The sequence below is a fragment of the Echiichthys vipera genome, assembly GCF_963691815.1.
Source record: "Echiichthys vipera genome assembly, chromosome: 7".
NCBI lineage: Eukaryota > Metazoa > Chordata > Actinopteri > Perciformes > Trachinidae > Echiichthys > Echiichthys vipera.
The window spans coordinates 30,359,474-30,482,297 of NC_139832.1; the positions used below are offsets into that span (position 1 = coordinate 30,359,474).

General features: G+C 42.6%; 5 protein-coding genes across 6 annotated transcripts; 2 read left to right on the forward strand and 3 right to left on the reverse strand.

Moving 5' to 3' along the window:
- Positions 1-10,037: 10,037 nt before the first annotated feature.
- phaf1 (phagosome assembly factor 1) lies at positions 10,038-33,916 on the forward strand. 2 transcript variants are annotated; one of them, XM_083916635.1, is made up of 16 exons: positions 10,038-11,196; positions 11,363-11,445; positions 12,103-12,186; positions 12,855-12,898; positions 14,528-14,607; positions 14,711-14,805; positions 16,275-16,372; positions 19,257-19,369; positions 20,656-20,789; positions 22,079-22,162; positions 23,357-23,439; positions 24,211-24,254; positions 24,682-24,731; positions 25,352-25,410; positions 25,588-25,660; positions 28,580-33,916. In XM_083916635.1, the coding sequence occupies exons 1-16, from the start codon at positions 11,133-11,135 to the stop codon at positions 28,673-28,675; spliced, it is 1,284 nt and encodes a 427-aa protein (XP_083772761.1). In that variant the 5' UTR covers positions 10,038-11,132; the 3' UTR covers positions 28,676-33,916. The 2 variants fall into 2 exon arrangements, with proteins under 2 accessions (XP_083772761.1, XP_083772760.1); XM_083916634.1 differs by having other exon boundaries at positions 16,308-16,372.
- Positions 33,917-35,634: 1,718 nt separating this feature from the next.
- Positions 35,635-51,768, reverse strand: b3gnt9 (UDP-GlcNAc:betaGal beta-1,3-N-acetylglucosaminyltransferase 9). Its single transcript, XM_083916281.1, has 7 exons — positions 51,717-51,768; positions 51,440-51,632; positions 49,078-49,197; positions 41,113-41,511; positions 38,763-39,004; positions 38,413-38,668; positions 35,635-38,328 (listed from the first exon to the last, which is right to left on the reverse strand). The coding sequence occupies exons 2-7, from the start codon at positions 51,545-51,547 to the stop codon at positions 37,984-37,986; spliced, it is 1,470 nt and encodes a 489-aa protein (XP_083772407.1). The 5' UTR covers positions 51,548-51,632; positions 51,717-51,768; the 3' UTR covers positions 35,635-37,983.
- A 7,399-nt stretch (positions 51,769-59,167) lies between these two features.
- bbs2 (Bardet-Biedl syndrome 2) lies at positions 59,168-79,599 on the reverse strand. Its single transcript, XM_083917060.1, has 17 exons — positions 79,470-79,599; positions 78,295-78,522; positions 74,994-75,119; positions 74,606-74,668; positions 73,418-73,495; positions 73,073-73,177; positions 72,343-72,429; positions 72,051-72,186; positions 69,132-69,271; positions 68,488-68,617; positions 68,224-68,395; positions 66,613-66,742; positions 66,363-66,482; positions 63,729-63,866; positions 62,532-62,644; positions 61,601-61,749; positions 59,168-59,458 (listed from the first exon to the last, which is right to left on the reverse strand). Exons 1-17 carry the CDS (start codon positions 79,584-79,586, stop codon positions 59,352-59,354), a joined length of 2,139 nt encoding a protein of 712 aa, XP_083773186.1. The 5' UTR covers positions 79,587-79,599; the 3' UTR covers positions 59,168-59,351.
- Positions 79,600-83,587: 3,988 nt separating this feature from the next.
- exosc6 (exosome component 6) lies at positions 83,588-86,705 on the reverse strand. Its single transcript, XM_083916178.1, has 2 exons — positions 86,417-86,705; positions 83,588-84,272 (listed from the first exon to the last, which is right to left on the reverse strand). The coding sequence occupies exons 1-2, from the start codon at positions 86,692-86,694 to the stop codon at positions 83,726-83,728; spliced, it is 825 nt and encodes a 274-aa protein (XP_083772304.1). The 5' UTR covers positions 86,695-86,705; the 3' UTR covers positions 83,588-83,725.
- A 532-nt stretch (positions 86,706-87,237) lies between these two features.
- Positions 87,238-112,956, forward strand: aars1 (alanyl-tRNA synthetase 1). Its single transcript, XM_083916029.1, has 20 exons — positions 87,238-87,327; positions 91,679-91,834; positions 91,997-92,185; positions 93,615-93,760; positions 94,376-94,567; positions 96,562-96,706; positions 98,424-98,569; positions 98,884-98,992; positions 99,299-99,449; positions 100,253-100,377; positions 101,754-101,898; positions 101,999-102,177; positions 103,753-103,866; positions 103,999-104,205; positions 105,027-105,211; positions 107,840-107,948; positions 110,014-110,127; positions 110,220-110,426; positions 110,905-111,018; positions 111,741-112,956. Exons 2-20 carry the CDS (start codon positions 91,691-91,693, stop codon positions 111,918-111,920), a joined length of 2,901 nt encoding a protein of 966 aa, XP_083772155.1. The 5' UTR covers positions 87,238-87,327; positions 91,679-91,690; the 3' UTR covers positions 111,921-112,956.
- The last annotated feature ends 9,868 nt before the right edge of the window (positions 112,957-122,824 follow it).

Genomic DNA, 122,824 nt, shown 5'->3' on the forward strand with positions numbered 1-122,824 from the left:
AAGGGCCCCAGACGGGATTTTAACCAGGAAGTGAGGCGACAGTGCTAACCACCACACATCCGTGCCCATGTTACTTCATGACATTTCATAAAATTCCGAAGCTGTGGTGGAAACGATAACAAAATGTCCATGGAGAAAACCCTGGTGTAAATGTACCAGCGTTAAGTATACTTAGCCAAGATGGCCCTGTGACCTTCTTGCTGTGAGGCGACAGTGCTAACCACTACACCACTAATTCAGACTAAATATGTATTTTTATGTGTGCATTATTTAAAATATACATAGATTTTATTAAAGACTCTACATATCCAACCTTTAATAAATCTGTACATTGTAGGAATTTTACACAATACTTTTCAGGATTTCACACAAATCAAAAGGACCTAACAGAGTATATATTGCGTAATTCAAATTCTACAGGAGGCTTTCTGGAGTCAGCAGAGTCGTTGGTAGTTTAGTGCGCCAGCAGGCATTTATTAGCAGGAGGACATCGGATGATACAGACGTCTGGAGAAATGTTCTATTCTCTATCTAGAGTAACTGTGAGCACACAGTACCCGTGATCAGAGGCAAGAAGTTCTGATATCTATTCTAACTACTCCAGCATATAAACTTGTTACAAAGGCGTGGTTATGTGTGCGCTTGTGCGTGCATGTGTGTATTTTTGAAACAGCCGTCAGGACACCTCCATCTCGACTCCCAGGCGTAGGGGTTCCCTCTGTGTCCACAGGAGTCTTCTTCTTTATCTGTGAAGGAAACAAAACACGGACAGCAATTCTCCTAACTCTTACGCTATCTGCCAGATTCCTGTTCGAGCGCTGACTAGTTCTTTGTCTTTGTGACCTTGACTTGTTCCTGTGCAGAGAAAGCAGATACAGATTGAATCAAAAGTTGATGTGCTATGCTGGGAACAGAAAAGTTTGAGCTTGAACTTATAATCACTATCACACTTTAAATGATCATACCTAATAATCCCACTTATCACATTCTTATTAATCATTACTAATACACACGCTAACATATGATTTTTAATTGAATAATTGATTATCACACTTCTTATTAATCATTACTAATACACATTCTAACACATGATTACTATACTTCACACATTGATTTTTAATTCTTCAATTCCCCCTGTTCACCAGAGTGATCATTCCTCCGAGACCACAAAATCCTGGATGTCTAAAGTGATGCCACGAACGTGGCCTGCCAAGTTCCATAACTCTAACAATTATCAAACCATGCACATATGAGATAGATTGCCACTAAAATAATGAATATTACAAAAAACACACTAAGTGTCCACACACACAATGTTTGTTTTTGTGCTCTCTCTTTTTTTTTCTTCCAACTCTATATACTGTGGTGTTTTTACTAATGGTGTATGTGAGTCAATAATAGATTATATGTATTTACAGAAGTCCCTTAACCCTGTTCGGTTAGATCTGTTCTGACTTGATCTAAGGACCTTTTGGGCTCCTCCCCCTGTCTACACCTTGAAAGGTGAATCCACTTGTCACTGTCCTGCACTTTTACTGCTGTGGAGGTTCGCTCCACTACCCTATGGGGTCCTGTCCACCTGGGGTGTGTCCACTTTCTTTTCAATGTCTTTACATACACCCAAGGTTCTCCTAGCAAAGTCAGTGGGGCTGGTACTGGTCCTGACCCCCCTTGGCTTCCTGCCAATGTTTTTACCCAGCCTTGGAGTTGAGTCACGTAGGACCATGCCAGTCCTGGTGTGGCCCCTGGCTGTAGCGGTTCCTGATGTCTTGGTCCAGGGATGGTGCGACCTGTAAATAACTCATAAGGGGTAAATTTCTTTTCTCTGTTCACACTAGCCCTCTTAGAGTATAATGCCATAGGCAAACAGTCTAATCATGATAAACCTATAGTTGCCATCATTTTAGCTATTTTCTCTGTCCTCATTTCCTCCTCATGCTTAATAGGCAGACCTGAAGCTGTCACAAAACCTGCTCTCTCTCACTCTTTCAACTGACAATGCACTGCTGCACTGGCCTATGCAGAGTCTGCATATGCCTGCCATCAGACTGTACAACGCTGCACAGCCACGCTGAGCGACGCTCAGGGAATAAACTCACACTACTCAAAGTGACCTATCACTGAAATGCACCTTTATCTCTCTTGCACATTAAAATCCACACAGCACATTGTAATATAGTGTTTATCTGCGATACTGTACTTTTATTTTATATTATTGTTGTTCATATTTTGTATTTTATATTTTATCTTATTTTTAGTACTTCTGATTGCTTTGTACCGCTGCTACGATGACCTCATTTCCCCTCGGGGATAAATAAAGTTATCTATCTATCTATCTGTCTATCTATCTGTCTGTCCTTCTGTCTGTCTGTCTGTCTGTCTGTCTATCTATCTATCTATCTATCTATCTATCTTTCCCTCACCATGCTTACAAGCTACTGTTACTGCCATCACTTCCTCTCGCTGAGCTGACGGTTTTTTCTTTCACTTCTCCTGTACTTATTCAATTCAATTCAATTCAAATTCAATTTAAAAAACTTTATTGGTCCCCGGGGGGCAATTCAGGAAAGTGTCTCAAACTTTCCCTGATCTTTGATTACCACTGCCTATGCTGCGCTTAGTCCTGCATTATCTTTTCTGAAACAGCAGCCGTATACATACAAGTCAATGTCTGGTCGATCCTGTGGTTTTGCATGCAAGTCGGGTCTCACTTTAATGGCTTGCGTTGTCAGTGGAATGCAGTCATGTGGGTTTTCGTCATCTGGAACTGCTAAACAGCTCGCTGCATTAACTCCTTTGTGTGTGTACATTATATTTGCATCCAAGCCGTCCTCTACTTTTCTCAGTCAAGAGTCTGATAGAGTAAAAACGGATGATGAGATTAACGCTATTACACTATGCCTGGTCAAAATTTTGAGGTGGTGCCTGGATTACATTTTTCTCTAATTCTGATTGTGAGGTGATGTGATGAGTGATCTTGTACACCTGTCCTTCTTTAGAGTATGTGACTGCCGGGATTGTGGTTTGTTCCCAGTCCTGTAACTGAGATGTTGTTTTTACCATGGGCCCTAAATCTTTAGCTTGACTTCCTTCTCCTAATGCTAAGCTAATATGGGGTGTTGCAGTGTCACCCATGTTGTACCACTCTGCCTGCTCTACAGTGAGCAGGACTTGTGCTACTACTCCTTTCTTTGATACATATGTACTATGAACTATGGTCACTTCTGTTTTTGCACTATTTGGTCTTATTTACTCATATTTATTCACTCCATATTATATTATTACAAAACAAACAAAACAAGAACAACCGCACCATGTCATGTGAATATGTATATATGTCTATTTATATTTCTTACCTTTTTAAAATTTAACTTTATTGCTTATTTTTGCTATTTTTTATCTTATTTTGTAATATTCTGTTGGTGCTGTGACAAAAGAATTTCCTCCTCTGCGGGACATTAAAGGTTTTCTGATTCTGATTCTGATATATATATATATATACAGTCCAAAGTCAGTGTCCAAGGGGAACCCTCTACTTCCCTAACTCTTTCCTCATACACTTCTTCAGTTTGGGTACGGTCATAGAGAAAAGTACAGTGGGGAACGTCAGGGACCGGTTCATATGGGTGCAACGAGTGAATCCACGGTGTCCATTGTTGATACAGTTTCAAAACATTGGTAATTGGCGGGTCTGGGTCCTCTTTCAATTGAGTCCAGTAAACGTTGGCCGGCTGTTGCTGCTGATCAGGATCTTCCCCTAGGATCCATTGTCCAATGTTACATCTTGAAGTAATTGTCTCTGAACAGTCTATTTTTACCCTATTAGGGAAATGAACTTGCACCCCCTGTGGGCCACATAGGATATGTGTGTATATACATAGCTTTGATGAAACTGGTAACCAGCTATTTTAGTGGTGAGGGGTTCTGTGAAAGGGAGTGGCATTGGCTGTCCTCCAAATCCCACAAGGTCTATGGAATATTTGGAGAGCTGTTGACCGAACTGAGGTTGTATCAGAGTTGAATGTGTTGCTCCTGTATCGACTAAAAAGTTCACTTTTCGTTCGTTCACTTCTCCTGTAGCAAGGAGTCAGCCTCTCCCCTTGCCCTTGACCCTGGGCACCCCTAGTATTGGTCTGGATACCCGGTGCCTTGGGGCGACTGGTTACCTGGGGCCAGTTGTGGTTGTGATGGCACCTGCTGTTGTTGCCGCTGTGGCGGGGGTCCCCCTCTTGGTAGACCTCTCTGGTTTTGTGGACAGTCTCGTGCCCAATGTCCATGACCTCCACACACGAAACACCCATTGTCCCTAGCCCCCGGTGATCCGCCCCTGCCCCTTCCATAACCTCCTCGAGGATTAAAGCCTCGTCCTCTTCCTCCTCTATAATGTGATTGTGGTGGGCCCCATGGTCCTGGTGGGTTCCATGGTCCCTGGGGAGGGGGTCCTGCATAGAATTGGCCTGCAACTGGGGCAACTGGAACTGGGGATTCCTATTGGCGCTGGCTCGGCCTGTTGTTGGTTCATCTGATCTTGTGTCTTTGCATTAGCTGCTTGTTTGTGGCTTGTGCCTTCCTCTCTGGCTTTTGCTAACTGTAATTTGGTCAGTTATATTTTAAAATTCTCTATCTCTGTTTTGCTCGCAGCCTTTCTTTCATCTGCTCTACGCATGTGATGTTGAAGTGTCCTCATCCATATGTGTGGAGGCTCTGTGTCTGCTCTGGGGTCATCCTCCATCTTTGCCTGCACTTCCTTATCTGTTCCTTTCATAAGTGCAGCTTTAAACATTGATCCCTGCAGTGGATCTGACCCTGGGTTTGTTCCTGACCTTTTCCTGCCAGTCTTTCCTGCATCTAAATCTAATTGGTCTGTTGTCCCTAATCCGTATTTCTGTCCAATTAATTCTGAGTTCTGTAGGAAATGCTGCTACATTTTTAACACTGTTATCACTTATCGCTCTTTACCACTTATTTAGTTTGTACTTATTTTATTTCATATGCTGCTAAACTGCACAGTGCGTATTGTTGTTTATTGTATATATCTACGTTTAACCACTATGTCCGTTGCACTCTGTCACATTTAGTTATTGTTTGATTTATTTTACGTTAGCTTTATTTTATTTGATTATGTTTCTATGCTTGTTGTTACTCTGATCTTTTCCCACCTTTGTATTGAAACTGTTGCAAAATAATTTCCCTCGGGATAAATAAAATAATAAATAAAGCTTCTTGAATCTTGAATCTTAATCCTCTCACATCACCTATGATGGGATACCGTGACTCTACTAAGGAGCTTTTCATAAAATATAATATTTTAAAATTTACAGATATAGTCAAGCTAAAAATACTTGAAATCTTATTCAGAGCTGTAAAAAAATCTTCCTACAGTTATTCAATCTTTAATTAAATTAAGAAACAATTGCTATAATTTAAGAGGACTGCTTCGATTTGAAACAAGAAAAGCAAGAACTAACATTAGACAAAGATGCGTGTGCGTGTCCGTTATTGGTGTAAAAATGTGGAATGACCTTAATGATAAACTGAAAGTAATTACAACACGACCGATATTTAAAAGACCTTGAAATTTGAAAATAATTAATGCATATGTATAAATGTTATAATTGGAAAAGAGCAAAATAAATAAATGAATAAGAAAAAGGGAAATGTTATTCATTTTAATACATGGAAATGAGAAAAAAGTAAACCTTATTCAAGCAAATATGAATTTTGATTTTGCAGATTTTGATTTTTGCTTTGTGAGTATGTGTATGTATGTTTACATGTATAATATGTTTAAATGTATATAAAGTAAGTAAATTATTTCATTTATTTAGGTATAAATAAATATACTTTTAATCAAATATATGTTTAATCATAAGTAAATACGTTGTGTTTAAACAGTCAGAACTGTGATGTTAGGGTGGGTTAATAAAAACAAGTTCCTTTTTTGGTTGAAATTGTCAAAATATTATGTCATTTTATTTAACATCTGATGTAGAACCAAAAATAAAATTCATTCATTCATTCATGGTGAGCTCTGTGCCTACGGTTAGACCAGCTAATTTCTGTAACCATATTCCAGCTCCGTCACTAAGTGGTGGTAGTTGTGCATTCATGTGTTCCTTGTCTGCTAAACTAAATTGTTTATATATATCGGTGGTCCTGTCCCTAGTCTTAGTTCCTGGTCCTCTGCTTTCGCATTCTGACCATCGTATCTCCTCTTCCTCCCCCTCTGAGCCAGAACTCATCATACTGATTTTTTAGATTTACGTGTTTGTTTTTAAATCTCTGTCTCTTTCTCCCGTGTTTGTCGCTTTTCTGGCTTCTACAGTCATAGTCAGAGTGGTCTGAGTCAGTTAAGTCAGTCTCAGGTTTGGGTTTTCCTGCTTTGTGTCGCTGTCGTGTGTGTTGCTGCTCCCTCTATTTCTCCCTCTAACTCTTCTCCTAGTATTCCTGACTTCCCATGTTCCCTTTCATACTTTTTTTTCTCATATTGTCTCTCATAAAGCCCCTCCTTTCTGTTGTGCCCTCTCATGCAATCTCTCTTCCTCACATCGCGCTCCTCTCTGACGCTGTCTCTCCTTCTCCCACTGTCTCTCCTCTTCTGTCTGAAGTCTCACCCTCTCAGAATCACCTGTTATTATACTATAGTCTTTCTTCCCTCTTTTTCGTATCCTCATAATCTGCGTTTCTTCTCATTCTTACCTTCATACTTCCTTCTGCCTCAATCGTAGGTAACTGTAAAGACAAATCTGGATAAATTCTACTTGCTGAAGGGGCTGATGGTGACGGGGGTGGGTGTGGATAGGGTGGGGGTACTGTTTCTGCCTCCTTCTCTTCTGCCCTATTTCTCAGCTGTCTCTACACTCTCAGCTGCCAGTCCGGCCATATGCAAATCTGCTCTTCGCTCCTCCCTCTTCTCCTATTCCTTCTCCTCCTTCTTTCTCTTATGCCACAACCTACTCAGACCATTATTTCTGTTTCCCACTACTTCTTCACGTGCTCTGTCCTCCTCTAACTCCTCCTCTAACTGAACCATATATTACATACATACACATACATATTTTACCATATTCTCTGGCTCGCTTCACCCGTCCTGCTACTCGCTTCCAGTATTCCTCCCAACCTAATCCTGGGCCTGTAAATTACCTTTAATATAGCACATCATATTCCCAAAATGTGTAGTTGCATTTTCATGAGAAATCTCTTAAAATGTGTAGTTGCATTTTACTGTTACTTCCTGTTTTTAGGCTTGTGCTTTTATTTTGATAGAGTGTAACCGGAAACGGAAAAAAAGAACAACTTTACAGAAAGTTAAGTGTATTGCAAACGTGTCTATCAAAAGTGCAAAAACTCAAGGAAATGTAAACCGACAAGTTTGTTAAGCACCTGGTGGATAAAGGCACAAGGTTTGTCATCATTTTGTTTCATGTGGTGCTTAATGCGTTATCAAAACGGGATGTCCTTGTGTTGCTTTGCATCGTTTTATACAAGTCTATTTTAAGCTTTTAATTGAATCAGTAACGCTGTTTTGGAGCGATTCAGACTATCTATCTTTCTGAAGGAGACAATTATTTCATTACACTGCTTGCTAGTTTTTAATAAATACAGCATTATTTTTGTGTGCATAAACAATCTTTGGAAGTTAAAGCTGCAAACTGATATAATAACTGTTATAATATCATTTTTTTTAGTTAGATATGTTTGTTTATTGCACTCTATTCTGAGTTTGTAATTAAGATAAAATAGGTTTAAAGGATATTTCATGATTGTAAATGACAATTCATTTTCTGTAAAAGGTTAAAAACACACTATTTTGATATTGTTGAACATGATATTATATAGATGGTATTATTTATTGATTTATTACATATTATTTTTGTTTCATTCCATAGCTCTTACTCTTATTGTTCACGTTGTGTTCACGGTGTGTTCAGAGTCTTCAAGGTGTCAAAAGATTTAATGGAGCAACGGTATCATCTATTTTGCCCAAAAATAAACACTTGTGAACCATCAGTTAAAGAGTCCGACCATCAATCAGCCGGGGACTCTACAGGGCCTGTCATAGTTATTTCAGCTGTTAAAGTACTATTCACAGGTATTTATTTATTCTTTATTCACACACACTCGTTATCCGGTCAGTGGATCTAGTCCCCAGTGATCCTCCCCTCACTCAAGCTTCTACTCTAGCGTGATAGAGCGGAGTGAGACGATATAAATCACTACTTTTAATGACCAAAAGCCGAGTGTCACAGCCCCGTTATTTATGTACCCCCAGATAAGAGAAGACCAGTGGTGAGTTTAATCGTCAGGCTTTTCTGTGATGTCTGCAACAAGCTTCTACTGACAGTGTTTCACCATCAGCGGCTACAGACTGGGTGTATCCACCACCACAGAAACCTACTCACACTTTTATCTGTTTGTGTTCTCTATTATCCTCGAAACTTCCCATACAACAATCCCACAAACAAACACAACTTTTAAGTATTTCTTACACTTTGGTTCCCAGAACCTTTAGGTCCCAGACCTACAATTTTTTTTCTTTGGTTCACAGAACCTTTAGGTCCCAGACCTATGGTGGCTTTCTAGGCTCACCTAGGGGCTATCCCCCTGTGGCGCTTTTAGTCCTTAATGCCTAATGTATATTCGAGGGTCTCTACAGCCTCCGGCCTTTCTGCGTTCCCTGAACGTCTTACTGAGCACCGTTTATGCGCCTAGGACCTGTCAGGATTTATGATCCCAACACTCCTTTACCTTTTACTTATACTGATTCCAAATCAGTTTAACAGGCCTTTTTTCAATCGTCAGTCCCCCGGCTAAATTTGGATCAAATTAACCTCTAGGAAACATACTGACATTCTCCACCAATTTAGATTTTAAGGCCGAATCACAGTCTTCACTTCTTAAGAAGAATAGGTGACTGCTTACCTTTTGTCAGTGATGGGCCCTTGTGGAGAAGTTCAGTCGGCCCCAGGAGGTTCCCAGTGACTCCGCGTGGTCACCGGTCCAACCTCTGCAGCTCCTTTTACCTGAGCCTCCTTGTCAGAATCACGTCCGGGGTCACCAAGTTTCTCTGTAGGAATTTTACACAATACTTTTCAGAATTTCACACAAATCAAAAGGACCTAACAGAGTTATATATTGCGTAATTCAAATTCTACAGGAGGCTTTCTGGAGTCAGCAGAGTCGTTGGTAGTTTAGTGCGCCAGCAGGCATTTATTAGCAGGAGGACATCGGATGATACAGACGTCTGGAGAAATGTTCTATTCTCTATCTAGAGTAACTGTGAGCACACAGTACCCGTGATCAGAGGCAAGAAGTTCTGATATCTATTCTAACTACTCCAGCATATAAACTTGTTACAAAGGCGTGGTTATGTGTGCGCTTGTGCGTGCATGTGTGTATTTTTGAAACAGCCATCAGGACACCTCCATCTCGACTCCCAGGCGTAGGGGTTCCCTCTGTGTCCACAGGAGTCTTCTTCTTTATCTGTGAAGGAAACAAAACACGGACAGCAATTCTCCTAACTCTTACGCTATCTGCCAGATTCCTGTTCGAGCGCTGACTAGTTCTTTGTCTTTGTGACCTTGACTTGTTCCTGTGCAGAGAAAGCAGATACAGATTGAATCAAAAGTTGATGTGCTATGCTGGGAACAGAAAAGTTTGAGCTTGAACTGATAATCACTATCACACTTTAAATGATCATACCTAATAATCCCACTTATCACATTCTTATTAATCATTACTAATACACACGCTAACATATGATTATTAATTGAATCATTGATTATCACACTTCTTATTAATCATTACTAATACACATTCTAACACATGATTACTATACTTCACACATTGATTTTTAATTCTTCAACATGAAAAGCTATCACATCTGTGAAATTTTCTCTTTGCAGCAGTTTGGCCAACTGTGTCAGCTGACCAGACGTCATCACGTCAACAGTTAACGTGCGACGAACACAGGAAGAGAGATGATCAGCTGATCCTGCTGGCTGTTGTTGATGCCTGAAGTTGCTGTTGTTTGGAGACAGTGTTGCTCGCATCTTCTCCTGACGTTGAAGACGCATTAAGCCCGAGAAAGGGTCCCGGTGGGCATTTACAGGCTGACCAGCTTACGAGCTACAAGGGAAGCGTCTTACCGCCAGGACTTTGAATAGGCGCACGAGCGGCAGAATCGCTTGCTCCAGAGAACCTTCGGCGCTAGGAAGAAAGAAAGAAAGACAGACGCGAGGACAGGGGACGGCTCGGTGTGCTGTCTGTGTTTATGTCGTGGCAGTCTGAACCACGATATTCATTGTCTCTGTCTTGATTCAGATATTTTTTTCACGCACATAGGTTATTTATATTTCTACTCTATTACCATTGCGCGGAGGGCAGCTAGCTGGTCGGCTAACGTTAGCCCGTAGCGCAAACAGACAGTGTTGTTGTCAAGCTTTGCTGCTTTCGTAACCGCCCGGCAGCGACGGATAACGAGAGCTGACAAGCGAAAAGAGTCGGGTCTTTTTTCCTGTTTGTCGCAGGGTCCGGTGTCCCGTTGGTCTGTCTGTTGGACTGCACTAACGGAACAAGGTGATGTTAAATTGAAGCCAGCTGGAGACGTGTGTGGCCGTTGGACACACTGTTTTTTCTTATTCCTGACGTCGAATCAAGTGAATTCCGTTGTTTTTTCTATCTGTATCGATTTTAAACCACACAGGCGGTAGAGTAATAGGTTAACGGACAGCTGGCCTTGTACTTTTTAGGTTGGCTGGCAGGTTGCGTAATTTGTTTGTGTGCAAGCGGTCAGTCTTTGCCGTGTTTCGTTTTAAACTGTTATTTAAAACGTATGTATCTCTGTAAGCCTTAGGTGTTCAGTATAAGGTGAACATCTCACTCATCATCATCATTTGTCATTTGTATCGCATATGCCGTGAAAAAGGGGGCCACCTTTGACTCTAACCCATAGACTGAGAAGCTGTTTGATGCTCACACTCAGACAGATAAGTAGATCGAGTTATGAATTAAAGTAGCCAACTGGAACTATTGTGAGACTGTGCTGTGATCGGGAAAAGGCAGGAGAAAGGGTCCCTCAGAGGGTCCCATCGTGTCTTGCGGTGAGGTGAGCTGTCCCCCACGACTTGCCAATGCTGGATCTAGAGGTGGTGCCTGAGAGATCACTAGGAAATGAACAATGGGAATTCGCCTTAGGTGAGTTTTCCAATAAGTTTTGCAAGTTATAAGAACATGACACAGACAGAGAAAGAGAACGAGACCACACGCTGTTAACTGGGAGCCACACAAGAAGTTCATGTAGGCTAAGTGTTGATGGCTAATGCTCCATAATAAATCCATGTGCGTGTGTGTGTGTTTTCAGGGATGCCATTGGCCCAGGCCATCTCTATTCTGCAGAAACATTGCCGCATCATCAAAAATGTCCAGGTGCTATACAGTGAACAGGTGAGGTGGCCAAATCTGGTCAGTGTGCTCTTTCTCTCACCAGCACACACACATGCATGTTAATCAGCTGTTTTAAGAATCCCTTTTTTTTAGGCTTTCCTGTGTGACAGCACTAATTTCAGTCATTTAACAGCAACAAATATTTTGGTTAAACATCTGTATTTGGTGAAATATCTGCAGATATGTTGGTATTGCTGTGCATTTAGGCACAACACATGTTACGACCCACGTTACAACACTTCTGATCCTTCACATATAATAGACTGATATTGGCTGGACATTTCTCTGAACCAATATAAACTGTGCATCCCTAATGCTAAACATATGTTTGAGGCAACTCCGAAATAAAAAAGAACAAATTTAAAGTCTCAAAAAGCCAATATCAGTCAGGCAGCAGTTCATATTTAAATGATTTCCCCAGGTTCAGTGACTATAAGTAAAGTCAGTCACCATGAATGCCACCATATGTGAAACTTATATATTCTTATATACATTCATTCAAGTGAACAGTTAATTTTCCCTCTTAAAAAACACAGTATGTGATTGGATTCCCCTATGTTGTGTTTAAAAGACGCTGATTTTGATTGTTTGCCTGTCTATATATCTGTTCATGAGGGTCTCTCTGTTAATTCTTTTGTTTGTTTATCTCCTCCCCAGACGCCACTCAGCCATGACCTCATACTGAACTTGACTCAGGATGGGATTAAACTGCTGTTTGATTCCACGAATCAGAAACTCAAGGTGAAAATGGTTGACTTCTGAGACTTAAAGAGACGGCCTCTCTATAAGCTCAGGGTCTGGATGTTTACTAGTTAATATCAGACTGGAGTTTTAACAGTGATTGAACTGAACGTTGACTTTATTATCTGGCTGCAGCCCCGGAACGTTACAGTTTTGAGTCCCTCTGCTGTTCTGGCCCTAAAGTTCTGCGGCCCGGTTCATTGTCATTACTGTCCAAGCTAGCTTCAATCACCACGTAACAACATAAGTTTGTATAGACCTTTTCAACGGAATTCCATTTCTAGGCAACAGTCTTGGTCCTTGGTAACTTCCTGTCAGCTGATGTCGGTCACATACACTGCAACAGGAAATAAACTAGGACTGTTTTGGAATGTTTGTTTACGTCTTTGAAAAAATAAATATATATGTTTTAAGAAAAATCTGGTTTATTCACAAGCCTAAGGAAAAACACCTATTTTACTTTTACTTACTTTCGCCGGGAAGCCTGTTCTGCTTCGGTTTATATATTTGTAGGGCCGTAGCGAAAAACCAGGGCTCAGACCTGCAGAGGGGCTCAAAAGTGCAGCTCTCCAAGGCTGCAGCAAGATACTACTCAGCTTGGAGTTACAGCCCAGGTATCACAGATTTGTGTTGTACCCGTTGTACCCTAACTTTTTTCTTTTTTACAGGTGATTGAAGTGTATGACCTGAGTAAAGTCAAGTTGAAATACTGGTGAGTAGATATAATAATGCCAAAATGAAGCAAACTGTATTTAGTTGAATAACAACTGCTACAGTAAGGATAAAAAACACTTAGACTCAGTTGTTGTTGTTGTTGTTGTATGGCTTTTATCTACAGGGAGTGTTTGCTAGTTCAAGTTTAGTTTCAGCTTTTCAGAAAGTTTTAGTTTTTATATATTTAGTTTTACAGTAGTTAGGGACATTTCTGATGTCTCAGTTATAAGTATGTAGCTACATATACATACAAAATACACTGCTGCAGAATGGCCTTAAAGGGATATTTTAAGGTATTTCGTAGTTTGGTTGTATGAGGTAGTTATCAATTATCTTCAGTAAGATGGCTGTTGGCGTGCCCCCTGTTTAGAGAAGCAAATAGAGTCCTGACACAGGAGCTAAGCAATGTACTGCTGTGGATTGGGACAGCAGCTAAAATGTATTTTAGCTACCTAAAAAAGGCTCACCTAAAATAATCTATATCTATAATCTCAAGTTCGCCCTATATGTAGAATAGTCCTTTCCTTTGGGACTACATTTTTTCAACTGTTGAGATTCCGTATTCCTACGTGTTGGCACAACAGTTGATCTGTGGTGGTGTGCGGCACTGTTTGTCGATATTTCTTGTCATGTAGTGAGACAGGAACAACAGCCAGCTCTGCAACACAAACAAGTAATATGTGAGCCCTGCAGCTTCTTTAACATCAGGCTACAAGTTATAATCACAGTGTTGGCACCTGACAGACACGAAGCCTCCGTATGTGATAAGTTGGGAGGACGGTTTTGTCTATGATGTATGCTACCAGCTCCTGAGCTGAGGGACAGCTGCTGGATAACCTGCCTTCACTGCTGACTGACAACAGAAATTTAGTAAAACCAAATAGTTTTCATGTCAGTTCCATGGGAAGATCATTTCCCCGCCCAGCGCAGCACGTGCAGCCAGTCAGCACCATCACAGCTCTCTTCTGAAATCAACCCCGCCTGTAAAGAAAATACTGAAAATTTTGAAAAAGTGTTAATATGTCGTTTTGACATGTTCTGGTGGACTCCATATCGTGTCTCATCTCTTGAGCAGAGGGTCACATCACACCCCTATCATCTACTCCTCAAGTCCACTTCAAAATACCCCAAATATCCTTTTCCTGTTTAATCCCCAGACTACTTTGTAGTGTCAGCTGAGAAGTAATTGCGGCGCAGCACCACCTGCTGGAATGCTAAGTTCATTCAATTTCTGCCTCATAGGAGAGTTGATGGAAATGAATGTTTCTTACTGTTTAGGTGGTGAAAAATTAGAGCTAAAAAGAAAAACACAAAAGAATTCACATTCTTTTTTATTTATTTACTTAGTTTAAGTTTACTAAAAATATTTCCACAACTTATTGTTTTTTTAGTGTCTCTTTTAGTTGAATATAATCACCCTGGTACACCTACAGAGCTCCTCACTGATATACAGCTACTTGGTTAAAGATATCACAGAAATGGAGTTGTTTCTTAAGCTATGAGCTCTATGTATGCTTATCCTTCAGTTGAATCTTTTTCACTTCTCTGGTAATGGCAACTAATGCAGTAAATACTGTATGAATGTTAACAGATGTAATACTGACTTTGTGTGTGTACTGTGTTTCAGTGGAGTCCATTTCAACTCTCAGGCCATCGCCCCCACAATAGAGCAAATAGACCAGTCATTTGGCGCTACGCACCCTGGAGGTATTTTCTAAGAAAGAACAAGCACATTAAGGTTGTCTCGCAAATGAACCTACATTTTGATCTCTTTTATTCAACCTTTTCATCTTCATTTCTGTCCGTCCAGTTTACAATGCTGCAGAGCAGTTGTTCCATCTTAACTTTCGTGGCCTGTCCTTCTCCTTCCAACTGGACTCATGGAATGAAGCTCCAAAATACGAGGTGAGTCTGTTTTCTTTTGCTTGTCCGCCAGTTACAGAAGGGCTGAGGGGTTGTTTCTTCACTTCCAAGAGGAAATAGGGCTGCCATTTTATTGAGGTAGGACTAAACAATATGTGATCTCCAGTGTATTCGCTGAGATTGAAACGGGCGTCTTGATGACGTTTATATCACGCTGCAGCAAACAGTGAAGGAAAACAACACTCCTCTGATGGTGAAGAAGAAGGGTGATTAAAACAAAGACAGCAACAAAAATGTCTAACTGGAGGGAAGACGGCATTCAGTAACTTCTGTCAGTCAGGACCGACACCAAATCAGACAACAGACTTGATCGTTTGAGACCAAATTACATACTGGCTCTGTCGACGTGCTGTAATCCACATCATGTCCTCCCTCCTGCACCCCAAAATCTCCTATCACAATATAGGTCATATCGTATCGCGTTCTGTATTTTCACTTTCACAGCGCGGTGCTGGTCTGTTGGACTGACAGCACAGCTGTAATGAGCCAATCATTTATTGTTCCACTGAAACACTGCAGCCTGTCGGAGACAAACAAGGAGCATGTGCATGCATGTGTAAGTTGTTTTCTGGCGATTTAATGAATAGAGAAAAACAGTCTATGACTGCCCGTATTAACGCTCTAAGCACTTTAACATGGGGCTCTTACGGGATTGACTCGTGTTTGGAGCCAGCCTCAAGTGGCTGTTTGATGAACTGCCGTTTTTATCACTTCCATGTTGGTTTCTGTTTTAGCAATGATGACACCCCAGGATGCGAAAACCACAAAGCTGATTAAAAGTTATTATGATAGATGTTGAAATGCACCAGGTTCATTTCCAGTGTTCTACTGTTGAGATGTCACGGCAGTTATGTAGCCAGTAAAAAGCAGACTGCAGTAGGGAGTTTAGGGACTTGGTTTAGCTTCTGTTTTGACTTCTGCATGTCATGAACCGACTGCTCTGCTCTCAGCTGACTTCATATCATAAGCTATACTCAACTGCATTGATGATTTCTTGAAGCTTCCAATCCACCCTGAGCAGCGTGCTGAGTTGGTTCAATGGTTTTGTTTAGTTTACTGAAACGAGGCAGCTCATGCTTGCTTTACATCTGTAGTTGTGTGCAGGTATGAGTGTGTAAGATGTCAGCTGATTACATCTGAGATTCTTGCAGCAGTTTTTCCTCCTGGTTTTGAGAATATACTGTAGGTGTGAAAGCTGCAGCTGCTGGTGTGTGGACTGAATGGACAGCAGCAAAGTGTTAAAGCAACAATGTGGAAATGCTGTCCCCTCAATTCTGATGTAAACCCTGGTTGGATAAGGATTCATAATGGATATGAAGATGAAATCTGCAGAAATGTTTTCTATTCTAGGGGGGAAATTAATTTATGTCAATCATCTAGTTGTTGTTAATGTGCACACACAAACATAGTATATAACAGCCCTACTACTCCCAGTTGTTTTGCCTTGGCAGCCTAACTTTGCCATGGGTTTGGCCTCCCTGCAGATTCCACACGGGGCCATGGTCAAGAGGATGCACATCTACACTGGCAACAACCTGCAAGAAACAAGGTAACATACACAAACACAAACGCATATGTCTCCACTTCCTCCCACTGTACAAAAATGAAGCCAAAATATTTAGTCTGAATCTAGGCCCACAAACAGGTATTTTTTGAAAGAAGCACAACGTTATTTATCATTTGCTATTAGTGTGATAGGCCTGGAACAATGTGAAAGTCTAAGCTTTCATGGTTATTGTGAATACTGGTCGATAAGCACAAATGTATGCATAATTCTCCAACAACACTGCGTGAAATCCTTATTTCACATCTTAACTTGACTTTGTGGAGTTTCCACAGTTCCACATGAACAACCATAAAAACTTAAAGGGACAGTTCACCCTGAATCAAAAATAGGCTACATATTTCCCTCTTTATTTTCTTCTATTTATGTATAATATATTATTAATAGGTGTCGTTCTGTAGAAAGAAAATAGTTCCAACTTGAAACTACTCACCACAGGTCTGTGGATTATGTTGAGTAACCAGGTCATGATTTTTGGAAAGAGATGTTGCTGTGGAATTTTTAAAATGTAGGATTTTGGTGCTTTAAGCACCTCAAGCTGACTGCTATCCAGTTCCATTATATTGGAAGGAAGGCAGACCTTTCTACAGCCCATATCTCCAACTCACACCTAAACTATCTAGACTGATAAATAGCACTACAGGCAAGAGGACATTTATATAATCATATTTTCAACAACAACGAAGGAACAAAATGTGAACAACATCATCACAATAAATTGTACATCAATAAGGAGAAGAGAACTTGGAATGGAAATTCTCTAGATATTGTATAAAAGGATCCCAAAATACCTAATAGTGGCTGACGTGTTTTTTTTTTTTCTTTTCCCAATTGTTGATTTACTGAAGGCCAAGCTGAGTCTATTTGTGTTCACTGTTAGTTGGCCTAAGACAATGTGTCAGTATGTGAATCACGTGGCTCCTCATAGTGTGGGTCTTACGTTCTGCATGACTGTTTGGGTTGCTTATGTGTGCTTCGTTTGGGGAAGTGCAAGAGGGGTTCTTGGGAGGGGTTAAGATCTCAGAGTGGTATTTTGACTTTTTTTTTTATTCTTCTGGTCATATCATCCTTATGTACAAATACAAAACAGATAAGCGCTATGATTAACAGATTAGACTTAAAAATGCAGCCATGTATTACTTTCTCACTACGAAGGGCCCAGCATGGATAAAGATAGAAAATAACACATTAGACCTGCCACTGCACCGGTACCTTTACTCGGCTCCAATAAAAATACTCAAAAAGCGTGCACATAATCCATTCCTCAAAAATACTTTATCAATCTAGTGGGTTAAGGAGATGTCTTGCAGTCTGGAACTAGAAAAATTGACCTACATAGTAAGAGGGAAAGTCGAGGATTTTTATGAGATATGGATGCCTTTCTTAAATGTTATGAACATGAATATATTAATTCCTGGAAACGGATAAGCACTGGCACTGTTAGCAATACCACTGCATCGGGGTAAGGAATAGGAAGGTGACCAAGTTTTATAAATTTGCTTTAATCCATCCCATTATTATTATTATTATTATTATTATTATTATTATTATTATTATTATTATTATTATTATTATTATTGTCATATTAGCATTTTTACTGTTATGCTATTGCTTATTAGTATTATTATATAGTTATTAGCCCCTTTTTTGTTTCAGTGTACTGTACTTAATGTGTGATTTTATTATTTATTTATTATTATTATTATAATATTATACAATATTTATTCATTTTTATTTTATTACTATTATTATTTAACTTTATTTTCTCACTTGTTTTTTTTCTCTGGGAGTAATGTTGGTTAAGAGAGGGAGGGAAGGGATTTTCCGACTGTTGTTGTTTGTTCATTGTGTATTGTTTAATATAAACACCCAAAAACTCAATAACTAAAACAACTTAACTAAAGTTTTGAAAGGACCCCAAATGTTTTTTTAAGAGTTATTGTTTACCTTTGACAAAGTGAGTCATCTTTCCAGAGGTAGAATTGTGGGCAGCTGTTTGATCCTTAGGTTTACCAGTCTTCTTCCAAGAGAGTGAGAAAACAGTTTGCAAACAGTTAACAGAGATTTACGGCAAACATGTATGTCTTAGGTGTATGATGTTCATCAGGTGTAGAACTAGATTCAAGTGTTTAATGTAAGCCCGGTATATTCTCCAGAGTTTGTTTTAATCTCCCTCCTCTTCCCCTTTATCACATTCCCAAACACAATGAAAAAGGTTAGCCTATTATTTTGCAGCAGTCTGAGCAAAGTGTTAACTGTATATGCTTGTACTTCAACATATGCTGCTTCCCAGTCCTCCGAAAGGAAATCGTCCTGTACGTCATTTCTCAAGGCATTCAGTTTGAGTAGAGAAGTCTCTGAGGATCCCTACACAATATTACAATATTACTACAATATTATATCATCTTCAGATAATGCCCTTTCCATTACACTCCTTAACAATATGTATTGTTGATTTTGGGGATAACCCTAACCCCTTCAACCTGTCAAGACAGATGTCCGTCCTCCATAGAGCTGAAACTAATAAGTTATGTTGTATTCTAAGATAACACTGCAGATATTGGTACTATGATGATATGGTCTGTTTGATGTTCCTGTCTGGTTAAGGGAAGGTTTTCGTCCCCACTGTGTGCACAAGATTGCTGGATAAATACTGTATATAAATATGATCATTATTGAAGATATTGCCACTTTCTGCTGCTCATGGGGGAATTGTTTGGTCTCTGTAAATCATGAATAAGAGTGTGGGCTTTACCTACTCTATATGTAAAGTGTCATGAGATAACTTTTGTTAGGATTTGACACTATTAATAAAATGGAATTGAACTGTCCCTTTTAAGAATACACGCACCGTTCTCTCTGTCCCCAGAGCTCCTGCGATGCCATTGGCTTGTTTCCTTGGTAACATCTTTGCAGAATATGTGGATGTCCTGAGGGATCAGGCAGGGCCTCTTGGGCTCAAACTCCGCCTTCTCACCGCAGGTAACATGTCTCACTCTGTAGCTGTGTTTGAAACCGTTCCCTCATTCACTCCCTCACTGTTCCCTCTATACAGTGTCCATTAAATAGTGCACAATAAAGGGAATGACCAAATGAGATTTCGAACACTACACTACACTGGTATTTTCTAACAAATCGTTGCGTCAGTAGATGCACCGGATATTTGTGTGATGGAGGTGGGCCGTGCGTCCAGCATCATGTAAACAAACAGAGCTGTAATCCTGTTTTACAGTCTGTTTATGATACAAACCTGCTCTCAGGAGGACGTAAAAGGATGTATTGATGGTGATGTTATTATTATGGGTATTTTTTAGTGGACTAAAGGCATGTTTCCATTGGAGTAAAATGTGGCGTCTGTACTACACAAGTGACGTTCTGCTGAGAGTTGCATCCAATCAGCAACCAGGCTTCTCTCAGCGTAGAAAAAATGGCAACTTGAGCGACTCACATGCAAATTAGGGGCGTTTCGGCGAGGGCGTCCTGTCTTATGTGTATTCAACTGAATATAGGTTGAAAAGGATTTGCAAATCATTGTATTCGGTTATTGTTTACATTTTACACAAGGTCCCAACTTCATTGGAATTGGGGTTTGGATTTGTGATGTCACAAATCATGCTCATATAATCAGATTTTCAGTGAGCACAGAGAAGAATGATGAAGAAATAAAGAAAACATGCTTCTCATGTCTTCACATGCGTCATTGTGCACAGTGAAGCTCAAACATCCAACTGTAGGATCAAGAAGAGAGTGTAGGGGGTCTTTTTAATTTATCATTGCTTCAAGCTATTTGGTACAGCCCTAAACATGTGTCCAAAGTGTTTTCCTCACGTATCGTCGCTTTGCTACACTGGATGTTGTTTTTTTTTTTCGCCTGCCTCCAGACTTTTCTTGACATTTCCACCACAATCTGTAACATTTCTGCAAAGTTGGAGCTAAATGGATAAGCCAACACAAATGTTTTTAAATTGGCCATAAAACATTTTTGTTTAAATATTAGCCATATTGGTCTTCACTGCAGACAAATCTTTAAATATTTAACTATTTAAAACTGGTTGACTAGGTGACTACATAGAAGTGTGTAAAAAAAGAAATGAGTGCAATCCTTCAAAAATGATTCAGATACATAGTCATTGAACCAGAGGTCAATGTGAGGCAGCACAGCTTCCAAACTTTCAGAACCAACTGTATTAAAACTCAGCTCTTTTTTGTCAGGTTTCTGGAGAATGCATCATTTTCATTTCCTGTTCTGTTGTAATGTGTGAGTGCAGGCTGTGGACCAGGTGTGATGTCTGATGCTAAAGTGAGGTCACTAGAAAGGAGTATCTGCTTTGGAGATTCCTGTCAGGATGTTCTGGGTGCTCTGGGCTCGCCACATAAAGTCTTCTACAAGTCTGAGGACAAGGTAGGAAAGCTGTTCCTTTCAGGGTGTATGTGTTGTTGTTGTTGTTTGAACTACATGTTTTATCTTGACCAAGCCCTGGTGGAGCCTGGTGTCCTCATTAACTACATAGTTGTTTTTGTTTTTTAAACAAACTTATTTTCAACAATATTATATTACAACAACATAAATACCATCACAGGGAGGAGTTTTACAATGTGCACATAAATATACAGATTACAGTTTAATTTCATTACAGTAAATAACCAACTGAAATCATCTGTCAGTGTTGTCTATCGTGTTCTTCAAGATATGAAAAGTCTTTATGAGGCATGACCTGTCAGATGCCCATCACGTTTCATTCATTATCCATCAAATGATAAGTCTGGAAAACGGATCCTAATTATCTCGTTATAAGAAGAAAAGGGGGGGAAATTATCTTGTTATCATGAGAAAACAGAAGAAATAAAATGTATGTCGTGTATGACCGTTTAGGGCTTCCGTAAGAATGTTAAAAAATACTGATACAAATTTTTGTTCATACACTACTGTTATTACCTGCACAGCACCAAGCAGACAGGCACATAGTTCAACATTTAACAGATAAAAAGCCAGTTATTTTTCAGTTATTCAGTTATTGCCAGAGAATTGGCACAGAGAATCAGCAGTTATGCTGTAATGAAGGCCTGCTCTTATGCAGGCTTTGTTCATTCACACCATGTATGTGTGTGTGTTTGAAAGAGAGAAAGGGAAAGAGAAGGTGGGTTATCGCACAATGTTTCTGTAAGTTATTATGAAAACTCTGAGATTAGAAACAATCATTTATTTTACTTTGAAGATCTCTGTGGGCCAGACTTTGAAGTGTTTTAAGTTATAGTGAACATATCAGTAGTGTGTAGGACATGGTCATTATTCAGAATGTGTATTGCAACACCTGTTGATCAAGGCCTCTGTATGGTGTACTGAATTTGTAGGCAATACACAACCCTACTCTTAATTCTGCTTTTGCTCCTTTTTGTCACTTTTTGGTCCCCTGACTCACGCATCACTACTGCGTGTCATTCCACTCTGCCGGCTGTGCCTTTCACACAGACATCAGTTTGGTGCTGTTACCGCTCTAAAACTACCTCTGCGGCCGACTCAAGGGCACAACAGATCTGTCCCCCCATTCCATCTCAGTACCTTTTACAGACAGCGGGGTGTAGTGAAGGCACAACAGGATAGGATAGGCTTTGAATAGGCTGTGCTATAGTGAAGACATGCTGTCTGTTGTCATTATCCTCTGTATTCTTATGTGTTGTTGTTCATTTTAGATGAAGATCCACTCTCCATCTCCTCACAAGCAGGTTCCTTCGAAATGTAACGACTACTTCTTCAACTACTTCACCCTGGGAGTGGTGCGTAAACTCATTCTACTTGTTTGTGTGCACATGTTTTTTATACTGTAGTGATTGCCTTTTCCCTGTAGTTGTGTTTATACAGGCAATATTTTTGAGAGACTTCATTCACTTTAAGTTGAGAGTTTGCTAATGTGGAAATGAGTCATTTTACAGAGGTTTTCATGCCCAAAACCGTGCATCTACCGTTTCACAGCTGCGACAGTAACGATAGCAGCCAGGGTAGCAACGGAGCTACAGCAGAGCTAAGACCAAACACAAGTTTAACCAAACTGGTTGGGATTGTGCAGTGAAACCAGTCCCGGAACACACACGCAGCACAAACAGTACTCATGAATGACAGGCACACGGAGAGCTCAGATAAAGAGACAGACATGGCCAGAAGGCTAGGGAAAACAATTGGTGCATTACCCAATTCTTGCAAGTCGGTCGGTGCCCTTGGGAGGGTGGGGCCTGTTTCAATTTAAAGTTTAAATCCGACGCAAAGCCGATCCCAGCTGACATCGGGCGTGAAGCGGGGTCCACCCTGGACAGGACGCCAGTCTATCACAGGGCACATAGAGACAAACAAACAATAGAGACAGACAACCATTCACATTCTCACCTACAGGCAATTTAGAGTCATCAATGAACCAAACACCTGCATGTCTTTGGACTGTGAGAGGAAACCGGAGAACCTGGAGAAAACCCACGCAGACACAGGGAGAACATGCAAACTCCGCACAGAAGGGCCCATGCCGGGATTTTAACCAGGAAGTGAGGCGACAGTGCTAACCACCACACAACCGTGCCCATGTTACTTCATGACATTTCATAAAATTCCGAAGCTGTGGTGGAAACGATAACAAAATGTCCATGGAGAAAACCCTGGTGTAAATGTACCAGCGTTAAGTATACTTAGCCAAGATGGGATTCATAGAAGTATTAATTTATCTTTCTGGTTAGTGTGAACTGAAGTCAACAAGCCTTTTTTCAGTCATATTGCACTGAAACATCAGTTTCAGTGGGTGTTCAGATCGTCTGAACAAGAAGCTGGAGATGTGCTCAGTGGTCTGCTGGTAATAATGAGTGGTGGGGGTGTAGTCCTGCCTATACTCACCCTGCTGTTTGCAGTAGGTTGGACTGTAATGAGCTGGACTGGCCAAAGATATAGTGCAAATTCAATCTTAAAGATTGTGTTTTCTCATTTTTCAGGATATCCTGTTTGACTCTACAACTCACCTGGTAAAGAAGTTTGTCCTCCATACCAACTACCCTGGACACTACAACTTCAATATGTAAATATCTTGTGTTTTTGTGTCTTTCTTTATCTCTCCTTTACCCACTTACCCTCCAACTTTTTATCTTTCTTTATCGTAGTTGGCAATATTGCAATGGGTTGCAAAATTCTGTGAATATTCTAGGTGGAAACTTTCCATGGGAATTTAAGTGAATGAATGGGACATAACAGGGGTCAAGTCAAAGTCTAGGGGTTATTTGCCCTACCTGTATTAACCACGTTCTATGCAAATATAAACAAACCTTTTGCCATATCATAGCAGACATAATCCAATCAGTTGACATTTTTTAATTGTATAATAAAGAGCGAATAGAAATGTTGATAGAAATTAAATATATTAATTAAAACTCTTTAGTTAGCAACAAAGCTCCGTCCCACATGTTAACGTCTAGCTAGAAAAAACTAGCAGAACGTGGTAATGAGGTATGAAGTCTGTACTTTGCGTTAGGCCACTCTCTACTGGTTCGCTGAAATATTCTATCCTGTAATATAATCCAAACACATGGGATGAGGGAATGCATTTTACATGCAGAGGGTTTTCATTTTACTGAATCCCTTTTTAATGGCAATATGGCAAATAATCTGTGCATGTAATAGAAATGTACTGAACCTTTGCAACCCTAATACTGCCTCATCTATATGCAAGTATCCCCATCCAGGGCTGATGTTGTGTAATCCAGCTAGCCCTTACTTCTCTTTTTGTATCTCTTAGGCTTTTCCGCTTTAATGTTCTATGCTTTTGATTCTTTTTTCTCTCTCATTATCACAGATATCATCGATGTGACTTTAAGATTCCTCTAGTCATTAAGAAAGGTGAGACACTCATCAGTCATCAGTCTCTCTGCTTGAATGGTATGATCCGTGTCAGAAATGAACAGGGGTAAATATTTGTATTTACTAGTTTAGGCAAATATCCTTATCCTAGATTAAAAAAATAATTGAATTAATTCACTTCCATTTCCTGCCTCTCACACATTCACACAAACAGCGCTGTTATGTACTGATAATAGCAAAATAATGCCTTTTATTTATTCATGCTCGCACTAGGTGGTGATTACTGTTTGCAATTTAACCTGGGCTCATTTAACAGTGAACAGCAACTTAATGCCCTAATTACTATTGTTAGACAGTGGGGGAAAAAATCTATTTTAAATTTATTTTAAATTTCCTACACTATATGGGTGTAATGTTGAAATGGAATCTGCCTCTCCTCTAATGTTTTTGTTTCCCTGAACTCTAGAAGGGGCTGATTCTGAGACAGAGGACTGCATCTTAACCACCAACAGCAAGGTCAGTTATACACAGCATTGATACAACTGTTGCACTTTGCCAGAGGTCATTGCTTTGTAGTAAATTCACAAGTTGTGGCATTATGGGAGGGCTGTAACGATCCAACACTTGGCCCGGTGTCTTTATCAGTGAAGTGAAGTTTCTCACTCAGTTTCAGTTGCATCACTTTGTATAGAACCTGGTCTCTGTATCACTAGTAAACCCTACAGCTGTCTTCTGATGTTTCTACTGAGTAAGTTGTATAATTAAAGTTGTGAAATCACTTTTATCTACTAAAAACAAACTAGAATTTGCCTCAAATTCAGTTAAAGAAAATTCTTATGGAGATGATCGCTGGGTTTAGTGAAAAACAGGAGACAGAAATGGATCTTTGCTTTAGCAGTAATGTGATGATCTATCTATCTATTTGTCTCCTTCATTACCCAGTGGTCTGCCTCAATATATTCTGCCACTGGAAACAGCCGTACTGCCACCTGGAAGTCAATACAACCACAGTCTTGTTGTTGTCAACCTTTTTGTAGGATTCTTGTGATGAAAGGAAGTGGACAATTAGGCCTTTTTATCTACTTCCACAGAAGCTGTCTCTTGAATTGTCTGCTAACTTTGTGTTCCTCCGTCAGTGGGATCAGATTCAGGAACTGCTCGGTCACCCGATGGAAAAACCTGTAGTGCTCCACAGGTACGTACACACGATCTTCCATCTACACGAACAAAATGGATCACGTTCTTACATTGCTATTTTAAAGGTTTTCCACAAAAAGATGGTTTGCAAATATTACAATCAAGCTGCAAGATTTTTGGGACATTATTTAAGCGAATGCCTTCTCTGACATTATCAGATGTTTGTGTTTGACAGGTCCTCATCGGCCAATAACACCAACCCCTTCGGCTCTACCTTCTGCTTTGGACTGCAGAGGATGATCTTTGAGGTCAGGACATGTGCCCCTGTAGCTTTAGCTAGCGTCTGAGTGTGTACAATATGTGTCAAACTATAGTTAACATACAGTGCATTGGTTGTCTGAAAGACTCATTTAAAGCATTTTTGTCATATTGCTGAAACTGTCACTATACCCTAACAGATAATCTGTTAGAAAATCATGTTCCTCTGCTTCCACCAAGTTCTTCCACTGCACCTGAAGGAAAACAACCAATCAGAGCAGAGGAGTCTCTGACACACTTACTGCTCATGAACTCTCATCAAACTGTGATATTAGGCAGTGCTGATCAAATATGAATCATAATTCTGTTACTGTATTGTATATTTCTCGCATAAATTGTTTTCAGAAACATAATAAAGTGTACCGTAGCTGAAAATTCAGAAAAGATGTCCATCCGGAAACTTGCAGATGACATTAGGAGCTCTAGATGGAGGCAGAGGAACATGATTTTTTCCCAGATTATCTGTCATACAGTGTTGTCAGTCATCAGGGTCACACGTAATAATATTACTTATTACTTGGTATAAAAGAAATTAGTTGCGTTAGTTTTTACATAACTAAATTACTGTTAAATTTAAAAGTGACTTACAGCCTGTTCAGCCTGCTCTGGATCCACTTTATTGGAACAATAATGATAACCTTACAGGAGGAGTCATCAATCACCTCCCTCCCTCACTAGCTCCCTCAATTCAATTCAATTTAATTTATGGTGCCAAATCATAACAATCTCTGATGTGTATTAACTGTCTCGCAGAGTGTAAGTGTTACTGCATGACATTTCATAAAATTCTGGAGCAGTGAGGACATCATTTTGCAGCAGTGGACTGCCGCTACAAAATGTCCATGGAGAAACCCCTGGTGTAAATGTACCAGCATTAAGTATACTTAGCCAAATGGGATTCAAGGAAGTATTTATTTATCTTTCTGGTTAGTGTGAACTGAAGTCAACAAGCCTGAACTGATGTTTCAGTGCAGTATGACTGAAAACAGGCTTGTTGACTTCAGTTCACACTAAACACCAATTTCAGTGGGTGTTCAGATCACTATTAATTACTCCTTTAAAACGTAATCATATAACTTAATACTTGGTATAACAAGAAATTAGTTGCGTTAGTTTTTACATAACTAAATTACTGTTAAATTTAAAATTGACGCACAGCCTGTTCAGCCTGCTCTGGATCCACTTTATTGGAACAATAATGATAACCTTACAGGAGGAGTCATCATCCCTCACAAGCTCCCTCAAGACACTTTACGTACAGAGTAGGTCTAGGTCTGCTCCCCTCGTCACTCAGCCATTGGAGTTTGAACTTCAGACAACTGGCAGCTGTGAGGAGTGTGTCTTTGTAATCCAGGACACCAGCAAAACCAGTCCTTATAATAATGACAATACTTCCAGCGCTTGAAAGTCCCTCTCCTGTCCGTCATCCTCCATCCTTCGTTTAGCTTTTTGGCCGGCATCAACGTGACCTACCCTGTCCCGCACATACACATCAGATCAGATAGCCTAAAAAAACAGAGGTCACTGGGGAAAGTATTACCAACACTGGTCAGGAGGATATACTCTACTTTATACTTTTTTTTCCTTTGCCAGCTTGTCATAAATGTACCATGCATTAAATGGAATTTCTGCAGCTGACATCAGCATTTTCAGTAATGATATTACAACAGGAGTGCAAATTCAAGTGGACCAGAATGTGCCCTAATATTAGTTTGAGATAAATATTGCAAGAATTTTGCTCACAATCTTGATTTTATATAGTCAGTTTTATTAAGGAAATTTTCATTGACATTGTACAGGATGTCCATATGGGATTATCCTAAAAAAAACAATAATGTATAGACTCATACAAAAGTAATCCTCCCAATCGAGATCTGCGGTGTTTTGATGGTCGTAGAGTAAACGGACAGCTAGCAGCTAACGTTAGCCTCATGAGACGGCAGCCACCTGTCACTCAAAGCAGCCACACTCTAATCAATTAAAACGGATGAGTTCTGAAAATCATGTTCACGAGTGAGGGGACGATGGAGCGTGAGTTTGGCCAGAGAATCGGAGCAGCGGGGGCGGTGTTATAGTCGCTCTACCGCACCGTTGTGACGAAAAGAGAGCTGAGCCGGAAGGCAATGCTCTCAATCTACCGGTCAATCTTGGTTCCTACCCTCGCCTGTGGTCATGACTGAAAGAACGAGATCGCGGGTACAATCGGCCGAAATGTGTTTTCTCAGGAGGGGGGCTGGAGTCTCCCTTAGAGAGAGGGGGAGAAGTTCAGCCATCCGGGAGGAACTCGGAGTAGAGCCGCTGCTCCTTTGCTTTGAAAGGAGCCAGTTGAGGTGGTTAGGGCATCTAGTAAGGATGAACCCTGGGCGCCTCCCTAGGGAGGTGTTCCAGGCACGTCCAGCTGGGAGGAGGCCTCGGGGAAGACCCAGGACCAGGTGGAGAGATTAGATCTCCACACTGGCCTGGGAACGCCTCAGGATCCCCCAGTTAGAGCTGGTTAATGTGGCCCGGGAAAGGGAAGTTTAGGGTCCCCTGCTAAAGCTGCTGCCCCCCGCGACCCGACCCTGGATAAGCGGTTGAAGATCAGATGAGATGAGTTCTGAAAAATAAACAGTTGTCATGAATAGTAGAATTCTCTATAGTTTTTGTTCCAGTCTGTAAACATGTTTATATCTGCTGTAAAGTTGAGCATTTGAACATGGGGCTCTGAGGATTGGCTCTGCTTTGGAGCCTCAAGTGGACACTCGATGAACTGCAGTTTTTGGCACATCGGCAGTGGCTTCATTTCTCAGACCTGGAAGTTGCTGCTTGCTTACATGTGGTGATGTCTGTATCTGCAGAGACTCTGCCTCAGTCTCTCTCCATCTTACCGATCCATTCTAACTCCAACTTTCTGTGTCCCTCTTCCTCAGGTCATGCAGAATAACCACATAGCATCAGTGACCCTCTATGGTGCTCCACGAACCGCTAGTCAAGCCCGACCCGAGTCCAGCAGTAGTTCCCACTGAGCAAGTAACCAGAACCATATCTCATTCTGGCCTGGATCTAGTACCTCTGCTGACTGAACCTCTGACCCAAAGCCAGATTCTTAACCAAGCAGACCGAACCCAGAACAACAAAGTAATCATACCCAGCTCGATGCTTCTCATTGAACAGAAACAAAACCAGAATCCTGGTGGGTCCTGAGACTTACTCTTCCAATCGGACACACCCAGTCGACTGTCAACCCAACCCTATCTCAGGACCCAGGATCTAGCGACGTGGTCGCAGTGCTGGACCACTGATGCTTTGAAATGAAACTAATGAAATAATATTTCTGTTATGTGGGAGTATCACAGTGGTGCTGCGAACTGAAACGCTGAGGAAATCTGCACTCGAGCAGAGCTTGGCTGTTTCCGGTTTCCATCTAGTGACTGAATTTGCCCAGGACCACGGAAGAAGTGTTTGTCCACACTGTAGTTTGAAAGACACAGTAAGATGTAATGGCAGCCTGTATATGACAGTAATCTCCATAACATTGTGATGAGATGATCAGCATTTAATTATCATCTGCAACAAATCTCTATGAAAACTGATGTGGCCAAAGTCTGAAATAAACCACACTGCCAGCTCGTCTTCCTTTCACTGCTTCAGAACCAGGCTTGACCGGCTCAATCAAAACCCAGGCACGTTTAAATCTACCAAAACCAAACGCACCGAGCACAACCATCAGCCATCAGAGAGCCACACACATCGGAAGCTGCAGAGGACTGGAACCGAAACAAAAACATGAGAATCCAGAATTTGTCCCACACGAGAAGAACCAAACGCACTCAGGGTTTGGAGAGACACCTGGCCAAGAACACACTCGCAAACGGCCGGGTGAGCGGACGTGACGCCTCTCACAGCAGAACGATCCAAACATCGTCAACAGTATCGTCTCCCTCCTCCACCTTCCTGCTCACTTTCCCTCTAACGTTCCTTAGCAGGCCCACGAACAAACACTCTGTGTGTATAAGGAAACTGCAGATAACAACAGCTGTGTGTTAACAGACACACAGACACACATAACCGTTTATCTGACCCAGTGAGGACAGTGGACAGGAGGTGCCTCCTGGGGAACACACACACACACACACACACACGTGAAAGAAACATGGAGACATGCAGGCATGACACAAGGACATGCATGATCTTGCCAGATGCTTTTTGAATGAGCAGAAACGTATTATAAGCACAAACTGGTTCTGTTTCTTTGATCCCGCATGTTGTGAGGGGCAAAGACTCGTTCTATCTCTCTGCCCTGCTTATCTCATTCACACCATGACATCTGTGTGCGCGTGTGTGCGTGTTGAATTGCCAAATGCTGGAGCCAAAGACATTTACGGATGATTCCATTTGATCCGCGGACATTATCACTGCAGTCTCTTGGCCCCACCCGTGTAGAGAGTTGCGCGTTAGCCGCCTTCCCTTTCTCTTGCGTCTTTCGTGTCAAACCTGTACATCAAAGTCATTGCCGCGGTAACGCCTCAGCTCTTGGCCAGCTAGCTGACTTACGTGTGTTTTGAAACTAGTCTGGTTAAAGCTCGACATTAACAATAGCAACAACTAGTGTTGTCCCTCTTGCAAGTCTTGAACCGTTATTGTTGTCAGAGAGCTGTAATTTAAATAATTACCATTACTTCTCTGTGAATTCCTTTAACCCATGTAGGAAATGGGGAAGAACATCATTTGTTTCCCTCCCAGTGTCTGAACTTAAAATCTTTTGAATAAACTGTGTATTAATGTTAATACACATGTTTTCTTTTATTGTCCTTTGACTCAAATGCCATTTCTTTTTGTGTTTTTTTTTCACTTTATGATTGCTTGTATGTGTGAAGACATCAGTGTAGAAGTCAGGTTCCAGATACATGATGAGAAGTTGAAAACGCAGCGTTGAGAATTGGGAGCATAAATTTCCAAGTCAGCAGCTTGCCGGTGGTTTACAGTAATACAGTACTTTTTTATTGCGGGTAAGATGTTTTTTCTGCAGTCTGTCATGAGGTGGATGGAGCAGCTTGAAGTGAGTTTTGATGTTCAAACTGGCTTCACTGTGGTGTTTCCTTTTGTATTTATTAGTTCAGGGACCATTTGGAGCAGTCTGACTGTTCGGCTCCCTGAAGTGCTGCTTGCAGCATTCTCTAGATCCACAAATCCCATCCACTTCTCACTCGACACGGCACTTCCTTGGGTCTTCAGCAATACATCTGCCAAGTGTGACGTCGAGTGGATGAACAGCTCTTGAGAAATCTAAAGGACAGTCATACATGCATACATACGCAGAGGTTCCTTCCTTTATAGATAGATGATGATGCTACAGCGCCACCTATTGGCCCCATGGCCCCAGATTTGTCATGAACACTCAGTCATCATATCTGCACATGTCCACCAAATGTTATTGCAATAGTACAAAGTATTCAGGTGATACGACATGCTCTGTAATATAATCCCTGCCCACAGCATTTGAGCAAACTTTGAGGGCCAGCTATAGCAAAATATTCTGGAACATTAAAAATCTGAAAAGGCACTTTTTCTGAACTAGCCCAGAGATGCTTTGTACCAAATGTGGTGATGATTGCTTGAAATTTGTCGGAGTAGCGGCAAAAGAACTGATTCAGGCACAATTCAAAAGTGGCTTATATGGATAGATTGGTCTGAAACCGCAGAATCCAGAAAATGTTTCCAATAAAAGCCTTCATTTACAGAACCTTATTGTTTGGCACAGCATGGCTCTGACCGTTTGCTAAAGTTCTGGAGTGGGTACAAATGACTATGAGAAGGGCGGCTGAAGAACCGAATGTTTGTGCTGCTCAGGCTGTTTTTCTTTATCCAGGCTCTGATCCTTGCAGAGGATGTTGATGTACAAATGCTGTAACTAGTTGTGCGCTCATATTCTGAAGTCCTCTCATTTCCATGATCTTGATGGCTTGGCACAGACAACAGGCTCACAGATGCTTCGGCTGTGTATCTTTATATTTCCTCCTCCTTCCTCCTGTTTAGACTTCAAAGTCAGGAGGAGGCACTTTCTTACAACTGACTCATCAACAGGCACTGGAAGCTGTTTTTTATTTTTATTTTATCTCACACCACTCAGTATTGAAACTTTTTCTCATGTGATGCTAAGGCTGCAAGAACACGAGTGTTGGGTGTCAGTAGATGGTCCTGCTTCAGCTCTGCTTGAACTGCTACTGCAGAGTGTTCACAGAAACGACATCAAAAACCCATAATCCTCCTTTACATGTGGACTGGAACAAAGTTTAGGTTGAGACGTTTTGCAGTGTGGAAAGAATCTGATTTGGAGTCTTGCTAGATTTGACATCTCCTTGTTTACACTAGAAGAAAACTCTCCTTGCTGCAGCTTTCTTGTCGCCAGACTCCCTCCTAAATGAACTGACGTAGTTTCTGGAAGCAGGAGGAATGAATGTTTGGTTCTGGTTTCTTAAGCCGGGATCTCAAAATCTAGAGTAATGTTTCGAGATGAATTGCAACAAAATGTATGTTGGCGAGTGACGACTGAACCTGGAAATGCAAAGTTCCTTGCTCCTGTTCTGCTTTATCCACATGACCTCAGCTGAATAGGGAAACCCATAGAATTGTCATGACAGCTTTATTCCAACATTTTGCTACAACTTGCTTTTGTGCAAGTAAATATGAGCTAATCGAGAAAACACAAAACTGTTGAACATTGTGCCTCATCTCCCACCAAGCCTGTCTTTGACTTGTGTCTCTGTCTCCCCTGTACAAAAGTATCTTGTTGTACATGCACTTTGAGAGTGCATTTGAACGGCATCATTGTACAGTGTATGTGTGCGTGTCACCGAGCATTAGCAACAAGCTAACCTGATGTCATGGCTCTTAATTGTCCTGTTCTCTGCAGAGAATGCGAGGTTGGGTTTCCCAAAACAACAATGGGTCCTTCAGGCCGTTTTGTTTTTTTTACGGTTACCAGTTTTTGTGTGGTGTGTGCGCCCACAACAAACGATTAAAGACTCCTAATGGAATATAAATACAAGATTTACGCAATACAATTCTGCCAAACCAACAGAGGATTTTAGTCCTTGTCTTCCCCCTCACTATAAATTGGTCAAACAGCTGTTCTCAAACAGAGTCTGTGGACCCCCTGCAGTCCAAGAGGGAGTTCCAGGGGGTCCCCAGAAAAATGGGGAAGAGTTTATTTTCACTATTTGAGAAGTGACCACGATGAGTAAGAGTTTGTATTGCCATAGGTTTCACTTCCTTCAGTTATCTCAACTGTAGATGAATCACCGTGATGTCCCGCTGACAACAAACGTTTTCCATGTCGACAACTGACGGTTCGTTTACATTGCAGAGATGTGAAAATCCATTTAGAACACGAAAAAGGATGAAAACCACTGGCCCAAAAGATCTCAGAGCTCAGACTATATGAAAACTGTAGATGCAGCAGTGGAATAAATCAAGAGAAAACGCTCATTCGTTCTCAGCACAGTTAACACTACACAGGAAAAAAAAAGGATTATACTCATGAACCCAGTTTTGGTAAACCCAGCCCAGCGGCATAGACGGTGCCAAGAAGCTACACTGTTGATGAGAGGAGCTGTAGGGTGCAGGGTAGTTAATCTCACCCAAACTCAGGTGGACATATCACATCTTTGTTTTCTACTGATTTGAAGTGAAATCTGAGGTCTGTGTGTCTTTTTAAATGTCATCTTTTGATTCTTTCTCTGAATGCAGGAATGAGTGAACGTCATAACCAGATAGTTGTGATTTCTATTGCACAGCATCAGTTCAGTGTGATGATAATCTCATATTAATGCTTTGTATTGTCTGTTTTTGGTATCATACGTTCTGTTGCCCATCTTGCTTGTTCTCCTCAGAAGACTTTTGTTGTTTTTTTTGTGCATTTTAGCATAAGCCCATTTCTGGAAATGGGGCAGTTCTACCTAATTCAAACTTGTGAAATTCATTGGAATGTGGCATTTTATATTTTGAATACTATACATTTGTGTTTGAAGAGATAAGTAGATTTATTCAGCATGTCCACTGAAAACGGCAAAGGCAAAAGCAATACCATGCAGTGCAAAGAGAGTGGTTGGTTTGACTGAAAGCTTTGCTCCAGCAAATCACCTCTGCCTGTGTTTGATGATGGTGGTTGAGATGAGCTCCTGCTGTCTCCAACAACTCCAGTGCCACATTTGGACTTTTAGGAAATCAAATGCTCCTTATTCATTTACATCAAAATCCATTTTCTGTGTGCAACCAGGATATGAAAAATACAATAAAAATGTGGATGTGACAACGTTTGGGAGGTTTTTATTTCTTACTTTACACAAATCTGGAACCCTTGATGTTTATATTGTACATTTGACTTTAGCCATGAGCTAGACTGATTGTGGTGTTCAGATAGTCTTAAAAAAAACCTTAGAGTAGTGCGTGCGTGCGTGCAAATCTCCATCGCCGTGTACTAATCAGAAACCGGTGATAATGACAGTATCGACAATGCCTGCCATATCTCAAATGCTGCTATTGCTATGGCAGATTATGCACCATGAACTTGAGCCTCTCAAAAAAATCTACTTTAAAGTACTTTATGTTCTTTTTCCAAAGACTGTCTAAATAATAAAGTTCTATGGAATTCATTCACTTTATGTATTTGTCCATGTTTTATACAAATATACAAATAATTTGTTGAAATTTCAATGGAGTTAAAGTGTGGTTTAGTTAACAATGGTTGTGTGTTCTGATTGTGAGCTTCAGTTATTTCACGAGCCAGTAACAGAAGTAACGGTCTAAGGTTACAGTTGTAACAGTAGTTAGCTTGTGAGGAACGGTTGTTGATAACTGTAGTTAGCTCTAATGCTACCTTTAGCACCTCTTCTGCTTCTTCTTCTCCTCCGGTAAAACACGACTGCATTGCATTGTGGTATATGGGAGTAAAATGTAGTGTACATCATATGTACACTCAAATTAGCTGTGCATTGTGGGTATTTTATAGTGGACTATATAGTGAATGAAATTAACCATGGAGAACTCAACCACCACTACAAAATGGCGTACACACTATACAGTGCACTGCTTCTGTGATAGGGAACGATTTGGAACACAGCTAATGTGTTTCAATAAAGCCTGTAATTACATCCTACTGGCAAAGAGGCCGCTAGAACCAAGGTATCTCCATTCTTAAGGAGTACAACATTGAATAAAGTAAAAAGTAAAAAGATCTGGACCTAGGATTGAACATTGTGGAACGCTTTTAGTTATTGATAAAAACTGCTGCCAGTCAGACAAGTAGTTCAGAAAGCACGACAAGCACTTGACTTAAAACCAACATTACTTCAAATATGTAAAAGCCAGTTAAATGTTTTACCTTATGATGGCAGATAAAAATGAGAAGTCAGGGTATCACCACTGTCATTAGTCACCATTATTCTGAGAGGATCTTGAACGTGTGGACCAGTTTTTATGGCAATCCATTCAATTTTTGTCGAGACATTTCACTCCAAACCACAAATATCGATCTTATCAAGTCCCTAAAGGAAAAGTCAGGGGATTATCAAAGTTAGACCACACCCTCTCAGCACCATGGATGTCTGTGCTGAATTTCATGGCAATCCATCCCATAACTGTTGAGACATTTCAGTTAGGGCCAGTGTGGTGGACGGGCTGTTACTGCAGAGTCCAGAGCATTCACACCTATAAACACCGAAATGTGATCCATTCCACCTGTGAACATGTTTCACAGTTGCAATAGCAGAAATATATAAAACAAAAACAGATGACAGTAAAGACATAAAACACAGAGTTTTGTAAAACAAATCATTATAATTATAGTAATAATAGTGTTGTTCACATGAAAGTACACATTCTGAATGCTCATACATAAGGCTTTTCAACAGAGGGTGTGTGTGTGTGTTAGTGTGTGTGTCACAGCTGGTTCCCATTTAGGCTTCATTTGGTGTTCCTCCAGGGAACAGATAATGCAACTGTCCATTTGTGCCTTCATCTCTGCTAGTGATTCACGGTGAGAACAGAAAAACGTCTCACGTTACGTTGCAGGAACAGTCCCATGAGAGTGACTATATTAACAATGTCGAGGTCTCAGACACACGGTTGCATTTGTGCTTGGATAGGGTTAAACCAGCTAACCACATGGCATTGTGCTGTCCTTGTGGAGCTTCAAGTGAAATTCCAGCGTAAAATCATCCCATGGTCTTTTTCGACATTTGCACACATCAAATAAGCCAACAAGACAGTTTTTTTCGTGTATGAACTATTAACAGAGAAATCCCGGAGAGTCGCCAACAGCTGGATTTGGCTAACACTGATTAGCTCAGGGCAGCACGGTGAAGGCATTAAAACGTCTTTTTTAACCACTAATACTACTCAAAATAACACCAAACCTCTGCAGCAGCATGAGAAGAGTCCCTACACACAAAACAAATCACCAACAATGTAGTTAGTGAACCCAGAGTTTATTAAAAGAGTGTTTTAAAGACTTACCTACTGGCCCCTGTACCAGCTCCTCTCATAGTAAAGTCCATTCAAGTAGATTACCAAAGTCAATCCCAAAGGAAGGAGCCCATTGGTGATTTGTTTTCTGTGTAATGACTCTTCTCATGCTGCTGCAGAGGTTTGATGTTATTTTTAGCTGTAAGTGACCGTATTTATCCGTCAAATAGTTTATACATGAAAAAGAAACTGTCTCGAAGGCTTATTTGATGTGTGCAAGTGTTGAAAAAGACTGTGGGATGATTTTACGCTGAAATGACACCTTAAAGCCCCTGAACACCCACACAGGTGTTTTCAGTTCTTCTGGCTGATTAGACCTCTGCTTGGGTTGAAGGTGGGCGGGGCTTTGATTAGAATTTGATGGGAATTTATGAGGTTATAAATATCTGTCTACTACTTAGAATGACAAAGGTGTACTTTAATGTCATAATGTGTAAACAATTATAACACAATACATTCTGAAGAGTACACATTCAAAAGTCTTCTGACAATCTTCTTTGGAATGGTTGATCACCAACACTATATTAACACTAGGGTTGCAGCGGTATGAGATTTTCACAACCGCCTCAGAAAGTATCACAGTATGCACTATTATTATTATTATCATTATTATTATCATTATTATCATTATTATTATTATTATCTAGGTAATGTGGTAATGTTTGTCTGCCTGTCAGCAGGATTATATAAAACCTGTTGGCCCGATATTCCTGAAACTTGGTGGATGGGTGCAGCCAGGCTCATGGAAGAACCCATTACATTTTGGAGCAGATCCAAATCATGATGTGGATACACAAATTATTTTACACTTTCGTTGACATTTTAGACAGGGCATGCTGCAAACTTGTGGAGCCGGAATAATCTAAAAACTGAGTTCCGGACTGGGAGAATTAACAGATAAGACATGCTTTTCAATTATCACTGAAACTTGAAACCATTTAGATTAGATTTAGAAGTCCCTTTTGAAAATAAATAAAATAATTAATATATTTTCTTAAGCAAATGTACATGGTATTATAACCAACACTTTTATACCATAGTATACTGTGAAACTGGTGGAGAAAAGTGTGGCTGCATGAGTTAACATTCTGGGATGGGGGAAAAAAAACGTTCTGGCTTTGAAACCTCTTTATCCAATCACACTCTTCTTGGGCGACGCTAAGCCAATGGTGCCTTTGTAGATAGCTGAGATGAGGAGATGATAGTTCTGTTTGAATTATGTGGCAGGCTTTATCCCAACCACGGTTTCCTCAGTGTATTGCACGCCCAAGGGCCCACCTGGCTAAGCATCTGGGATTGTTATGTACTGTTAGGACGTTTTTAAAACTGCAGTTACAGCGGGGCAGCTTGGTTAGAAACCAAGATGTAGTCATATTTTCAAATCCCCAGCCAGCTTTTAGCATTGACCTAATGTAGGGCCCTATGGAATCCTTTCACAGAAACGTTAATGCTGCCATCAGTCTGTCGCTGGTGTCAAAAGAGACATTTGCCGCCAAGCCCAACTTCACAGGGGAAACCCTGCCAACAGTCTACATCCTGTGAGTCAGACTACTGCAATCCTAATTAACACACAGATGGGCTTGGATGGCAAAAGCCAAAAATTCTCTTCACTGAACAATCTGAAGCACATTAGGCTTTTGCCAGTTCATTTCCCCAAAGATGATCTTGTTGCTTGGATAAAGTCTCCAATGACTCAACTGTGCGTTTGAACATGTCACAAGCCTTTCAAGTTGGCCACAGATGCTGCTTTAATAACCATTTTGTCCCCACCAGGGCTCTTGCAGATCCTGCTGGTGCCTACAGGGAGGCGCTAATGCGTGACAAACACCTGCTTCTCACCGTAGTCGGTCTCCTGTCCTGCCGTCGCTTCAACCTTTTCCTTCCACTTAAAGGGCCAGGATGTCGGGCTGGTTCTGTTGTGACAGCTCAGTTTGGGGTCGTGCAGGAGGTTCCACATGAGCCAGATCTGAGGAACACTGAGACTGTGAACAACCATGAGTTCCCTGTAAAAACAGGGGTCGAACGTCTGAAGGTGGGGCGCTGCAGATGGTCGGGGAATTCCAAACGTCCGAAAGCCCTGGTGGCGTGATGGTTTGACACCAATCAGCTGGAGGCATATTCCCAGAAAGACATCGTCAATGGGGAACAACTCCACCTGGAAGTGAAAAAAAAAACACATCTTAGATCGAAGAATTCTAAAAACAGACTAAAATATTGAAACTGTCCAGCTTTGAAGTACCTGTTGACAGGCAGAGCTAAGTCTCCGAGCGGTATGTCCTGACATGACAAACCCTCCTCCTCCAGCGTAATTCGGGTACAAGCCCCCTCCATAAACGAACTCTGGCACATAGTATTTGGAGCTGCGCCGGCGGATGGGTTTAGCATGGATAATAATATCCCCAACAAACAGATCCTTGTCTGGCTTTTGACCTTGCAGCATCTCTAGTATGTTCTCCACATTCACATACACGTCAGCATCACCCTTGAAGATGAATCTGTATGAGAAGAGATCATAGGAACAGCCTCAGATATGAGTCACATGAAGCTGAGAATCACATCCACCCCTGATTTAGGCTTATAAACACTGACTTGACATGAGGACAGCTGCTGTTAACCCATTCCAGAAAATGTGTTTCCTTCAGTGTCAGGTTGAAGAAGGTGTCTTCAAAGTCCCAGAGCAGGATATCCCTGAAGGTTTCACTCTCGTAGGTCAAGAGCCGATCCCACAGAGGCAGAGCAGTCCGATTCCTGGGAACCCCCAGCAGGAAAACAGTACGGGTGGACACACCATTTTTGAAAAGTCCCTCTTTACCCCAGGTCCGACGTACCACCTAAAAACAATTGGGAAAAGTGCAAAGAGAAAGCAATTTTTTTTGTTGGACCAGCAACTTGACTGAGTGAATACTGATACTTTGGACCAATGTGTAAATAAGCAAACAACTAATTTACATATGGAACAGACGTGGAGCGGCATTAGCATTCTTTTGAAGACATGTTTATGACACATGACAAATGTCACTCTGCTTTTAAATCTAGTTTTGTCCTAGTCTCAAACAACGAGCCTTCAGACACTAAATAGGTCTGGTAATAATTGTCTGGGTGCTGGTCACGACGAGTCACTCCTTTCACATTGCATTATAGTCATTTGATCTTAAACCACATATCAGATCTTGATGAACGGATTATTAAGTTGAAAATCTTTACTGATGGAATGGAAACCAAAATTATCAACCCACTGAGAGCAGGATTCCAAATTACACTGAAAATCTAAGTGAATAGTTGAAATCACAGGCTGATCCAACCGCGTGCCTGTACGCACTCCAGACAACGTCTGTGCATGTTCCTGATGAGTTGGCGGATTGTGTCCCCGGGGATCTCCAACCAGACCCTGGATCAGGGCATCAGTGAGCTCCTGGACAGTCTGTGGCGGTATTTTGCGGTGGTGATACATAACATCCTATAGGTGCTGGATTGGATTTAGGTCGGGGGTAGAAGAGGGCCGGTCAATGGCATCAATGCCTTCATCCAGGGATTGTCTGCACACTCTGGTCACATGAGGCCGGGCATTATCCTGCAGCAGGAGGCACCGAGGGCTCTCTGCACCAGAGTAAGGTCTGACAATATCTCTGAGGATTTCATCCCGGTACCTAACAGCAGTCAGGGGAGGTCTGTGTGACGCCCCCCAGACCATCACTGACCCACCGCCAAAGCGGTCATGCTGGATGATGTTACAGGCAGCAAAATGCTCACTCTTTCATACCTATCACATGTGCTCAGTCTGAACCAAGCCCCCACCACAGCGACTTCCTGGTTGATCCAATCAGGAAGTACCCAAAAACTGCAGTTCTCTGAGTGTCCATTAGGGGCAGGTTTCATAATAGAGCAGTTTCTCATTGACCCCCATGTTAAACAGGCCGTTTTCACAGCATCATTAAACCTGTTTAAGGCCTGGGACAAAAAAACTCTCTAGTCTGTATGTTTAGGTCATATCTCCATGACAACACTGGAGGTAGATGAATTTTTTTGTACCAGGCTAGTTTTGGGTCCTCATGCCACCCTCATGGAGTTGGTTTCTAACAGTTTGGTCAGAAAAATGCACACCAGCAGCCTGCTGGAGGTCATTTTGTAGGACTCGAACAGTGTTTGTTGGATTAAACTTTTGTGGAGATATGAGCGACAAACAAAAGGACATTTCCCAGAAGCTTATTGCTGATAACAAACATTCATTACCGTGATGAACTAATCTGAAGAACTTGTACAAAGAACATGTTCAAGTAATATCTGAGACAGGACTATCTGGGAGAACAGGTGAGGTCTATGCATATCTGTAAGATATTTGTTGAACATTATATAACTGAGATGAAATATTGCTCTGGGCTTCTTCTCGAGAACAAACTGATAAAATCTGGTAATCTCCTTTTTGAGTCTCTTTTTTATGTTTTCCTCCTCGCACAAAGGAGCAGATACCGGTCCTGCTGCGGGATTGATGCCCTTCCATGGTCCTGTCCAACTCTCCACGTGTCTCCTGGTATCTCCTCCATGCTCTTGAGACTGTGCTGGAAAACAAAGTAAACCTTCTTGGGGCAGGAATGGATGTGCCATCCTGGAGGAGCTGAATTAACAGTGCAACTGGATTGAGCTGCAGGTACCGTCTCCTGCTACCAGTAGTGACAAGGATACTAGGAAGACGCAAATGAAACTGATTCACGATCACCTGTTCTTCCTAAATGGACAGATTGATATCCCTGAAGGTTAACCGACTTGCTGTTATACTGTGACCATTAAGTGTTCCCCCTTTTTCTGAGCAGGTGTATTATTGATATTCAAATGCTCAGTATTTATTTTATTACCCCCAAACTGCAGCCTAATTTCTGCACTGACTCACATCACATTCAAAGTGACATACTTTTTTTGGTTCATACAACATGGCATATTTTACCTGCCGCTTATCAAAATCTGCAGGGATGGATTTCACCGCAATGAGCATGTAAGGAGCAGTAGTAGACTCTTGACTTCCTCCTCCTTCCTCCTCTTCTCCTCCGATGTGACATTTCTCTGGCTGGTCTATGAGCAGCTTAAACTTTCTCTTGTCCTTTTCCCTCAGATAGCCCTCAAAGTCAAATGGTGGCATCGTGGGCAGGGGCTTGCCAGCACTCTTCGTCGGAACAGCATTTTTCTGTCGCAACTTGGATTTCAACTTGGATTTGACCTGGGGTTTGGACTTTGACTGGGGAGGTTTGGACTTGGACTGGGGAGGTTTGGACTTGGACTTGGGAGGTTTGGACTTGGACTGGGGCTTACAGGGAGGCAGCTGTGGCTCTGAAGAGCTGGATGGAATCTGCCAATTAGGAAAAATGATGTGAGACAGGAGACAGAAGACTTTTTTATAGCAAGTAGATGTCATCTTAAATCAGTTGTTACCTTTCTGGCATTTTTACACTTTTCTTTTGAATCTTAAAATGCTCCTAATAAGCGTATGGCACACTAAAATGTAAAAGAAATCCACAAGGTGTTAAAACAAATTACTATTCAATTCTTATTTCTGATAAAAGTCTGAACAACAAGCTTCCTGCCTGTCATGGTCGCAGCAGCCCTTCCAGTTTCCTACCACTGTTACTGCTTGCGAGTGGCGCGCCTCTCTGCAGAGCGAGTTGTCTGTGAGAGACTGATGCGTCAGGCAGGCAAGATGCGAGTCAACATTTGCTCTGCTTTCCAGGGATGGTGGAGGCTAATGCAGCTTCATCCAGAGCTAAATTGAGATGAGATGGCCTCAGATTTTCAGTTATCAGTTAATGTAGTTCTGTAATACTATGTTATTTGTGCAAGGAACATTAGCGTCAGCCACCGGTAGTGTAAACCAACCAGCCGTTTCACTTGTGCTGCTCACTTTCTCAGTGTAAGCGTCGGGGGAGGAGGGAGCATCAGAGGTCAGGCAGGGGGAAGAGGGTGGGACTTTGGTGGGAGGTGGAGTTGTTCATGTTCAAATTTTTACTAAGTGCTGTGAGACATGCCAGAAAGGTAAGAATAGCTTTAATAAACATATACACTGGAGATTGAAATTAGAGAACAAATTATTAATATTTGATTTATTGTGAAATGTTTTATTGTTCATAATTTGACAGAATATCCTCTGTGTCTATCCCACTGCTGTACTAGCATGTTTTTTTAAATAACCAAGGCACTTCAACAAAAACCTTTTTTTCATGAAAAAAACAGTGATCAAAATGAGAGAACAGTAACCACTGTCAGAAGAGAAGTGTGGCAGTGGGGTGTGGTTAAGGTGTCGACTGCTGGAGGAGAGGGAGGAGTGGCTCAGCCGGTGATCAGACAGCTGGACAGAATCAGGTAATCAGTCAGCTACATAAGCATGTTTGTAACCTGGTTCTGCCTCTTGCAGTAGGCTGGGTCCTGTGAGAGGACCCGAGCGGCGACGACCCAGAAAGAGGCAGCGGACACCTGACCACGGCCGTCAGAGGGACGGCTGCTCGTTTGTATAGTTTGTTTTATGTTGAGGAACGTTTGGGGAAAGCCTGGAATAAACGGTTAACCACCGACAACGCTGTCTCTCCCTCATTTCCCGTCTGTCCTGTGAGCAGTGAGGCTCACATCTGGCACCTGAACAGGGACATGACGGAAGCCCAAAGTCCGCTGTCGCTGGCCCTCCAGCACCTCGCCGCGATGCAGGAGAGCACTACCACTCTCCAGCAGCAGCAGTCCCGTGCCCTGGCCGACATCGTGGCGGCCCAGAGGGAAGTTCGTGCTCTCCTGCAGGAGCTGCTGCAGCGCCCGGCCACCCAGCCCGACCCGGAGCCCAGTCGCGGCCGGCCTCCGCCTGTTGCCCTTCAACGGATGACAGCAGAGGATGATCCGGAGGCGTTCCTGGACATCTTCGAGGGCACGGCGGAGGCGTGCGGGTGGCCGGAGGAGGAGAGGGCGGTCCGGCTTCTCCCCCTGCTTACCGGCGTGGCGCAGCTGGCCGCGCACAGCCTGCCGGCGGCCTCTCGCCACGACTTTACCCACCTGAAGAGAGCCATCCTGGACCGGCTGGGCAGTACGCCAGAGGGACACCGGCGGCGGTTCAGGGGGCTCTCTTTTGAGGAAGCCGGCCGCCCCTTCGCCTTCGCGCAGCGGCTCCTCGATGCAGCGCGGCGCTGGCTCCAGCCGGGGACCCACTCCGCCGAGGACGTCGTTGGACAGGTGGCGCTGGAGCAGTTTATCGCCGGCTTACCCTCGTCCACCGCCAACTGGGTCCAGTGCCACCGTCCCCCCACCATCGAGGCAGCGATCGTCCTCGCGGAGGACCATCTCTCCCTTCCCCGGCGGAGCATGAGGGAGGAGGCCAGGCCAGCGGCGATCTCCGCGGGCCGTCCCACCCCGGCCCCGAGGAGGAGATTCCCGGCGGCCGCTGCACCGCACCCTGCCCCGCACACACACACACACCCGGAGCCCGGTCCGCTCTGGCCCACTAATAACACACTGCCTTCTGTTCCGCAGGGCCCAGCCTACGTGTCTGATCGACCGGCACCCCGGGGGGTTCCTCAGACGCCAGGGCAGGGGTGCTGGCGGTGTGGGCAGCCCGGCCATCTCCGGGCGGAGTGCCCCCTCATGGAGGTGGGGCAAGTGGTGCGGGTTGCGGGACCGCCAGCTCCCTCCCCCGGTTCGGAAGGGACGTACCGTATACCGGTATGTATACAGGGGGGTACACACCAAGCTCTGCTAGACTCTGGTTGTGAACAGACCATGATCCACCAGCGCTTGGTTCGACCGGGGGCTTTGCTAGAGGCATCGTGGGTGAAGGTGAGGTGTGTGCATGGGGATATTCACGATTATCCGGTGGTGGCTCTAGAAATTCTTTTTAGAGGGAAAAAGCATAGAGTTAGGGCTGGAGTTAGTACTCGCCTCACGCACCCTCTAATCTTGGGCACGAATTGGCCGGGGTTTGCTAGCCTAGCGGGGGAAACTATGAGGGTGCGGTCACGTACGTCAGGGAAATGCGGGTGGTGTGCCGTGCTTAGTGGTGAGACGGGGGTGCCGCATCCCGACGCCGTCGGGGGGGGCGTGGGGCCGGCGGGGCAAGCACGGCTGGCTCCGGGGGCCCTGCAGATAGCCCCCATGGAAGATTTTCCACTTGAGCAGTCTCGGGATGAGACCCTCCGTCATGCCTTTAACCAAGTGATGAAAATTGATGGTTGCCAGGTCCACCCTAACACAGCACTCACTCACCCATATTTTATTGTCATTAGGGACAGGTTATACAGAGCGAGTCGTGACGCTCGGACAGGCGAAGAACTCACCCAGTTGTTGGTGCCCAAAAGCCGTCGGGAAACAATTTTCCAGGCGGCTCATCATAACCCCATGGCGGGCCACCTAGGCTATGACAAAACACTGAACCGGATCATGGCCCGATTTTATTGGCCGGGCATTCGCGCAGATGTAAGTCGGTGGTGTGCATCATGCCGCGAATGTCAGTTAGTCAATCCGCCGGCCACCCCAAAAGCGCCGTTGCGCCCACTACCACTAATGGAGGTCCCATTTGATAGAATTGCCATGGACCTCATCGGGCCATTAGACCGGAGTGCACGGGGATATCGCTTTGTGTTAGTCCTAGTGGACTATGCAACCCGATATCCCGAGGCGGTGCCTCTGCGCAATATCTCTGCAAAGAGTGTTGCACAGGCACTGTTTCAAGTTATCTCCCGAGTTGGGATCCCGAAAGAGATCCTGACTGATCAGGGCACATCCTTTATGTCACGTACACTACGCGAACTATACGAATTACTGGGCATCCGTTCAATCCGGACTAGTGTGTACCATCCCCAGACCGACGGCCTGGTGGAGCGGTTTAACAAAACGCTAAAGAACATGATTCGTAAGTTCGTGCACGAGGATAGCCGTAATTGGGATAAATGGTTGGACCCTCTGTTGTTTGCAGTGCGGGAGGTTCCCCAGGCCTCCACGGGATTTTCTCCCTTCGAACTCCTGTTCGGCCGAAAACCACGGGGTGTCTTGGACCTGGTCAAGGAAAACTGGGAGGCGGGTCCAAGCACCAGCAAGAACGAGGTGCAGCACGTCCTGGACCTGCGAGCAAAACTCCACTCACTGGGTCAGTTATCACGGGAGAATTTGCTCCAGGCCCAGGAACGTCAGCAGCGTCTGTACAACAGAGGGGCAAAACTTAGACAGTTTTCACCGGGAGATAAAGTGCTTGTATTGCTACCATCATCTAGCTCCAAATTGCTCGCCAAGTGGCAAGGGCCCTTTGTGGTCACACGGCGAGTGGGGGATGTTGACTATGAGGTTGTGCGTTCAGACAAGGGCGGAGCATCACAGGTTTACCACCTCAACCTCCTTAAAGCCTGGAGGGAGGTGACTGCTGTTTCTCTGGCTACTACGGTGATCGAGAGAGATGAGTTGGGGCCGGAGGTGGCAAAATCAAACTATTCAGCACCGGTCCCCTTTGATGACCATCTCTCACCGAGCCAGATAGCAGATGTGGCCTCGTTGCAGCAGCGTTTTGCTGATGTGTTCTCGCCCCTGCCAGGACGCACAGGCCTCATACACCACCACATAGAAACACCCCCAGGGGTGACCGGGCGTTCACGACCCTATCGGCTGCCAGAACACAAGAGGAAAATTGTTCTGGCGGAGCTTCAGGCCATGTTGGAGATGGGGGTAATAGAAGAGTCCAACAGTGACTGGTGTTGCCCCATTGTGCTGGTTCGCAAGTCTGATGGGTCAATACGGTTCTGTGTGGACTATCGCAGGGTCAATGAGGTGTCCAAATTCGATGCCTATCCAATGCCCCGGGTCGACGAACTCCTGGATCGGCTGGGCACGGCTCGCTTTTTCACGACACTGGATTTGACCAAGGGCTACTGGCAGATTCCCCTGTCGCTGGAGTCCAGGGAAAAGACGGCCTTCTCCACTCCGTACGGTTTGTACCAGTTTGTCACACTTCCGTTCGGGCTGTTCGGGGCCCCAGCTACTTTCCAGCGCCTCATGGACCGGGTACTGCGGCCTCACTCTGCATATGCTGCGGCCTACTTGGATGATGTAATCATTCATAGTGAGTCCTGGGAGCAGCATATGCAGCAGGTGGGGGCGGTGCTCGAGTCTCTGAGGAAGGCGGGGCTCACGGCCAACCCGAAGAAGTGTGCGGTTGGACGGAGGGAGGTATGGTATTTGGGGTACCACTTGGGGGGCGGGCAGGTGCGGCCACAGGTGCAAAAGACCGCAGCAGTTGCGGCCTGCCCAACACCCAAGACAAAAAAAGAGGTCAGGAGGTTTCTGGGGCTGGCCGGTTACTATAGGAGGTTCATTCCGGCCTTTTCAGAGCTGACCAGCCCCCTCACCGACCTGACCCGAAAGGGTGCCTCAGATCCGGTCCAGTGGACGGAGCCGTGTCAGCTGGCGTTTGAGAGGGTGAAGCGAGCCCTCTGTGGGAAGCCACTCTTGTACACTCCTAACTTTTCTCTCCCTTTCATCCTGCAGACCGATGCCTCGAACAGTGGGCTGGGGGCCGTTTTGTCCCAGGAGGTGGAGGGGATCGACCGCCCCGTACTGTACATTAGCCGAAAGCTGGCTCAGCGGGAGGTGAACTACAGTACGGTGGAAAAGGAGTGCCTCGCCATACGGTGGGCGGTCGGGGCCCTCCGCTACTACCTCCTGGGGCGCTCATTCACCCTCTGGTCGGACCATGCCCCGCTCCAATGGCTCCACCGCATGAAAGATGCCAACGCGCGGATCACTCGCTGGTATCTGGCATTACAGCCTTTCCGGTTCAAGGTGATCCATAGGCCGGGTAACCGCATGGTCGTGGCTGACTTTCTCTCCCGCTCCGCGGAGGGGGGGGGGGAGTGGGCTTGCGGCCGGTGGGATCCCGGCCTAAGTCGGGCGGTGGGGGTATGTGGCAGTGGGGTGTGGTTAAGGTGTCGACTGCTGGAGGAGAGGGAGGAGTGGCTCAGCCGGTGATCAGACAGCTGGACAGAATCAGGTAATCAGTCAGCTACATAAGCATGTTTGTAACCTGGTTCTGCCTCTTGCAGTAGGCTGGGTCCTGTGAGAGGACCCGAGCGGCGACGACCCAGAAAGAGGCAGCGGACACCTGACCACGGCCGTCAGAGGGACGGCTGCTCGTTTGTATAGTTTGTTTTATGTTGAGGAACGTTTGGGGAAAGCCTGGAATAAACGGTTAACCACCGACAACGCTGTCTCTCCCTCATTTCCCGTCTGTCCTGTGAGCAGTGAGGCTCACAAGAAGATTTCAACAATGTTTTCTTCTCTAGGATTCAAAAATGAACAGGAAGTGTAGAGGCCACAGCTTTGAATGACTTCAGCACATCTGCGCCCACAGGACATCACTAGTTTCTCACACTGCTCTGGTTTGATCTGCGTCCATTCTGGGTTTCTTAGACAAGGATTTTCCAGAGATTCTCTATGGGGTTTAGATCTGGACTCTGGACATTTCATTGTTTCAATATTCTCAGCTTCAAGGAACTGCTTCACCTGTTTCACAGTGTGACAGGGGACATTGACTTGCATGAAAATTGCAGCTGATTAGAGACAATTGCAGTGAAGGTATTGCATGTTTCTGAAGGAGGTTCCCATAAACATTTGCATTCACCTGCCATGTAGCTATACCATAGGCCCAACTCCTGCTGCAGAAAACATCCCCAAACCATGACACTTCCTCCTCCAAATGGAACTGACTTCTTTACACACTTTGGGCTCAGTCTTTCCCCAGTCCTACGCCCAACACAATGTTTCCATCAGACCCAAATAAACTGAACGTCCTCTCATCACTGAAGTCACTCTGGACCAGTTCTCCTCTGTCCACACAACATGCTCCTCAGCAAAGGCAAGTCTAGCTTTTTATTCTTTCTGCTGATGAGAGGTTTGGTCACTGCAGAGTGGGCTTTCACTCCAGAATGTCGTGATGAGATGAGACACTGTGTGCAGAGACAGACCTTTGTCCTGTTCAGAACTGAACTGGAGACCAACTCCAGCTGCAGTGTTGAACCGATTCCCCATTGAGAGTCTTCTCATAATCCTGTCCTCTCGTGCACTTGTTTTACATGGACGACCGGCCTTTTTGAGGGACTTAAATTAATCTGTGTCCTTGTAAAGTTTGAATCTTCTTGAAATCACAGACTGTGAACGCCCAACCTCTCTCAGATGGCTGAGAGGGTCATCCCTTTGGCCTTCATCTAGACAACCTGCTGTCTCAGGGTTTCTGTCTCCTTAGAGCAGCTTCCATCTTACAAAGTAACCAGGAGAGCTGCAGATAAACAGGGTGTGTCCAACAATGAAGTTACCAGGTGCAGATTAACACCAATAACTGGGAGGGATCTGAAAGTGTTCTCTCATTTTGATCAATGTTTCTTTTTCACAAAATAAAGGTTTTTGTTGAAGTGCCTTGGTTATTTGAAAAACATGCTAGTACAGCAGTGGTATAGACACAGAGGGTATTCTATCAAATTCTGGACAATAAAAAACAACAATATTTCAGAATAAATCAAGCATTAATAATTTGTTCTCTAATTTTAATCTCTAGTGTACATCAATACGCTCTGCATTGATGCATTATAAATATCTGGATGTCACATGCTGTACAGAGCTCAGACACTGGGGGTGATTTCCGCTCAGCAGTAGACACTGTGAAAATGTCTCCACGCTCCAAATGACCTGTAGGAGGCTATAAACCTGTGTAGAGCTAAAGGGGACTGCAGAGTTGGTCATAATTATCTGTGGGTTTGTCACGACTCCACCTTTCACATGACACATACTGTAGTCTTTTGATCAATTGATAAAATAGTGCAGCGTTCTTTTTTTAGTGCAAGATACATTTAGATTCTACATGCATACAAGCAGGCGCGTTCATAACTTGAATCCGATCAGGTCATACCCCTGGAGAGTCCTGGCCTACTTTGACCCCGCTGGCACCCAGCAAGGTCCTGCTGGGACTAGTAGAGCCATGGATTTCCAGCTTCCACACAGGCCGGTCCCACCCAGAGGACAGCACCACCTGGAAACATGGATGGGATTTGATGATTCGACGGGACATGATAAGTGCAAAGGGGATTTGAATGTACTTTTCGATTCAATTTCATTTTTAGTGCCAAATCACAACAAAAGTTATCTTAACCCTCCTGTTGCCCTCAAATTTGACTAACACCATTTATTCTTGGGGTCAATTTGACCGTAGCAATTTAAACATCTCGAAAATGATCATAACCAATTTGTGACTCAAGTTAAGTCGGGTACTTTATGTATTTATTTGAAATATATTACTGATCTTAAATTGCATGGATGGATTTCTGTGTGTGTGTTTTAAAGTAAGTGTGTTATTTTAAGTGCTATTTTGTGTTATTTGTAACATCTGGAATGAAAGTAACGTCCGTTATCAAGGACAGCAGCATGAATTTGACCTCATATAATATTTGAATTGTAAAATAGACGATAATAATAATGATTAAATCATCCAGATTATCAAATTCACTCAAAGGAACACCTATGGGACAAGTACATGTACAATAAGAACAATAAAAAAATAGATATAATCGTGCCAATTTTTATGTTTTTTATGAGTTGTCCCCATAAAATTAGGAAAAGTCATAAATATAAAGCAAAAAAATGACATTATTTAGAGATGTTAAACATTAAATGGGGTCAAATTGACCCTTAGGATAACAGGAGGGTTAAGACACTTTACATAAAGAGTAGGTCTAGACCATACTCTATGACTCATTTTGGAGAGGGAGAGGGTTGTGTTCTCTAGTTCTCAACAACATACCATAACATTTTTAAAGTCTAGAGGAGCCACTTGATTAAATCATTGAATCCCTATTCAAGTTAGCAGAGCACTCAAGCAGAAGTAGCCAGCTCAGCAGGCAGAAGTCTCTAGTGCGCCTGCTTTATGGGCTGCACAACCAAGGCCAGTGAAAAGAGGCTGAGTCACCCAAAAATAAAGGAACGTCTGAGCTTTGGGGTATGACACAACAGTAAAATCTGGCCTGCAATTGCAGAGCTTTCATTTCAGTTCACATATACAGTATATAGGCTTATTTACTAAAAGTATACTGAAGTACTTACTGACAAGTAAGCTCATGCTTATACTTATCTTTTCATCGAGATATACTAAGGGAAAGTATACCTAAGCACACTTGTAATATACTCCTAAACTAACTAACTAAACTAAACAGTGAGTATATTAGTAGTAAACTAAAAGTATTCCTTAAGTTCACTTGGTTATAGTTGCAGTAAAAATAAACTTAGACATTAACTAGTTGTGTACTCAACGTTGACTGCTCTTGTACTTTAAGTATACTTAAAAGTATACTCTTATGATCTTAAAAGTGGGCAGATTTGTCCCATGCATTATTATTGGTATTATTGTAAGTACACTATTAGTACATTTATATAAGTATAATTACTACTTAAATATACTTGAACTTTACTTAATAAAATGAACTTGCAGTACTCTTCTAGTTGGTAAGAGACACCTTTAAGAATTTAGTAAAAATATTGAGCTACCCCCTCCTATGCTGTCATGGACGGACAACGGGACAACGAGCCCCTGGGCACAGACATATACGTAAGAGGCCTGCCCACCAAATCTACAGACACCCCAACCCAAAGAGTCTCCAAGAGTCTATTTGTTACAAATTTAGTGTCTTTTCTTTATTTAAGGTTCTTTTTTTGGCCTTTTTGTGGTCAAAAGGGTCAGAGTTGAACCCGGGCCACTGCGGCGGGGACTTTTAGCCTCTGTGTATGGGGCGTCTGCTCTAAGCACTGAGCCGCCGGGCGCACCATTTAGCATCTTTGTGGTCATTTTGTGATTGTTCTGCGTGTCCTTTTAGTCCCTTTGCATGTATTTTTCTACATTTTATGTTTCTATATGGTCATTGTATATGGTGTCTTGTTTGTTGATGTGTTCCTTTTGTATCTACTCTTAGTAGTTTTTGTGTCTCTTCATCATCTAGGCAGTAGGCGTAGGCAGTATGTGTATTCATGTAGGTTTTGTATCTAATATTTGGATCATGTTGCATGTATATTCATATATTTTCAGTGATTTTGTGTCTGTTTGTTGTTGTCTTGGGTCTCTGTGGTGATTTTGTGTATGTTTGTGGTCATTTAGTGTCTCTTTATAAACGTTTTTGTGGGTTTTTTAGCAACATTTTATGCTTCAGGGCCCCTGGGCCTGTGCCACATAGCCCCGTTCAGTAATCCATCTACAGTATATTTGCTATGATTAGTTCCATCCTTACCTGGCGGGCATAGAGCAGCAGACAGAATAGCACCAGCAGCAGCATCGTGCACAACACATCTCCCTTCACATGGAGGGCCCTCCTCATTGTCGCTGTCCTCCTCAGCATCTTCTCAAGACACTTACTTTGGTTAGGTATTCAACAGGAATGCAGCGGAGGCTGATATGGACCAGGCTGAGCTTTGCAGGATACTCTGTAGGATTTGATGAAGAGATGTGGTGATTTTCCTTCCTCATATCTACTGCATTGCTAAATATCACCTCAAATTTGACCTCACCTCAAGTTTGTCTGTAAAAACTCATAGCACTGGATGTACATCCCTCTTGTCTGACTCCATCCTCTCCTTCTCCTCAGGCACCAATGGGTGGGGGCATCCTGGACAACAACACTTTTCAATCAACGTTGATGCTCCCTTTGTAATTTGTTACTTGTCCCTTCCGCCATTTGTTTGAGGTTGAGCTGTCCCAGAAGTTTAAGCTCTGACTGTGTAACCCTCCACTGGCGTGCAACGGCGTGCAACTAAAGTGCCCTCCAGGAGCCAAAACGTGTGCTAGTGTCCTCTAGGAGCCAAAACGTGTGCTAAAATGTTCTCTAGGAGCCAAAATGTGTGCTAAAGTGCCCTCTTAGAAGCCAAAACATGTGCTTAAGTGCCCTCTCGGATCCAAAACATGTGCTAAAGTGCCCTCTCGGAGCCAAAACATGTGCTAAAGTGCCCTCTAGGAGCCAAAACGTGTTCTAAAGTGTCCTCTAGGAGCCAAAACGTGTTCTATAGTGTCCTCTAGGAGCCAAAACGTATGCTAAAGTGCCCTCTAGGAGCCAAAACGTGTTCTAAAGTGTCCTCTAGGAGCCAAAACGTGTTCTATAGTGTCCTCTAGGAGCCAAAACGTATGCTAAAGTGCCCTCTTGGAGCGAAAACATGTACTAAAGTGCCCTCCAGGAGTCGAAACATGTGCTAAAGTGTTCTCTTAGAAGCCAAAACATGTGCTAAAGTGCCCTCTCGGAGCCAAAACATGTGCTAAAGTGCCCTCCAGGACCCAAAACGTGTGCTAAAGTGGCCTCCAGGAGCCAAAACGTGTGCTAAAGTGCCCTCTTGGAACCAGAACATGTGCTAAAGTGCCCTCTAGGAGCCAAAACGTGTGCTAAAGTGCCCTCTAGGAGCCAAAGCGTGTGCTAAAGTGTTCTCTTCAGTGGCGAGAACGCGCTATATGTGCCCTTTTTTTTCCCATTTTGCCCCTGCCCCTCAAAAAGTCTGTGCACACCACTGAAACCCTCTCTTTTTGAAATATGTTCCTGTCCCACAAAAAAAGAACTGAAAACAAATATGATGCACTATAGAGACAAACGGACAAAGCCAGACATCTACTTTTTCCTCCATTTCTCAGTTCGGGTTTGGTCATTGGGAGAAAAAGTGGCTCAGGGAGCAGGCTCACCATTCAAGGGTAAACAATCTAATGAATATAAAGTCATCAGAGATGTTCTTGCTTGTTGATAAAACAGCAATCGTGAGCTCTGTTCAGAAGGGGGAGTGTCTGTCTTATGTAAGTCAGCATGGGTACCAACTCTTTCAAGAACACTGTGTCCCAACGTTCATCTTTACAGACGAGCCTAAATAACGCCCTGGAATATTCTATGTGACTGTTTCATCACAGCTGTACGTCTCTGTCAACGAGCACTAACTCCGCGCGAGCGGGACTAGCAGTTTATGCAGGAAACACGGAGCATTTCTCGCCAAACATTACGCGCGTGTTTTACAGCATCAGCAACGAGTCTGCATGGTTTTTAAAACTAACACAGTATTTTTAAAATGTTGACTGGTTAAGAGAAGTCATTCAAACTCACCAGACTAACCGGAGGAGGAGGAGGTCAAACTGGAAACATCTGTGCCGGAGCTGGCGTTCAGGCTCCAGTCTGCGCACCGACACACAAAGGAGGCGGCTTTCCAAAGTTCCCAACATCCAATGAGAGAAGAGGAGAGGGCAGCCCAGATGTGTGTGTGTGTGTGTGTGTGTGTGTGCGTGTGTGTGTGTGTGTGTGGTTACCTGGCGCTAAGCCTATTTTCACGAGCTGCTGGCTGCGCTCGTAGTTGCCTTCAAGTGCTGTAGGACATTTTCAAATGTGCAACGAAATAACTACAAGTACAGCAAATGATCAGTTCATTTTTGATAACAATGAAATTAATTTATTTTTTCTTTATGTAGGCTCATCTATTCAGGAAATAACTAACTGTTTTGATTCAACGTCTCTGTAAAAAAAAAGATGAGAAAGGGGACAATAACGATTAGACACAACCAACACACTGTGGACAGAAACATCTCCTGATGCACAACCTTGGACACATCATCAGTGTTGTTTCCTGGGATCTCTGGGTGTTTCGGGTCTTACAACAGACACCCTCCTCCAGGCGACTCAACTGAGGCTGATCAGACCGCGGCCTGTGTCCAAGTGGCATTCTACTGCCGCCACTGCTCTCCCCTCTTCAGCCAGAGCCATCTGGAGGCTCTCTCTGCTGCCTCCACGTTGTTGCCTATATCTCTCCTTCGGTTGGCACCTGTTATGCCCAGTGTGCCATAGGCCTTGCTCAAGGAGTGACTGGCAAATCCCTGACTGCCCACCTACACCTGGTCCTCCAACCGTTCCTCCGACAATCTTCCACCAGCTCTTCGTACTTTTCCCTCTTTCTTTCATGAGCCTCCTCCATCCTCTCCTCCCAGAGAACCGTTAGCTCCAGCAAGATGAGTTGTTTTGTGGCCTCTGAGGCCAAGATGATGTCAGGTCTCAGTCTGGACTGGGTGATGTGTGGTGGAATATTCAGCTGCCTCTCCAGGTCAACCGTCATCACCCAGTCTCGGGCTGTGGAGAGCACACCAGCAGAGCAGTTCTTTGGTGTTTTCTCTGGCCCTTACCCTTCCCTGACAAAGTTCATGGCCTTAGCTGTGGTTTGGGTGTACCGGCTGCCCTTGATCCCTTTGCTGATTGCCTCAGCAATGGATTTCAGGACCTGGTCATGCCTCCATCGATACCTACCCTCACTCAGTGCCTTGGAACAGCTACTCAGGATGTGTTCCAGGGTTCCTATTTTGGAACACAGGGGGCATGCAGGTATTTCTGTCTTGCCCCATGCACTGGTTTGATGGGCTTGGGAGGACATCATAAACCCCCTGAATCAGGAACTTGATCTGCTGGGGGTTCCACTTCCAGATGTCTTTCCTGGTGAAATTCCACTCCATCGCCACTGTAATCATGATGTCTCCGTAAGAGGATGGATAGATGGATGGATGGATGGACAGACAGATAGACAGATACCTATATGATACCGATTTTAAATGACAAATATGTTCAACTGTATATACAATTATTAATCTCAGGTTGACAGTTTTGTGACTTCATTAATATTTGTTTTGTTTTTTTAAAGTACACCTGTAGAATACACACACATACACACACACACACACACACACACACACACACACACACACACACACACACACACACACACACACACACACACACACACCTGTAGAATAAACATAGTTAAATGTACATCTTCCCTTTGTCATGTAACTCAAAGGAACAACACACCATTCTTCCATAAATCCTAACTCTTATCACGTGAGAGGAGTCACTCACTTTGAAAGCAGCCTGCAGTAGAACATATTCACTCTATCCATCTTTACTCTATTGTTACAGTCAAAGCCCTACAGCCTAACCTGAATACAGCATTGGATAATGGATAATTAGTTGTAATAACAAAGACCATCATTTCTGTAGACATCATAAAAACAGTGTGAAGTCTCCCACGTGCCATTTGCCTGATAGACCAGTAAACTGTAACTCCACACTGCGGGTTACCAGAATGGAGCGGAACGCATGGACCAGTGGTGAGAGGAATCCCAGCTAACCAGGAGCACCTGAACGCAGCATCCGCATCCTTCAGACTGAGCACGTGACTTAAACTAGAGCGGAGCGACTTGAAGGCAGATGCCAACACAGCAACAGCGCGAGCCCTGAGGAGGAGGATGGTTTGAGGAGAAAGAGGAAGAAAGAGAACTGCAGGGTGAAGAGCTCAAACCATGATGATGACTCCTGACCCTTAGAGAGCCAGAGATCAAGGCCAGCTGCAGGGGAAATGTGGATTAAAGATGTGTTATAGAAGAAGAAGAAGAAGAAGAATGACTTTATTTAACCCGCAACGGGGAAATTGAATTTTTTCACTCTTATTATTAATCATGTTACACACACACAGGCCCGAAACACACACACATGCACAGACAGGACCTATACAAGGAGAGATGTTAGAGCGAGGGGGCTGCCAGTGACCAGCGCCCTGAGCAGTTGGGGGTTCGGTGCCTTGCTCAACAGCACCTCGGCAGTGCCCAGGAGATGAACTGGCACCTCTCCAGCCACCAGTCCACGCTCCATACAGGGACTTGAACCAGCGACCCTACGGTTCCCAGCCAAGCCACCTATGGACTGAGCTGCTGCCGCCCCATGTCTTTATATTTGGGATGAAAGCAGACAATACGCCATACAATAGAATATTTTCATAATTCTACCCCAGTCAAATGAGTTCCTATACATTTGAGTCACACTAGTTGGAGCATCGCAGCCACGTAGGAACGCGCACACGTGCAGAGCAGTAATAGTAATTTATGAGGATGGACCGGCTCGTTCTGAACCATATGTGGCGCCTATAGAACCAACATGTGAGGGAACATGTGTGCATCCAATCAGAACCACAGAGAGTAGGGAAGCTAGGGGTTGAGGAGCAGAATAAGTCAACATTTAACTGAGCCACTATTCAATTCAATTCAATTCAATTTTATTTATAGTGCCAAATCACAACAAAAGTTCTCTCAGGACACTTTACAGAGTAGGTAAAGACCACACTCTATGACTTATTTATGATTTACACGGACCCAACAATTCCCCATTAGTAGCAACGAGTCACACTATCTTTAATAAAAGTAATAATAATTACTACAGTTATTATATACAGTATTAATCCAGCAATCTTGTGTACACAGTGGCGTTGAAAACCTTCCCTATAACAGGCAGGGACGTGAAACAGAGCCAGCTGGAGGACGGACATCTGTCTGCACCGGTTGGGGGAAGGGTATTTTTATATATAATATACTTTATGAACCAAACTTGGTTCAAAGCTGCAGAACATTAAAGGTCTCATATTGTGCTCACGATCAGGTTCCTATTTGTATTTTGAGTTTCTACCAAGACCTTAATCGAGTCCAAATCAAGTCCAAGACCAGGTCCAGTCGAGTCCAAAGGAAGACCAGGTGCAGGGGCAGATGAGACCACTTCAAAAAAGCCTATAGCCAGGACTCCAGTAGGCCTGGTTTCGACTACAGCAGTGGTTCTCAAACTTTGTCTCTGACGTACCACCTCGGTCAAGACAGATGGCCGTCCTCCACAGAGCTGGATCTGTCTGACGTTCCTGCCTGTTATAGGGAAGGTTTTCGTTGCCACCGTACTCTACGGGGGAATTGTTGGGTCTTTGTTTATCATAGAGTGTGGTCTTTACCTGCTCTGTAGAGTGTCCTGAGATAACTTCTGTTATGATTTGGCACTATAAATAAAATTGAATTGAATTGAATTAAATACCAGGCTCTCTCCAGTCCCACCACTAACACCAGTGTTCAAAAACAGCAGCGCAGGTCTGCACCATTTAGCTGCAGACAGGAGGGTTTACTCCTAATCAGAAAGTTATTTATCGAAGGTTTATTCCTCATCAGAAGATGATTTATTGAAGGTTTATTCCTCATCAGAAGATGATTTATTGAAGGTTTATTCCTCATCAGAAGATGATTTATTGAAGGTGAACATGATTTAATGTTCAGAAACATTAGCTTTGTCATACAGTCTGTCTGAATAGAACTTTGTTAGCCCTCTGTCTGTAACGCTCCGTTTGAACCTCTGTCTCTTTAAGACCCCAGTTTGCTCTGATTGGTCAGTGTTTCTGGGTGATCAGGTCTGCAGATGTGCACTCTCTGCAGCATCACTGCAACCGGGAAATGACTGTCACAACACTGTAGCTACCTATATATAATACAGTTGTCACGACTGTACACAAGTCCTGACAGTGGTTTAACGACAGTTGCTTAAAACAGGCTGTGTGCATTTCTGTGTGGATTGAGTGTTTTAATTTTTTCCCAGTATTTATAGAACACCTTGACCTGCTTTATAATAAATAAAAAAACTGGTATCTCACTGTTTACAATATGGACCTTTAAATTCTAGTAGAGATCCCAAAGTTTCCAAAAATACCAAATACATACCAAGGTTTGAAACACAAGTTCATTTAATAATAGTTTCTTCCACAAACACATAATTACATTCACAGTCTCTGTGTACAATCTACAAAAGGTGTAAAACACACAGCTTTGGTCCTCAGACATCCACTCATTTAAAATAGTATACTTTGGCTACAAACAGCACACAAACACACAACAGCTGGAGCAGAGACGTGAGTCTGAGCGGGCCGTCACACGGAACCATCCGGGCCACCGCTGACTTCAATGGCACGACTCTGTGTGTGAGAGGAGACTGCTGCGTCTCTGCACCAGCTGTGGTCTCTCTAAACATCACTGTCAGCTGAGTTAAACAGCCAGGCTGCTGATCCAGCACACTCTTTTTCTACAACCCCTCATCTTATTTCACATCATTTCTTTTCTGGAGTTCAAACTTCTCTTAGTCAAATGTGCAATGTCACAGAGGACACCTGTAGTGTCAGTCACTCCGGTGTAACATCCTCCCATGGTCTTTTTTGACACTTGCACACATCAAGTAAGCCGTCGAGACAGTTTTTTTTATGTATAAACTATTAACCGAGAAATCCTGCAGAGTTGCTAACAGCCGGACGTGGCTCACACTGATTAGCTCGGGGCAGCCCGGTGAAGGCATTCAAACGTCTTTTTTAACCACTAATAGTGCTGAAAATAACAGCAAACATCTGCAGCAGCATGAGAAGAGTCCCTACACAGAAAACAAAGCACCAATGGGCTCCTTCCTTTGGGATTGACTTTGGTAATCCACTTGAATGGACTTTACTATGAGAGGAGCTGGTACAGGGGCCAGTAGGTAAGTCTTTAAAACACTTTTTTAATAAACTCTGGCTTCACTTACTACGCTGTTGGTGCTTCGTTTTTAATGCCTTCACCGTGCTGCCCCAAGCTAATCAGTGTTAGCCACGTCCGGACAGTTCGTACACATAAAAAGTGCAAATGTCAAAAAAGACCATGGGAGGATTTTACGCCAGAATTACACTTTAACTTTCTTTCTTATCTACTGATGCTATCACACAGAACATGAGTGAATATCTGAAGCAAAAGACTCATTTTTATTTGACATGAGCAGCAATCTGTTGAACCGTTTGGATTGATGAATTAAAATGCATATCTCTGAAGCATCACTGTCCTCATTGTTGCTCTCGAGTAAATGTTATTCCGCTCCCTCTTTTGGTCCAGCTGACTCACTAAACAGTTGTGTCACTCCTTCCTGCACTACAAAGTGATCTAGCTACGCTGCTCTGCACTAAATCGAGCTCTTCCAAACAGTCACAGAGCTACACTGAGATACTAGTGCGCTAAGCCTGTGTTCAGCATCGTATTTCTGTGAGCCAGCAGATTTTTCAAGTTTCACATCCAGCTAAAGTATTACAGAGCCGCAGCCAAATGTAGCTGCCATGCTGATGTTTATTCCCCAATCATGTATAAAGATAGATTAAGCCTACAGCGGCGGCCCATTTCATGTCCATGTGTAGTTGTGGTCCCATCAGTTCGGTGAAACGTCCGTGCCGGTGCCATGCTTGGTTAGATGAAGTTCAACATTACAGTACTGACCATTTGTGCTCGTACTTTCAATCTATTTGTCCATTCCTGCATTCCCCCTCCTTCCACCCTCAGGAGGACGCGGTGCCAGCTCTCATGATCCTGAAGAGTGCATTGATGTTATTGCTCTTGATGGCGTCTCGACAGGCAGAGATCACTTGGTTCTTGGGCTTACCCACTGAAGAGAAGGGGAAACAGTGATAGGCCGATTAATATGAAAAAAAACATCGTTTGGATGTTTTGTAGTAGGGTTTTATGAGGTTCTTATCCACAGTCAGTGTATTTCCTACAATAAAAGGCGGTAAGCATACGCCCAGTTTGGAGAACCGAAGCTTTGCAACGTACTGCTGTGGATGGGTACAGAACTCTAAACCTATTTTAACAACCTCAAATAGGCCCATCGTAAAAAAACATTATTTCGGTTTAGGCTTACACTACATGTAGAATATTTTCACCACTTGACCTTTTCTTCTCAACCTACACTGTGCACTTTATTACACAGCAGATCATCTGTTTGGGTGAGACTCTCCATAATTTATAGAATAAACTTTAAAAAAAAGGACTAGAGGCCTTCTCTCGCTATGGGATCACACCAGCCGTGAAATCAGGCCAGGGGACGTGGGGGTGCAATGATCCCTTTCTTACTTTCTACCCCACTTCCTCTGGCGCTCGTGCTTCAACCCTTGGGTTGCAAAGGGGCAGAACATTTCTGGTAAATATCCATTGGAAGTTGAGCCGGGGAATTTTGGAAATATTTGGAAATTGTATGTAGTCCACGGGCTCAAATATGTGGCTTCAATAGTCCAGGGTCATCTGTGCATGTGATTGAGAAATGGCATAGATATTATCATGTGTACTTGCATGAAATCTGCTTGTTTTAGTAAATATTATGCTAAAATCTATTTTCCCCAACTATATTTACAATCCCTGTAAAGGGCCAATCCTCGATGTTGTAAATTCCAGGTGTATTCCCTTTTTTCCCATGGAAAGTTTCCAACTTGAAGATTTGCTGAATTGATCATCCCTACTCCGACCATACCCATCTTTGAAAGAAGAACTTTTGCAGCTGGGGAAAGTTCTTTGGAAAGGAGCGGGCTGTCTGATGGTATGGTAAAGTGGTGAAAATATCACGCACACAGAAAATGTTTTTATGGGGCTAAAATATGTTTTTCCCACAGCAGTGTGTTGCTTAGCATCCTTGACTGCTTCTCCAAACTGGGGGTGTGCTGACCACTATCTACTGTAGGTATACCACTGACTATCGACAATTAGCAGTCCCTCATCCACATCGGCAGCGCTTTATATATTCACTGTGTGTAAAAGCTTAGGAGGCAAAAAAAGGATGCTGGTGATGCCCTCCAAGATACACAAGACACACATGCAATAATGTAGAAAGCCCAGTTCAGGCCAAAGATTATCTTGCTACTACTTGCATACAACTGGGACGGTGTATCATCTCCATAGCAACACCTCTCTGTACTTCTGTTCTGACCCCTGACTTTTCAGACTTTTTTTCGTAACTGGATACCGTCACTGGCCACTTTATTAGGTGCACCTGTCCAACTGCTCGTTAACGCAAATTTCTAATCAGCCAATCACACGGCAGCAACCACATGCATTTAGGCGTGTAGACATGGTGAAGAGGATGTGCTGCAGTTCAAAGCAGCATCAGAACGGGGAAGAAAGGTGATTGAAGTGACTTTGAACGTGGCGTGGTTGTTGGTGCCAGACGGGCTGCTCTGAGTATTTCACAAACTGCTGATCTACTGGGATTTTCAAGCACAACCATCTCTAGGGTTTACAGAGGATGGTCCCAAAAAGAGAAAAGATCCAGTGAGCGGCAGTTCTGTGGGCGCAAACGCCTTGTTTTAGCCAGAGGTCAGAGGAGAATGGGCAGACTAGTTGGAACTGATAGAAAGGCAACAGGAACTCAAATATCCACTGGCTCCAACAGAGGAATGCAGGGGAGCATCTGTGAACACACAACACCACCTACTTTCTACAGAGAGGGAACAGCAGCAGAAGACCACACTGACTCTTTATTAAGCACCAGGGGTGCCTAATAAAGTGGCCGCTGAGTGTAATTTGTAGCATTATAAAATATAAATGAGGAAAGAGACAGTGAGTTACTCGCTACAGCTGCTGTTTTAGGTGTGAAACGGTGAAAATACCGTTTTATTTCCCTGATTCACTGTTTGGTTCTGGATTACGGCGCTCACTCTCCTTATTAATTTCTCTCTCTCTCTCACACCGCTGCAGCACACACACACACACACACACACACACACACACACAAACACACACACACACACATGCCTACCTCGGAGTCTACCGGCCCTCTGTATGGCCTGGTTGACAGACTTGAGGCAGGCCAGTAGTGCATGGTGGTTGTTGGAACGGATTTTATACTCGTTGATCAGATCCCTGTTGAGATCGTAAAGCTCTCTGTAACGCTTCTTCATAGTTGTCCTACAGAGGGCAAGAGAGAAAAACAGAGTGAAAGGATGGGGAAAAGAGGTAGAGAAACACTTACTTTGGTCCTGTGCTAAAAAAATAGTAAAGGAGTTTGAATTGTAAATGATTATACTAAGAGGCATTTCTAATATTTTATCCATTACATCGGGGTGGCGTGACTTTTCCACTAAATGGGGTTACGGCCCGATGGGTAGCTTTGTGTATTTTTCTGTTTCTGTATTTTTAAGCATGAGTATTTTGAAAGTATTTATCATGTAAAAGAAACCAGTGAAAGGGAATCTTTTGTTTGGGATGTTATTATTGTACTGTCGGTGATGTGTCAGTGTTTTTGTTCCGGTGCTCTGAAAAGATGTGACACCCGTCTGCCTGCCTGCTCTCATCCCTGGCTCTCTGAGGCTTTGTGCAGGTCCCCGAGGACGGCTGGTAGGCTTTATCATTTTCACTGTGAGCTTTTCGGATAATGTCCTCCGGCTCAATTGATTTTTTAGCAGTGAATCAATACTATTTTCAGCAGATTGCTGGTCTGACCAGATGGTGCATGAAACTCTGGTGGTTGACCAGCCTGGACTAAGTTCTTTGGCCGCCCAATGGGACAGAAAACCGCCCAATCTAGCAACATTCAACCCTGGTTTTAAAATGTTCCAGGTCTATAACAGAAGGTCTAAAGTATTGTATTGTATTGTAGTGCTTATATATATATATATATATATATAAATAAAACTGCTCTTATAAATGAGAGCAGTTTTATATACTGTATGCATATGGTGGTTACCCACATTTCACCCATAAGGCGAGCATCCTCTGCTTGCACCAGCATGTTCCTGATGTAGTTGGAGTGGTCGGCCATGGCTGCAGTTAACTTCTGATGGACAGAGTGGAACTCATCCACCTAGCATACAGATATTTAAGACTCAATATTAAAGCACAGCACCAACAACAACATTCTCTTTACTGAAAAAATAAAGAACTCCTTTCTCATGGGTTCTCCCAGTCCTGTCATAAAGTCCATGTACAGTGCCTATAGAAAGTTAGGATACCCTTTTAAAATAGTAACTTTTTTGTTTTACAGCCTGAAATGATGATACATAAAAAAATTAAATTTTCCAGCGTGATTTAGACATTTTGCCATGCAACATTCAACATTCAGACCAAAACTGAACTTTTTGGGCTGAACTACAAGCGCTATGTGTGGCAGAAACCAAACACAGCACACCACCCAAAACACAGCATCCTTACAGTGAAGCCTGGTGGTGGCAGCATTATGTTGTGGGCTTGTTTCTCTTCAGCAGGGACTGGGCAGTTGGTCAGGACTGAAGAGAACATGGATGCTGCCAAGTCCACCCAAATTCTTGAGGAAAACCTTCAGTCCTCTGTTAGACACTTGAAAATGGACAGGTGGTTCACCTTCAGCATGACAATGACCCAAAACACACCTCCATAAAAACAACACAGTGGCTAAAGGACAGGAAGGTGAATGTCCTAGAGTGGCCCAGTCAGAGCCCTGACCTGAATCCTACAGAACATCTGTGGATGGACTTGAAGAGTGCAGTCCATCACCGCTCACCACAGAATCTGACTGAACTGGAACAGTTCTGCAGGAAGAATGGGGAAATATTTCCCAGGCTAGGTGCACAAAGCTGGTAGAGACAGATCCAGACAGACTGATGCTGTAATTAAAGAAAAACGTGCCTCCACAAAGTATTACATCTGGGGACTCAACCCTGCTTTTCTAGTTTTTCATTAATTTTCAGGATTAAATATATATTTTTTTAAATTCACTGGAATGTTGTACGGCTAAATGTGTAAATCACTCTGGAACAAAAATCTTTTTTTATGTATCATCATTTTAGGCTATGAAACAAAAGTGACTATTTCCAAAGGGTATCATGACTTTCTATAGGCACTGTACGTGTGACAATGGACGGAAGGTATTGTGTCTTTAGTATTAATGGAATATCTCATGAAAGCCAAACCTCAGTGAGCGTAGTGCGTAGCTCCTCAAAGTATCCCGGGAAGTCTGCTTCTGCTGACAAGTCCTCTATTGCCAGGAAGGAGGTGAGTGATTGGACCAGATCTCCTGCCAGGTCGATGTCATCGGTTCTCAGAGTGATCTGATTCGGCAAATTAGAGATTCATTATTGTCTGATCTTAGCTGATTTAGAGGGAAATGCCAGGGCTGCACATGCTATGATGAAAATACAGTATCTTATTGCAATTATTTTGACTGATATTGCAATTGCGATATGATTCACAATATTGGAGGGAACGATCACTTTTGCTAACCTGACTCTCGCCAGATGAATTTGGTTACGTCTTGCTTCACTCATCCATCTGGGATCGTTCCATAGCAAAGTGATTTCAGGAGGCTGGGCCTTATCAAAAATCCTTGCATATGATTGGTTAAACCGTTTGTCCGTCATCTTTACTGGCATGCTACTTCAACCACTCACATCGTAACCAACCCCTGATGCTGATGAGAGCCACACACGGAAAAGCCAGAAGGAGGAAAACATGGTTTCCACCAGCAAAAGCCTTCAGAGACGTTCTCTGGTTCTTTTAAAGAAGAAAGATTCTCTAGACTGGACAACATGGATGAAACAGCAGCATCCATGTTGACGTCTGCTTCCTCGATGTGAGCCGCCATTGTTGTCTGAATCGTAAAACAGTCGCTTCTCCGCTAAGTCACATCTATAAAACCCCGCCCGGCGGTCCTGATTGGCACGTCCATTTTTTGCAGACCCTGAAATCACTTTCCTATGGAGCGATCCCAGATGGTTGAGTGGAGCCAGGTGGAGTCAAGATGGAAGGAAATCTTCCGGCGACAGTCAGGTTACACTTTTGCATCATTATTCTCATTTTCAGTAAAAGTTATATTCATTATATATGTATATATAAATATGATCATGGTGTGATTTTTGCGTAAATCTGTACCTCTTGATTCAAAATGTTATTGTGACATTTTTTCCCCCCCATTGATTTGGATATTGCACTTGACAATATTTGGATTTTATTAAAATTACAATTCATTATTTGGCCTCAAGGATATTAATTGAATTTGCTTTGTACTTATACTTATTATGCCGAAATAAACGGGACATATTTTGCACATTTTCAGGTTCATACTTGAGCACTGAGCTCCTCCGCTCCCTTCCATCGAGTGCTCGTCAGTGCGTGTGCACCACATTCCTGTTAACACGCCCGTGTCTTCTCTCATCAATAAACAGCATGGAGCACATGCTACATGGAGGTAGACTGGCTAACTTACTCATAGATAGCAATTGCTATCATCATTTAGCATATGCCTAGCTTTGATATTGTAACATGTGTGAGCGGTGATCTGTGGCGTGTGCACGAACTGTGACTGACAGTCAGCTCTCACACAGCTCTGAGAGCGGACAGGAGGAAACGGGCGTGGTGGACTTTTGCAAAACAAACAACAGGCTCTAGGTGCACATGGGTGATTTATGTTGTTCTAACGGAGCAGAATGTTGCCAACTGCAGCTTTAAGACAATAATTATTATTATTTACATCACATTTTAATGATACACATGAATGTGGGCGGCACAGAGAATGCTTAAGCCTAACTGTATATGTGGATGGTTACCTCACATATCATCAATGTTGTGTTAATAAAACTATTTCTTTCCACACATTGGCCAGTCTATCGTTGCTAATCATTTGTTGGACTCATTTTTTATGTTTATTTTCAAGCATTTTAAAAACTGAAAAAAAATGTTGGTGGCTCCCCTGCAGTTACTCTGAAGACCCTCTAAGGGTCACAAAACCCTGTTGAAGATCGCTGTACTCAAACATGTTTCCATGTTTTAATGTGGAAAAAACCCTTTGGCTGCTGCACCTGTAGTTCCCCTCAGTCTGAGACGCTCTGTTGTAGCGTCTGTCTCTTTAAGACCCCCTCCAAATAAACCGGTCTGCTCTGATTGGTCAGTGTTAGGAGTCTTCTGTGCTCTTGCTGTCTCTGTAGCGTCCGCTGCAGCCGGGGACTGGCTGTAACAGAGTATAGCGCCTCTTTCTACTGTGAAAAATCACTAATAAAAGCTTCTAAAGAAAAAAACAGACTGACATGTTTCAGCAGGAATATGATCTGAAACTGGGGAGAAGTGAACATCTGCAGCCAAGATCACAGCTTTCCCTTACAGTACGTTAGCATGTAGCTACCTGTAGCAGTATCTTATGTAAACACTACAGTAGCCCGTCTGGAGCAGATGACCGTAAAAAGAAATCCAGTACGGATTGATGTCATCTTGAACTGAAAGTAGAAAAAACTGTAGGACATGGAGGGTTTAGGACGGGCTGAAATGATATGTAACATTAATGAAATTCATTACTCCCGACTCATCAGAGTTAAACTGATGGATCGTGAAAATCAATGATTTAAATAGATTATTCTTATTGCCACGGATTTCATTGGTAATGATGAATCATACGAACTTCATGTTTGAAGGGTTTCTGTTTTGAGATGCAAAGTACTGTGCCTCTGTTGTTCATGGAAAGTTGCAGCTAAAACCTGTCCAAAAGTATAACATCAAACAACCAATGATTGTGAATCAAGCTTATAGCTAAACACATAACTGCTGTGTGCGTTTACCTGTCCATTGCTGGCCATACTGATGGACAACAGTCCCCCTCCTCTTAGTGAATTAAAGGTGATGTCAGGACTGTCTACACCATCAGGAAGCAAGAAGTTCTGATTCAACCACATCACCACCTACACACGCACACACACGTAAACAATGACATACATTACATACATAGAGATTTTGAACAAGCTGTGAGACTGATCAGAATCCTGCTTCCTATTGTTCTCTGTCTTCCTGAGACACAGTCTGACAGCCTACCCGCTGTGGTCGGTCATTGATGCTAAAGGTGACCCTTCCAGTGGGCGGAGCAGCTGACGAGTCAACTGGGATGTCATACATGGAGAAACGAGGCAGCTGACGAGTGATTTCAAACACGTGGAATTGGGTGCTGGGGGTGGGGGGTGGGGGGGCAAGAAAAAACAATCAATCATAACAGCATACAGAAGCCCCTTCCACACATGCACAGCAAACCTGAAATGATGTAGACATTGTCCGACTGAGCTGCATGTGAGAACGCAGACGTCCGAGTCAGACCAGACATTAAACAGACTTTACCCTTGACAGCTCTCTAGTACAAAGTCTGTGTGATCTCAGACTGAGCCCATGTGTGAATAAAGCCGCTCATGCAAGAACCGATGTACAGCACAAACAACCTTTCTCTTAGTTTTGTCCGTATCCATGATTTGTTCTTATTTTGTTAGTACCCATTGGATTCACCAAAGCTTTTTTATTTTTGCTTTTCTCTGAAGAGAGCATTTTCAGAGTGGTCGAGAACACGCTGACCAAGATGAGAAAGAAACATCTCATATTCTTTCTCCCTGTCCACCAATTGTTTGTCCAAGCGCAAGGAAACAGAAGTCTGAACTCAGCACTCGCCGTATGTTGTGACTTTTACACTATACTGTCCCTACAGACACTTTTTATACCTCTGTGTATATATATTTATTATTTGTTGTTTTGCATATACATTTACTACATACCTGTTTACATTCTGTATGTGAATTTGCAAATACTACCCCATTTCCAAAACAGTTGGAACACTGTGTAAAATGTAAAAACGGGAACAGAATACAATGATTTGCAGATCACTGAGCCCATATGTCATTGAAAAAAGCACAAAGAAACGGGGTCATGTTTTCAACTCTGTTGCATCACCTCTTCTTTTAACAACTTTATCAACACCGCTTTTCCAGTCTTTTGTCACTGTCCCAGTTTTTTTTAAACATGTTGCAGGCATCAAATTCAAATTAAATTTCTCAGTTTAGACATTTGAAATGTTGTCTTTGTGCTATTTTCTACTAAATATCAGATTTGAATGTTTTGCAAATCCTCACATTCTGTTTCTATTAACATTTTAAACATCATCCCAACTCTTTTGGAAACAGGGTTGTACTGTCTACACACATCTTTATAATCCTTTATTTATATTTGATTATGTTCATATTTAGCCCTGCAATTCAACTGTACTATTATGTGTTAGATTTGCATTTTGATTTTACTTTACTGTGATTTTCTTTTTAAATTCATATCTAATGAGCATTGTTGGAGGGAGCGTAGAAGAAAAATCATAGATTTTCAGTGACAAAGATTGCTTTTTGTTATTTTAGTGCATGTGACAAGGAATAACTCGGAACTTGTTTATTTCTGAGAGACGGACTAAATTAAAAATCGGCTATATCCACGTTGTATACATATAAATATATAATTCAAACGTATTTCAAGTAAGTGAGAACATGCCTGGCACAGAGAATGTCCTGCTTTGTGCTGCATGTGTGAAAGCGAAACTCCGGACTATGTCCACACCTGATTCTCCTGACATTGTTCATGGTTCATATATGAAAAAAGCTATACATTTTTCACATATCCTACCTTGTTTTCCCTCCGACAAAGGCTTTGATGTGCAGATCTACTGGTATGTCCTTCGGGGGGACGATGGGGACTCTGACACAGCCTGACAGGTTCTGGGCACTGGGATGGACAACATGACTCTCCCCCTCAAATATGCCCTCTGCAAAGATGAGCACTGCACGGATGATGGTTTCTGGAGAGTATAAAGGAGAGACTCAGAGATTTAGTATTTACTCAGTCCTTGACAGGCTTGAAATTCTCATCTTAAGTGCTAAAACACTCAACCATTTGGTGTTGAAATGCAGAGCTCTACATGAGCCTTCTGAGCCTCTGTAGCAGGTCTCACTGACAGCAGCGTCTGGAGCTGAGTGTTGGCTGGTATGACACCCATCCCACTGTTTGTCTCTGAAGCACCCTGAAACAAAAGGACAGTTTGTGTAGATGTACAGCCCAATGTCAATTAGGAAGCCTGTCATTTTCTGTTTAGTCTGTAATCTCTTAAAGAAACTGGGATGCAGCCAAAATATGACAAGAATATAATGAAAAAAGGGGGGTTGGGAAATGAAAAATGGGATTTGCTAAGAAAGCATGGTTGCAATGCAGTAATTCAAGTTCAAAGGTGAGAATCTGGCCTTCGGGTAACACTCTAGAAAAGAGCAGAGGTCATCAAAATCATTCAAATGAATAATCGGAAAAATACTCTGCTATGATTTTATACAATATCTTATCAATAACCAAAGGGTAAAATGAAAATCTACATATTCAAGGAATTAAGCGTTTTTCAACCCATTGCTCTATCTCTGACTATATCATGTATGATATTAAGAAATGAACAAACACTATGTCACATTTGTACTCTCTGTAAATGTTAAAAAATATAATGAAAAGACAAATGAAGAAACAATGCAATAAATCCTGTATATTTGTACCTTGGCGTTCTCTTCATAGTTGCGTAGCTCAATCAAGAGATTCTGTCTGCGTTGGCTGAGCTCTCTGATGAGGTCCTGTTCAGCACTGGAGTCCATGAGATTCCCTTTCAGGTCTTTACTGGCTGGCAGGTAACCACGGACTACAAGACACACATTTACAACACTGATGACATTCTCAGCCAAGTGTAAATGGTCACTTCTTCCAAATCAGGTCTGGCATGTGCTCAAGGTGCAGCTGAGGCTGACAATCATGCACTAACTGTACATGAAAGGTCAGAGAATCACAAATGCACCACAAATAAATTCCAACAGTTCTTAATTGTATTGTAAGTGACAGCTCAAGCCTACAAGATTAAGTCCAACTACCACTAATGGCTACATTTCTTCTGGGTTAGTTGCAGGATATAACCTTTTCTCATTTGGCTTAAAGTTTCGGAAGATTTGAGTTCACCAGTTGTTGTTTCTAGTGGCCTATCACACTTCTGCCCTTACTACAAGCCTGACTCAGAAGTTGGGAGTTATGATTTCCGATTACAAGTGAACGCAGCCTAACCCTTAGTGACGACACTGGGCGTCAGACCAACAGCTGTCAGCAGAGTCACTAACATGGCGGCTTATTTACATCTAAAGAGCGAATGTCTCCCCAGGCACACAGATTGGAATACTCATACTTTAGCAGGGGACCCCAAACGTCCCTTTCCCGGGCCACATTAACCAGCTCTAACTGGGGGATCCTGAGGCGTTCCCAGGCCAGTGTGGTGATCTAATCTGTCCACCTGGTCCTGGGTCTTCCCCGAGGCTTCCTACCAGCTGGACGTGCCTGGAACACCTCCCTAGGAGGGCGCCCAGGGGGCATCCTTACTAGATGCCCGAACCACCTCAACTGGCTCCTTTCAACGCAAAGGAGCAGTGGCCTTCTGGCTCAACTCTCTTTTCGTCACAACGGTGCGGTAGAGAAACTGCAACACCGCCCCTGCTGCTCCGATTCTCCGGCCAAACTCACGCTCCATCGTCTCCTCACTGGCGGCCAACCGCCACCGGGAACAAATCCGATTTACTGCCGAGGATCCGGACACAGCTCTCGCTTTTGGTGTCCAGAGATTGGATGGCCCACAGAAGTGACCCCCTCACCCCATACTCCCGCAGCACCTCCCACAGTATCTCCCCAGGAACCCGGTCATATGCCTTCTCCAGATCCGCAAAGCACATGTAGACTGGATAGGCATACTCCCAGGCCCCCTCCAGGATCATTGCGAGAATGAAGAGCTGGTCCGTTGTTCCACGTCCAGGACGGAATCCGCATTGTTCCTCTTCAATCTGAGGTTCGACTATAGGACGAACCCTCCTTTCCAGCACGTTGGAGTAGACTTTACCAGGGAGTAATGTGATAGCCCTGTAATTGGCACACACCCTCTGGTCCCCCTTTTTAAATTGGGGAACCACCACCCCGGTCTGCCACTCCCTTGGCACTGTCCCAGACTTCCACGCAATGTTGAAGAGACGTGTCAACCAAGACAGCCCCTCCAAACCCAAAGCTTTAAGCATTTCTGGACGAATCTCATCAACCCCTGGGGCTTTGCCACTGTGGAGTTTTTTGACTACCTCAGTGACCTCCGCCAAAGATATTGATAATGATTCCCCATCAGCCTCCAGCTCTGCCTCTACAAAAGAGGGCGTGTTGGTCGGATTAAGGATTACCTCATCAGCTGAGGTCACCAGCGTCCCGTCCTTACTGTAAACGGCTTCAACGGTTCCCCGTTTCCCCCTCCTGAGATGTCGAATGGTTTTCCAGAAGCACCTTGGTGCCGCCTGCTGACACAGCAGAGGCTGCAGCCCTTCTGGTCCGTCGGTACCTTGCAACTGCCTCCGGAGTCTTCTGGGATAACATATCCCGGAAGGCCTCCTTCTTCAGTCGGACAGCTTCCCTGACCACCGGTGTCCACCACGGTGTTCGAGGGTTATTGCCCCTTGAGGCACCCAAGACATTGAGGCCACAGCTCACCGCTGCAGCTTCAGCAATGGAAGCTTTGAACATTGCCCACTCGGGTTCAATGCCCCCGACCTCCACAGGGATGCCAGAAAAGCTTCGCCGGAGTGTGAGTTGAAAATCTCTCGGACAAGGGCCTCCTCCCAGCCCCATGCAGGACTCCATTCAGGGTCTCCAAGAAGGCTGAATACTCTGAACTGCTGTTCGGTGCATATGCACAAACAACAGCCAGAGTCCCCCCCGACCACCACCCGCAGGCGTAAGAGGCGACCCTCTCGTCCACAGGGGTCAACTCCACCACCGCGGCGCTCAGCCAGGGGTTTGTGAGTATCCCCACACCCGCCTGGCGCCTCACACCTGGGCAACTCCAGAGAAGAATAGGGTCCAACCCCTATCCAGGAGTATGGTTCCAGAACCGAGACTGTGTGTGGAGGTAAGCCCCACCAGATCTAACTGGTAGCGCTCCACCTCCCGCACAAGCTCCGGCTCCTTCCCCCACAGAGAGGTGACATTCCACGTCCTCAGAGCAGATATTAATTTAACATACAATTAAATTGATGGAAATCTTACGGATTATATATTTAAAGGTTGAATATGGAGAATGAACATAACACCTCCGTCTAGTGTCTCAAGATCGTAATCACAACAACAAAAAATACTTCCAGCAGTCTCGTTGCCAGGTTTGTTGCAGAGTGAGTCAGTGATGAATCAAACAGAGGAACCCCTAATTTGGACTAATCTATTAATTGACAACAGTATTTAACGTTAGCCAGTCTTCAACTGGAAGTCTTTTTGTGAGTATTGTGGAATCCATTAGCTGGCTCTCAACTCAAAATGATTCTTGTTTCAACCAGCAACACCCAACGCTATTGGCTGCTACAATGGAAACAGGACATGACAGAAAGTCATTGTCACACAGACAAACAACATACCCTCTCCCTCTATGGAGGCGCAGATAAGTTGTTTCTGTCCATCCAGCCTGTAGTCTCCATCCACCACTCCGGCCACAGAGGAGGAGAAGTTGTCTTTGAAAATGACCTCGCCTGTGCGGTCGCTACGAGCATCGATCTGAAACAAAGGGGGGATGTGGTCAAAGACTAAAGAGCAGCTACAGTATCTGTAGAAATTCATGACTTGTTGAGTCCACAGTTCTAATTACAAATCACATTTCTGAGGTGTGAGAGGTTGTTTCTAAATGCCAGGCCTGACAGGTTGTGTACTGACCTTTCCATTGGACCAGCCAGTGATGAGCTCCACCACCCCATCAGCATTCAGGTCAAAGGCATGGATGCTCATTGCATGATTCTTAGACTGATTGAGGAGAGAAAAACACAAAAGGAAATTTAGACTCATTACATCTAAGGTATATGGAGGACGTTAGTAAAATGGCTCTGACTGTACTGCGGCTCTCAGAGGGAAAGGCTGATGAAAACAAACATTACACAAACCCCAACCAAGTGCCAATTATTTCAATTGTAGTGCTGGGCCATGTGGCCAAAAGGGTCTATACCAATTATAGTTCATTTTATATCTCGATAATGATACATATCACAACATAGCAAGTCTTCTGTTAACTCAATAAAAAGTCTAAATAAAATAACCACACGGTAGAGCCTATTTTTGTAAAAACTTATTACTTGACGAATGAAGAGAGTATTTTTTAAATTTAGTAAGACCTTTAGTGCAAAATGAAAATAACGTGCAAGAATCAGAACATAAAGCGCCATCCAAATGGCATGAATATAGTATATTTAAAGAATCTCCCCTCGGGGTTGAATAAAGTATAATTGATTGATTTTGCTGCAATGCAGTTTGTCCGTTTGTCTAAACGATATACTGTAGAAAAATATATACTATATGATAGATATTTAATATAATTTTGATAAAATATATCCCAGCCCTAGCTAGGCCCTCTTGTCTAAGAAGGCAGCATTATCATAAATAATTGCAGTACCTTAATCCTCCAGTAGCGGGCGGTGCGGTCATAAACTCCCACAGTGCCATTGGCCAGGGCATAGCCAAACCTGCTGCCATGCATATGGCACAGTGACGTTACTGTCTGTATGGAGAAGGACAGAGGCAAAACTTGTCTTGTCAAAAATGAATTACTTTGCTCAAGTATAGCACAAAACACATAAGATAATTATTTTCAAGCTGTAACTAGTAACTGTGTAATAATGATTTCCAGTATATTTGTGAGACTGTCCTCTGGGATAAGCAGGATTTAACACATTGTTTTCAGTATTGATTGATTTTCTCTGGAGTCTTAAAAAAAATGAAATACATGGCATCCATTTACCTCGTTTTCAGTCATCTCAGACACAAGCTCATCCTCTTTGAATACCCTGATGTCAAAGTCCTCTGAGCCTACCAGGAGCTGTAAACACAACACACAATAGCTGACTACTACTATGAAGTGTTACTTTTTAATCAACAAATGGTCACATTAGTATGAACGAATCATTCATGCTACTTATGTCTATAGTTCAGACTCTGTAACTGTAAACATTTTCAAAGTAGAAAACAGGAGAGGAACAGGTGGCAGACAAGCAACAGACCTCTACAGCAACTATACAGCATTCAGGCCGGGCGGTACTTTTCTTTTCATACCTTTATTACACTTCACCAGGATCTACATATATATACAGTATATACATATATATATATATATATATATATATATATATATATATATAATTATTTATATATTAATAAATAATAGAATAGAATATTAAATATATATATTTAATATTCTCATTTTAAGATATATATATATCTTAAAAATACATTAAAATAAAAAATTCCCTGATGTTTAAGTCATGCAAGGAGTGATCCTGACGTGCACAACAATACAGCTCTTTAATACAGCAGAGGAGCATCTGTATATTTGCTGATAATGAAAATCATGCGTCTAGATTTCTAAATACTCTGGTATATTGTAATACCCTACAGTCTATGATAACTCACCGCCCAAGCACAACAGTATGTGTCTGAGTAGACTGCCAGAAAAATTAGAGATGCACCGATCCAGTATATCTGCTCCCATATTGACTAATTAGCTGGATCTGATATGGGATGAATCAGGCCGATCCAGCATTCTGATCCAGTCTTTTCTTTTTTATTAATATCATATACAGCAATAGTTACAGCGATCTAGTCACTTTGGTTCTATGTTTGCAACAGCGGTTAGGGTTTAATATCTATTTGCAGTGCACTTAACATGGAAGTGTGATTTATTTCTTTTTGCTGCTAATGTACACTTTGTTATTTGTTAATAAATAATATGAAGTACATTTATATCTGTGTAAATTTGTTCCTTTTTTTTTAACTAAATGTTTATGTCAAGTCTGATGTCTTCACTCACATGGACAGGTATACGCTTCATTTATTCTACAGTAGTATCGGCCGATATGCTCAGCCCAGGTATCGGTATCAGATTGGATTGGAAAAAACTGGATCGTGCATCTCTAAGACAAACAGGACTTACCTCATTTTTCCCGTCCCCAGTGAAGTCACAGAGCACGAGAGATCTGACATTATCACCAGTCACCTAAAAACAAGACACTTTATGAATACAATCACATACTGTAGTTGATTCAACCAAGAAGGTACATTTTGACAGGGATTGGAAACAATCCTAATGACAACATTTGCAGTCTTGTGTAAAATACAGATCAAATCAAGTAAATTGGGCAAACGATCTTGTATAATAAGTGACTAGAAAATGGTTTGATATTCAGAAATATAACAAAGGAAGTTGAAGTGTCACTGTCATGAGTTGTGTGTTATATTTCTATTCCATAGAACAAACTTCTTGAATGTTACAACAGGCTGTAATGTATTCTGATATTAAAATGTTGCCTTGCTGTTCTTACTGTCCAGAAGTGGTCATTGCCCTCATAATCAAAGCCTTGTAAGGCACAGTTCCCTCCAATGATGGCAAGAGGAGTCGGGATGTCCCCAAGATTCCCCAACACGATAGCGTTAGCCCCATCGGTCACCTACAGCCACACGCACGCACACACACACACACACACACACACACACACACACATACACACACACACACACACACAGAGGAAACAGAAACCAGTTAAGGTCGTTTAAGAGGAAAGACTGTACTGTAAGAAAGGGGTACTTTGAAGTGCTGCAGGGTGGATGTGAGATTCCATCAGTCATGCCCAATTCCTAAAATAATTAATAAATCTTTATTGTGATCATCAACTGCGGTAAACTGCTGCTGTAATAAACGCAATCACGTTCACGCTAACGTATGTTCACTGTTAGTGGGACGCCAGTTTCGATACTGAATGACAGACAAAATATACATGCAATTAATGGAGAGATGTCAGAGCGAGGGGCTGCCAATGGCTCAGCGCCCCTAGCAGTTGGGGATTCGGTGCCTTGCACCTCCGAAGTGCCCAGGAGATGAACTGGCACCTCTCAGCCACTAATCCACGCTCCATTCATGGTCCACACAGGGACTCAAACCGGCGACCCTGCGGTTCCCAGCCATGTCACCTATGGACTCATGTATTACGTCTTAGTACGATTGCATGATGACAACAAATCGGCTTGCCTTAAATTTGGTGATGGATTCTAAACTTTTCATATGCAACATTTAAATGACATCAGACACAGTGATGGTGCAGCACTGTCTTGTACTTCTAAAGACATTTTTCCCTATCAAAAATGATTTGCACTGGTCAGAGGGTACTTGACTGAAAAAATATTTCAAAGGTGGTAAATTATTTTTAAAAGTTGGAGGTCCACTGCTGTAAAACTTGTCGCTTGGACCACTCTTACTTTTAACCATTTTTAAAGTATCCAGTTGTACACAGACACAGCATAGATGTTTCCACTCCAGTGTTTGTTTCTGGGGAAAACAAAAGGCTTTTAGAGCATCCATCAGCTTCCAGAGGTTCTCTCACTTCTTTCCTTTTTTCCAGCCTTGGCCACAACAGATGAGACCAAAGTTTTCCGGGAAAGTACAGCACTTGTGAGAGCTTCTGGTTGCCAAAGTTAGAAATTTGGCTAGGAAACCCACTTGCGCCATTATGTTTATAGCAGCATGGTTGATGCAGATGAGATAATTATGAGGTTTTCTTGTCAGTACAAACTCTTGGGATCACCACTTGGACAGTATGTTGACCCTTGTCCCATTGAAAGCTCACGCCTTCTGGGCTAGCTTCATCATTCTCATGATCCACTACTGATTTAAAATCATCTGATTCATAAATGGCACACAAACAAATTTCTCATCATCAGTTTTAGCCTCAGGTATATCTTCATTTCCAGAGCAACAGTCATCAAATGTAGTGCTGCACAATATGAGGAAAAAATGCACTGTAATAACAATAATACTTGTGATTTAATAAAACAAATAGTGTACTCAGTTCTGCATTTCTGCTGCTCTCAGTATATTGCTAAAATAAAACCAATTTGCTTGTTGAATTAATAGAACTGAGGGGAACTTATTTCCAACCTTAGTTTAGTGAACAAACTGAACATTGGACTCAACACAAAAGACCAAAATAACTACAAAAACAAAAAAAGAATGTTACATTTTAAAGCGGTCTTTCACAATGTGTGCATTGCTCAAGTTGATAAAAAATTGATTGATTGTGCAGCCCTAATCTAAACACTCCAATATCAAAGAACATAGAGCTCTGCACTATACCTGACCCCCTGGTGCTGCACCATCATGTGACTGGGACAGAATGCTAACATAAACAAACCTTTTCATCATTGTCTCTATTTAGTCATTCATCTAACAGGGCCAACATGAGGCTAAACAGGACAACACAGAATAACCTGCTATCACTTGCATCCAGCATACCCCAAATTCAATTTTATGTATAGGGCATTTCAGAATGTTTGTAAACAACAGGCATCCAGATACTTCCGCTAGGCAGAACATGAGCAGCTTCCACTGACCTAAGCTGAAAATGTGTTGGGTTTGGGGTTGAGCCGCCTGATATACAGAAGAAGGTTTAGGGTTTTAACGATTTCCTTCAGAAAATAGCTAAAAAATATACCGTAAAGTCTTAAAGTCATTTTTAGTGTAAACCACCACCTGAGCCGCTCAGGCTGAGCATCCCCCAAATGTTCCTACTGCTTTCTCTCATCAAGGTCACTTTCATATACTAATTTGACATGTAAATGTTCATGTACAAATATGAAAACTTCACTTGTAGATTCTTAGAAGTGTGTAAATGAATTCTACTTCCACTTCAGTCCAGATCACCCAGTAATTCAAGCCATTTACTCTGGTTAAATGACACGGCAGGGCTTGTTTAAAAGTGGTGCCATCGGAGAATGCTTCTGCTTTTGCCACTCAGAAGAACGAATATTATTGTTGTGAAGTCATGGTGAATTGTCATATAGCCAAATCATAACAAAAGTTTTCTGACGACACTTAAAATATAGAGTAGATAAAGACCACAATCTATGACTAATTTAGGATTTACAGAGACTAAACAATTCCCCCATGAGCAGCAACAAGTCACACTATCTTTAATTTTAATAATAATAATAATAATAACAATATTTATATACAGTATTAATCCAACAATCTTGTGCATACAGTGGCGACAAAAAAAACGTCCTTTTAACAGGCACGAAGGTCGAATAGACCCAGCTCTATGGAGGACGGCCAGTAACCAATTAATTAACATTAACTGTAATAATATCTATAGTAATGTGAATATGACTTACATGTTATGGCAGTTAATATAGCGGAGTGATATGAATAGTAGAAACAACCGCAGTTAGGGTGATATGAATAATAATAATTATGGTGGTGAATATGATTGAATGACACAAGAACTAGCCCTAGCGCAGCATGGGTTTCTACCGACCCTAACAAGTACATTAGAATAACGACATTTTGACACTAGATTAGTGTTAAAAACAAATAGTTTAAGGAATACCAGGAAGTAGAGTGCTTGATTGTGTAATGATGTGGTGTAATGTAGTCCTGGGTCATTAAAGACCTGAGGTACGCACTTAACAGTAACTGTTATGCAGACAATGTACAAAAAACACTTGTGATAAATGCTAGCCTTTTTGCTATAATATACATTTTTTAAAGTTTCTTCGTCTTGGACTCCATTCTTGGAAAAACCTACGACGACAACCATGTATCCTCAACTTTTTCTTCTCAGCTCCACTCACCTCTCTGTAGAATATATCAGCATTGTCATGGACATCATACGCCAGCAGGTTGGTCTGGGATCCCACCAAAAGCGTGTCTCCTGTGGTGTTTGGTCCCAGCGTTCCTGCCGTCAGACAGGTGACTGCCTGGTTGATGTTGAGGAGTGAGATGTCAGAGTCTTGTGAGCTCTGGCTCAGTCGGTGGGCCACAGGTCTCTGACCACGGGCATGAGGGTTATGGATAAAAACCTTTTAGAGAGAAACAGAGAATTCAGGGCATGGGATGATGATAACAATATCTGAGGAAAAGTTTAGAATATGGTCATTTTGTTACAAGGCCACAAATAACAAGGAATTTGAAGATAAATACCCCAAAAAATAAAGGAAGGAAGGATGATCATGTAACCATGCTATGCTATCTACTTTCTGTGCCTTAAAGGTTGAATATGGAGAATGAGCAGAACAGCGCCATCTAGTGTCTCAAGATCGTAGTCCCAACAACAAAATATAATTCCAGCAGTCGGGTTGCCAGGTATGTCAGACCCGGTCCAGTATCCTACAGGAGACGAGAGTCTGTTTTAGCCTGTTTGAACCCATCTCCTCCAGCAAATCACACCATAAAAACAAGGATTAGATGAGTTTGAGTGACAGTTAGCGTTAGCCGTTCCAGCTAGGTAAAGATGAAAGTGATGTTAGCGATCAAGGAGAACCGTAGCTATTTGGGCGTGCGTTTGAATGGCGTTTCTCTCCTTTCTTTCAGTCCATGGAGTGAATGCGCGGCCTATATTGACTCTGTTTTTTGCCCGTCTCCGCTCCACCAGCTGCTGGGACAAATAACACCCCCTTCACTGAGGCTCTGAAGCAGCTGCAGGATTGCAGATTGCCTACAGTAGCTGCACCCAACAACAGACAACCCTGGCAACCAGCAACGCCCAATGCTATTGGCTGCTACCATGGAAACACAACGGGACAGAAAGTCATTGTCAAACTCGTCAATTAAAAAAAAAAAAAAATGTAAATCGGTCTAAATAAAAAAAAAATAATGGAAAAGCAATAATTTCATTCCGTACCCCTTAAAACACCCCGTAGGGGTATCATTATTATTAAATATAGCTTTTAGTAAAGATTCTACATATTCAACCTTTAAGAATTCTCCAAAGTTATGCTGTAACAGTGAAAATGTTAACTTCCCTTACCTTTCCAGCCTGTGTGGCTGCAGTAAGGCATGGGTGGACTCCATCAAATTTCCCAATAGTCACCATGCGAGGGTTAATCTTGTGATTCAGCTTCAGTGTGAATATAGGGACCAACATGGTGCCTGTATCCTTAATCAGACAAGAGCCGAGATGAGACACACGCACACACACACAGAGACAGACAGTTTGCCTGGGTCCAGACCTCTATTGTTGACTTAAGATGTGAACTGACTGGAACTAGTTGACAGTCCTATTTTAAGCCAAAATAGGGGTCAACGTTGAAAAATAATGAATAGGCGAATACATGGGGTATATCTGGTTCTCCTTTGAAACTTTCCCCTATGGGATTCTTTGGGGCTTTCCTCCCCGTACTCAGGACATACTGAGGATACGAAATCAGTTGAGTTTGCTGCTGCTGCAATTTCTTTAACCTTTTTTCACAAAATGACCGGACTGTGTCTGGTATCAGGCAAACACACAGTCGTACGTTATTTGTTTTTGTTTGGATAGTATTTTGGGAAATAGGTTCCATGCATAATGCAGCTGACCAAGTGACTGCGTGATTTTGCCACGTTAATGTAATTACAGGCTTTACCTCAGACACCCAGTGGAGAGTTCTGTTGCCTAGCAACAAAGAGTGGCAAGCTAGCTAAAGCTTTTCTAGTTGCTAATCTCCCTGACGTTAACCTAACAGATACAATAATGCCAATTGTACAACAAAAGGACATAACCGCGACTATTTATTTAAAATTGTATGCCTTTTTCCAATCATAAGTACGGTAAAAAAAAAAAAAAAAAAAACAACCTTCGAATAAAATAACGTGGCATTTATTTGCGTTGCAAGCCAAGCATAGCTAACTTATCAAACAACGTCGCAAAGTTGACACCGGAAACAACTGCAGCTATTGGCGACAGTCGAACAAAACCGCACCGAGTTGTGCAAACACTCTCACCTGACCCCTACCCAGCTGTATGGTTCAATGTTGGAGTTTGGTTACAGTCAGCAGCCTGTAGCCAGCTAATGAGCTAGCTGAAAAACACAATGCAGCCGGAGTTGACAGTCAATTCCCGGCTAAGGTCCAATTCCTGTCTGCTGTTTTCAAAATAAAAGATTCTGGTTAAGCGGGGTGGTATTTGCTCTACTACTGTTCTGCATTCTTGTAGCACTACTACTGTACTTGAACCAGACTATTTCCTGTGTATGATTGAACGTTGTGCTTCCATTCCATTTATTTTACTACTATAGTTAAATACCGGTGCAGACAGATGGCCGTCCTCCACAGAGCTGGATCTGTCTGACGCTCCTGCCTGTTATAGGGAAGGTTTTCGTTGCCACCGTACTCTACGGGGGAATTGTTGGGTCTATGTAAATCATAAATAAGTCATAGAGCGTCCTGAGATAACTTTTGTTGTGATTTGACACTATAAATAAAATTGAATTGAATTGAATAGTTACTTTTCAAATCAACTGTTAGATTTCAACATGCAAATCCAATCATTAGTTTGTAAAATGTGATACAATGTTATTGATTAACTACCCTACATTGAACAAATCTGAAATATAGAAATAATCTAGTTTTATAGCACTATTTCCAACTGACCAGTGGTGTAATTACTAATTGTATAATTAAAGCATAATACTACTGCAAATTAGATAAAGTAACTTAAGTACAAAGTCAGTATAGTAGAATCTGATCACATTGCCAAAGAAATGCTTATAAGAAGCAGATGGAGCATCCAGATATGCAATTTGTGTCTTTAAGTATATCACTTGATATTACAGTTGTGTTTGTTCTTTAAAGGCTGTTTGTCTGCTGAACAGACAAGGCCAGGACATGTATAAGCTCCATTGAAAACACAGCCCACATAGAGTCAGGTAAGCACATTACAAACCCTCCCATCTTTCCCCATGTAGCCTATCCTTGGTTTAGTCATATCACATCCACCACATCCCTTTAGCTTTACTCATCATCCTCACGTTTTTTATAAACTCACAGGCTGCCACCTTGTGTTTTCACTTTTACCTCAGAAACTAACTTATCTATTGCTGTTTAGATTTCTGTTGCCCCCAGGGGATAATAGCAATAGTTAGTATGTTTTACGCTGCAACTGACGATTGGATGTCAGTACGGCTCATGTATGTCATGGCTATTGTTGTAACCGTTTACCCCACTGGTTAAAAGCAGATCATTTATCCTGAGACAGGGTTCCTACACCTTTTCCAAAGTCAAATTCAAGCACATTTCAAGTATTTCAAGGTGCATTTTCATGTTTTTTTAGCACCTAACAGCCATGGGAAACTACATATTTGAATACGGTAAAATACTCAGTATTCAGTGTAATTATTGCACTTGTTCATCACATTATGTTAAGAGGTTATTGTCCTATAAACAATCAACATGATTTTTTAAGACAGCTTTCTACAGAACGACAAATGAAAGGAACTCGACAAGAAGATCGACAGAAATATAATCACCAAATATTCTGATAATCTGATCATCATCAAAAGTCCATTTTCATGATAAAATGTCAGAAAATGCTGTTTTCACTCTCTCCAATATAAAAATATTATTTTCTCTGTGTTACATCATATATGCCATCCCATATAAACATAAACCTCAAGCAGTTTCAAGCACTTTATTCAAAGTCAACTCATCAAACCTTGAAAACACCACACTAAAATCAAAGTGTTTTCAAGGATTTCCAGCACCCGTACGAACCCTGCTGAGAACCAACGAGCCAGATAGGGAGTAGTTTACAACTGAGTGTACGTGTGACTAAACTCTTCCAACAGGTGATGGGGCATCATCTTCTACACTTTACTATAACTTATTTCTGTAAGAAATGCTGCTACACTTTAACACTGTTATCACTTATCGCTCCTCATCACTTATTTAGTTTGTACTTATCTTATTTCAACTTGCTGCTAAACTGCACGGTGCGTATTGTTGTATATTGTATAAACCTACATTTAACCACAATGTCCGTTGCACTCTGTCACACTTATTGTTTGATTTATCTGATGTTAGCTTTATTTTGATTTGATCAATGTTTTTATGCTTATTGTAACTCTGATGCTTTCCCATCTTTGTATTGAAACTGTTGCACAATAATTTCCCTCTGGATAAATAAAGCTTCTTGAATCTTAATGTCTCATCCAGTCTAGTGGGCAAATTCAGTCACAAACTAACGCTTTCTTCTTACATGCCAGGACAAGTTAACATTTTTTAAACTGTTTTTAATATGGTTGGATTTAATAGACTGCAGTCGTGTAAAACAACTTGTTTCAGAATTGACCCCCAGAGGCTGAATAAGGGCTTGTCAGGAATTTTAAGCCAGCACCTAAAGTGACAATCACACCTCTAGACCAACTTATCTACCTGAACAATTACCCACAGCTCTGGGTATGTGCAGCTAAGACCTGGGACACTTCAAACAGGTGATGTAGTACCTTCATCCAATCTTATCTAGTCAAACAGCCCCCTCTGGTGGTCACAATTATAGGTGTGTGTGTGTGTGTGTGTGTGCCTGTGTGTAGCTGAAAAGCTAATGGTGTTTAGCCTTAAGTCCTTATTTTGTGTTTGTGTACAACTCACTGTAGTTTATGGTCTCCCCCTATCAACAGATAGGACAAGCTGAGTTGATTTTCACTATAATCTGGCGTGGCTGTTCTGATATATTTGTACTCTATGTGAACATTTCAAAAAGCACATGTTTTTTCATTCATTCATCTTCAACCGCTTATCCCGGGGTCGGGGTCGCGGGGGGTGCTGGAGCCGATCCCAGCTGACATTGGGCGTGAGGCGGGGTACACCCTGGATAGGACGCCAGTCTATCGCAGGGCACACATAGAGACGAACATAGACAGACAACCATTCACACCTACGGGCAATTTTTAGAGTCATCAATTAACCTAACACGGGCATGTCTTTGGATTATGTTAAATAATGATTGAGATATCACAGCTGATGATGGTTTACAGGTACATGTTGTGATGAATTAATGGAATAGGCACTATTCTGTGCTGTTGGGGTAAACTTGTGATGCAACACAGTCAATTGTTGATGACACAGAAATTGAGTGAATTTGAAGTTCTATATAAGTACATTGTTAAATGATTTAATAAGAAAACAGTTACATTAGCCTAATCAATTTCCATTTTAAGAAACATAGAAACAGGTATTGCTGTCAGAGTAAGGACCAGAAATTGTAAAGTAGAAAACTGTGAACTGAGCAGTTATTGCCTAATGAGTCTCTCAGCTCTCCGATGGTGGGGGCGCGGCCCTGCGCACAGCCCTGGCCAGGGCTTGTTGGATGACCGGGTACAGTTTATAGCATCCCTCAATGCAGGTCCTAACCCCGGCTTTCAGAGTTTCTTCAGTCATTTCTCCATCCGACTGCAACCCCGAAATCTGGTTCAGGCTGGGGAGGAACGCGACAGTCACACCGCCCTGATTCTCGCTGCTGACTGAGCTGCAGCTGTTTTCCTCCATGTAAGAGGGATCAACCACATAAGATGCACCATCCTGACGTATGGAACAGCCAAGAACCAGATCGTACAGTTCGATCCCTGCATCTGCGAGAGCAAGAGAAGCACATGTGACTGCATGGGCCAGAACTGACCCACTGTTCTCAAGAACCATCACATTGACCTCGATCTGAGAGCGGGGATATTTGTGGAGGCAAACAGCTGGCTGCAGACTCTCATGCAGCATCAGAGATAGGTCCTTGTCCTGGCTCCCCTGAATCCAGGAGCCCCTCTCCAGGCAGGAAAATGGAGCGAAGCGCATGTCAGTCATCAACCTGGAGACAAAGAAAAAATACAGAGTTTTGTCTTCTTCACAAACTCTTTCTTTTCAGACACAGTCACATATTCAGAAACTGTGCCTTTAAACGAGCTGTGATTGACAGGCCAGGAAGTACACGCCTCACGCCCAATGACAGCTGGGATCTTCTCCAGCCCTGCCACGTCCCCGACTGGGATAAGCAGTTGGATAAATGGATGGATATATATATATATATATATATATATATACTAACTAAGGCACACAAAAACCCTTATTTTGTGAAAAAAGCTGTGATCAAAATGAGACAACACTTTCAGATCCCTCCCAGTTATTGGTGTTAATCTGCACCTGGTGACAGTTGACTTCATTGTTGGACACACCATATTTATCTGCAGCTCTCCTGGTTACTTTGTAAGAGGGAAGCTGCTCTAAGGAGACTGAAACCCTGAGACAGCAGGTTGTCCAGATGAAGGCCAAAGGGATGACCCTCTCAGCCATCAGAGAGAGGTAGGGCGTTCAGTCTGTGATTTCAAGAAGATTGAAACTTTAAAAGGGCACAGATTAATTTAACTCCCTCAAAAAGGCCGGTCGTCCACGTAAAACAAGTACACGAGAGGACAGGTTTATGAGAAAACTCTCAATGGGGAATCGGTTCAACTCTGCTAGACTTGCCTTTGCTGAGGAGCATGTTGTGTGGACAGAGGAGAACTGGTCCAGAGTGACTTCAGTGTTGAGAGGATGTTCAATTTATTTGGGTCTGATGGAAACATTGTGTTGGGCGTAGGACTGGGGAAAGACTGAACCCAAAGTGTGTAAAGAAGTCAGGTCCATTTGGAGGAGGAAGTGTCATGGTTTGGGGATGTTTTCTGCAGCAGGAGTTGGGCCTCTTGTACAGCTACATGGCAGGTGAATGCAAATGTTTATGTGAACCTCCTTCAGCAACATGCAATACCTTCACTGCAATTGTCTCTAATCAGCTGCAATTTCCATGCAAGTCAATGTCCCCTGTCATACTGTGAAACAGTGAAATGCCCAGAGTCCAGCTCTAAACCCCATAGAGAATCTCTGGAAAATCCTTGTCAACAAAGAAATGTCTAAAAAACCCACTCCAGTTAGTGAACTGTGGAAGAGACTGAGCCAGAATGGACCAAGATCAAAGCAGAGCAGTGTGAGAAACTAGTGATGTCCTGTGGGCGCAGATGTGCTGAAGTCATTCAAAGCTGTGGCCTCTTAACTTCCTGTTCATTTTTGAATCCTAGAGAAGGAAACATTGTTGAAATCTTCTCTTCTGACACAGTGATTACTATTACTTTTCACTAAATAAAGGTTTTTGTTGAAGTGCCTTGGTTATTTAAAAATAAACATGCTAGTTCAGCAGTGGTATAGACACAGAGGACATTCTATCAAATTCTGAACAATAAAACAATATTTAAGAATAAATCAAGAATGAATACTTTGCTCTCACATTTTGATCTCTCCACTGTATATAGCAGCTAGTTTAGCTAGTTGCTGGCTTGTGTCTGCAGACATTTTTTGTTTTGTCTGCACTCATGAGGCGGATTATCTTAAAATGGTATTTGACACTTGAGGGGTCCGGGAACGGAGCGTTTCAGACAAAGGTTGAATACAGTCTGCATAGCATGTAGGCTAAACATGTTCTAGTACACTGGGTCTCAAACTGTGCTACTTGTACCACTGGTGGTACTTGAAGGAATCTTAAAAATAAAAAAAGAAACATAAATTACTAAATTAATATAATACTAAGAAAATACTTCAACTTTTAAGACACGTGAAATGTATTTTAAAATAAGTTCAGCATTTCCTGTAATGGTTTTGTCTTTGTTGAACACTAACACAGTGGTGGGACTGGAGAGAGCCTGGTATTTACTGAGGTGGTACGTCAGGGACAAAGTTTGAGAACCACTGCTCTAGTTGCGGCCCAAAATACTGGTATGAACCTCAACATTAGCATAATAAAGGACCTTTACACTGTGTATCTACTTTAAGTTTGCTTACATGAGCTAACACAACCTACTAGCCATACGAGACCAAGTGGCAGCTTATGAATTCAAGCAGACCGTTTAAAGTATCGGACGTGTGTTCACTGCGTAACAAAAATCAAGTCACACCCAACACGTTATGTGCGATATCAATACATACCTTCCACATTTCATGTCGGTCTCATCTTTCCGCTCCGTTTCTCTGGGGCCATAAACGCAGCACATCAACTTGGTGTTTCCAGCCTCGATGTACGCGGAGCCTTTAGCCTGGCTGACCAGCCCGCATCGGACAAACACGGGCCGGACCTCCACCTGGTCCCGCTGCCGACCGTCCGCTCTGGCCCCTCGTGAGGGGACAGCGGCTGTCTGTCCGCACAAAAACAGAGACGGACTTTGGGACACTTCTGGACCGCGCACGCGTTTGGTGTCAGTCGGCATGGTGCAGTGAAATGAACTGAACCAAGCAGCGTGTGTATGTGTGTGTATGTGAACAAGTACAGCACAAAACCTGTCCCCCGGAAACAAAGCACGCAGAGAAACGATCCTCCTATTGCGTGGCAGTGAAGGAAACTAACGTTACATCATCAGATTAAAAGATATAGTTATATTATTAGTTCTATTATTTCTGCCACAAAATCACAAATTATTATGAAATTGGCGTTCGTCACATGGCGACTTAGCCAGGACCTTCACACCCAAACGAATTACTATAACTGCTCAAAAATATTATTGACAAAAACATTTGAGTGAACCATTTTATTAAGGAATATGTACACTTCCACCCATCTTTATCAAGCAGAGCACAGTATGAAATGTGAATAGACACCGATGTCGTTTACATTGCATCAGCCAAGCCAGGGAAGTTCCTACCACTGATGTGGCGGGCTCGGCTAAGATTGACAGTGGCCTTGTCCAATAGAAACCGACGATTCCAAAGCACCGGTGCGGAAGGACCAATGCGCATGTGCCGTAGGCGTGTTCACTGCTTCTGCTTTCCTTTGGTCGAGCAGCGTGGGCTAGAGCAGTGTCAGGGAGAAGTTACCGATTCATTCTGCGTGAATTGCCACTTCTGTGAGTATTATCTTTTGCTCAGATGCTGTTGGAGTAAATAACGTGTACCGTACCATTCAGTAAGGTGGGGTTTCTGTTATAGCTGCGTGCTAAAATCTCTCTCGGGCTGGACATAAAGGTAGCCTGTCAGGCTAACAGTTCGTCTGCTAACGTCAGCCTGTGAAGCCAGTGCACCTGCCCAACACAGCAGTTTGCCTCCAGCTGACGGGCTGACAACGCTGCATTCGGGCATTTAGACGCATTGTCAGAGGAATGATGGCTAACATGACCGGTACTATTTGTGGCAACACTTTCCGTGCGCTTGTTTACAGCAGAGGAACGAAGGGGACATGAGGGGGCTGCGTTTTAGTCAGGAGGAGAAAAAGAAGACTTGGAGACTTTATGTTAGACCTGCGGATATTCAGTATTTTATCAAGTTGCTGGCCTACCCAATGGTAGAAATCACCAAACTGAGTTTTGGAAACAAATCACAGGGCTGCTCCAGTGACTTACTCTGAGTTGTGGTCCTGAGCTCTTTGTCAGTGTAATGATATGACAAATAAGAAGCAAGACAAATTACGTTGGACCTGATTTGTATCCTTCTTTACATCCTTAAAAGTGCATAGTTTCCCAGTTGTTGCTGTAATCTCCTGTTGTCTGTTATTATACCCTATTTTCTGTCTCACCCATGTCCTTTGTGAAGTCTCATCTTCCTCACAATAAGCCCTTTTATATAACAGCGGCAAAACATTTCCATCCTACCCCCCAAATGTCTCCACGTTCTCTGGTTGCCACCAGGCTGGTGTGGTAGTCAGGACGGGGATGCTGGTTGTTTACGTCCTCCTGCTTGCCCCAGAGAGCCGAAGGCACCGGCTGGGTTGTTTCCTTTGCCAGCTAGTTTACGAATGAATCCACTCAAGGGAATTTTACTGTGCTGCCTTTTTAAATATAGACATCATTGATGGTAGCTATGGTGATCCTTGGTTGTGAGGCAAAAACACTGTTTGAGAAGATAAGTGAATTCAAATCCTTAAATGCTTTAATGCACAATGCAGTTCGTTTCCCTTCTTTTACTCAGGCCCATTGATGAGACCTTTCAATCGCAAGTCCTTTTTTTTCCTTCCTTCTGTCACTGCTGCTCCTATTGTCCCCCCCCCCCCCCCTAGGTACATCATGGCAACTGTAACATAAACACTACTAAAGCTCTACCTGACACTCACTATTACACTCTTAAATGCTGTATGACCAACCAAGGCACAGATGGGGGCTCTTCAGACTGTTGTTTGCATTTAGGATTAAAAAACGGTGTGCACCAAGAACCCAACAAAAGTCAAATCATCTGTAAGTTGAGTGATTCAGTGAGGACATACTGTAGTAAAAGAACACAGCTATTTAGTAACAAATCCAGATCCAAAAGTACTTGGACTAAACCGGTTCCAAGTTTAATAGCAGTGCCCTGCAGCTACCTCACAGGATTCCTGAGTGGCTGTTGGTTTACGAGAAGAGCCAAAGGGAATTTTGTTGGAGGGAAATGAGAGTAGAGCACTTCTGTTAAGACAGCTTGTTAGGACACACACCTTACAAACGGACTGTAGGCCAAAACATGCATATTAGTTGATTGACAGCTTAATAATTTCAAATAACTTTGAGTATTATTAATTATAATTAAGCAAATTAAGCATTTTTAAGCAAAAAAAAGGAAATTAATCACCAACTATTTTGATGATCGATTACTTGGTAAAAATCCTCTGATTCCAGCTTCCTAAATGTGACAATCTTCTGGTTTATTTTCTCCTCTATGACAGTAAATTGAAAATTTTTGAGTTGTGGACAATAACTCTGTGCCGGTGGGCGGGCCGGAAGTAGAGAGGTGAATGTGTTTCAATAAAGTTTGCAAAAGAGTCAACACTCATAGTGACCTTGGACGTGATAAGAATGTTACATCTCACTGCCAAAGAGGCCGCTAAGACACAAGATTTCTCTATTGTTATGGAGTACAACTTTAACTTTTACTCTGGAAATTAATTGACAGATTGAAAGTGGACATATATTGTGAAATAATTAAATAACACTTTACTGTCCTCCTCCTGCTAAGCATTTATAACAAGTATGGATACATTTCATTATTGGTTTGTAATCCACTCTAATGTAGTTGTAAGCAGATATAGCTGAGTGGTTAGTATTAGCTAATGACTAGCCTAATAACTCCATCATTGGGCACATAGAAGTAGAGGTTGCCATTAAGCTGTTGACAAATACTGTACATTAAATGTCTTCATATGTGTACAACTACAGAATAGTTCAAATAAATATTCTGTCAAATCAACTGAGAATAACCAAATGGAGATGCCAGTTCAGTGGTTTATCCAGACAATTAAATACCAGATATATTAAGGTTCTTTATCACATGCAAAAATCTAATTCAGTTTTGCTATAAAGCATTCCTGCTCATTTATTGGCAACATAGCCCACAGTGGCTCAATACAACTGAAGATATTGAAAGGATAGCTACCGTGGTATAAACAGTATGGCAAAGTCCACGACCGCTTGACGATCTATAGACAATCATCTCAGACAAAGGATGGTCATATTGCCCACCTTGCTATAGGTCTAGAGACGAACATCTTTAAAACTTTGTTCTTTAGATAACATGTAATATTGATTATATACCAACAAGCAATAGCATTCCCTGAGCTTTGCTGCTATGTCTATTTAGAAGGAGTGTAGAAGACTTGCAGAAAAGGCTCAGCTGGTTGAACTGGTCGTAACTTGTGCAGTTGCCTTATGGTGCATATAACAAGGAATTTTACAGCAGTCTAGAAGAGTAGCAGTTTTGCAGTGTCGCCGTTAGACTGTTTAGAAAGCCTGGGAGAGGGATGCCACATTTTTCCAAAAACTAAATGTATTCTCTATGATATTTAGCAGTAAAGTTTTGTAACCTTCAGATGCCAAGGATTGCTGTGACAGAAGAACACCGACTCATTCAGCTCCTATTCCTGTCAGTTTTTTAAGAGTTCAGCTGTTTTGATAGCTTAGTTGTTGTCATAATCACAACGGAGGAGTTCAACCAGGTTTGTCCACATATGATCAGAACAACAGTCCCCGCTGTTGTTGAGCATGACTGGGTGGACAAGGCAGCAGACCCTCTAGTCTGTGCTCTTCAGACAATGCATAACTGCCAAGCTGGCACTGACTCAGTCCAATCTGGATGTACGAATCCGACTCAGGTTTGGGCTGTAGTTCAGAGAGCCTGCCCTTGGGATGACTGCTGCCCGCAAGCCTTTTGCCTTTCCTCCTTTTAAATGAGTGGGGAAGGTATCGCTTTAACTGGCTTTTAGAAGGTGCAGCTGTAAACACACAAGAAGCAGAATAGGCACAGTTGTTGCTTTTCGTTAAAGGGATGTAATTCCAAACAGTAACTTTAAAAAAAAACTTTTAATTGGATAAGTAGACCAGTTATATTTGATTTGACTAATTACTTAGTTTTCCTTTGGCCTGAACAGCTATAGGACAACAGTTTGTCTTTCTATTACATATACACTGGAGATCAAACTTAGACAACAGTATTCACTGTGTCAGAAGAGAAGATTTCAACAATGTTTTCTTCTCTAGGATTCAAAAATGAACAGGAAGTGTAGAGGCCACAGCTTTGAATGACTTCAGCACATCTGCACCCACAGGACATCACTAGTTTCTCACACTGCTCTGGTTTGATCTTGGTCCATTCTGACTCAGTCTCTTCCACAGTTCACTAACTGGAGTGGGTTTCTTACACATTACTTTGTTGCTGAGGATCAAACAAGCGCAGTGATGAAAAGTGATGTCCTGTCCATTTTTTTGTTGTAGAAGTGCCTTGGTTATTTAAAAAAAACATGCTAGTACAGCAGTGGTATAGACACAGTGGATATTCAATCTAATTCTGAACAATAAAAAAAACAAACCCAACATTACAGATATGATGTTTGCATAGTTAAATGATATTTGTTTATGTTAAGAGTTTGACCGTTTATTGTCAAAAAAGCCTAATGAGAATGACTACATTTCATGTCTTCTATATGACGTCACGTCATCACGCTTTCCCTCCACCTCGGCTGAGCTTCACCTGATCAGTTTTATCCAGCGATTTCTAGTCTTGCGGTCAGACCGGAATTGAACGAAAGAACTGGTGTATGTATTTACCCGGAAAGGAGGTGTTTTCCCATGAAATTACGTGACATTTTATTGCAAAACTGAAAAAAAACTCAATTCACAAGTGCGTAGTGAACCGTGGAAGGCGTACCATAAGGTTCAATATTCTGTTGAGAACCGTGGCATGCCTACTATTTAAACATACTTGATGGTGACAGTATTTTTTGTGTGTATTTTTGCACAGACAGCATCAGAAATGGACTCCTCTTTGACTGCAGCTCAAATCCGTGAGAAGTTCATCGACTTCTTCCGTCGCTATGAGCACAAGTACGTCCACTCGTCATCCACCATCCCACTGGACGACCCCACGCTGCTTTTCGCCAATGCTGGCATGAACCAGGTACGCTGATCTATTGCGTCTCCTTATTCCTCTCTCCTTCAGAATGGCTCTTTTAGAAGTACTCACTGACATTTGACTCAGAGCTGAAATCATAAGGCTCTTCCAGCAAACTTTCAATGTAACACAACTCACAAATGAGCTTTTTATACCCCTTCGTCTTAGTTCAAGCCCATCTTCCTCAACACCATCGACCCATCCCACCCAATGGCCAGACTGCATCGCGCTGCCAACACCCAAAAGTGTATCCGTGCAGGAGGCAAGCACAACGACCTGGACGATGTGGGTAAAGATGTCTACCACCACACCTTCTTCGAGATGCTGGGGTCCTGGTCCTTTGGTGACTACTTTAAGGTATTGTCATTCTATTCAGTTGTGTCACTTTTTTTGTCACCATACATTAGCATCAGCAGATAGTAATATATTTTGATTTCACACATAACATAGACTATTTTTGAATCAAATTCAATAATCATTTTTTTAATGTAAAATTGTGACCAAGATATTAAGCAGCATTTTACAGTTGAAAAATCTACTTGTCAGTGTTACTATTTTTTTCTCAAAGTTACTTTGTGATTGCTGGACTGATATATCTTAGCCTGGGAACCAGCCAAACCTGCCAAACTCCTTTTTCATTTGTTCTGGTAGATGGGTCTGGTCCGGCCCCACTGCCATTCAGACTGTTTTCCAGCAGCCTGACAATGTACAGACCCATCACAATCATTTATCTCATGTGGGGAGGGTTTAAGATGATGAGTGACAGCGTTATGGTCCAGTCTACAGGTTCGTCCAGCGCAGTTTACCAGGCTCACGAAAACTCAGACCAAACGAGGCAGTCCTGATCAAATATGACTCGATATTCTTTTACTGTATTGCCATTGTATTCCTTTGACCAAGCACCATGGCCTCATGGCTCTGATTGGTTGTAAGTCTATCCATTTGTGTTGATTACACCCTTTGAAATCAAAATTAACTGTCTGGTGATGCCAGTCTAGCATTTTCTTGCTATGTTTTGGCCAATATGTACACTGCTGCAGTGCCCTTCATTTTGTCATGTAGGTAAGTGGTAATTTATACAGAATGATATGCAGAAAGCACAATAATCTTGTTGCCTTACTATGAGCATGTGGTTTTGTGAGTAAAAAAATGCCGTAATTTAGCAAAACGTTTCTTTCTGCCCATAAGGAGAATGTTCCCAGAGTTAGGGAATTCAGATATGACTGCTGGAGTCACAAATCCATTGGAAATAATGTTTCTCCCTAAAAAGTGGTGACGTCAGGTTCCTTTTTCCAGGAAAGAATCTGAAATCTATCCACTGCTTGAGTTAATTTATTTTCCCTCCATCGTAGCATCACAGTTAGCCATGTGAGTGTGTCAACTTAACTGGCTCAGTGAGGAGAATAACTTCATTTAGATTATGTGTATCATTTTGGGGTTCTTATCCCCTCTTTGGCCTGCCCCTCTCTAATCCAGATAAGGGTTGCATCAGTATGAGATTTTCACATAATTATTATTTTTAGTATTATCAGTTACGGTGACCCTTAAATGAATGAAAACAGAAGTTTTATTTTGGTTAAACAAACACTTTAAAAAACTTTAAAAAGTGTCCCTTTTATGAAAATAATTCAAATTTTTTCAATGCCGTAGATAAGAAAATGTCGACCCTCGATTTTCATACCTCACTATACTGTGAAACGGGTATACTGCCGAACGTGCTGTGTGTGGCCTTACTCATCTCATTCCTCCCTCCGCTCATTCTGCATCTTCCCTCCTTCCACTGCAGCACCTGGCCTGTAAGATGGCGTTGGAGCTGCTGACCCAGGAGTTTGGTATTTCCATAGATCGTCTGTATGTCACCTACTTTGGGGGTAACGCTGACGCAGGCCTGGAGCCCGACCTGGAGTGTAAACAGATCTGGATCGACCTAGGGTGAGCCTATCTTGGACAAAGGTCTATTGATGAACACATCAGATGAAGGCATTTGTACAGTTGGGCATCTGTGAGCCACTTTTAATAATCACCATCAACTGTGATATGTATCATCTGCTGGGAGTTCCCCTTACTTCCTCTACAAATCATTTACATGTCCACCCTGCAGCACTTCAAAGTACCCCTTTTTTACAGTACAGTCTTTCCTCTTAAACGACCTTAACACACGCACGCACGCACGCACGCACGCACGCACGTACGCACGCACGTACGCACGCATGCTGTATTGACCGCACAGTTACCAGTGCAAACAAACTTAATTTATCCTTATTATATGTCAATTATTTGTCGTATCTTTCTACATTTTGTGGCTGCAATGTTATTACATTTATTGATCAGGCAGATTATGACAGTTATGAAGTATTGGTGGGTAAATATGCACATTATGAATGAATCGAAAAGCAGAAAAGGCACCCATATAAAAATATGTTTTCTTCATAGAGGGTAGGCTTTCACACTTATGGCATATGTCCTAATGTCACTAACCTTTTTTTTTTTAACGTAATAACATAAATGATTTATTTATATCCTCTCTCTCTGCTCTGTTTCTCTCAGAATGGAGGAGGCTCGCATCCTGCCAGGCAGTATGAAGGATAACTTCTGGGAGATGGGAGACACCGGTCCCTGCGGTCCCTGCAGTGAGATCCACTACGACCGCATTGGAGGAAGGGACGCCTCTCACCTGGTGAACATGGACGATCCCAATGTCCTGGAGATCTGGAACCTGGTGTTCATCCAGTTCAACAGGTAGCAGATACACACGCACACACACACACACACACATGTGCGCGCTGATCAGATTATGTTAAAATATCTGTACATTTACCGCACGATTATCAGTGCAGAATATCTGTCAAGTAGGTGGCCCTGAGAGCTCAACACATATGCAAACAGACACAACAATTAAGAAAAAGAAACATCTTTGCCAACTTGCCAACTTATGCACAGCATTAGAAAAAACTCTGTGATGGGAACTAGTTTGGTCTCTTATCACTAGTCCTAACCTGGAGAGAGAGGGAAATGAGGAAAACAGTAGAGCCGCTGCCCCTTTGTGTTGAAAGGAGCCAGTTGAGGTGGTTCAGGATCATCTAGTAAGGATGCCCCCTGGGCGCCTCCCTAGGGTGGTGTTCCAGGCGCGTTCAGCTGGGAGGAGGCCTCGGGGAAGACCCAGGACCAGGTGGAGAGATTATATCTCCACACTGGCCTGGGAACGCCTCGGGATCCCCCAGTTAGAGCTGGTTAATGAGGCCCGGGAAAGGGAAGTTTGGGATCCCCTGCTAAAGCTGCTGCCCCCGTGACATGATAAGCGGTTGAAGATGATGATGATGATGATGATGATGATGAGGATGATATTTTTTAATTAAATTCCTTCAACGTCTTCACTTCACATATGATGTAAGTCTGAACAGTTGGATGCAAACAACTTTACTGGTTGGTGGAGGAATTGAACTGCAAGGCTTTGAGGTTTTGACTTATGTTAACATTGAGGATTCAGAATTTATTGCAGAATATTTGCTGTCGACCTAGCATTAGCCTTTCTGAATCATGCAGTCATCATCCATTTGCGTCAAATTTTAGTCGAAAGTCTTATGTTGTAAGCTTATTGCAGCGTGATTCTCTTTCTGCAAAGCTTTTTCAAAATGCTTTGCATACCGTATGTTGTAAAATTGCTGGTGTTTCATCATCTGCTTGTGTTTTTGTTTATTTCTGGACGTTTTATTTCTAGTCATATGTTTACCACATAATTCCTTTTTCAGATTAATGCATTCATTTTTCATTCCACACACATTGTTCACAGGTTTTCTGGTCAAACTGATGCAGTTATTCACATGTCAACACCTAGATTATTTATTGTTGATCAGGCCAGGTGTTGTTGGAATTTGGATACATCTTTTATTGTCATCTGTTTTGTACAACATGCAACAGCTCAAATGTACACACCGTCCCTCCACAGTTCTTCTATTTTTTGTGCAGTCTAAAGAAATGTACAGTAGTTTACAAGTGATCTGGTTTTATGAACGACCATCTCAACAGTAGACCGATTTCATGTCAGGGGATCAAGGTAAATACAAGTAGGTTTCAGCTAAAGAAATCTGATAACTTGGCAGTGTGAGCCCATAATCTAATTTCTGAAAGTGTTTTTTTTTCTTTTAAATGTCTATACTTTGATGACAGGGGCCCAAAGCAGGAATGGTATCAGGATAAAAAGGAGAATAATTGCTTGTGTCCAAAATAATCGAAAATTGGATGTGAGAAGCATGACTGTATGATCCTCCACTAGACAAATGCACACCTAAGGTAGAAGCTGTACAGTAAAGCAACAATCAAGCCATCAGTGTGCAAGAAGATGAGGAGATATTCATTTTTCTCCTGTGCTGGTGGGCATTTATTTAAAGTGTAACTTCACCCCCATGTCGGAGCCTAACTCTGCCCACTGCATCTTTTTGAAAAATGTAATAAAGTGTGCAAATGGGCAGAGAGAGGGCAAGGGGCAGGGGGGCAGGTTGACTCCAACTCAGCATTGGACTTGCAGGTTAGGGCTGATTTTAAAATCAAAGGGAACCCATGAAATGCCGATTTGTATAAATTTGGTGAGAAATCAGAATCAGAAAAGGAATGCATTGGTTCTTGTGACATCCCTATTGCTCTTCCACTGAGACTGCCCCATCAATAGTCCATACTAATTTACCGATCAGTGAATCTGTGTTTATAACTTTATTTTTTTGTTCCACCCTGCTTAGGGAGTCAGAGACTGAGCTGAAGCCACTGCCTAAGAAGAGCATCGACACAGGGATGGGCCTGGAGCGCCTGGTGTCTGTCCTGCAGAACAAGATGTCCAACTATGACACTGACCTCTTCATCCCGTACTTTGAAGCCATTCAGAAGGTACTGAAACACCCCAGATTGTGTAACTGAGTGGAAGTGAAGTGCATTTGTTATTTAATGCTAATTAGTAATGGTGCACTTCAAAGCAAATAAAGAGGTGTGTGACCTGAATTTCTGCATTAGAGTGAGAAATAGCTGCTCCCTCAACACTGGAAGTTATTAACCACAAATGTAACCTTCAACACCAAAGTTTTTGCCTGAACTTTGTTTTTGCCCAATAATCTGATGAGAAGATATGGTGTTGTTTTTGGCTAATCCGCCATTGTTATTGTTGGAGAAATTAAACACCCAGCTGCTAGTCAGGTGCTGAACAGCATTTCAATAACTTTCCGTTTTATCACACTGTTCAAGGCAACATTCAGATTTAGTAAAAAGAAAGGGATCTAAATGGGATTAGAAATGTTCAAGGCTGATCTGATCTTTATTACATTCATCGTCACAATATCCAATAAACTCCCAGCTACGATAGGCCGTCAGAATAGAACACACCTCCCCCTGATTTAGACTTTCAAACACATTAACACCATGCACTGCGTTTGAGAGTTAAAAATATAGCTGGCGAGCGAGCAGAGATGTTATTTACATTATTTACAGTCTCATTTCTCTCCCCTCCTCATGCTGGGGCTGGATATGCATCAGGGAGCTTCTGGACTGACCCAGCAGTCTGCTAACTTGTTGCTCTCACTACCAACAATAGTTGCTCTGTTTCAGCACCGTGCATTTACATGCACAGCAGTAACCGGAATATGGAATTAAGGGGAATAATCAGATTATTGAAGGTGCCCACGTTTACAGGAACGGGGAAATATGAGGCAATTACAGGAGTTACTCTTCCTCCGGTACAGTAGGTGCTCCACCAACATACAGCTCGTCAGAATGCAGCTTTTTCTTCCGGTTCACCTTTGTCAAAATTGCGACTTGGAAAATGGAGGACTTTTTGACAGAATTACGACAGAAATGGGTCTTCTTGGTAGTGATGATCGGCGCTGTTGCTTCCTGCTCTGTTCTATTTCCGGGTCTAAAACCACTGCCACCGAGTGGGGAGGGGCACTGAAGGAGTTATCTACAGGGCTCATATAGGTGCTTTGAATTAAGTGTTTGAAGCTGCTTGACATTTATGATATATGGGATGACGTATATAATATAAACCAGAGAAAAGAAGATCTGCATATTTGAGAGACTGAAAACAGCATTTTCTGACATTTTTGCATTTCTGACTTTTGACGATTAACAGATCATTAGAATAGTTGGTGATTATATTTCTGTCGATCTATTAGTCAAGTTAAACATCATGTTGGTTGTTTATAGGACAATAAAATCGAGTTTAATGTGAAAAACAAATACAATAATAATTATAAAATACCGGTGTTCGCCCCTGAATTGGGTTAGAACCACTATAACAGTCTGATGTGTATAGAGGTCAGTGTGGTTATCAGCATCCTGGTGTGTGTTCAGGCGAGTTAATGAAGATAAACAGCAGTGAATAATGCCACTGGCTGGTTGTCTTCTTCCCCGTTCATGCTGCTTACAGAACAGTGTTCGTTAGGTTTCCCACTCTTACGTGGCTGTTCAAGTAAACATACTTTAAACTGAATGGACAGCCAACCCTGACAAAACCTACTAGGAGAAAGAGCCATACCAGCAAAAAACATTTCCGTACTCAACATGTCTTGTGTTAAAAAACTACTGTAACACTATCCACTTGTGTTTGTTTCAGGGTACAGGTGCTCGACCTTACACCGGTATGGTAGGTGCTGAGGATACTGACGGTATTGACATGGCCTACCGCGTGCTGGCTGATCACGCCCGAACCATCACCATTGCCCTGTCTGATGGCGGCCGGCCTGACAACACCGGAAGGGGGTGAGACATGAACATTGCAGAGCAAAACGGGGAGGGGATTCCAAACCTAAAATGCCACAGGCATAGACACCACCTGTAGCAGTTGGAGCGCAGTATACTGTAATGTGTGTGTGCAACACTGTTTTACTTAATTCTTTGAGATTTTGATGTCATACATGATTATGTCTTTGATATACTTTATATTTCCAGATTGGTTCTTGGCAAACAGACCATAGATTGTTTGTCAGAACACAAGATTTCAGACAGCATGGCGATGAATGCAGTTCATTTTTGAATACTTCTTTGTAATGTTATGTTGCTTCCATCTTGTTTAGCTATGTGCTGAGGAGGATCCTGCGTCGAGCTGTCCGTTATTCTCACGAGAAGCTGGGAGCTCAGAGAGGCTTTTTTGCCTCTCTGGTGGATGTGGTGGTCAATTCCCTGGTGAGATTTACTTTCTTCACTGTCTTTATTTTGAGCCCCAATGGTCTGAATGTGACACGTCAGCAAACGTTTTAAACCGGTGATTGCCTCAGTAGGTGTTTCGTACAAGTCTGAACTGTTAAAATGGATGAGAGAGTCAGGTGAAGAGTGGTAGATTTTTCTATCAGTATTTAAGACAATAGCAACTTCTAGTGCTATAAATGGTGCCCTCCTTTCTATGTTCCCTCTTTTATCTCTTCTCCCATCTCATCTCTCTGCTTCTCTCGCCCCATCTTCGATCCCTGTTTTCTTTCACTTATTCTCCAGGGCAATGCATTCCCGGAGTTGAAGAAAGATCCAGAAATGGTGAAGGACGTTATTAATGAGGAGGAGGTGCAGTTCCTCAAAACCCTCAGCAGAGGACGCCGTATCCTCGATAGGAAGATTGCGAGTCTGGGAGACAGCAAGACCATTCCAGGTGAGACACGGTTAACGAGAATCATGCCACTTGCAGGTGCACACGTTAGGTGTCATCTGCTGATCATTTCAGTGGAAAGACCTGAGGTTTGTTGTAAGATATCATGTGTTGAAACTGCTGCAAATACTCTGTTGGAACATAGATATAGTTTTAACAGATTCAGTGTACCGTTTTTTTTGTTTTGTCTCCCTATTATCCTTTCTATATCTCTCCTCACCAGCTTGTGTTAATGGCCTTGAGCCACGAGATAAAACATTTGTGTTTCTACTGTTGTGCCGATAGCCGTGGAGCATTTCCTTAAAACCTGCCCTGTGGGCCGCCTCTGTGAATATATCACCCATTCATCAAACACAAACACATGCCACAGATAACAGACTTGTAAGACTTGTACAACTTAAAACAACCATAGTGAAATTACAGTTGGTGTCATCCAACAGTCCAGTAGGTTAACAATAAGATGTGTTCAGGTGAATCACTTTGGTTTTTCATCTAGATGTCTGTCTGTGTGTCTGTGTGTGTGTGTGTGTGTGTGTGTGTGTGTGTGTGTGTGTGTGTGTGTGTGTGTGTGTGTGTGTGTGTGTGTGTGTGTGTGTGTGTGTGTGTGTGTGTGTGTGTGTGTGTGTGTGTGTGTGTGTGTGTGTGTGTGTGTGTGTGTGTGTGTGTGTGTGTGTGTGTGTGTGTGTGTGTGTGTGTGTGTGTGTGTGTGTGTGTGTGTGTGTGTGTGTGTGTGTGTGTGTGTGTGTGTGTGTGTGTGTGTGTGTGTGTGTGTGTGTGTGTGTGTGTGTGTGTGTGTGTGTTTCCAGGTGACACAGCATGGCTGTTGTATGACACCTACGGCTTCCCTCTGGACCTGACCTCCCTCATCGCAGAGGAGAAGGGCATGATGGTGGACATTGCAGCCTTTGAAGAGGAGAAGAAGGCAGCACAGGTAAGGAGATGGAAGGAGGGGTGGAGGGAAGGGAACTATTGTGAAGGACACGTCTAATATTTAGATTCGATTTTTTTTTTTTTTTAATTTAGCCTTGACTGCTCTGTGAGGGGAAACTCCACTGAACACAATTTTGCTTTGTGTCAGCGTTCTCCCGTATTGCACTGTAAGTCAGAATCAGGAGGTGTGCCCCTGCGGTTTACGTAAACCCTCATTTACTTTACAGCCCTGTGCTAATCCCTTGTTGTTTGATTTCACACAAAAAGATTGATCTCTTTTCTAGTTTACTGCAGCCTCAGAACTAAGGTCTGTTTCCATGCTGGCACTGCAGCTCGGTAGTTTGACGCACTATACCTTTGTATATTTTCTCCTCATCCTGCCGTGTACACTGAGGTTACTGAGGTACACCCAATACAATAGCCCTGCAGTAAGCTTATAAAGATGTCTTTCAGGGCCGTGTTTCGGATGGATTATACATAAATAAGATAACTCCATAGTGCTCACAAGAATCATAAGAGAGAGACCAAGTGTTTGTGAAAGCACACACACTTTTATTCATGATGAGTGCAGGAGTATTGTTGCCTCGCATGCACTCTATGAAACTGATGATAACTGAAAATATATGCATTAAGAGGAAATCACCAAATTTTTTAGAAATGAAGTTGTTATTTGGAGATAAATTTTATTGATCCCACTCTAGAGAATTCCACGTTACAGCAGCTCAAGAGTTTAGAAAGTGAATTAACAGAATACAGCTATATACGTTCAAATCAAATAGAATTAAAGCTATATACACACATCACCTACAGTGTACAGATATGTATGTATGAAAATCATAATTGATTTGTGCAAACTGCCTGGAGATAGTTTGCTTTGCTGAATGCGATGTGGGAAGCTTAGATGAGTAATCTGCCGTATCAACAAGGCGCGACGGACCCCCTCAGGACTCTACATGGAGTAGAACAAGAGGGTGGGAGGGAGGTGTACAGGGGTGTTTAAAAACATGTGACATTGTTGAGGTGTGATCCTGCTCCCGAATTCTACTAGGTACCTTCAATTACTAATACACACACTAAATAAAAGAGAAATAAAGTAATAAATTAAAGACAAGAGATTAGATAGCGCCAGACTGCGGTGAGAGATACGTTGCCCTAATGTACATAGATTAAATCTCACCTTTGTCCAGTCACAGATGGAACGGCAGATTAGGTAAAGTAAACAGATTTGCCTTGGTTATCAATTATACTGAAGATGTTACTTTTTCAATGAATGTCTCATTGATTCTGTGAAGTGTTGTGTAGATTTTATGTTAATAACTGAATAACAACTCAAGTTATTGTGTGTGTATGTGTGTGTGTGTGTGTGTGTGTGTGTAGTTAAAGTCCCAGGGTAAGGGCGCAGGAGACGTGGACCACATCATGTTGGACATATATGCCATTGAAGAGCTGAGAACCAAGAAGATACCCGCTACAAATGACTCTTCCAAATACAACTACACCTCTGAGGAAAACGGCAGCTACAGTCAGTGACTTGCATTCTCACCAATAGACCTTAGATTCAGTTGGACAGCTGTATTTTCAGAACATTCACACACTAACACTCCACTTGCTTGCGTGTATAGAGTTTGAGCAGACCTCAGCCACAGTGCTGGCCCTGCGCTGTGACCGTGCCTTCTGTGATCAAGTGACCACGGGTCAGGAGTGCGGCGTGCTGCTGGACCAGACGTCCTTCTACGCCGAGCAGGGCGGGCAGACATTTGACGAGGGCTACATGGTGCGAGAGGACGACAGCTCAGAGGATGTAAGTGCAGTAGAGCTGCAGCTATCGATTATTTTACTTTAATTTCTAATTTAATTCTAATTTCCATTGATTAATGGAGTCTATGGATAAGAAATACTTTTGCTTGATTGAAGAGTAATAGTAAATATACAGAAGAGAAAAGAATACATCTCTCTTAAAATGAAAAACTAATTGGTGTCAATTTTAGATCAATCCACATATTTACTGCATCCTTTGCAGCCATTAATATGATCTGTCAAAAAGCTGACCTCATGATGAACATGTATAAGTCTACAGCGGTGCAGTATCCTCTGCATGTGCTGCCCGGCTGCAGTGAGGCAGAGCCGGTTGAAAGTTGTCAAAGTGTTCTCACCTTGCACCATCCTTTACATCACCTTGTGTTGGGTCTCTCTGTGGAGACTGGACGTGCAGAATCGATGCTGAAGCACTGACATTGTGCTATCGTGGTTAGCTAGTTGGGTTTAACAGTTTTTGTTTAGTTTCAGCTTGAAATGATCCCAAACTCTGGACACTTTCTGTCCTTTTCTCTGACCTGTCTCTTCTCTTGGCTCCTTGCTATTTTCTCTCTCTTCCTCCACTTAGTAATCCATGCTATCAAGTTGCTTAATGGTTGATGCAAAGAATTTGCATCAGTGAGTTGAGAGTGTTTTGTAAAAACATCATGAGGTCTGAGGTTATTTTTCAGAGTGGGTGTGTTGCTTTTACACAGTGGCCAAATTCCAGGTAAAACAAACCAAAAATCTGTGTTTCTGCCAAAACTAAACTGAATCCACATCTTGTTGACTTGACTGAGAAATGATAATGACTCTGACTATGTTTTTCTTTAAAATGTGCTCTACTCGAAATACAAGAGCTCCACAGGGCTCTCACTCCAATAATTGAAACAATAATGTTTTTTCACGGCCACACTCAGCCGGACATCTATCACAACAAAGAGAGAAACTCAGATTAACACACACACACAGAGGGAGAGGGACTTCATCCTCTGCTCTCATAACTCCACTATATCTTTACATGACATATTTGTTTGCTGCTGTATTAATGGTCCGAATGTTGAGTACAGCTCCTTTTAAACTGGGCTGGTGCATCTGATAGCTGGTGGAAATACTGCCTGCAGGCAGGAAGACCTCCTGTTAGGTGACAAAAATGACAATTTTGACACAAGAATAGATGAAAGATAACACATCTTTATCATGAGTGACAACCTAAACGGCATGAAAACACATTCACATCACAGTTTGCAGAAGACCATCTGTCAAAAGCAATCCATTCACATGTCGGTGCGTTGATGTCTTTTGTTTGTCCTGATATTTGTTTTGAATACTCGTTTTTGCTGAGGCTCTGAAGAGTTGTTAAAGCAACCTGTTCGCTGTTACAAGTAATGTTCTCTTCAGTATCTGACACCACCTCTTAAAACACTTCAAAAACTTTGAAGCCCAAGTATAAAAAAAGTCACCAGATGCTAGATCAAAATACACACAATCACAAACTAAGCTGAAGGGATATGAAACATTTTTGCAGAACAAGAACATGTCCAACCATTCTGTCTGTCTGTTTCTCTTCCTTTCATTGCAGCGGATGGAGTTCACTGTGAAGAATACGCAGGTTCGAGGAGGTTACGTTCTCCATCTGGGGACAGTCTACGGCATTCTGAAGGTCGGAGACAGCGTTACTTTGCGTGTAGATGAGGTGAGAACATAAGCAGGCATTTTTCTATTTTACCATAGAATCAAGTCTGACACATTTTCAGTCCGTTTGAAGCCTCTGGTTGAAGCTCTGATTTCTTAATCTGACATATATCTGTCCGTGTTCTTTTTCCAGGCTCGTCGAAGGCCCATCATGAGCAACCATACGGCCACACACATCTTGAACTTTGCTCTGCGGGGGGTTTTAGGGGAGGCAGACCAGAGGGGCTCCTTGGTTGCCCCTGACCGCTTGCGCTTTGACTTCACTGCTAAAGGTGCTCTGAGCACCGGGGAGGTCCGCCGGACTGAGGAGATTGCTTGTGCCATGATAAAAGAAGCCAAGGTCAGTGGGAGAATATACATGAAATAATCACGCTCCAGATTTATGTTGACTGACAAAAGCTAGCTAACTGTTTACCTTAAAGGTTAAATGTAGAATCTTTAATAAAAACTATATACTAAAAATAAATATAAAAAATAAATAAATATATAAAAATAATAATAATAATAATACACCCACAGGGCATTTTGAGGGGTACAAAATTAAAGTTGCTTTTCCATTAAAAAAAACAAACATTGTCAGGTTTGACACTGACTTCCTGTCCCGTTCTGTTTCCATGGTAGCAGCCAATAGCGTTGGGCATTGCTGGTTGCCAGGGTTGTCTGTTGTTGCTACAGAAACAAGAATCATTTAGAGTTGAGAGCTAGCTAATGGATTCCACAGCACTCACAGAAAGACTTCCAGTTGAAGACTGGCTAATGTTAAATACTGTTGTAAATGAATAGATTAGTCTAAATGAGTGGTTCCCCTGTTTGATTCATCACTGACATGGAGCAGGCTGATCACTGACACTCTGCAACGAACCTGGCAACCCGACTGCTGGAATTATTTGTTGTTGTTGTGACCACGATCTTGAGACACTAGATGGAGGTGTTCTGCTCATTCTACATAATCAACCTTTAAGCTAAACATCAACAGAAGGTTTGTATGAAAGGGTAAAAAATCGAATGCTGAAGAGATAATTGAGGGAAGTACCAATCTTGGATTCTGATTGAAGTTTCACATTGTCTCGCCTCTGCTGTATTAATTATATTCCAGAATGTTAACTCCATCTAAAGCATCAGTTGACAGTGCTTTTCTCTACCCATCCTTGCTCTCTCCAGCCAGTGTACGCCATGGACGCCCCACTAGCAAAAGCCAAGGCTATTCAGGGTCTGCGTGCCGTGTTCGATGAGACCTACCCCGACCCCGTCCGAGTCGTGTCTATTGGTATCCCTGTTGAGAATCTGCTTGAGAACCCCGATAGTACTGCTGGTTCTCTCACCTCCATTGAGTTTTGTGGTGGAACGTGAGTATGAGGATTTATTCCATTTCTCATGTATTTCTGCTGACTCGTGACAGGGGAAGACAGAGCAGCCCGCCGTGGCACAATTAATCACTCAACCTCTTTACTTCACTTTTAGTACTGACAAAAATAGCCGGCAACAAAACTCCTATGGAGAACGTGTTTAATGGTTTAAGAATGTAGCATTCGGCTGTGACAGAAAATATATTGGATTTCATATTACGCATTGTTTTACAAAAAGACAACATCATTGGCACATAAATAGTGTACACATGTCCATGGGAGTATTGAAGGGAAGGAAAAACAGCAGCACATTCATATTTCCTGTTTCCAGTCTTTGCTGTCAGTCTGAGGCACAAACAACCAATAGTGTGTATAGATAGGCTTATAAAATGTTATTATGCCATGAAGTTGTTAAATATGCATGACAGTTTCTATACTATACTATATAAACTGTAAGATGCTGTTCCTTTCTGCACTCTGAGAGAAACAGGCTTTACCTAAGTCTGCTAGCAGGATTTCGCCCCAGCTATTATCTCTCATAAAAAAAAATACACCCTTTTGTTGAACTGAAATCTTGGTAATTCTATCAGGGGCTAAATTCTTTTATGCTAAAATGTAGCAGAACTCCTGCTAAAGCTAACATAACTTGCTTCTCAGAGAAGCTGCGACTCCCGTGTTCACATGCGCCATAGGGTGTCCTCACACATAATGATAGTGTACGTTCAGTGGGTTTCACAAATGCTTTGTGACAAACATTGATAGGACTTTCCCAAATACTATTATTTGATATTCGAATATTCAGTGCTTATGAAATGCAAAAGAAGCCCAATCCGACAGTCTGACACCATCTTCCCTCCCCCCGTGAAAGTGAAACTATAGTTCTAGATATACCGTCGGCTATTGTCGAAGAAAAATACAAACAGAACGCATTTATGTTATAACAAAAACATTTTTGATAAGATATCTGTATCAGAAATAAGAAATCACATCACTCAGCTGTGACCATGGACTCACGTGCCCCCGCACTGTCCTGGTTCAAGCGCTCCCGCCCCGGATCAGAGGGTCTTTATTTCCACATGTTAATAGTGCAATTAAAAAGAATAAATAGAAGAAGAATGTACTGGTAAAATGTGTTTTGCAGTTCACATTTATTGATAGCCTACATTAAGCACACACAAAAGAAAAAATATAGATATATATTGTTCAAAACTTAAAAATGAATACCGAAAATGAAAATCGAATACCTACCCAACCAACGAATATTCCAATATTCAGGTCCAGCCCTAGTTAACAGTTTGCTTCCTTATGTATGGGCATATCTGAATGTGAATGTGCCATTCTCACTGGATTTCCAAGTAACAAACTTGTACGGCTGTCCCAATTACCATTTTTTTAGTGTTTGTATATTCGGTGGAGAAAATGAAGTGAGCTGACACCTGGCTCCAATCTCTGTGCGTGGCCATAGACTGTTCCTCTCTTCCTGCCAGGAAAACAACTGTCTGCTAACAAATGGGCATTATTTTGCCGTGAAAGTGAAACTATAGCTCTTAATATACCATTGTCAAAGCCATTGTCAGCTATTGTCAAAGAAAGATACAAACAAAACACATTGATGCTCTACCAACAAATACTTTCAATAATATGTCTGTAACAGAAATCACATCACTCAGTTACCTGCTGCCGTGGCTACGGGCGGCACTGGACTCACGTGCACCCACCGCTGTCTGTCAGGCGCTCGACGCCCACCATCAGAGGGTTCATTATTTCCACACATTAAAAGTGCAACTAAAAAGAATAAATAGTATAAGAATGTACCGGCAAAATGAATTTTTCAGTTCACCTTTACCTACATTGAGCACAGACAAAAAAATGAATATCCAGAATGAAAATCAAATACATACTCAATGAAATATATTCGGGTCCAGGTCTAAACATTGGTAAAAAAGCAGAACAAAAAAATCAATTGAGTCCACTTTTGTCCCATGAGCTTGCTTTGATGATGCGTTTGTTTATCATTACCTCTGCAGTGTTGCTGGTAATTACAGGGCTTATTACCAAGGTCTCACATCAACTTGGAGAAGCAGAGATCTCCCTGAATAAACGTCTGCATCTGCATGAAGCCAACGGTTTTCACAAGTGTCAGACTTTGCCCTGTGGCGGTGTGTAAAGTGGAAACATTTATTGGATTTGTGGGTCTTAATGGTGAGACGACTGACTGTGAGCAGACAAGGCCTGGAGATCTCAATCCAGTGATTAGACTCACACTGACTCATCCAGTGTCTGCTCTTGACTGTAAATTCACCTGTGTGCCAAGACTCTGCGCTCTCGCATGGATTATAGCAAGACATTTCATTTAATTACTGAGTCCAAGTGATTTCCAATAAAGTGCATAGGTGGTGATGTCCCCACCATCTCATGCTGCTGCAGGTTTTAAAATATTCCACTTTAGTAAAGTGTCGTTGTGAGTACTGATGTCCTCTTTGATGTTGTTTTAGTCCACAGCCACTTCAAAGAATCCTTTGTTCCTTGCAGTGTTTCTTCTGCCTCTTGGCCGATCTCCTCCTCTCCTTCTCTCACAGCTGTGTGTGATGCTGTTGGTAATATGCTGTTGGTTTCTGTTATCTGCAGCCATCTGCGGAACTCGGGTCACGCTGCACCGTTTGTCATTGTCTCAGAGGAGGCCATCGCTAAGGGCATCCGCCGCATTGTTGCTGTGACAGGAACAGAGGCCCAGAAGGTTGGGACACGCACGCACTCACACACACACACACACACACACACACACACACACACACACACACACACACACACACACACACACACACACACACACACACACACACACACACACACACACACACACACACACACACACACACACACACACACACACACACACACACACACACACACACACACACACACACACACACACACACACACACACACACACACACACACACAGACACACACGCACAGACAGACATATATTGCTCCCAGCATTATGCTCATGTGACATATCCACCCACATTCCTACCATATTCCTACAATTTATGTCTGTCTCTAATGAAATGATTGCTCGTTGTGGCGAGTTGATGGTCAAAAAGTCACAATGGGTGTTTTCGGACAAGAGCTTTTTTCTGTTACCACTTGCATTCACATCCCTGTTGCTAGGGGTGGGCGATATGGCAACGATACAAATAATAGTGATAGGTTGTTGTTTTTTTACAGTAAAGTCCAAATTTATCAGTTTTTTTTTATAAAAATCATTGATTTTTTTCAAATTATTTTGCAAGTTACTGAACAGTGCAATCAAAGTGTTCCCTATGTACAAATAGGCTATAGCCCTAAAAGAGAAAAAATAGAACAGATAATTTAGGCCAAAGAAGCTTTCTGAACAGATTTGAATCAGTTTGTCTAATTTTGCCAACTTGTTCCAAATACAGTGGACATTTTAACAAAGCTGCTGCTCTGCTGTGGTGAGGCTGGACTTCTCACTGTTTCACTCTCAGCAGACTGTGTAGGATGCTGTCTCTTTAGGTGGTTGAAAAGGTTTGTTGTGTTACCATCTGATGTGTGCACCTTGTGTGACTGTGTGTGTGTGTGTGTTGCATGTTTGGGAAGAAAGTGGGATCTGTGAAGTGACGGAGGTGCCTCCTTATGAAACACATTAGGAGTCAGCTGGTGCACGGGACATTTATCTCTTTTAAACGCGTATTTTACAGCTTGTTCCACACATTCTAGTAGTCTGATGCTCGCGTGCTGTTAAACACGGTAGTTTTGTTTTCAATGATTGGTTAATCATCTTGTGTTTATATAGACGATACTACGATCTCTCTGCTTTATCACGTTTTAATCCTTCACCATCTAATATCACCCGCCCCTCCCTGTTGCACAGCAATAGGGATGTAAATGTGACGAAAGCCGGCTGGTCTACAGACCGGGCCAGTCTACCTGCAGGAGTAGTGTGTGACGGCAGCCTTGCTTTGTCCACACAGACAGCGGTGTTCCTGAAGTACTGTCAGCCTTTTTACATTGAGTTTGCCTATTGCCTAAATATTGTTAACTAATGAATTTTTCATTTGATTAGAAATGTCATTTTTATTTGTGTTAGACAGAAAAGGTTAGGATTCTGTTCACAAGATGTTTGTGCTGTTATGATGCCAATATGGTCGTCAAGAGACTGCTTTACTGTAAAAATAGATGTTCCGCAGCAGAGTCGTGGCCCAAAATAAGGAAGCAACAGGTTAGGTGACGCACATGCGCCGCTCGCACAGGTAGTCTGGCTTTCATGCTACACTAGTTGCAATGAGCTGAAAAAAGTTGTCCCTCATCTGGTGACGAGTGGGTAGATGAAGCATTTTGTGTTAAATTTTACTCATTTAGCGTCTGGCAAGTTAGCTAGTTAAAATGGTGGTGCGGGTGCTGAATTGGCTCATGTGTTCATTCAATCATCAACAGAACAATCACCATACACTTACTTTACTGAAAGTTCTTATTGTGTGAAACGCACCCCAGTGATGAAACTTTAATGAAGCTTGTGTTTAACTAATGGTGAACTTGGAGCTACAAAGGAGCATTTTGCATTTTCCTCCCTCTCTCCAGCCCCCCAGGACAAATTAATCTTTACTATTTTTAGACGATTGCTGTTTGATCCTCCTCTTTATCTTTTTTCTCTTCCTTCTTGCTTACAACACTCTGCTTCTTTTTCTTTCTTCCTCTTCTCTCTCTCCACTTTGTCACTCTTTGCTCTTGTTTCACTACTGCCCACTGCTCACGCCTCTGTGTCTCACAATCACCAGGCCCAGAGGAAAGCTGATTCCCTGCTCCAGTCTTTGTCCGAACTTGGAGACAAGGTGAAGCAGCAGACGGCCCCGAACAAGGACATTCAGAAAGACATCGCCGACATGACGGAGGTAAACCGCATTTTTTTGTGCTCCGAAACCCACAAAACATCCCAGCAGAACAACTCTGAGCTGGGGTATCCACATGTCTGCCCTCTCTGCAGTTGATCGGCACAGCAATGATCTCCCAGTGGAGGAAGGACGAGATGAGGGAATCCCTAAAGGGCCTGAAGAAGACCATGGATGACTTGGACCGCAACTACAAGGCTGACATCCAGAAGAGAGTCCTGGAAAAGACCAAGGAGGTGATCGAAAGCAGCCCCAACCAAACACTGCTCGTCATGGAGATGGAGACGGGAGCCTCAGCTAAGGTGAGAGTCATTCTAGGATATTTAACAACCTCCAACATGAAATGTATTGAAAAATGGACCGAAATGATGTACTGACTTTGCACAAAGCCATTTCTATTTAGATTTAACACCTATTTAGATTTTTATAGCGTTCTCTGAATTGACTTATCAGCCCAAAAGAACTATGTCCTTGTAATAGAAGACCTTACATAAACATACAGGAGGACATTTATCATCCAAATCCCCCGGACTTCATCTGCACCCTGTACAAAAATAAATTAAAAGTACAAACAGCATTAAAATCCAGTTTATCTCTGCAGTATTGCACATTTTCTAGGGCACTCTCATGACTTATCTCAATGTGTTATTGCCATGGGACCAAATCAGCTCTGCGGCCCATTAATTTTAACCTTGAGACATCAATAGTGCTGATGAGGACACTTTTTTTCTTTCTTCCCTCCTTTTTCCCCTCCCTTCATTTCTCCCTCTCCTCTCTCAGGCACTGAACGAGTCACTGAAGCTGCTGAAGTCACAGTCTCCTCAGACCGCTGCAATGCTCTTCACTGTAGACCAAGACGCCGGCAAGATCACCTGCCTGTGTCAAGTCCCACAGGTAACGTGCGCGTTCATTCAGTCACGCAGCGCACTGTCAGCCATTCGGTGCCACGTCTTGAACACATTTATTGTGAAATTCACTCGCACACATCAAATAAGCCTTTGAGACAGTTTTTTTGTGTGTATGAACTGTTAACGGAGAAATGTCTTCAACAGCAGAATGTGGCTAACTCTCAGGGCAGTACGGTGAAGGCATTAAAACGTCTTTTTTAACCACTAATACTGCTCAAGATAACAGTAAACCTCTGCAGCAGCATGAGAAGAGTCCTTACACAGAAAACAAAGCACCAACACCATAGTTGGTGAACCTGGAGTCTATTAAAAGAGTGTTTTAAAGACTTACCTACTGGCCCCTGTACCAGCTCCTCTCATAGTAAAGTCCATTCAAGTGGATTACCAAAGTCAATCCCAAAGGAAGGAGCCCATTGGTGCTTTGTTTTGTGTGTAGGGACTCTTCTCATGCTGCTGCAGATGTTTGCTGTTATTTTCAGCAGTATTAGTGGTTAAAAAAGACGTTTTAATGCCTTCATTGTATTGCCCCGAGCTAATCAGTGTTAGCCACGTCCGGCTGTTAACATCTCTGGATTTCTTTGTAAATAGTTCATAGATGAAAAAAACTGTCTCGATGGGTTATTTGATGTGCGCAAGTGTTGACAAAGACCACAGGATGATTTTGCGCCAGAATCACACTTTAACCCTTATCACTCTTCCTCTCTGCAGGATGTGGCCAAACGCGGTCTGAAGGCCAGCGAGTGGGTTCAGGAGCTGTGCCCCCTGCTGGACGGCAAAGGAGGCGGCAAAGACATGTCTGCCCAGGCAACAGGCAAGAATCCAAACTGTCTGCAGGAGGCACTGCAGATGGCCAACCAGTTTGCTCAGCTTAAGCTGGGAGAGAACTGAGGGGTCAGTGTGAGAGGTGGAGGAGATGAGGTTGCAAAGTGGAAATAAGGTTGTGGTCGAGTCCTGAGTCTTAACTAAGTTAGAAATCACTACAGCTCCTCCCGCCCTTTGTCCACTTCCTCTCCTCTTTTCTTCTCCCTCTGGGTCACAAAAGATTAGAAAACAAACAAACTCCGGGTTCCTCGATCACTATGTTGACAGATGACCACTGACACTCAGTCACTGAGCCACTCATATATTTATTGAGACAATGATTGCTGAATTGCCCCAGTAAAAAAAAAATCATCTCTGTGGAAATTGCTTGAAAGAATAGGAAGATCCTGTCATGCAGTTGAGTAGAAGAGGACAACAGATGAATTGAGAATTTATTTTGGTGCGTCCACTTCATTATTGCATGCTCGTGACAGAGGAAAAGGGATGTACTTCTGATGTAGCCTCAAGAACAGTACAGCTAAGACGAAGAGACTAAAACTGCACCTAGTGTGGACACTAGAGTAAGCTCTTGATAAACTTCCATCCTGCCTCTGTGTTTGTGTTTCATCTCACTGTAGCCCTGTTTATTTAAATACAGCCCCGAAGGCATTTTGTCGTTCCCATTTGTTCAAGGCTGCTTTAAACTGCTACAACTTCAGCTTTTGGCTCCCCACACTACTAAAGCTCAGCCTCAGAAAGAAATCAGAAGTCAGCCCGCTCTTAAATAATAATGCTGCCAGCTACTGTATGTCCTTTGGTCTGATCTCTGAACAGTGGCTCCGTCCGTCTGTGAGCAGAAGCCCGAGCTGTATCATAGTCTTGCTTTTCCAATAACAAGCCATTAACTGATGTGTCAGCAGTCAACAGGTTTAATTTAGTCAAATAATAATCCATTAACTGTATAAAATGATCATGAACATGTCCATTAGTTCATCTGTGACTTCATTTTGCTGATATTTAATAGTGATGGAATGCAGAATGTTGAAATGTATTTTATCCTTGTAGCTGTTTGATGTCACAAGTGTCACGTTATGGGGATGGAATAAATGTGACTGGGAGATGCCATGTGTCTACCTTGTTCCTTTCAAGTGTGTGATATATTTGTATGGGAGGAATGTACACTGCAAGGTTACACAGATCACTGGATGTGGATCACTGAACAAAAATGATTGAGGCATAGATTCATCATCTGGTAAAGATGCTCCTGGTTAAACAGAGTGAATATTGTGTACCATGTTGAGGCCTTGACTTTGCCCGTACACCTGAAGAATTGGTAAATTTATTCTTAAAATAAATGTAAAAATCAACGCAATGTTTGTGGAAACAAGCTGTATGCATTAAACTGACGTATCACGTTTAAGCTGATATGCTGAATTTGAGAGACAGGAAGTCCAAAATCCACGGCTTTATGCCCCGTTTTAGTCTTCACCAACTCCGGAGGCCGAAAACACCCGGTTGTATCACGATGTTTACTGGACAGTCATTGGGTGCTGGGCAGAAAGCGTATTGTTTGTGCATTTCAGCTGAAAGCAAGATATTTACTTTCCTGGAATTCCATCTTAAAATCATCCCAGGGGCTTTTTCGGCAAAAGGTCAGACAATAAGCCATCGAGACAATTTCTTTTGTCTAACAACTATTAATGGAGAAACCCTAGAGAGTTGCTAACAGCCGGACGTGGCTAACAGTGATTACCTCGGTGCAGCACGGTGAAGGCATTAAGATGTCTTTTTTAACCACTAATACTGCTGAAAATGACAGCAAACCTCTGCAGCAGCATGAGAAGAGTCCCTACACAGAAAACGGAGCACTCTTAATAAACTCTGGGTTAACTAACTACATTGTCGGTGCTTTATGCGTATTTGCCAAAAAAAGACCCTGGGGTGATTTAACGCCGTAATTTCACTTTAAAGAGTAGGGATTTGCTGCTAATGCTACTTCATAAGTTAGCTTTCATAACTCCAATGCTAATCTCTCATCTGAAAACAGACGTCTGTTTCTCAAAACCTGCCAACAGTTGATCCTCTGTCCAATTGTCCTCGCAAATTCTGTTCTTTCGCCATGATGGGTCTCAGTGGTGCCGAATAGTCCTTGAGCACTAAAGGAATGCGGTGAACACACCAGAGACACTCACTTCCAGTTTACCTCTGAAGAAATAAGAGCTGGTCCATTTTTTCTAATGGAAAACAACTTCGTGTCCATTTTCCTCTTTTGCGCGAAAGACGTTCTGCACCTGCAGCTCCTGCATGGACAGTAAATGAGCATGAGGGATCTATAATAGTGTATCCTGCATGACAATCAATTACTTCTCTGCAATCTTCACACATTTTGACCCTTTGGTGTGTCGTTTCTGGTAGAATAAAGTCACAGGAATTATTAAAGTATCTGAATTATACTATATAAGTACAAATCCAACATCACACTTTAGCTTATGTTTCATGAAGCTTTTATTTGTACAATAGCATGAGATACAAAGAGTCAGATGGATCACAGATCATACAGATGTCTCAATGTTATAAATACGTGTGCACTTCCTTGTTCAAAGGGTGGTCCTACTGCAGAATGGGGGGGGCTCGATAACAGAGAGCAGGAAACCACCCACATGAAAAGATTTCACCCATCCAGAGTAACAAACCAAACTCTCTACATCCCTGTTTCTCCTATCGTATCTGTTTCATATGAGACACCAGTGAGTTTGCTGCCATGTTTTCACTAAGCAGCCTTTAATCCTACTTGATACTTCATACTTGATTGGGAGTACCAGCACTATAGCTGACAGAAGTCTGGGGGCTAGTGTTACAGTCCACAGCGACAGTCTGATATGTGTAGTCTGAAGCCCAGTGACTGCTGCTAAAGAGCTGTTCCTTTTCAACGCAAGCCAGTGAACTGATGAGGAAAGAGCTGCCTGAGGCTGTCCTCACCTCCGCCTCCAACACCACACTCATGGATTTGCTCCTTTAAACTCTCTTAAAAGTCAGTGAAACGTGTGTCCCTGCTACAGAAACCTCTTCGCTGCTGCAGCCACCTTAACTGGAAAGAAATAGGTAGAGGAGGAGTGAAAGGTATTCTAATCACGTCTCTCTTTTCTCTGGGACAGATTCTCTTGTTACAGCTGGACACAGCCTAGACTGTTTTTCTCCGGCCAAACAACCACAAAGTGATCCAGTTTTCTGATTTTGTGTTGACTCTAGCTCAGTAATGATGTTCTGATTAATAAGTTATATAAATACAACCTGAAGGAGGCTAACCCAGCGAGGAGAAAGAAAAAACTATTTGTCCTCAAAGATATAAGCCGTAAGATTTTTATCTATTTGTTAAGTTCCAATCCATCAAAGATTGAGTTAAATCAATGGTAATTGATCACATGACCCACTAATGAAAGCACCTTTTGCCTTTATTATTACTCCGATATCTGTGTCTGTGGAGACATTCCCTCTCTAGATGTAAATAAGCCGCCATTAGTGACGCTGCTGACAGCTGTTGGTCTGCTGGTGGAGCTCATCACTGCCGGTTATGCTGTGTTCACTTGTAATCAGAAATCAGGCTTGGAGTAAGAGCAGAAGTGTAATGGGAGCATGTGTCTGTGTGTATTTAAGAGGGGAACATATAGGGGGCGGGCCGGAAGTAAACGTAGAAAAGAGCTGAATGTGTGTCAAAGTTTACAAAAGAGCAAAAAAAAAAAAAAAAGTCAACACAGTGACCATGAACGTGACGAAATGGAGGCTCACCTGCAGTTACATCTTACTGGCGCTAGAAACAACATATCTCAATTCTTATGGATTATGACCTTAAGTGTAATTCCAGTATAAAATCATCTCAGGGGCTTTTTTGGCAAATACACTCATCAAATAATCCATTGAGACAATTTCTTTCATGTAACAACTATTAACAGAGAAATACAGGAGAGACGCTAACAGCCGGACGTGGCTAACAGTGATTAGCCCGGGGCAGTACGGTGAAGGCATTCAAACGTCTTTTTTAACCACTAATACTGCTGAAAATAACAGCAAACCTCTGCAGCAGCATTGAAGAGTCCTTACATAGAAAACAAAGCATCAACAACGTAGTTAGTGATCCCAGAGTTTATTAAAAGAGTGTTTGAAAGACTTACCTACTGGCCCCTGTACCAGCTCCTCTCATAGTAAAGTCCATTCAAGTGGATTACCAAAGTCAATCCCAAAGGAAGGAGCCCATTGGTGCTTTGTTTTCTGTGTAGGGACTCTCCTCATGCTGCTGCAGAGGTTTTCTGTTATTTTGAGCAGTATTAGTGGTTAAAAAAGACCTTTGAATGCAATCACCGTACTGCCCGAGCTAACCAGTGTTAGCCACGTCCGGCTGTTAGCTACTTTACCGGATATCTCAGTTAATAGTTGATGGCTTATTTGATGAGTGTATCTGCCCAAATAGACCCTGAGATGATTTTACGCCGGAATTTCACTTTAACATAACGAGTAAATACTTACTGCATTTTGGGGAAAAAAGCTTAGTGATATCAGTCTTTTCATCTAACTGTCAGGTCTCTATGCGAGCAGACGGGTTAGCCTGGAGACGCTAGCCTAGCTCTGTCCAAAGGTAACTATTATTGTAGCATATTAGGCTGAGAGACTGAAAGAACAAACGTATTTCCCAAAATGTCAAAGTATTCCTTTAAATGTTTGTGTGTAATAGTCAGGTGTTACACAGATTTTCCCCCTGATAAACATCAGTGTCCCCTTTTTCTGGGCTGAGCAGGTGTGCTTTCAGACGGTGCTCATTTCCTCACTCATCCTGTTTCATTACCCCATCAAACTGAATTTAATGAGTTTAATGTGCCCCCCTTTCTATCCAGGAAAATGGAAACTCTGCTGGTTTGTGTCTGCTGCTTTGTGCAGTTGTAGGCTACAAGGCTTAATAACCCATTTTCAGGACATTAGTAAATGGTGTTTGTGTGTGAGACACAGCAGTGTAAAAATAACCCTGGTGTGAAAGGAACCTGGATTCCACTGACGGCAAAGTAGGACAAGGATGATTTTAGTCTGGCTCTGAATTTAAAAATAAATAAAACGATGCTAAAAAGAAATGCAGTCCAGTTTAACGTGACAGAAATTCAACGTGCACATCAGCTTTTTATTTGACTTCCGTCTGTCTGTCAGTGTTATCAGAGGACTGGACCACACATTCAGATTTCACCTGAGAAAACATGCTGCTCCCTGGACGTCTGACTGGCACAATCGAGGACCGCGTTTCCCAAGATGCTCTCAGCCCGTGCAGCTCTTTATTTCAGGACCGATGTTCCTGACAGCCACGCCACAGACACTGACCTAAAAACGGCTGCTCCGTCCAATTCATCCGAGAAGGAACTCCAGAGGACAAAAAGAAAAAGTGAGTGTACTGGGTCAGCGTCAGGAGGAAAGACCTACTTTAGGTTCTACTTTATATATGCTGCCGGGGACACACTCTCTCAGATCTGTGTCGTGTACTGTCAGAGCCCCACTCTAATTTAGGCTAGCACAGCAGTGAGGGATCACCCTGCTTCTCCCTGATCTCATCACAATGTTCTGGTGTGAGAAACTGTGAGATGCTGATAAGGGTTTCCGTGCTGGAGCAGGGTCTGGCCTTGTGTGGGGAAACAGTCGACTGTAAAGACTTTTCTACCCGCTGCAGAAATGTGATAGGACTGTGTTCTTCTGCTGCCAGAGAGTCGTGTTATCTCAAAAACTATTTACACATTCATTTTGAAGTTGGAGGGAGCATCTTGGGAAGCAAACATCAGTAACACAGGACCACAGTAGCTGACAGCTCTAAGAAAACACCCAACACTGTCACTGTGGAGGTGAAAACAGCTACCTACAACTTTGTGGCCGTGAATCCAGTCAATGACCCTCTCCGTCTGCCATCTTTCCTGCCATCCTTCACCATGTTGTATAGAAAAGCAGAAACACCTCCAAAGTATGCACTTTATGTTAAAAAAGTAGCAAATGTCTTAGGAATTCACAGCAAGTCACACTGCATCTACAGTTTACATCCTGTACTTTAGCCTGCAGCCGTTTTAGAGAACAACGTCAGGGCACAAAGCAGCAAGGAGCGAAGAGCGGGAGGCATCTGTACCCCAAACAGAAGGCGTGTGTTTTCACGTAGGTATGTAGGTAGGTTTGTGTGTGTGTGTGTGTGTGTGTGTGTGTGTGAGTGTGTGTGTATACAACTCAGAAGGCACAGCTCTCAGCCAAAAGACATGTGAGTGTGTCTGTGACTTAAAAAAAAATGCAAAGGTAGCAGGTTTGTGTGTTTGCCAATAGAGCAGCTGCAGGCCAGTTTTGTCCTGCACCAGGACAAGGCACGAAAGCATGAATGTGTATGTGTATGTGTATGTGTATGTGTATGTGTATGTGTGTGTGTGTGTGTGTGTGTGTGTGTGTGTGTGTGTGTGTGTGTGTGTGTGTGTGTGTGTGTGTGTGTGTGTGTGTGTGTGTGTGTGTGTGTGCGCAAGAGACAGAGAAAGAAACAGCACAAACAATATGTCCAGAGTCAGCTGACTGATCTAAAGTGAGCCCAGCTCAACAATGAAGCGTCCTATAAAATCTGTTGTGTGCAAAGTAGGATAAAAACACTGAAAGCAGATAAAAGTAAAATGGAAATACATGAGAGTCACATGTGGTCAGACAATATTTTCCAGAGATTATACACTAATACACCAACAGAACTGAGATCAGCATAGGAGGCACAATTCTTCACATCGCCTGCTGGGGGCCCCCCCTCACTGTGTGTGTGTGTGTGTGTGTGTGTGTGTGTGTGTGCCTCAAATCATTTTCAGCAGGAGCAACAGTTAAATTACATGTAAAAAAAAGCAAGAAAACACTTAATAACAATGAGCTTCACAATGCCATGTGGTTAAATTCCCTAACTTTAAAGAGATAGTTCTGCTTTTTGTTGTGTGGTTGAATGAGGTTGTACTACATAATCAGTGTGTTACCTACAGGAGGTGACTGTTAGCATGACCCCAGTGTGGGGAACCAGACATCCAGCCTGGAAACAAGATGAATCTACCAACCTCATGTTTCATTTGTTCTGGCAGATATGTCCGGCCCCTCTCCCATGCAGACACATTTCCAGTCGTCCTGACCCTGTGCTGACCAATCACAACTGTTTATTTCATGTGAGGCGGGTTTAAGATGATGACTGACAGTCTGCAGGTCCATTCAGGGCAGTTTTTCAGGTTCACGAAACTCAAATAAACTCAATGACTCAATATTCTGTGACTGTGTTTGTCTCACATAAAATGTTTACAGTTACACATTTTAGTGGACTGTTTAGCTGTCATTTGAGAACGTGTGTGACCTGGCTGCTATTGTTTTACACTGAGCAAACGCATGAAGTTGCTGTGATTGGTTGAAGGTCATGACCAAGCCCCCATTATAGCGACTTCCTGGTTGATCCAATATAGAAGTGCAGAAAACTGCAGTTCTCAGAGTGTCCACTAGGAGCAGGTTTCATAACAGAGCAGTTTCTCATTGACCCCCATGTTAAACAGGCTGTTATCACAGCATCAATAAACCTGTTTAAGGCCTGGTACAAAAGAACATTGTAGTCTGTATGTTTAGGTCATATCTCCATGACAACACTGGGGGGGGGGGGTTGTACCAGGTTAGTTTTTATTTTTTGGAGGTTAAAGTATATGAATAATTAGGGGCATGGCCTCTTGAGTGACAGCTAGCCTCTGGCCTTCACTTCTCCTCGGAAAAAAAGTCAGCCAGATGGACGTATCTCCCTCCCCCCAACGTCACATACATGCCCTTTTTTGGTAAGAGGAAATGAGGCAGAGTCAAAGTCTGACAAGACTTTTTGTCTGAGCTCTGTACTAATCCAACATTTACAATATTTGAATCTGCTAATGTGAGTCGTCTATGAGCCACATGACTGTCAATCACATGTGATCAAGCCACACCCACACGGTCCTGGTGAAACAGATAAGTGTTAAACTCTCTTAATAAATAAGAGCGGAGGATTTTTTTCCCAAATCTAAAGTGAAATTCCGGTGCAAAGTCATCCCATGGTCTTTTTTGGCACTTACATAGATCAAATGTGCCATTGAGACCATTTTTTCCCTGTGAAAACTATTAACGGAGTAATACCAACAACAAGCACCAACAATGTAGTTAGTGAACCCAGAGTTTATTTAAAGAGTGTTTTAAAGACTTAGCTACTGGCCCCTGTACCAGCTCCTCTCATAGTAAAGTCCATTCAAGTGGATTACCAAAGTCAATCCCAAAGGAAGGAGCCCATTGGTGCTTTGTTTTCTGTGTAGGGACTCTTCTCATGCTGCTGCAGAGGTTTGCTGTTATTTTGAACAGTATTAGTATAATATTTAATGTGTTCACTCTGCTGCCCCGAGCTAATCAGTGTTAGCAACATTTGGCATTTAGCTACTGTGTGTTCTTCTCATGCTGCTGCAGAGGTTTGCTGTTATTTTGAGCAGTATTAGTGGTTAAAAAAGCCGCTTTAATGCCTTTACAGTAATGCCCCGAGCTAATCATCGTTAGCTACTTCCGGCTGTTAGCGACTCTCCCGTATTTCCCTGTTTACAGTTGTTCCACAGAAAAAAAAACTGTCTCGATGGTTTATTTGATGAGTGTATTTGCCAAAAAAGACCATGGGATGATTTTGCGCCGAAACTACACTTAAATTGTGCTCTCTGGAGTTTCTATTTCCATTCAGAGTTACTCATTAAAACACAGTGTCACCTGTAACTGACATAAACACTCATTTCTTCCTAGTAAAATCTGTCTTAAAAGCCAGAGCTCCATTAACAGCATGAAGTGACAGTTGAGTCATTATAGACCTTTTCAAAGTTGTAAACATAAACATTCTAAATGTGTCCTAGTTTACTTCCTATTGCAATGCATGTTAATGACATCAGCTGACAGGAAGTTAACAAGAATCAAGGCTGTTGCCAAGCAATGGAGTTCCATTGAAAAGGTCTATTAACGTTACTGATCAATAATCATTCATGTGTGCAGACATTAGTTTGGTGAAAATGGTCCGGGAGAAATTTTACTCATCGCACCTTGAAAGACTTGTTTAATCCCCACTCCTCCATATTTCCCAGGCCTGTGTAGGAACCCCGAGTACTCGTCCTTATCAGCCGCCAGCTGCTTCTTGATAAACACATCTTGTCATGGCATCTTTGGATGGATTTACAGCCTCAGGACAAAAGCAAAAACTTTGATTTTCCTTCCTCTGTGGCACACATTTTCTCTTCCACTGATGTTTCTGTTTTTGTGATCCGGTCTAGTAGCAGCTTCATGACTGGTTTTTGTTTGTGCCTCCTTGTTAAAGATGTCATTAACTACCAATGGAGGCTATAAATGTGTACGCAGGTATTATTTGAGGATACCAAAAAGCATTTTTATGTGCCAACCGAGTGGAAGAGAAAAAGTAATGTGAGCCAACAGTATAAATCCAGCCAAAGTGTGAACTCGAAGCTTAACAGTGCATAAAAGAAGAAATCTGCAGTCTGCAGGGGGATATTCCGCCATCATGATAATCAAAACAGGAAGTGCAGTTTACGTGGTACATAGGTGAAGTCTAAGGCGTCCGGTGGCTCCACCCCCTCCAGACATAACTGGAGTTTTAATTGGCTGAGCAGGGACCGGAGCTAGTGGTTAATGAAGCTGAGCTGCTGACGGGTTAAAGAATTCCCAGATCCAGAATCCTAACGTCTTAATGGGAGGCCAAATGCTCCTGACAGACCCCAACTCCACTGGGATGCAGGAGTCAGAAACAGAGTGAGCCCCTTTTTTCTCTCAGTCCTTTCAAAAGCCAAACGGTGAACCCAGTACAGTTTGTGTCGGAGCGTGAGTCTGCTGCACATTAACAACAATGAACCAATTTCTTTTCTTTTCATCCTTTAAAACACTGGAGCAAAATGATGTGTTTCTCATGCTGCCTTTGCCAGACTGCTTCTTCATGCTCCAGCTCCCTGTCTCTAGTCCTCACCTCCCAAATTAGACCTTGACAAACCACATGGGGATGAAACTCCGGTCCAGAAACCAGCGTGCCTCAATCCAGACATGAAATCCCACGAGATAGACTTTATGGCCTCATTAGAGTCTCGCGCAGTCAAACCAACACTCTACCAGAACGTTTGAGCTCCCTGTGGCTGCAGCATGGCCTGGGCTCATCGGGCTGTTCAAAGTCAGGTTAGCTGGCTCTACAGAGGCTGCAGCTCATGCTAGTGTTGAAGTTATCTGTCAGGGTCACAATGGCCAGAAGGCAAAAGTCTTGATTATTTTTCTGTGAGTCAGGCCTTACTAAGTCGAGTAAAGAACAGGGGGGTGTAGAGGGCAGTCATATGATATAAACTCAATAATCACCTATTGTCTGATAACCAATCGGTTTATATCCCGTCACAGGCAGACAGGGTCCTTGTAATGCCATCTGTGGAGCTGTGACGGTGAAAATTGGTGGAAAGTGAGGTGAGTCCTCGTACAGGACTTTCTCAAGGAGGTCACGGTCCAAGGTTCTGTACGGGGGAGTGAGTCCTCGAGTCTCCAAATGCTCCCCGTCATAATGGAGCATGCTCCACAGTTTATATCTGTGGTGTGGTGTCAGCCTTGTCTGCAGCCTCCTGCTGACACAGTTAACATCTGGAGGAGTGAACACACGATGTTTCTGTCACACTTCACATGGCTGTAGAACAACAGTCTCTTTGATGCTGACGGTGCTATTTCTGTGGCCTTTTCAGTACATAGCGTTCTGAGTTTTTGTTAATAGATGAGGGTTGGACGCTCATCCAAGTCCAAAGCTGTTTCTCAATAGCAAGTTCGTCTTAAAAGTTCAGACTTGGCAAGTTCCACTCGGCAGTCCACACTCCGGCGGACGGGAGGATGAAGTACGGCCGTTAATGTGCAATGCATTCTGGGATACCTGGCTGTCTGAAGTCCACACAAGTCACCTC

Excerpts from the sequence above, each read along its gene's own strand:
- exosc6 (XM_083916178.1), bottom strand. The coding sequence starts at position 86,694 with ATGCCGACTGACACCAAACGCGTGCGCGGTCCAGAAGTGTCCCAAAGT. Across the intron at positions 84,273-86,416 it reads ACCGACATGAAATGTGGAAG|GTTGATGACTGACATGCGCT; the intron begins GTATGTATTGAT and ends CTTTGTCTCCAG.
- b3gnt9 (XM_083916281.1), bottom strand. The coding sequence starts at position 51,547 with ATGCTGAGGAGGACAGCGACAATGAGGAGGGCCCTCCATGTGAAGGGA. Across the intron at positions 41,512-49,077 it reads TAGGCCAGGACTCTCCAGGG|ATTCCATCCAGCTCTTCAGA; the intron begins GTATGACCTGAT and ends CCTAATTGGCAG. Across the intron at positions 38,329-38,412 it reads TTAGCTCTGCCTGTCAACAG|GTGGAGTTGTTCCCCATTGA; the intron begins GTACTTCAAAGC and ends TTTCACTTCCAG.
- phaf1 (XM_083916635.1), top strand. The coding sequence starts at position 11,133 with ATGCTGGATCTAGAGGTGGTGCCTGAGAGATCACTAGGAAATGAACAA. Across the intron at positions 11,446-12,102 it reads AGGTGCTATACAGTGAACAG|ACGCCACTCAGCCATGACCT; the intron begins GTGAGGTGGCCA and ends TCTCCTCCCCAG. Across the intron at positions 24,732-25,351 it reads TCTTAACCACCAACAGCAAG|TGGGATCAGATTCAGGAACT; the intron begins GTCAGTTATACA and ends TTCCTCCGTCAG.
- bbs2 (XM_083917060.1), bottom strand. The coding sequence starts at position 79,586 with ATGTTGGTCCCTATATTCACACTGAAGCTGAATCACAAGATTAACCCT. Across the intron at positions 75,120-78,294 it reads CTGATATATTCTACAGAGAG|GTGACCGATGGGGCTAACGC; the intron begins GTGAGTGGAGCT and ends GTGTGGCTGTAG. Across the intron at positions 69,272-72,050 it reads CGCCTCCATAGAGGGAGAGG|TCCGTGGTTACCTGCCAGCC; the intron begins GTATGTTGTTTG and ends TGTGTCTTGTAG.
- aars1 (XM_083916029.1), top strand. The coding sequence starts at position 91,691 with ATGGACTCCTCTTTGACTGCAGCTCAAATCCGTGAGAAGTTCATCGAC. Across the intron at positions 96,707-98,423 it reads ACTTTGAAGCCATTCAGAAG|GGTACAGGTGCTCGACCTTA; the intron begins GTACTGAAACAC and ends TGTTTGTTTCAG. Across the intron at positions 98,570-98,883 it reads CCTGACAACACCGGAAGGGG|CTATGTGCTGAGGAGGATCC; the intron begins GTGAGACATGAA and ends CATCTTGTTTAG.